The 132547-nt window shown below is 38.6% G+C and overlaps 1 protein-coding gene across 1 annotated transcript; it reads left to right on the top strand.

Annotated features, from left to right (window-relative positions):
* Nucleotides 1-63312: 63312 nt before the first annotated feature.
* Nucleotides 63313-118576, top strand: PALMD (palmdelphin). The gene is made up of 9 exons (XM_079937759.1): nucleotides 63313-63329; nucleotides 63957-64002; nucleotides 88641-88721; nucleotides 93839-93963; nucleotides 111247-111361; nucleotides 111499-111532; nucleotides 111653-111766; nucleotides 112903-113997; nucleotides 118227-118576. The coding sequence occupies exons 2-9, from the start codon at nucleotides 63958-63960 to the stop codon at nucleotides 118268-118270; spliced, it is 1653 nt and encodes a 550-aa protein (XP_079793885.1). The 5' UTR covers nucleotides 63313-63329; nucleotide 63957; the 3' UTR covers nucleotides 118271-118576.
* Nucleotides 118577-132547: the final 13971 nt, after the last annotated feature.

Raw genomic sequence — 132547 nt, forward strand, 5'->3', positions numbered from 1 at the left:
GGAACAAAAAGAGAGAGTATGTATAAAATTCTGTCACAAGAAGAAAGAAAGAAAGAAAGAAAGAAAATGGAGAAAGAGAAAGAAGGAGGGAGGGAGAGAGGGAGGGGCAAAGGGAAAGGATGATAACCAGAAAACACAACTGAGATAGTACAAACAAATCCAAATGTACCAATAATCATAATAAATGTAAAAAAGAGTAAACCACCTATTAAATAACAGAGATTATCAAGAAAAAATATACAGTTTACAAGAAACGCATTAAAATAAAAGTACACAGAAAATTTGGAAATAAAGGACTGGAAAAGATATATCACGAAAATATTAAAAGAATGCTCATTGGGACTTCCCTGGTGGTCCAGTGGCTAAGACACTGAGCTCACAATGGAGGGGGCCTGGGTTCGGTCCCTGGTCAGGGAACTAGATCCCACATGTCACAACTAAGAGTTTGCATGCCACAACTAAAGAGCCTGCATGCTGCAAATAGGAGATCCCGCATGCCACAACGAAGATCCCATGTGCTGCAGCTGAGACCCAGCACAGCCAAATAAATAAATAAAATTTAAAAAAAAAAAAAAAAGAATGCTCATGTTTCAAACATCAGTGTCAATTTCCTTCTCTGTAAAATAGCAATAATGATGCATCATAATGCTGGTCTCCCAAGATTGCTGTGAACATTAGATGACATAATGTTCAAGTGTGTAGCACAGGCCTGATACATAATAAATACTCAAACCCTGTTGGATTTAAATCTCTCATCCTGAAACAGTGTGCTGAGAGCTCCCAAACCAGCTAAAGACTGTTCCTCCTCTTACAGACAGACGCCTTATCCTGGGAGCCAGCACCAGCCTTTCCTGAGCTGGTGACATCAGCTTCTGGAGCACTTTATTATTTCCATACTGGGAAATTAGCAGCTTAGATTCAGGAATAAAGAGTCTGTATTAGGTATTAATGCCTACCAGGGTAAGGTATTCAGGGAATTTCACAGGTGCATCAGGAAGATACAGAGACTAAAATCAGAGCTCCAGCGCCCTGGGATTCTGAAGGGAAAGATGTGTGTTTTCTTTATATTACATTCTCAGCAGTGTTTAATATTCCTGGGAAATGAGTACACTAGAAGAAATGACTTCCATGACTGAAAGAAGCTCTAAAAAGAGATCTGACCACACTGTTATTTACAAAATGGGGTAAAATCCTAAAATCCTGCTGGATGAAAAAATATAAAATGTAAAATATTATTATAGCTTTTAGAATTTTCAAACAGCAATACCTTAAATTCGAAACAGTGGCTTATAATTTAGCCTGAGTGTTTCAATTTATAATCTTCAGCATAATAGTTCCATAATAATAACATTCAGCTATGCTTGAAGGGCAAAATTTGACCACAAATATAAGGTAGAGTTTGGTTTTGACTTTAAATGATATGAAAGTTACACCTGCTTAGATATAAGGGGTACCAGCCCTTTTGATAGCATTTTCTATTTGTTGCTTTGTTTTTTCTTTCTTATCTTCTGAAAAGTTCCAAACCAGATACTTTCTCTCGTTATCATGTTTAGCAAGAAAATATTTTCCAGCACTTTCTCCCAACCCAGTGTCCAAGCAGCTGCCACTCTGAATCAACACTTCCCAAAATCTTGGAGCTAGCGTGCAATGAGATGCTGGCTTTCACACCAAACCTACATGAAAATTTTAGCAAGATGTCCTCTGCTTCTTTTTGATGCAACAAGGGGAAAAGATGACTTCCCTCCTGGGAACTGGGAAAAGAATCAATAAAAATCAAAGGAAATCTTTTCAGTGGAAGGAAAAGGAACACATCACATTTGTAATGTCTTCTCTTTTGCTAGACCATAAGCTCCGTGAAGACAGAAACCATGGCTAAACTGGTGATAATAATAATACCTTCAACAGTAAAGTTCTGTAACAGACAGCAGAAAGCACTCTGGATGGTAAAAGAACAAAGAGATTTACTAGGAGGTATCAGGACCTTATAAAATTATTGGAAGTCAATAGATTCTAGACTTTTAGGAAGCACCTAGACCCTCAGAATCATATTTCCTCTGCAGGAAGCTACTAATGCAAGAAGATGCTAACCACAGGACTACACTGCCTCTGTGTCTCAGTCAGAGAAACAGAGCCACTAAGAATGATGCAGAATATGGGAGTTCTTGGGGCTTCCCTGGTGGCACAGTGGTTAAGAATCCGCCTGCCAATGCAGGGTACACGGGTTCAAGCCCTGGTCCGGGAAGATACCACATGCCGTGGAGCAACTAAGCCCGAGAGCCAGAGCTACTGAGCCTGCGCTCTAGAGCCTTCGAGCTACAACTACTGAAGCCCATGCTCTGCAGCAAGAGAAGCTACCGCAATGAGAAGCCCCCACACACAGCAATGAACACCCAAGACAGCCTAAAATAAATAAATTTAAAAAAAAAAAAAAAGAATATGGGAGTTTTTGTGGGGATTTTACCTTACACAATTGTGTGGATGTTTCAATGACTTTTATATGATTATTGCTCCTATACCTGGTGTTGGAGACTGACTAGCAGGACAAGCAGAGCAAGCAATTAGGAAGGAAAGATGGATGTGAAGTAGAAGAAAACAAGGATAACATAGAACCTAAGAATGAGATGGAGCCTGCGAGAAAACCCAAGACCCACATTCGTCTCTTACCACTTCTAAGCCTCCATCTTCAATAGTGGGGTGTCTTGCAGGAGAAGCTGGCACCCTTTCACATACAGAGCTGGCCCAGGAGTTGGAGGAGCTGATGGAGGGGATCTAGAGTTGCTTTGGGCTCAGCTACTGTCCCGCACCAACAAGATGAACCAGCAGATAACCACAACATACACAAACTGCAACAGTGCTACAGCTTCATTTCCACCTTCCAAATTTCATGCAAGATCACATAGCCATGCTAACCCAGAATCATGCAGGGAAGGGAATTCTGAGAAATGCAGTTCAATCTTAGTAAAGTTAACAGAGTACAAATCCACTACACTGTGCCATGAAATGGATGCCCTGTGCCTTCAGTTCAAAGTCAAGACTCAAACAGCTGCATCTGACAGAAAGACTCTAAATCATATATGGTTCCTAAGCTGCAAGGGAGTCTAGGCAATGCAGTTCTTCTAGCATTATGGAGAGGCATACTAGAAGGAGATTGGAAGAGATGTTGAGCTAGCCAACACACAATGTCAGTTACAGTAACCAACATTTATTGAACCTTGTCTATGTGCTATGCGCTTAATATTTTACACTTATTATTATAATTTATTATAAGGCATAAGACTGACATGGTCATGGAGGCTGAGAAGTCCTACTATCTGCCATCTGCAAGCTGGGTATGCAAGAAAGCCCATGGGGTAATCTGAAGGCCTGAGAGCCTGGGAGCTGGAGGACCAATGCTGTAGATTCCCATCTGAGTCTAAAGCCTGAGAACCAGAAGTATAGAGGACAGGAGAAGATCATTGTCCCAGCTCAACCCATCAGGCAGAGAGTGAATTCAACCTTCCTCTGCCTTTTTGTTCTATTCAGAACATCAGTAGATTGGATGATGCCCATCCACATTGGGGAAGGCCATCTTCTTTATTCAGTTCACCAATTCAAATGTTAATCTTCTCTGGAAACACCCTCACAGACACTTCCAGAAATAATATTTAATCAGAGACTGGGCATCCTGTGGCCCAGTCAATTTGACACCATCACAGAGCCTGATCTGATAAGTGCCAATTAGCAAACCCAGATGGGATTCACTTGGACCAACCCTTCCTTCCCGATTTTTGTAACTGTTCACTTCCCTGACTCTACTGAGTCCCCTCCCATCCCTCTACCTATTCCCTCATTCTCCCTTTAAAATGCCCAGTTACCTCTTTATAAATCAAGTTGAGTTCATTTCTGGGCTCTTTTTCCCTATTGCAATCGTATGTCATTGATTAAAATCTGTCTTTACCGCTTTAACTAGTGCCTGGCTTTATCTTCGACAGGAGTTAAATACTAAAGTAAAATGACTTTCAAAACTGCCACCTTAAGAAGTAGAACCATCCCAGTTTTTAAGGACTGTACAAGAAAATCTATGAAGGGAAAAAAGGAAAAGGAGAAGGAGATGTTACAGAAAGCCATACTGGTTATTTTGACTTTAAATTGTGTAACACCACTACGTTTATAATGGAAATTTTGATGCTAATAAATGTGAATCTTTTTGAGCTCCTCTGGAATGGAGAATATTAACATTGCCTCAGAAGTAAATACAGAGAACCACTGCAAGCCTGCCTTCCTTCATTTATCCACTCAACAAATTCTACTGAGTACCTAGAATATCAAGAACCAACGAAGCAGACAGAATAACCTGGCAGCAAAAAGCAATATAGAAATTAGGACCCAAGCCTAATAAAAGAAAAGAAAAAACAGAAACAAAACAGGGTCATGCATAATTTATTATTATATCTTATTAACATTTATTGAGAACCTAGGAAGTACCAGCACTGTGTTAAGTACATACATATACTATAGAAAGACATGCCCATCCCCAGATCATTTTATCAAATGAAACTATTTCAGCTTCTGAACACTCACTTCTTGTATTCTTTCACGTAGCTTCATGCTCTATTGTTTCTCTCTTATCAACAAGAAAAAGAACATGGCTTGTTAAATTGTTCCCTTTACTGTATATCAAGTCTGGTACCATTCTGATAAAACCTTGGGTTAATCTAAATTTATCTGACCTGGGAAAGCCCACTAATACTGTCATCAAATTCAAAAGATGAATAGCATGAACCCTCCATCCTCCATAGTTAGCTTCCTCATGGCTATAAAATCTTCATTCTTCTTGCTGGACCATGTTCCTAGGAATGACACCATCGCTGCCAGTTTTCTGGAATGACCAGCTGCCCAGGCCCATTGGAGGCCAGGCAGCTGCACTAATCTCCTGCGGTTTCTAACGCCAGAGGGCCACGCTGGGGCATGGACCAGCTTTGCCATGCAGGATCCTCCACTCCCACATCTGCATCTCTGGCTGCCACTCTGAGGACCAGCAATTCTTTAAAGTTACTTTTCTGGTCGCCCTAAAGACTCTCTTCCCAATACCTTTTCTTTGTATTGGTTGAAAAGCATTGATATGAGGGATAAAACAAGAGGGCTACTTGCTCAGGTTCCTGGGCCTTCCAAGTTGACCAAGTTCTAAATCCAAACACTAGAATCTTAAGCAAAATCCAGCACAGAGGTCAACAATCCTTACTGTATTGATCTTGCTGTCATGTTAGCAGGTACTATGACACAGACCACAAGAGAAAGCTTTGCAACATCACTACTTCCTCTCTAATGGGGAAGAATTCCCTTGGAAATCTCAAACAACACAATATTTGAATTAGTACTGCCAAAATGAGGACCCTTAGCAATCTTTAGTGGAGGAATTTGATTTACCTGAAGAATAAAACTAGATTTAAATTTTTTAAAATTTTCTAAAGAAGAGGTAGTATCAGACTGCCAAGTCCTTGGAGACCAAGAGAAACATATTGAGGACTGCGGTCTGAAAAAGAGAGAATTCATAGAAGAAACTCTTGGGGATGAAGAAAACAGTGAACACAGAGAAAAGATCAATCCAATCCTGCAGCTTCAAAGAGGACGGCAAACCAAGGCGAATTCTGAGAGGGAAATATGAGAAACTTCATCATAAAAATGACTGAACTTGAAGATGTCAAGGGGAGGGGAAGAAGAGAAACTAGTTCAAAAGAAACTGAGCTTTTCTCCACAGAGAAAGCACACAGTTCTTTGGAGAGGTCCAAAATTTCACAAGGAAAAGGTTAGTATTATTGTTTGTTCTTTCCTATCGCAGCAGCCTAGCTGGAAAGCAATAGAGTCAGCTAGAAAAACACAATGCAGGCTTCTGTGCTAAGGGAAGTGGAAAAAAAAAAAGAGGTCCAAGGTTGCCTCCTTCTTACCCACTCTTGAGGCACATTTTCATACCATTGTTGGAGTTTGCAGTTTTCCTCTGGTTGCCATGGCATCAGAGAGACAAATGCCTTGCTTCCATTTTAAAGCTGCATTCCCTTACAAACAAAATTGTATCCATTTGAGAGTATTCTCACCCTCACACTCCATCAGAGCTGCTTTCAAAAGAACGTGTCTTTTTAAAAATATGGATGTAAATTCATTGCATTCTTCTGATTGGGGGAGAAATATATAGTTCTTTTTTAAGAACTAGAAAATGCAGAAAAATATTTTTTAAATGAAGTTAAATGCCCATATGAGCTCTTCACCTACAGGTGACCAATGGCCCACATTTGGGCATATCTATTTCAGGTCTTTCCTCTATGTAGATATATTTTTTATTTTATATATTCTGAAATTGCAGCCCTATTACATATACAGTTGTGCATGCTTCTTTTTCTTCCCTTTATATCCTATGAATGCACTCTTCTAAAGCAGGGTTATAAAATCCAGAGATTGTCTTTACAGAGCTTTGGCATTTTTCTCATTTGCATCTTACATATTTCTATCTAAAGAAGGATTTAATGAGACAGCAGTCTGGCCTTTTGTGTCCCCATGAATCTAAACGTTTGAGAGAAGTTAGCAGCAGGGAAGGATGAGTTAACTGTGTTAGGAAATTCTTGGAAATTCTTGTTTGTTTTCCATTAATTCATGCCATTAAAGAGGGAGTAGAGATAGCTTCATGTAGCTATTTGGTTTTTTTGAACCAAAAAAATCTGAGAAAGTAACTATAAGTTTTTTTTTTTTAATAATATGTGTTCTCTACAAGTATCAGAGTACTTTACAATTAGCAATTATTTAGCCCATTCATTCTTGCACAACAGGTCAAGATTACCAGGCTAGTCCCCTAAACCAGGAAACTGGACTCTGAAGGGTATAGAAACCCCAATGAAGAAGTGTGCTATAGTAGAAACTGTATCAGTTTTGAATCAAACAAATGTGGTTTCAAATCTAAACCCTGCAATTTAGTAGATGTATGACCTTGAACATGTTATTATAATTCCCTACATCTCAATTTCCTTATCTCTAATAGTTTGGAGATAAGGAAATTGAAAAACTACGCAACCACAGGACTGCAATAAAAATTAAATGAGATGAAATATGGGGGAAAATGCTTTACATCTATGTCGTGCCTGACATAGAGTAGGTGCCTGGTAAATATTGATACCCTTCTTTCAATGGCAACCTGAGATGAACTTAAAACTTTACTTCAGAATTACACCATTTCTGTAAGCAGTGGTGTTTACGTTGTTTGTTATATGAGTGATTAGTGATTCTATGTTGTTTTTCTACATTAACAAACATTCTTGGTTAACCCTGCCTCCATTCTCCTCTCATTAGAAGTTATGCAATGTAAAAAGTTTTCTAATGAAACCTAAGAGTCAGGAAGAAGAGGAATGTTCATATTTCCAACAAGTTTCTTTTTCTGAGTTCCCAGCTCAGTAGAGGAAACGAGATAATTTGTGTACCACCAAAACCAGAAGAGAAAAAAAGACTTCCCCTGTTCACTGTTAAGAAATCTCCTTAACTATTCTACCAGGACTCTCAGAATCAAGATTAAAAAGAAAAAAAAAAAAAAATGATGTTTCCACACGTTTCATATCAATAGAAGGATGTTGAAATTGTTCTGGTAAACAGGGTAAGGAAGCAAAATCCTCATTAGAGCCTAATTGTTTTATAATTAACCTACTGAAAGCAGATGCGATCAGGAGTTTGCTCAAGAGATTTTTGAAGATTAAAAGATTAAATTAAACCAATTATTTACTAAACCTCCTGAAAATATATAGCAAGCACCAAAAAAAATTCTCATTTTTTAATATTGCTAGGATTGGTCTAAGTCCTAATAAATAGTAAAAGTGTGATTATTTTTTTCTTTTGGATATTATATTTATTTATTTAGCATGTTTCAAAGTAACTAAAATGAAAACCACTTGTATAGGTAAATCAATGTAACATTGGAAACAAATAATTCATATCCCATATTTATATTCACCCTAAGTACAAACTACTACTACTACTACTAGAAGACTGATGATTAGATAGATAGATATATAGCAAAATACTACTTCTGAACCATTTTTTAAAATTAGTATTTAGATATATATCTGCCCTAGGCTGCTGAGATACTCTGTAAGTTCCTGTAAGTCAGTGTCATTTTACAAATGAAGAAAACAATACACAGAAGTTTTGTGATTTGGCTAATGATCTAAAGGCTTGAAAACCAAAAAATTACAAATTAAAGACTTGAAAATGAAAATTGATGTGTTTGGATTTTTTCCTGGGACAGCTATGAGTTATTGATAGTTTTTGACCATGAAGGTCATATCATCTCTAGGATGTTTTAGGAAGATCATTCAGAAAGTAGTTTGCAGAATAAACTCAAGGAGGGAGAAATTAGTGACAGGAAGGTAAAACAAAAGACTAACAAAATTATTCAGCAAAAGGGTAATTTTAAAAAGAGTGTTAAATGACAGGTTTGCTTCCACTAAAAGTGGTTTTGTTTGTTTTGGTTTGGGTTTTGGTTTTTTTGTTTTTTGTCTCCCCTACCCCATTAGAAATTCCTTTTCTATTGTCTCTTTTTCTTTAGAGGAAATCTGGCCACTGCCCCACCCCCTTCCTTCCCCAGTGCATTCTTGGAAACTCCTGCCTTGTGACATCTTTTTACTGCTTTAGATTCCAGCCTCTGGTTCTAAAACTTCTCTGTCTGTAACTAAAGGAGCAGATTTCATGATTAGGCATGTTTCATATTCACCCCTCCAACCTTTCCACTTGAAGTACACACAAGTTTGGGCCCCTCAGAGAAGCTGCCTTCATGTACAGCCATTGACTATAAGTCCTTCGTGAGATTACATCTCAGCAAAAGAGACACAGAATGTCTGTCATCCAGCATTCCCAAATAAGTCTTGACTTTTAACCCACAGGATCCTTCAAACTGAGGTGGATTTCTTTGCAGTGAGAAATCACAAATCTACAAAAAGTGCTTCCTTTTAAAATATCCATTCCTGAGGGTTTTGAGAGCTAAGGTAGGCTGGCTAGGCTTGGCAAGAGTAGAGTCTGTGATTTAAGTGCTGCATTTCAAGGCCCAGCCCTATTATGAAGGGAACAAGATTTCTCATTCTTTTGAGGTGCACTGCCTGCCTAAGGAAATATAAGTTGTTGTTGTTTTTTCTTTTTCACTATGAGAATATCTTTCTTCTTTGGGATACATGTTTTTACTTGAAATAAACTGACAAAATAGGAATCTTGATGATGGAAAAGGAAAATATAATGATGTTTATTTTTATGTGATCAATAAGTAAACCTTCACTGAACTAATTAAAAGCCAAGAAAATGCCACATATTTGACAAAGCTCGCTGACTTTTTTTTTTTTTTTTTTTAATTGGCTGCGTTGAGTCTTCATTGTTGCACGTGGCTTTCTCTAGTTGCAGCGAGCGGGGGCTACTCTACGTTGCGGTGCATGGGCTTCTTATCACGGTGGCTTCTCTTGTTGCGGAGCTACTACTGTTCAGTAGTTGTGGCACACAGGCTCAGTAGTTGTGGCACACGGGCTTAGCTGCTCCCCAGCATGTGGGATCTTCCCGGACCAGGGCTCGAACCCACGTCTCCTGCATTGGCAGGCAGATTCTTAACCACTGCACCACCAGGGAAGCCCTGACTTTTTAAATTGAAAGATATTTTTAAGAATGTATTGGCTAACTCTTCATTTTATATATGAAAAAGGGAAACAGCTCTCCACTTGGTAAGGGCATAATTCCTTGGTGAACAAAGTATACTAAACTAAAGAATATCCCCAAATTTATCTGATAAAAATTTTTTTAAATACCTGGCAAATCATTCAGAGTTTAGAGATTATCCCATATGAAAAATATTCAATAGGAGTATTACTCTTGGACTAATATGGTTTCTATGTTACAGTATCCAGTTAGCATGCCATACTTATTAACTTCAATATAGGAGTTAAAAATATTTTTTAAACCTCTGGCACTTTCTCAAAGTGCTTATCAAATTATATTTGAATATAGACTTCCCTGGTGATCCAGTGGTTGAGACGTCACGAGGGTGTATGTTCAATCTCTGGTCGGGGAACTAAGATCCCACATACCATGTGGCCGAAATAAATAAATAAATAAAGGGTTTTTTTACAACTATATTTGAACTCACCTATTGTCTCTATCCTTCACTAAACTGTAAGCTTGGGGAGGACAGGGACAACATCTGACTTGTTCATCACTATTATTTCACTTACCAGAGATTACAGCTTTCAGTAGCTCCTTGTTGAATAAATTAACTAAACAACCAATTAATCAGTTAAGATTTTTAACATCAGGGTTATTTTTTAAGTAAACCTTTGATTTTTTAATAATTTTAGGTTCACAGAAAAATTGCAAAGATAGTACAGAGAATTCCAGTATGTCCTTATCCAATTTCAGTTTGCCCTGATGATATCATCTGACTGTGGTACATTTCTCAAAACTAAGAAGCTAGAATCAGTGCATTACTATGAAATAAACTCCAGACTTTCTTCAGATTTCAATAAATTGTCCCATTAGTGTTCTTTTTCTATTCCAGAACCTGATACAGGGTACCACATTGTATGTAGTCTGCATGTCACCTTAGTGTGACAGTTTCTCAGTCTTTCCTTATTTTTCATGACCTTGAGAGCTGTAAGGAGTACTGGTTATGTATTTTGTAGAGCATCCTTAGAATTAGTTTTGTCCAATGTTTTTCTCATGATTAGTTGGAGGTTATGGGTTTTTGGAAAGAAAACTGCAGAGGTGAAGCGCCTTTCTCATTATATCATATCAAGGATACATGATATGCACGTGACAACACTGGTGATGTTAACCTTGGTCATGCAGTTGAGATAGTGTTTGCCAGACTTCTCCACAATGAAGTTACTATTCTTCCCATTCCCTACTCTGCCCTTTGGAAGTAAGTCAGTAAGTCCAACCACACTCAAAAAGTGGAGCGGGGAAGTACTACATAAATTATTTGGAATTCTTCTGTTAGGAAGATTTATCTCTTCTCTCCTATTTACTTTTTTATTCAATCATTTATGTATATCACTATAAATGTAGGTACATTTTATATTTCATATTATAATCCTATATTATGATTTATTTTGCTACTCAAATTATTCTTGTTTGGACTATGGGCATTCCTTCAGTTTAGTTCCTTTGACATGCTCTATCCTTTAATTTTGAGAACATTTCCTTACTCTTTAGCACTACAAGATGCTCCAGGCTCATCTTGTATTTTCCCTAACCAGCCCTAGAGTCAACCATTTTTCCAAGGACCCCTAGTTGCTTTTATAGCAAAAAGACATTTAGAAATCAAGATCTGTGCACTGAGAGTGCTTGTTTCTCCTGAGATGTCATTGCTTCTAGACTCTCAGTGGACTCTGTCTCAGAGTCCACTGAGACAGAGCTAGGTGATACATGTATATGAACCCAGGTGATATATGTATATGAACCTAAACAAACACACATCTAAAATTTTTTGGTATTAATCCACCTGTGTGTATATTAAGCCACATGTGAGTTCATACTGATGTCTTCAACTCTAATCCAGTACAACAGGGCTCATTCTAGCTTTCCCCTCTTGCTTGCCTGTAACCTTCCACTGCAACAGTGAGAAACATGGTACCCACCATCCACCATCCATTTACTTATTTGTGCATTACCATTGTAAATGTAAAGCAGTTTCATAATTATTAATTTATACCTCCATGAGAAACAAATTTACCAACTAGAATACAGTGTTCATATATAGTTCTTTTGGTCTTCACCCTTACAGTTTTCAGTCAAAACACTGTTTTTCAACTTAGCTCTTTTTCCTCCCACACCCTTTAGTGCAGTTATGTTGTACATTTATCCTATAGTTAGAATCACAGGCCAAAGTCTGCATTCCACCTTGGGATATCTAATATCTTCACTGACTTTTTTAGTTTGCATACATTAAGGTTCACTATATGTGATATGCACTTCTATAGATTGTGGCAAATGCATAGTTATGTATCCACCATCTCAGTGCCATACGGAATAATTCTATTACCGTAAATTCTATTTAGGGTAGAATAATTATAATTCTATTACCTGTGCATCCCCTTTGTGGTCAACCACTACTAGACCAATGCCTGGCAACCCGTGATCTGTTTTGTCTCTGTAGTTTTACTCTTCCAGAATGTCATATGAATGGAATGATACAATATGAAGCCTTTGTGATCTGGTTTCTTTCACTTAGTAAAAGAAGATTCATTTTTCTGATGAAAGACATCTTGGTTAAATCCAATCTCTAGTGAATATAAATAAAGCCTCTATAAACATTTATTTATAGGTTTGTGTTTGAATAGAGGTTTCAATTCAGTTGGGAAATACCCAGGAGTGTGAATACAGAGTCATATTGTAAATCTGTTTCACTTTATGAGAAACTGCCAAACCGTCTTATAGAGACCTTTTAAAATAGTATAATACAGACTGCAGAATAAAAATAATTTTTAAACCAGTTCAGCTTATAAAATTAGATTGTTGCATTAATAGTTTATTATTGGGAAAGTGGCCAAGATGGTAGAGTAGGAAAACCCTGAGCTCGCTTCCTCCCATGCGCACACCAAAATTACAACTATTTACAGAGCAACTATCAATGAGAGCAACCTGAAGATAAGCAGAAAAGACCTTTTACAACTAAGCTATAAAGAAGAAACTACAATGAGACGGATAGGAGGGGCAGAGACATGGTATAATCAAGACCTGCAATCCCAGGTAGGCAACACAGAAAGGGAAGGAATATCACAATCACAGAAGTCCTCCCCATGGAGGAAGGGGTCCAAGCCCCACACTGGGCTCCTCAGCCCAGGAGTCTTGCACTGGAAGAATGTCTGGCTTCGAAGGCCAGCTGGGCTTGCTTTCAGGAGACCCAGAGGGCTGTTGGAAACAGAGACTCCACTCTTAAAGAGTGCACACAAAATCTCACACACTCCAAGACCCAGGACAGAAGTGGGTCTGGCTCAGACCCACTTGCTAATCTTCAAAGAGCCTCCCAGAGAGGCAGGAAGCAACTGGGATTCACCTAGATGATGATGACAGCCACTTGGGGGAGCTCACTGTACCATAAGGACTCTGGGGCTGGCAAGCGCCACTTTGGGGTCCTCCCTCTAACTTATTAGCACTGGGATGTGGCCACCCCACCCACCAGCCAGTCAGCACTTGTCCTGGGATCCCCCCAAAGTCAAGCAGTCAGTCACATGGGGACAAAGCCCCACCCACCAGCAGGCCAGCCCTATCCCCAGACCTGGCCTCACCCACCAGCTGGAGGAAGCAGCCTCAGAACCTCCCCGGCCCCAGCCCCACGTCAGAGAGATACAGCATATATATATATATATATATATATACTGGAATATTATTCAGACATCAAAAAGAATGAAATCTTGCCATTTGCAACAACATGTGGACCTAGGGGGGTATTATGCTAAATGAAATAAGTCAGACTGAGAAAGACAAATACCATATGATTTCACTAATATGTAAGATCTAAAAAACAAAACGAACAAACATAACAAAACAGAAACAGAGTCACAGTTACAAAAAACAAACAGGTAGTTGCCAGAGGGGAGAAGGGTGGGGGAAAGAAAGAAATAGGTGAAGGAGATTAAGAGGTAAAAACTTCCAGTTAGAAAATAAATGAGTCATGGGCATGAAATGGACAGTGTGGGGAATACAGTCAATAACGATGTAATATCTTTGTATGGTGACAGATGGTAACTAGACTTAACGTGGTGATCATTTTGAAATGCATGGAAATACTGGTTCACTAAGACATGCACCAGGAACTAACATAGTGTTCTGGGTCAATTATACTTCAAAAACACAGACAAACTCATAGAAAAAGATCAGATTTGTGGAACCAGAAGTTGGGGGTGGGGAAGGGGAAACTGGATGAAGGTGGTCAACAGGTACAAACTTCCAGTTATAAGATAAATAAGTATACTAGGGATGTAATGTTCATTGTGATAAATATAATTACCACAGCTGTATGTAATATATGCAAATCCTGAGTTCTCATCATACGGAAAAAATATTTTTTCTATTTCTTTACTTTGGTGTCTATAGAAGATGATGGATGTTCACTAAACTTACTGTGATAGTCATTTCATGATGTATATAAATCAAACCGCTATGCTGTACACCTTAATTTACACAGCACTGTACACCAATATAGCTTAATAAAAGTGGAAAAATAGTTTATTACCATAATTTTAAAAACCATTCTAGTTAAAAGCTCATCTAAAAATGTCTACAACTACTGGACTGGAGGACCTCAGGCCAATTATGTGCAGCTAACATCATCTGTAAATAGTGTTGTATTACTTAAATATAAAAACTACCAGGTTAAACGGTCTTTGTCTTGAGGATGTTTGGAGCCAATGTAGCTAATTCATAAAGACAAACTAATTTCAGATGAAGAATGTGGTAATTCTCTAGAAAGCTTATTAAAATTCTATAAATATTAATGAGCAGCTTGATTGTTCTACTTTAAAGCATCATACCTCTCAAAGATGAGAGCCCTAGACTATTAATTTTAAGAAAAACTAAAAGATGATCTCTCAGAATTATCAATGAAGCCCTTCTTTTGTAGATCGTATATCTTACATGGCACTTTTCCATTGACCTCCTGATTTATGTAAATTATTCCTAAAATATTTGGAAGTTATTCTTATATCATCCTCAATCTTCTTTAAGCCCAACCACACACTTTAAGTATTTTTCTAAATCTGTTTGCTGAAATATAAGCTAAGTTGTCATTTCTTCGAAAGGCAAGACTGTTTCTTTCATTTATTTACTTTAACCTACAGCTCCACAAAGTCCAAGGACAAGTAAGCAGACATTTTCAAATACTCAGCTGTGTCATTTACATGCAGCCTACCTTTTATCCTCTCCCTCAAAGGGAGAAGATGAAAAAAATAGTAGATTACCAATATAAATAAAACATATTGTCATGTTCCTATTACCTCCTTTGTCCATGAAGTCAACATGCAGTTTCTGAACAGCTGAGCTAATTATGGACTCCAATTCTAAATGCATTTATTAAAATACATTTCTGCCACTCTTGTCTTCTCCCACCAAGAAAATGACAAAATTGTAGACCTAACCACTCTAGAACTTGTCTGTGCCTATAAATTTTATGCAGACTAAAACTTTTAAAATTTTAATGGAACTTTGCTTTTCACCCCACAACCTTATTAATGGGAATAACCTTTCAATCTTTATAACAAGCTATCTTCAATGTAGATCAATAAAAACAACTGAGAGAGGTCATTACTTCTCTGAGTTCAGGATCCAGGACCAATTTCAGAGGCGTGCAACCTTGTGCAATCACAAAGGCTCCACACTTACAGAGGCCCCACGTTTGGTTTAATGCTCTGCTGTCTCTGTCTTGAAATTCTTAATGATTTTTGAATTATTAAGAGGCCCCTCGTTTTCATTTTGCACTGAACCCTGAAAATTATGTAACCAGCCCTATCAAAATCATATTTTAATCAGTAATCAAGACACTGCAAGGGCATTCTTCAGAATTGTACATACTTTTTCCTTCTACCAGAATCTATTTTTAGGGTAGTAGTCTCCTGAATCAGCCAACTTGGTTCTGCAAAGACTACAGTTCTATAAATTCCTCTCTCCTTAGTCGTCAGGGATGAGGGTAGGGTAGGGAAAAGTGGGGAGGGGTGTTAGAGTCAAAAAGCTTCTTTGCAGTGTTTATATTTAGACTGGACCTTTCTAATGGTCCAGACTAATGAAGAGGCTTCTGATTTAAGCAGCTACATCTGGCAATCTGTGGTGCGATGGACGAGATTTGGCATTAGTAGATTTGGGTGTGAATCTCATATTCACTGCTCACTAGAAGTTATTTAAACACTAAGGCTCAGTTGGTTTTGTTCTTTTTTTTTTTTTTTTTTTTTTTTTTTTTTTTTTTGCGATACGTGGGCCTCTCACTGCTGTGGCCTCTCCCATTGCAGAGCACAGGCTCCGGACGCACAGGCTCAGCGGCCATGGCTCATGGGCCCAGCCGCTCCGCGGCATGTGGTATCCTCCCGGTCCGGGGCACGAACCCGTGTCCCCTGCATCGGCAGGCGGACTCTCAACCACTGCGCCACCAGGGAAGCCCTGTTCTGTTTTTTTAATAGTAGAGATAATGATAACTCTTTGCGAATTTTTGTAAAGTTAGAAAAAAACATGGTTTATACTCAATATTATTGTGGAACTATCCTGTCTATAAAAATACACACCCTTGGGTGATTAAGACTTTAAAGACTCCTGTCTTTGGACCATTCTCACTTCTGGGTTCTTTTCTACTTTGTCGTGTTACCATCAAAATTCATCACATGTATTTATATCCTAGCTGAAAAACACAAAGGCATTGAGAATAGGTTCCAGCACAGAGGTTCTTTACACTTGACAGACGTTTTATTAAATTGCTTGGAAATGAATAAAAAGATAGGGAAGTGCATCAAAAACCACCTTTATTCACAATTTTTCAAGAATTGACCTAGCTGCCTCACCAAAGCCCTGTAAATCTACACCTCTCCTGCTTGCACTGATTGCTCTGAGTTTCTCCTTCTGCTCACTATTTAAGATAGTAGAAATAGAGGTTTTTTTCAATCTAAGTTTTGCTTATAAATCTTTACTTCTCTTTGGGAAAAAATTAACTATATCTGAATTCACCATCATTCCTGGGAATACTAAATAACATGGTTTACTCCATTTAAAAAATATAAATTTTCAATGTCTGTATACTGAAGAAATCAGGTTAAAAAATGTTTCATGCTATTATCATCACCAAATGATGTAACTAAATTCCAAAAAGATGCCTTCACAGAGGACATTCAATGTCAAAAGTGTCCAGAGTTATTTATGATTAAGTTTCAGTTGATGAAGTTCATAAGTAAACAATCTAGATGCTTTAACAAATTCCACCATCAAAACTTACCCTGCCACAGTCGCTTAAGCACTGAAACTTTGACTCAATGGCTTTCACTGTGTGTGCCTATTGGCCCTTGAGAGGAAATTATATTAAACAAGGGACTGGTGTGCCAAGGGGCACAGCCTTAGAGCCAACCCTCTCACCCTACCTCAAAAAGTTCAATTCACTTAAAACCAGTTAGAAGATGTTTGTCCTGTAAGACTCTGATCAAGATTCTGAAGCTACAATAGGTTGTTTCAATCTACTTTGCAAATTTGTTCATTTCTAATATGACCGTGTATTATTTCCCAGAAGAAACACATCAATCCTGTTACTCAATGAACCTGTTTTCCATTAGAATTGTCATTGAATTTTAGACTTAATACCTCTGGAATTATCTCATCCATCCCCTTTATTTTACAGTCCAGAAAACTAAGACCAGAAAATTTAAGTGACTTGCTTAAATCTTGCAACATGTCAATTGCAGATTTGGAGCTAGAACTTGTCTCCTGATTCCTGGGACTAGTGTTCTTTTCATTAGGAAGTGAAGCCACTCTAAAGTTTAATATACCTGCCTGTGTCCTTTGCTAAAAAACTGCCTCTTGCTCATTTGCATCAGAATCTACTCATGAAGCAAGAGCCTCAAATACAGATGACAATCTCAGATACAATAAGGATAAACATTCTTCCCCAGATGGGACCTTCAAGATGGCAGAGGAGTAAGACATGGAGATCACATTCCTCCACACAGATACATCAAAAATATAACTACCTGTGGAACAACTTCTACAGAACACCTACAGAATGCTGGCAGAAGAGCTCAGACTTCCCAGAAGGGGCTTGGTGCTACAGCCTGGTGTCAGGCCTAAGCCTCTGAAGTTGGAGATCCTAGTTCAGGACACTGGAGTACCAGAGACCTCCTGGCTGTGTGTAATATCAATCAGCAAGAGCTCTCCCAGAGATCTCCATCTCAACACTAAGACCCAGCTCCACCCAATGGCCAGCAAGCTCTAGTGCTGGATGCCCATGCCAAACAACTAGCAAGACAGGAACACAACCCCACCCATTAGCAGAGAGGCTGCCTAAAATCATACTAAGTTCACAGACACCCCAAAACAAACCCCTGGACACAGCCCTGCCCATCAGAAAGAGAAGATTCAGCACCACCCTCCAGAACACAGGCACCAATACCCTCCACCAGGAAGCCTACACAACCCACTGAACAAATCTCACCCACAGGGGGCAGACACCAAAAACAACAGGAACTATGAACCTGCAGGCTGCAAAAAGGAGACCTCAAACACAGTAAGTTAAGCAAAATGGGAAGACAGAGCAATACGAAGCAGATGAAGGAGCAAGTAAAAACCCACAAAAACCGAAGAAATGAAGAGGAAATAGGCAGTCTACCTGAAAAAGAATTCAGAGTAATGATAGTAAAGATGATCCAAAATCTTGGAAATAGAATGGAGAAAATACAAGAAACGTTTAACAAGGACCCAGAAGAATTAAAGAGCAAACAAACAGTGATGAACAACACAATAAATGAAATTTAAAATTCTCTAGAAGGGATCAATAGCAGAAAAACTGAGGCAGAAGAATGGATAAGTGACCTGGAAGATAAAATAATGGAAATAACTACTGCAGAGCAGAATAAAGAAAAAAGAATGAAAAGAAATGAGGACAGTCTCAGAGACCTCTGGGACAACACTAAATGCACCAACATTCGAATTATAGGGGTCCCAGAAGAAGAAGAGAAAAAGAAAGGGACTGAGAAAATATTTGAAGAGATTATAGTTGAAAATTTCCATAACATGGGAAAGGAAACATTAAATCAAGTACAGGGAGTGCAGAGAGTCCCATACAAGATAAATCCAAGGAGAAACATGCCAAGACACATATTAATCAAACTATCAAAAATTAAATACAAAGAAAAAATATTAAAAGCAGCAAGGGAAAAGCAACAAATACCATACAAGGGAATCCCCATAAGGTTAACAGCTGATCTTTCAGCAGAAACTCTGCAAGCCAGGAGAGAGTGGCAGGACATATTTAAAGTGATGAAAGGGAAAAACCTACAACCAAGATTACTTACCCAGCAAGGATCTCATTCAGATTTGATGAAGAAATTAAAACCTTTACAGACAAGCAAAAGTTAAGAAAATTCAGCACTACCAAACCAGCTTTACAACATATGCTAAAGGAACGTCTCTAGGCAAGAAACACAAGAGAAGGAAAAGACCAACAAAAACAAGCCCAAAACAATTAAGACAATGGTAATAGGAACATATATATCATTAATTACCTTAAATGTAAATGGATTAAATGCTCCAACCAAAAGACACAGACTGGCTGAATGGATACAAAAACAAGACATGTATATATGCTGTCGACATGAGACCCACTTAGGACCTAGGGACACATACAGACTGAAAGTGAGGGGATGGAAAAAGATATTCCATGCAAATGGAAATCAAAAGAAAGCTGGAGTAGCAATTTTCATATCAAACAAAATAGACTTTAAAATAAAACTACTACAGGGCTTCCCTGGTGGCACAGTGGTTGAGAGTCTGCCTGCTGATGCAGGGGACACAGGTTCGTGCCCCGGTCCGGGAAGATCCCACATGCCGCGGAGCAGCTAGTCCCGTGAGCCATGGCCGCTGAGCCTGCATGTCCAGAGCCTGTGCTCCGCAATGGGAGAGGCCACAACAGTGAGAGGCCCACGTACCGCAAAAAAAATAAAATAAAATAAAGACTATTACAAGAGACAAAGAAGGACACTACATAATGATCAAGGGATCAATCCAAGAAGAAGATATAACAATTGTAAATATTTATGCATGCAACATAGGAGCACCTCAATACATAAGGCAAAGGCTAACAGCCATAAAAGGGGAAATTGACAGTAACACAACAATAGTAGGGGACTTTAACACCCCACTTTCACCAATGGGCATCCAAAATGAAAATAAAAAAGGAAATACAAGCTTTAAATGACGTATAAAACAAGATGGAATTAATTGATATTTATAGGACACTCCATCCAAAAACAGCAGAATACACTGTCTTCTCAACGGCTCATGGAACATTCTCCAGGATAGATCATATCTTGGGTCAAAAATCAGGTCTTTGTAAATTTAAGAATATTGAAATCATATCAAGTATCTTTTCTGACCACAACACTATGAGACTAGATATGAATTACAGGAAAACTGTAAAAAATACAAACACATGGAGACTAAAAAATATGTTACTAAATAACCAAGAGATCACTGAAGAAATCATAGAGGAAATCAAAAAATACCTAGAAACAAATGACAATGAAAACATGATGACCCAAAACCTACTGGATGCAGCAAAAGCAGTTCTAAGAGGGAAATTTATAGCAATACAATCCTACCTCAAGAAACAAGAAAAATCTCAAACAACCTAACCTTACACCTAAAGCAATTAGAAAAAGAAGAACAAAAAAAAAAACCTTAAAGTTAGCAGAAGGAAAGAAATTACAAAGATCAGATCAGAAATAAATGAAAAAGAAATGAATGAAACGATAGCAAAGATCAATAAAACTAAAACCTGTTTCTTTGAGAATATAAACAAAATCGATAAACGATTAGCCAGCCTCATCAAGAAAAAAAGGGAGAAAACTCAAATCAACAGAATTAGAAATGAAAAAGGGGAAGTAACAACTGACACTGCAGAAATACAAAGGATCAGGAGAGATTACTACAAGTAACTATATGCCAATAAAATGGACAACCCAGAAGAAATGGACAAATTCTTAGAAAGATACAACCTTCCAAGACTGAACCAGGAAGAAATAGAAAATATAAACAGACCAATCACAAGCACTGAAATTGAAACTGTGATTAAAAATCTTCCAAGAAACTACAGCCCAGGCCCATATGGCTTCACAGGCGAATTCTATCAAACATTTAGAGAAGAGCTAACACCTATCCTTCTCAAACTCTTCCAAAGTATAGCAGAGGGAGGAACACTCTCCAACTCATTCTACAAGGCCACCATCATGCTGATACCAAAACCAGACAAAGATACCACAAAAAGAAGATAACTACAGACCAATATCACTGATGAACATAGATGCAAAAATCCTCAACAAAATACTAGCAAACAGAATCCAACAGCACATTAAAAGGATCATACACCATGATCAAGTGGGGTTTATCCCAGGAACACAAGGATTCTTCAATATATGCAAATCAATCAAGGTGATACACCATAGTAACAAACCGAAGCATAAAAACCATATGGTAATCTCAATAGATGCAGAAAAAGCTTTTGACAAAATTCAACACCTACTTATGATAAAAACCCTACAGAAAGTAGGCATAGAGGGAACTTACCTCAACATAATAAAGGCCATATATGACAAACCCACTGCCAATATCGTTCTCAATGGTGAAAAACTGAAACCATTTCCTCTAAGATCAGGACCTAGACAAGGTTGTACACTCTCACCACTATTATTCAAGATAGATTTGGAAGGTTTAGTCACAGCAATCAGAGAAGAAAAAGAAATAAAAAGAAGGCAAATCGGAAAAGAAGAAGTAAAGCTGTCACTGTTTGCAGACGACATGGTATTATACATAGAGAATCCTAAAGATGCTACCAGAAAGCTACTAGAGCTAATCAATGAATGTGGTAAAGTAGCAGGATACAAATTTAATGCACAGAAATCTTTTGCATTCCTATATACTAATGATGAAAAATCTGAAAGACAAATTAAGGAATCACTCCCCTTTACCACTGCAACAAAAAGAATAAAATACGTAGGAATAAACCTACCTAAGAAGACAAAAGACCTGTATGCAGAAAATTATAAGACACTGATGAAAGAAATTAAAGATGATACACATAGATGGAGATATATACCATGTTCTTGGATTGGAAGAATCAACATTGTGAAAATGACTCTACTACCCAAAGCAATCTACAGATTCAATGCAATCCCTATCAAACTACCACTGGCATTTTTCACAGAACTAGAACAAAATATTTCACAATTTGTATGGAAACACAAAAGACCCTGAATAGCCAAATCAATCTTGAGAAAGAAAAACGGAGCTGGAGGAATCAGGCTCCCTGACTTCAGACTATACTACAAAACTACAGTAATCAAGAGAGTATGGTACTGGCACAAAAACAGAAAGATAGATCAATGGAACAGGATAGAAAGCCCAGAGATAAACCCATGCAAATATGGTCACTTTATCTTTGATAAAGGAGGCAAGAATATACAATGCAGAAGAGACAGCCTCTTCAATAAGTGTTGCTGGGAAAACTGGACAGCTACATACAAAGGAATGAAATTAGAACACTCCCTAACACCATATACAAAAATAAACTCAAAATGGATTAAAGACCTAAATGTAAGACCAGAGAATTTAAAACTCTTAGAGGAAAACTTAGGTAGACACTCTTTGAAATAAATCACAGCAAGATCCTTTTTGACCCACCTCCTAGAGAAATGGAAATAAAAACAAAAATAAACAAATGAGACATAATGAAACTTAGAAGCTTTTACACAGCAAAGGAAACCATAAACAAGATGAACAGACAAGCCTTAGAATGGGAGAAAATATTTGCAAATGAAGCAACTAACAAAGGATTAATCTCCAAAATATATAAGCAGCTCATGCAGTTCAATATCCAAAAATGGGCAGAAGACCTAAATAGACATTTCTCCAAAGAAGATATACAGATAGCCAACAAATACATGAAAGAATGCTCAACATCACTAATCATTAGAGAAATGCAAATCAAAACTACAATGAGGTAACACCTCACACCAGTCAGAATGGCCATAATCAAAAAATCTACAAACAGTAAATGCTGGAGAGGGTGTGGAGAAAAGGGAACCCTCTTGCCCTGTTGGTGGGAATGTAAATTGATACAACCACTATGGAGAACAGTATGGAGGTTTCTTAGAAAACTAAAAATAGAACTACCATATGACCCAGCAATCCCACTACTGGGCATATACCCTGAGAAAACCATAATTCAAAAAGAGTCATGTACCACAGTGTTCATCGCAGCTCTACTTACAATAGCCAGGACATGGAAGCAAGCTATGTCTCCATCAACAGTTGAATGGATAAAGAAGATGTGGCACGTATATACAATGGAATATTACTCGGCCATAAAAAAGAAACAAAATTGAATTTTTGTAGTGAGGTGGATGGACCTAGAGTCTGTCATACAGAGTGAAGCAAGTCAGAAATAGAAAAACAAATACCATATGCTAACACATATATATGGAATCTAAAAAAGAAAAAAAGTGGTTCTGATGAACCTATGGGTAGGATAGGAATAAAGACACAGACATAGAGAATGTACTTGAGGACATGGGGAGGGGGAAGGGTAAGCTGGGACGAAGTGAGAGAGTGGCATGGACATATATACACTACCAAATATAAAACAGGTAACTAGTCGGAAGCAACTGCATTGCTCAGGGAGATCAGCTCGGTGCTTTGTGACCACCTAGAGGAGTGGGATAGGGAGGGTGGGAGGGAGACACAAGCGAGAGGGGATTGGGGGATATATGTATACATACAGCTGATTCACTTTGTTATACAGCAGAAACTAACACAACATTGTAAAGCAATTATACTCCAATAAAGATGTTAAAAAATAAATAAATAAATATTCTTCCCCACATTTGGGACAAGATTAGGAAAATAGTATTTATTTAAAGTATGAAAATTTCCCCCAGGGATTTGCAGCACTTTTAGGACACCACATGTCTAAACACCAACAGATTGCAAGGACAGGGGTGCAGATATCAGCTGCCACAAATATGCAATACTCCACAGCAAAGTATCCTCCATATTGCTACACCCAGTTGGCAAGATGTGAACTTCTTTTCCTCGTGTCTTCACCATTTCATCAAGGTGTGGATATGCATTCATTCAAGAATGTCTTGGTTGGGCTTCCCTGGTGGCGCACTGGTTGAGAGTCCACCTGCCGATGCAGGGGACACGGGTTCATGCCCCGGTCCGGGAAGATCCCACATGCCGCGGAGCGGCTGGGCCCATGAGCCATGGCCGCTGAGCCTGCGAGTCCGGAGCCTGTGCTCCGCGACGGGAGAGGCCACAACAGTGAGAAGCCCGCGTACCGCAAAGAAAAAAAAAAAATGTCTTGGTTTTTTTGCCAAAACCAAAATACACATGGAACAGTCTTGAGATCCACTTAGAAACCCATAAAGCTAATCCTGGGCTGTAGCAGGATGTGTGACACCAGGCCCAAGGGAGACATCCAAATGTTTAAAACATTGGTCTTTCCCCCAAGTCTCATTATTACCATAGTCCCATGCTTAGCCTGCTCTGGATCAATCTCTATCCCCTATCCCTAGCTCATCACTAAAGACCTTTGGAGTCTAGCATCACATGGGAACTTGTTAGAAGTACATTCTTAGGCTCCACCTAGACCTACTGAATCAGAAACACTGGGGGTGGGGCCCAGCAATCTCTGTCTTAATAAGGCCTCCAGCTGAGTCTCAGTCACTCTAAGGTTTGGGAGCCACCAGTCTAGCCTATATCCCTTCACTTTAATTGTCATTGGTAATAGGAGAGAGAAGCATGAGGCAATAATAAGGGTTTGAAATACAATACAATAAGGATTTAGAAAAAGTCTAAAACAGCTGCTGCCATAAATTTACTGAGAACTAAATACGAGTTGAACAAGTGAAAAAACAACCATTCTGTAATAACAAAGATTCAATTGAATTTAGTTAATCCAATGTGCAAAAATTTTGCATCTCATTTTATGGTCCCTGCAGTTGAGAAGAAGTAAAGAATGTACAGGGCAGGGAAAAGACAAGGTAGAGAACAGGCAAGTGTAGCGGATTTGTACCATGTCAATTGAAGTAAATTTCCAAGAATTCCCTTCCCTACATAGCACAGATGAGTTTGGAGCACAGAAGACATTTGCATGACATTTGAAAGGTGAAAAAGAAAGAGCTGTCATCTTCCTTTCGTGCTGTGAAGGTCAGTGCCAGGCTCAGGGCACTGCTGCAGCTCCTTGGCATTTTCCTTCTGTGCTGCTCCTCTGATTGGCAGCAGCCAAGCACACTTCTCCATCTCCTGCTAGATCTCCTTCTTCAGCTTCTCCAAATCCTGGGCAGGTGCACGTTTAGCTCTGTGACAAAAGGTGCCAGCTTCTCTTGCAGGATATGCCCATCACCAAGGTTAAAGGCTTAGTGTCAGGAAGTCAGTGAGGATCTGTCTTTAGAACCATTTCATGCTTTCAGCCCTTCCCAACTGCCTGTCCTGCAAGCTTTGGGTTCCATTACCAGACAAAAAAACAGAAACCTCATATAAATTGTGTGATCAACTCCCACAATCGCATAAGGTCAAATTTCTAAAATAAATCCCTTTATAGTGTGTGTGTGCTGATTTTTATAAACTAAGAGATATAGAGATCGATATAGATTATACAGACAAGAGAGAGACACAGAGAGAGAGAATGGTTCTCTGATCAAACCCTAAGTGATACAGATTTAAGTACCTGGAAATGGGATGCTACTGCAACAAAAATGTAAAACATGGGAGAGTGGCTTGAGATGAGGTGACATGTAGAAACTGGAAGGATCTTGAGAAGAATGCTAATGAGAGCCTAAGGGACTTGGATGATACCATTAAATGAAAGCCTGATGTGCCTCAAGGAGGCTTTCAATGAGGGTTTCAAAGAAAGTGAGTAAATGGATAAATAAACTGTGGTTCATCCAGACAATGGAATATTATCCCACAGTTTTAGAAAATGAGTTATCAAGCCATAGAAAGACACGAAGGAATCTTAAATGCATATTACTAAGTGAAAGAAGCTAAATCCAAAAAAGCTACGTATGGTATGATTCCACGTGTATAACATTCCGGAAGAGGCAAAACTACGGAGAAGGTAAAAAGATCAGTGGTTGCCAGAAGTTAGAGGGAAAGGAGGGACACACAGACTAAGCACAGAGGACTTTGGGGCAGTGAAACTCCGCTGCCTGATACTATAGTGGTGGATAAACGTTATTATACAGTTGTCAAAACCCATAGAATATACAACACCAAGAGTGAATCCTAATGTACACTATGAACTTTGAGTGATAACGTGTCAGTGTAGGTTCATCAACTGTAACAAATGTATCACGTGGTGGAGGATGTTGATAGTGGGGAAGCGGTGCCTCTGTGGGGACAGTGGGGACATGGGAACTCTCTGTACTTTCCGTACAACTTTTCTGTGATCCTAAAATTGTTTAAAAAGTAAAGTCTAGTTTAAAAAGAAGAAAAAAAAGAAAAGGAAAGGTGGAAAATGTTATTGAAAGCTGGAGAAAAGAGTATCTTTGTTATGGAGTGGCAGGAAATTTAGTAGTCTGCTGTCCACAGTGATGGGCAAAGTAGAAGATGTACCTGATGAACTAGATGAACTAGCTAAGGAGATTTCCAGGCAGGGTGCTGAAAGTGCCACCTGGCTTCTTTTTGCCCCTCATAGTAAAATGTAAAAGGAGAAATGAGCTGACGAACAACAGTTAAGTGTATAAAGAAGCCAAGACTTGCTGAGTTCAAAAATGAAACCTTCTCATTCTCAGCCCTTCCAAGCTTCTCAAATTAAGAAATGACTTCAGAACAGAGATCAAATACAGTGAAGAATTATAAGATCCTTTCTTAAGACCTTAGAAAGATCTAAGGCAGTACCTGAGAAAACTATTCAGTCAGACTTATACCTTCTAAGGTCTAAGTCTCAAAAATTCACTCCTTTAAACAAAAATCCCTCTAAGATCCTTCAAGGTGATGTCTCTCAGTAGCCTCACAGGAAGATCCAGGTGAAGAAAGACCCGTCTTGAAAAGATATGTATGTGCGCCTTTTGTCTAACAGAGTGGATTATAAATGGATTCACTAAAAACCCACAAAATTTTAAAAAGAATTATGTCTTCTTGGATTTAAAGGACTGACACAGTACAAAATGAGAGGGCTCTGGATCCCTGAACCACTATGGGCAAGAAGCAGGTTGAGAAAACCACTCGGGTGCAAATACTGGCCATTTCTTATAAAAAAGGAAGACTCAGACGGTAGAATCAAGAGCCCAGAGTCTTGGAGAATCCTTCCCAGGCAGTAGAGTTGAGCACTCATCAAGGAATTGGCAATGTGTGCCTGGCTATCTGCCAAAGTGCCATAGACCACTGGCTCTGTGTGTTTCCTGTTTTCTCCCTTTTTGAAGAGTTTGGATGCTATTATCCTGTGTTTTCTTAATGACTGTTGGGTACTGGGCACTGTAGGGGATAGAAACTTGTTCACAGGTTTCCAGATCTAGAGGAACAATGTTCAAGGTGTGCCCAGATATGACTTAGATGTTGCAGTTTTGGTCTTTGAGCTGATATTGCAATGGCATGAGTTTTGGGGGTCTTGTGGAATGTGATCAGTATATTTCTCTTTTTTTTTTACATCTTTATTGGAGTATAATTGCTTTACAATGTTGTGTTAGTTTCTGCTGTATAACAAAGTGAATCAGCTATACGTATACATACATCCCCTTATCCCCTCCATCTTGAGCCTCCCTCCCACCCTCCCTATCCCACCCCTCTAGGTCGTCACAAAGCATCGAGTTGATCTCCCTGTGCCATGCAGCAGCTTCCCACTAGCCATCAGTATATTTCCACTGGGGACCAGAAGGTGGACCATGGTGACCAGTCTCAAAGATGGCCTCTGATGATGCTCACCTCCACATACTCAGGCCTTGCATAGCCACCCCCCTTATAAAGAATAAGGTCTGTCCCTGTGTGACCACTACAATATGGCAGAAGTAACAGTGTGTGACTTCTAAGACTAGGTCATATAAAGCATTTCAGCTTCTGTGGTGGTCTCTTCATTCATTTGCACTGGGGGAAGCCAACTGTCACAATGTAGGAGACCAGAATATGCCTCCCCAAAATATGCCTCTTTGCCATAAGAATTATTTTGGTAAACAGCAGACACGGGAGAAGCTCTAAAAACAGAACAGAAGTTACCCTTTTTTAAGGGAAGTTTATATTTTTAAAGAAAATCACAATTTGTAAAGACATCTCCCCCTATTTGTACCAGGAAGAAAAGGATACTCTAAATGGCAAAAGACTTGTCAATGGAGAAGACACTTACATCTGCATAAAAACCTTACCCTTGCTTACTGTGCTTTTCCTTCCCTCCCATAACTTGCCTGTCCCTTTTTCTTTGTTTTAGCTGAAGATGGTATGTAAGCCCCAATCCTAACCACCTCTTTGAATTACTCACCCCTAAATTTCTCCCATGTATATATGAGATATTGAATGAGTTCAGAATGAGCCTTCCCAAAATGTGCCACTTTGGCATGTAGACTATTTTGAGCTGAAAGGAATCAAGACCCAGCAGACTCAAGAAAAAATTTACCTCTCCTTAACCACCTAAAAGAATTTAGATGGGGGCCTAACCCGGAAATAGAGTTATTACCAGAGAGAACTTCTTATCTGAATGACCTATCTAGATGGCAAGACAAACATCTAATTACCAAACATCTGCTTTTCTTATTGTCCTGTGAATTGGCCTCCTCCCCTTTGAAGCCCCAGGCCCCTATCCTGTTCCTTATCTCAAGAGGACATACTAGCCTCAATGGCCAGACCTGCCCTTAGGTCTCATTGTCTTTGGGGGTCCCTGTATATATGTAATTAAATTTGTTTTTCTCCTATTAATCTCTCATATCAATTTGATTTTTAGAACAGCCAAAGAACCTAGACAGGTAGGCGGAAAAAAAAATTTTCTCCCCAACAATATACATGTTAATAAACTTCTGTTTGTTTTTCTCTTGTTAATCTGTCTTTTGTTACAGGGGACACAGTCTAGAATTTAGAAGCTGATAGATAGCACATCTCTGATATGGCTTAGAACTTAGAAGGAAAAGAGATTTTCCTTGTCTACGATACCATGAGGAAACTCAAGCAGCCCCATGGAGAGGCCCACGTGGAGAGGAACTGAGGTGCATGGGCAACAGCTATGTGACTAAACCATCCTCCAGGCCCTGTTAAACCCTCACATGATGGGAGCCACACCTGACATCTGATTGCAACGTCATGAGATGCTCCTAAATTCCACCAAACAATGAGAAATAATAAATGATTATTTCATGGCATTACATTTTAGAGTGATTTGTTATGCAGCAATAGAGAAAAAGACAGCAAAACTGGACATGAAGGAGGTCAGCAGGGGAAAGACTTGAAGGTGATTGATAGCACACCTCTGGTGTGATGCTGACAACAGGGGCCAGGCTGCCTAAGAAAACAAACGTTGCTTAGAAGGAAGGTCATGGTTTTCACCGAGAAGTTTAAAATGAAGACTAAGTATGCTAAGATATTCTGCCATCCCTAATAAAGCTACTGGAATGGCATAAATTCCTGCATTAGAAAAGTATGCTTGCATAACAGTTACTCACTTTAAAAAGACTTTATGAGCAAATATTCTTAATAATTTACATGTGTTTGGTCTTTGCACACTTACTTTCACATACCCTATCATGTTTCATTTTCACAGTAACCCTGTCAGATCGTGACCATTAACTTCATTTTATAGATGAAGAAGCTGAGGCTTGAAAAAGTCAACTAAGGTCACAATTAGGAAATGGCAGAGCCAGGACTGAAATCCAGGTCTTCCTTCAATGCATAGCTTTCCCCGCTTTGATCAAAGTTGCCACATGGAGAATACAAAAGAAATGTTAGTCCTGTAGTCCTATCCTCTCAGAATGTAAAGCTTTGTTAAAAAGAAAAGATATAAATATGCAAAGTAGGTAATTCATGATAACTAGCACTTTATTCTCATGGAAACAAAGGAACAACGTGGATAGCAAAGGCAACAGGAATTTAGAGAGGGAAGAGATGTGCTGGCACTAGAGAAAAACTTCACAAAGAGCAGGGGGTTTTAGTGGAGGAGTTTAATATGGATAGTGAGAGGGGAGAAGTTATTCCTTTTGAAGGTACAGAAGAAGTCTTGAGCAAAGCTTCAAGTAGGGAAGCACAGCATATTTCGGAAACAGAAATGAGACTACATGACTTACAACGGTTTTACTTAATCTTTCAACTTCATGATGGTGCAAAAGTGATACACATTCAGTAGAAGCCATATGTCAAATTGTGAAATCTTGATCTTTTCCCACGCTAACCATATGCAGTAGATACTCCTTCCTGATGCTCGGCAGTCATCGAGCCACAGTTGCTGGTCAGCCCACGATCACGAGAATAAACAACCAACACACTTAACCACCATTCTGTACCCATACAACCGTTCTGTTTCTCACTTTCAGCACCTTATCCAATAAATTTCATGATATATTAACATTTTACTATAAAATAGGCTTTGTGTTAGATGATTTATCTAAGGGTAGACTAATATGAATGTTCTGAGTCCATTTAAGGTAAGCTAGGTTAAGCTACGATGTTCGGTAGGTTAGGTGTATTAAATCCATTTTCAACTTACGGTATTTTCAGTTGACGATGCGTTTATCAGTACATAACCCCACCATAAATTGAGGAAGATCTGTACTTGTATTCAGAAGGTCCATGTTGGATCCCAAAAGAACATCTAGAGGTGAAGTACATTGGTGGCTGGCGTGAGGAATTTAAGTTTGATGCCATATGTAATGGGAAGTCACTGGAGATTTCTGGACAAGGCAGTGACCCATAGAAATGGATATTCATAGAGATAAGACCCTCTTCCAGCTTCTGGCATAAATATAGTCACACTTCCTTTACCTTTCCAACTTGTTGCTAGAAACTGTATCTGCCCTAGCAGGAAGTCTAGCATCTCTCTCCTAAAAATGGCAACCCATCCTAACGCTGAATTGTCCAAGAATTCTAAGAGCTTTCACAATTCAATTCAGGGATCATTTGTTCTTCTAAATGCTAAGAGAAGAGAATGGAAAAGCCCATTAGTCCACTAGCACCATAGCTTGGTTCACTGTCAGAGTCCCTGCACTATCTGAAAGACACTACCCACTGCTAAGGTGACATCTTTACTGGACCAGATCTCAGTCATGGCCATAGTGCTTCCCCACCCTTACATCTCAAACTTATACTTCTTTAATCCTCACATGCTTAGCCATTGTCCCCAGAACAGAACCTTGTGCCAGGGCAACTAGATCCAAAGGGTCATCCACCACATGATGTTCAGAATCAATCTCCCCTCCTTTAACTCTTGGTCCGTGCATTAAAGCCAGAGCACTAGCCATTCAGCCCTTCCATTGAGGTGTTGCTGATAGGACTCAGCTCACTGGGTTGTTCTGAAAATTAAGTGTGAAGCATTCACACCATCTGGGGCAAAGCAAGTTCTCACTAAATGTTAATACCACTATTATTTTACATTCACGAATACATCTCAAGGGGTGGAAAACTTCTTAGAGACACAGGCTAAGCATATTATTGCTTTCAAAATGATTTCTAGCTCTTGCTAGCACCTTAGAACCAAAATTTGCTCACTATCCCTTTCCCATAGCAAAGACTGAGCACTGTCAAGAGGCAAATATTCAGTCTAGGCAGTTATTAAAAGTGAGAATGGATGAGTCAGGATTTCCAGTCCACACTAAGCTACATGTGTTATAAATAGGGCTTTTCTGATGGAGTGAGCAAATCAGGGCAAGGCAACTTTTGTCAAGAAAAAGAAAAAATTGTGTTTTTAAAAAAAGTTCTAGTGTTGTAGAATGAGGGATGGAATCACAAAGGATAAAATACAACTAATATACTATATGTATTTTCTGTGCTGACACTTTAACATACAAATCCCTTTTCTTACCCTATCTTCTAAACTTCGCTCAAGTTCTGCCTGTTGCTGTACATCAGTGAAACTCTGAACTCCTAAGAGTACGCCAAGTATCTCTGCCGTAAAAAACCATAAACGGGACTCGGATGAAGCAAGTTTCCTCAAAGAAATCTTGATGGGTGAGCATTCAGGGCTACAATGCTGTGCTGTACACGCTGCCTTTCAAACAGGCCTCCTTTATTTGTAAAGTACCATCTCATCCCTAGCAGTAATGATTCAACAAGCCTACTTCCTGAGGATTAACCGTTTGGGGGCGGGGAGGATTTTAGGAACTTGCCAGGCCCTTTGACAGCTGTGACCTAAGTAGATGCTGCCAAAGTCATTTCAGTTCTAATTAAACTCAACTCCCCACGTTTACCCTTGGGCTAAAACCATAGTTTAACTAAAAATCTATATTCCAAATTCTTTCCCCGCTGCCTTCCAATTTCATCCTGTACCACAGAGACAGCACTATTTCGTGTTGAGAAACCTTGATCTAGATCATCACTTCTCTTTTATTAAGACTTTATTTGCCTTCATTGGGGCTCTTTAGTGACACATCACGACTATTTTCTTTATAATATTTCACCGGGTTTCAGTAATAAAGCTTCCTTAGTAACGAAGAAAACAATACTATAATCAAGTGTGACTGTGGTTGTCTGCCAGTCATACAGAAACAAAGAAGAAAGCTCTGGAAAAGAACATGAAACTTAATGAGTTTGCTCTGCAGGTAGTGTGCTGAATTCCCCTAAGCCCTCACTCTGAGAGTATTTTCCTGCCTGTGTCCCGGGTGCCAGCACCTGTTGCTCTTTCCTCTCCCCCGTGGCTCCACAGGGCTCACTGTGGATTCATGTGTCTGAGGCTGTCTGTCCTCTCACCCTCTGGGGACAGTGACTGACCAGCTACAAAGCAGGGATGACTGACAAGAGATGGAAGGACCCCTGTTTCAGAAGGTGTTTAAATTCCAGGGGACTATCTGTGAGCTGGAAAGGAAATGCCAGGGGGCCAGCACCTGATAAGCAGCTGATCACGTTCTCGATGTCATCATTACGGTGTGTCATCTAAGCGACAGGACTGGAATAGTTAGACTCCCTGGAACCAGAGGGTCAGATCCAGACAAAATTACCTCGGCTTTTCATCAGGGTAATGAGTGTAATCTTTTGCATTCCCCAGAGGGCTTTATAGTCAAGGATCTTAGAGAGAGTTTGCCAACAATTAATCTCAGCAGAGGCCAGTCTGTTTCGGGATGGACACTCTCACTTACTTCTTTCTAGTCCATAGTGTGCTCTCACGTGGACCGCTTGCAAGGACTGAGACTAGAAAACTATCATAGTACTAACAATATTACACCTTTTAATAAATGATTCTATCGAGGACTCAGTGGTCCATGCTGAGTCCAAAAGTGGAGAAGCACATGCAGAGTGGCTGTGAAACAATGCCTTTACCAAGAGTGGGAAACACACCAGCATCTTTCCACCAAACTGCCCAGCAGTCCCAGTTTGGAGCTTGAAATCCAAGCACCTAGAAACTGGGCCTGAGACTGACCTGTCTTCTATGAAATGTGCTATTGGCAGAATACTAGTTTAGGTCCAAATAATATTCCTTAGAGAGAGAGATAACAAAACAAAAAGGATAATTCCACAAACATGGTGAAAATGGAAGTTTTCTCGAGAAAGTTTATAATCAGTAGTTTTCATTGTGCCCAGAAAAGAGAGGATCATAGAATTACAAGATTCTAGAGAAGGAAGAGATCTTGGATGTCATCTAGACCAAATTCCTTATTTTACCAAAACAAAACTGTAGACTAGATTTTTTTCCCCCAGCAATCAGTCGGTTAAGAACAGGTTTCCACTGAAGGGGAAGGAGCCAGGTAGGGACAGGAAATAAGAATTTCCTGAGGAGGGCAGAGCTCTGTGGTATTCCCCATGACCAAACTGGCCATGAGGATTAAGATGCTGAAAGGGGAAATAAGAATGCTGGAAGGGCAAATACAGGAAAACCAAAACCAGCATCATTTCGTTTCCCAGATTCTACTAGACTGTCCTTGAATGTACCCTGGAAGGTTACAAACAAAAATGAGGATCCCAGGTCTAAAATGAATTCAATAAATTATAACCCAATGTCAAATAAAATTGCCACATGCATTTCTGGGGTGCCTTGAAGGTACTCCATAAAACGTGGCAATAGGGACTTCCCTGGTGATCCAGTGGTAAAGAATCCACCTTACAATGCAGGGGACGTGGGTTCGATCCCTGGCCAGGGAACTAAGATCCCACATGCTGCAGGACAGCTAAGCCCGCGTGCCACAACTACCAAGCTCGCGCACCTCAACTAGAGAGCCCACATGCTGCAAACTACAGAGCCCATGCACTCTGGAGCTTGCACGTCACAACTAGAGAGAAGCCCACGCCGCAGTGATAGATCCCGCATGCCTCAACGAAGATTCCATGTGCTGGAACTAAGACCCAACACAGCCAAAAATAAATTTAAAAAATAAATAAATAAATTTTAAAAAGTGGCAATAACAACATGCCTTTTGCCAAATATAGACCTTACCCTATGTTCCCTCATAATAATGTTAAATAAGATATGAATGAATAGAGAATTAATGAAACTGTGAGGCAGAGTCCTACGAGCTTTCCACAGATTTCCTTACAAATTTCGGATAATAAAATATATAACTAAAACTCTGTACTGTTTGACAATTAAAGACTGCCATTTCCCAAACTCTTTGACAATGCTGTAGTCTCACACTGCTTCTAAAAATTCCTTTCACAGTTGCCTCTATAGAAGTTTATGTTCTGCACTATTCTTAGCTCTCAGCTAGGTCTCAGCAGTTGGAGAATTCCGGGGAGTCCTCAACGCCAAATTCCAGGACACAAAGCTAATACCATGGCTTCAAACTTCTCTTTTTAAAACGAATGATTTTAGGTTTCAGTTATCAAAAGAATGTTGCTTTTAAATATAATGTAGGCTAAAACAAATATTTCTCTATAGCAAACTCAAAATAGCAACCATTTCAATGAAACCTTATGACAGGAGTGGCAATGGGGGTGATAAAGATAAGTAGGTATACTTATATATATATATCTTTTAAAAATAAGTTTCAGATTTAATATATGATTCAAGTACCAAACTTTCAAAGAAAATTGATATTTCACACAGAGCAATTTGATTGTTAAATTTATTAGGCTATACTGAATGCATTTCTCTACTTCTCAGATTAATTCATTGATCAAATATTAATTGAGCACCTAAATGCTTATGAATAAAACAGACAAAAATCCCAGGCTTCATGGAGCTCACACTATAGTGGAAAGAGACAGACAGTAAAAAATAAACATTAAAAAACAGCAGGTAAACAAATGGGACCTAATGAAACTCCAAAGCTTTTGCACAGCAAAGGAAACCATAAACAAGACCAAAAGACAACCCTCAGAATGGGAGAAAATATTTGCAAATGAAGCAACTGACAAAGGATTAATCTCCAAAATTTACAAGCAGCTCATGCAGCTCAATAACAAAAAAACAAACAACCCAATCCAAAAATGGGCAGAAGACCTAAATAGACATTTCTCCAAAGAAGATATACAGACTGCCAACAAACACATGAAAGAATGCTCAACATCATGAATCATTAGAGAAATGCAAATCAAAACTACAATGAGATATCATCTCACACCAGTCAGAATGCCCATCATCAAAAAATCTAGAAACAATAAATGCTGGAGAGGGTGTGGAGAAAAGGGAACACTCTTGCACTGCTGGTGGGAATGTGAATTGGTTCAGCCACTATGGAGAACAGTATGGAGGTTCCTTAAAAAACTACAAATAGAACTACCATATGACCCAGCAATCCCACTACTGGGCATATACTCTGAGAAAACCAAAATTCAAAAAGAGTCATGTACCAAAATGTTCATTGCAGCTCTATTTACAATAGCCCGGAGATGGAAACAACCTAAGTACCCAGCATTGGATGAATGGATAAAGAAGATGTGGCACATATATACATGGAATATTACTCAGCCATAAAAAGAAACGAAATTGAGCTATTTGTAATGAGGTGGATAGACCTAGAGTCTGTCATACAGAGTGAAGTAAGTCAGAAAGAAAAAGACAAATACCGTATGCTAACACATATATATGGAATTTAAGAAAAAAAAAATGTCATGAAGAACCTAGGGGTAAGACAGGAATAAAGACACAGACCTACTGGAGAACGGACTTGAGGATATGGGGAGGGGGAAGGGTGAGCTGTGACAGGGCGAGAGAGAGGCATGGACATATTATATACACTAACAAACGTAAGGTAGATAGCTAGTGGGAAGCAGCCGCATGGCACAGGGATATCGGCTCGGTGCTTTGTGACCGCCTGGAGGGGTGGGATAGGGAGGGTGGGAGGGAGGGAGACGCAAGAGGGAAGAGATATGGGAACATATGTATAACTGATTCACTTTGTTATAAAGCAGAAACTAACACACCATTGTAAAGCAATTATACCCCAATAAAGCTGTTAAAAAAAAAAACAAAAAACAGCAGGGCTTCCCTGGTGGCACAGTGGTTGAGAGTCTGCCTGCCGATACAGCGGACACGGGTTTGTGCCCCAGTCCGGGAAGATCCTACATGCCGCCGAGCGGCTGGGCCCGTGAGCCACGGCGGCGGAGCCTGCGCGTCTGGAGCCTGTGCTCCGCAACAGGAGAGGCCACAACGGTGAGAGGCCCGCGTACAGCAAAAATAAATAAATAAATAAAATAAAAAACAGTAAAATTATATATATATTGTATTTTAGAAGGTGGCAAACACTATACAAAAACAGAACAGGGTGAGACAACCAGGGTGGAGATGCTATACAATTTTATTTTTTTAATACAATTTTAAATAGGGTGACTCAGGTGTACATAATTGAGAAGGTGATGTTTGAAAGGCTTTCAGCAATTGAAAGAGCTGGCCATGGGGGTTTCTAGGGGAAGATGATTCCAGGCAGAGGCCCATGCAAAGGTCCTGAGGTAGATAGAGCACATCAGCTTTGTGAGTAGGAAGGGAAAAGCAATAGAAGACGAGGTCAGAGATTAATAGGGGTCCTTCGTGCAGGGTTGTGTAGGCTGTTACTAGTATTTTGGCTTTTACACTGTGGGTTATATGTAGAAAAGTGACATGATCTGACTTAGGCTTTACAAGGATCAGTCCTTGTTGAAACAAATGATAAGAAGCAAGGATGGAAGCAAGGAGACCAACTAGGGGGTGAGAGACAACAGTGGGCTTGTACCAGGGTGCTAATGATGGAGATGATAAGAATTGATCAGATAAAGCAGAGTTTAAAAGTAGGGCAAATGAGATTTTCTGACTGGCTGTGGGGCAAGAGAGAAAGAGAAGATCAGAGGTACCTCTAGGAACTTGGCTCTGTCTGAGCAATGAAAAGGGTGGTGTTGGCATCAACTGAGATGGAGACAAATGGAGAAGAAGTATTGCAGGCGTGAGGATCAGACATTCCATTTTGGATATATTGTTTGTGATACTGATTAGCTCTTTTAGTGGAGATTTCAAGAAGGTGGTGGATAGATGCAACTATTTCAAAGAGTTTTGCTGCAAAGGAAAGCAAAGAAGTAGAGTGGTAACTGGCAAGGATAGTGGAGTCAGTAGAAAGCTTTGGTTTTCATTATTTGTTTCAAGATAGAAAATATAATAAATAACATATTTGTATATTGGTAATAATGTTCCAAGAAAGTGAAAAATTGAGGAAGCAGGAGAGAGAGGGGAGAATTGTTGGGGCAACGATCTTTGGCTGGTAAAAGGTGGGACCTAGCACACAAGTAGAAAGATAGCTTTCACTCTAAGGAGAAACAATAGAAACAAGTGCGGAGGGTGGAGCTAAAGGATGCAGTTGCTGCAGATGGGTAAAAATGGGGGTTGGAGGCTGGGGAATTTTCTTTCAGTTGTGATTGAGGATGATGGAGGAGGTATTTGAGGTTTGAGGAGAGATGTGAAAAAATTAGCTAGAAAACTGGGAAAGCCAATAGACTAGGGAAACCATTTCCAGGCAGCATTAAGGATGAAGTATAAAGCAACAGAGGCCCAGCTGAAGTAGACAGTCATCAATTTACAGTGGGATAAATCTGTGCAAATTATATAGTGAGGCAAGGGTTTTTGTTTTTCTCGTCATATTCTGATGGATTGGTGTAGGTGTGTAATAGACAGATGGATTTAGTGGCTTTTGCGAGGAAGAACACTGAAGCCAAAACAGGCAAGGGAATTGAGGGTATATGCACGAGAGTGACTATACTGATCGCAAATGGAATTCAAGCTTGGTCAAGAGTGAAGAGAGGACATCAGGAGGGTGACAGGGAAAAGGTAGTAAGATCAGTGGGTTGCAGATCTAAGTGGAATCAAATTGTTGGAATCATCGTTCTAGAAGGAGGGAGCTAGAAGATAGGAAGTAATGGTCATAGAGTGGGAAGAGATTATGGAGATATTGCAATTATGGGTAATGACAAGATTCAGAATAATAATCTTTACCCAGAAAAAAATTATAATAGAGAAGAAAAATAGAATGTGACAGGAAAAAATGAGAAAGGATTAAACCCAGAACTGTTGAAAGGATCTGCAGCTTTTCAGAAATGACTGCTACACTGCTTCTTTGGGAATTTTGTGGGTGTGGAGAGAAAAGTGACAGGTAGCAGCCAGTATAAGAAAAAGGCACCGGGAAGACTTCATTTCTCAGAAAGAACTACCTGCAACCATCTCCCTAGTTTGAAGCTTACTTGAGTTATAACGCTCTTCTTTTTTTTTTTTTTTTTTTTTTTTTTTTTGCGGTTCGCGGGCCTCTCACTGTTGTTGCCTCTCCCGTTGTGGAGCACAGGCTCCGGATGCACAGGCTCAGCGGCCATGGCTCACGGGCCCAGCCGCTCCGTGGCATGTGGAATCTTCCCAGACCGGGGCACGAACCCGTGTCCCCTGCATCGGCAGGCGGACTTTCAACCACTGCGCCACCAGGGAAGCCCATAACGCTCCTCTTTTAAAATGCATTTAGTACCTTAGTCACCTACCCCTCAGTATGAATTACGATCATCAGACTGTTCTAATGCTCTCCTAGCTCTGGACTTAGAAATGGGGAAGTGGAAATTCTGAGTAGAAAAATGAAAAGATGGACTAGAAACTTTGAATGATATTCACATCGACATTATTTTTAATAGCCAAAAAGTGAAAATAACTGAAATATCCTTCGACTGACGAATAGATAAATAAGATATGGTGTGTTCAGACAATGGAATATTATTTGGCCACAGAAAAGTCCCAAATTATGCTACAACATGAATGAACCTGAAAAACATTTTGCTTAATAAAAGTCAGAAACAAAAGGCCATATATTGTACACTTCCATTTATAGGAAATGTTCAGAATAGGCAAATCTATAGAGACAGAAAGTACATTAGTGGCTGCCTAGAGCTATGGGTACAAGAAGATTGGGGGTGATGGCAAAGGGGCATGGGTTTCTTTTTGAAGTAATACAAATGCCCTAAAATTGACTGTGGTGAAGGATGAACACTGAATATACTAAAAATCCACTTTAATGGGTAAATTATATGGTATGCGAATTATATCTCCATAAAGCTGTTTTTGAAAAAAAAGAAATTTCGAGTGAGTTTGGGTGGGCTTTGGACAGCTGGAAGGCAGCATTATAATAGACTATAGGGAAGAAAAATTTGGAAAACATTAAAAGGAGCTTTATCTTTCCTGGGATTTGACCTAGAGTGCTGTCATACACCATGGGGCTCTCTTAAATCAGCTCTGTCTCCAACTTGGGCCTTCCCAGCAGAGACATGGGCTGACCAAACACCTAGGAGAGTTTTCGGAGCACAGTGTTTAAAGTTCAGTCTCTAAATTCAAGCAGAAAAGGACTGAAATCCTCATTCTGCTGCAGGTTGTGTGTGTGTGACTTTGGGCAAGTCTCCTCATCACTCTTGGTCTCAATTTCCAACGGAAATCATAAAACTACCTTTCTTCTAGTATTGTTGTAAGAAGTCAGTGAGATAAGAATGGCATAGCACTTAGTGAAGTAGCTGGCACACAATGACTGCTTAATCATAATAATTCTAAAACTTAAGGAATAGAGAGAGAGGTGGCTAGAGATTCCAACATGTTTGAAGGTGTGTGCTCCAGCACTGCATTTACCCACTTCCAGGCCAGGCAAACTGGAAAGGATGGACATGTGTCCAAGAGAAGTATGTTTTCCCCCTTCCAGTACTTCCCCTTTGGCATATATTCCTGTCTCTGGGTGAACTGTGTCCTTGCTGCCAAGAAGAAATGGTAATGTTGCAAGGGCAGCTGTATTTCCACCCAAATACTCAGGCCCAATGCAAAAGTATTGCTTTATCGTCACCTTTTATGAAAAAATTAGGGCCAATGTCATCAAATGGCTTTCATAAGCCTGTAAGAAAAATTCTCCAAAAATATATCTTATGAGCTTGACACTAAGAATTAAATAATATTCTTTTCCATTATGGTTTATGAGATAAACCACAATGGAAAAAAATATTAAAAAGAATATATATATGTATGTATAACTGAATCACTTTTGCTGTACAACAAAAATTAACACAACATTGTAAATCAACTATACTCCAATTTAAAAAATAAAAAAAAGAAAGAAAGAAAGGAAGGAAGGAAGAAAAAGAATTAAATAAAAATTTACTGCCAGATGACTAAAACACTTTCGGAACTTGCAGATCTCATGTTTTCATGGGCAGACAGATTTCCAAATACATTTGAAACTGCAATTTATTGAGTGGTATAATAAAAGCAGGTATCATGGGCTATGGAGGCACATGTGAGTGAATAATTAGTTCTGCAAATCCAGGTAGGCTTCAGAGAGGAAGAGTCCTTTCAGCAGGCCTTGGAAGGGTGAGAAGTTTCAAAGCTTGGGAAGAAAGGAAGGACAGAGTGACTTCATAGGTACATTTCATATGCAGGGACTAGTAAGTAAAATGGAAAGTATGGGAACAGGTAGATGAGGACAGACTGCAAAGGGCTTTGACTGCCAGGCTGAGGTTCAGACTTTATTGTGTAGTTAAAGACGGCCAGTGAAGTGGTATGATATGATAAGATCTATGCTTTGAAAGAGAACTGTGGAATGTAACTTAAAAAAAAAAGATACATCCTTTACAAAAGCAACAAAAATATACGGTGCCTAGGAATAAATCCAATAAAGATTTTTCCTAGTTGTCCTCCCGTATCCATTTTTCTTTCTTCCCTGGTAATAGTGTCTCTAGCTGAGCACATGGCCAAAGAGAATGAAGGCTGCCTTCCAGCCTTCCCTGGACAAACAGAAAGTTGAGCGGAGAGGCACTGCAGACACCTGGGGAAGAATGATATCCCATACATATGCCATCTCCCTCCTCCGAGCAAAGGCCAGGCCTTCTATCTGCATTCAGAGTCCCAGACTCAACTTTCCAGCAACTTTTCTTCTTTAGCTATCCTTTCTTTCTCTTACAAAATTAATTGCTTACCCTCCATAGGATCATTCCCATTGGCTTACAAATATCTTCCAATATCTACAGTCATGAAAAACAAGAACTTTCTTCTCTCCATACCCACTTCCAGCCACTGCCCTATTTCCCTGCTCCCATAAATCACCAAATTTCTTGAGTTTTAGATACATATTTACTCCAGTTCCTCATTTTCCATTCTCTCTTTAGCCTATTCTGAACTGTCTTCTGAACTCATGATACTCAGAAGAAAGAAAGCTACCGGAGACTTCCATATTGCCAATTGTGTCATCTTCTACTTTAGCCCCAAAAGCAGCATTTCGTGTAGTTGTCTCACTTCCTCCCCCTTTAACACTCATCTTGCACACTTTCCTGCCTTTCCTCCTACCTTTCTAGCTGTTCCTACTCAGTGTCCCTTGCTTGCTTCTCCTCCTGTTCCTGGCCTCTCAGTATTGGATTTCCATAGAGTTCAGTCTTGGACATTTTCTCCTTTCTCTACAATCTCTCCCCAAAATGATCTCATCTATTCGCATGGCTTTAAATACTATCTATAAAACATGATGACTCCAAAACTGATTCTCCAGCCCCACCTCTTCTCTGAGATCCTATCTAGTAAATCCTGGTGTATGTCTTCCTCCATGTGGATGTCTTAGATACTTCATATTTATCAAATTTAAAACCACACTCTTAATTTATACACAAAACAAAAACATACCTGTTTCTCTCTGACCAGGAGTCACTCAAGATAAAATTCTGGATGTTGTCTATGGTGGCCATGGATGCACCATTCAGACCTCCCTTCAAGAAAACCCATCTCACAGGGCACTTCAGATCTGTCTCAAAGTTCACTCTGAGGCAATGCTTCCTCCTGGCTGTTCCCAGAATGACTAAATGCAGTAGGAGAACTAGAGCCAGGCTGTTTTGATGTGGGACTCCTCTAATAAACAACCTTGACCCAGGAACTCCCCATCAGCCTACCTAAGATGCTTTCAAAATTGCACTGAGCTCTGAAGCTCCTTCTATACAATCCTTATTCCTTGCCGCTCTCCTTTCACAGGTGGCAGACCTGCGTCACAGCCTGAAGTCTCTCTGCCATGCTCCCTCTCTAAATATCTGTGAATGAATGAGTCATAAATGAACCATACAGTTAACCACCTGTGTCTCATTCAAATACTATCTTTCATAAACTTTTTAAAGGGTCTCTAAAGTTTTTCTGTTTTGGACCTATATTTTTACTTAATTCCTTAAGAGGAAAAGACCAGGACTGGGTGACTTCCAGGGCAAGCCTCTAGTAGAAATAAACTCAGAGCTCTCATCCCTAGTGGATGTCTTCTGAAGCATTACAGGAGGGGCCTTGAGGACAGCAACTGCCTGATACCCACCAGGAAGGCAAGGCGTAATTGACCAGTACTTCAATATCTCAATATCTATCTACTGGGAGCTATCCCTGTTGAAACATCCACCCCAGGATCCAATAACCCTTGTACCTAGTTAAAATGCATAAAGAACGAAGGTCAAGCAAGCTGATTTGACAATGAAGACATTGGGTGGGTTACATTTTCTGAGGAGGCTAGTGGCTCTACCATAGCTGGAATTACTAAATTACTTCTCTTTTCACATAGCTAAATTCTGAAAGGACTGAGATAACTTCTTTTGTCACTTCTTTGATTGAGAAGCCATCAAAAAGACATACCTCTCAGGCCAACAGTGTTGGGATGGGTTTAACTACATAGAGTTACTAAAAGAAAAGTGGTTTTTCATTGGGGAAAAAAAAATCTATTATTGCTCAAAAAAAATATGCTCATAGCTAAAGTCTGGCTATTAAAGTCATGAGGCTATTTTTTTTAACAAGTATCACCTGTTACCTGGAGGGAGTTTTTTTTTTGTTGTTTGTTTGTTTGTTTGTTTTTGTTTTTTTTTAAGTAGCTGTGAGATATTTATGGTAATTCTTAAAAGGAAGCAAACAAACTCTCCCCTATGGTCAATTTGCAAGCTTATTAAATGTTTCTATGACAACAGCAAAAAGGTTTGGCTAATTGAGAAAGAGCAAATAAAAATCAAATAAGTATTCAGCTAAATCTCATAAATCTAGAACTATGAAAAGAGGAATCTAATTCAAAACGATCCCTGAGTTTTCAACGTGGAACAAGTTAAATATTATCTCCTCAGGGAGGCCTTCGTTGACTGCTCAGTCTAAATTAGCTAAACGCCCTACCACTGCCACCACCCATAACCAGTAACTTTACTGAAATCCCTGCTTCGTTTTCTCTATGGCACTTAACACTATCTAAAACTGTGGTTACGTGTTTGCTTTTCTCATGTCTATTTTCACCACTGAAATCTAAGGCTCAGGAGAGCAGAGACAGTGTCTATCTGCTCAGAACCCTGTCGCCAGCCTCATGTACAGTGCCCAAGTCACGGCAAATACACAATGAATACTGGCTGAGTACATGAATACAACCATGCCACAACAGTCATTTCTCTAAGGTGTACAGCATTGAAAAGCTTCACACTGTGAACAGAGTTTTAAATCTCAAAAGACCCTCAGTAATCATTTGATTCCCATCAACATGTTTGAACCAAGATTTTGTCATTCCAAGTGATTTATCTTTCCAACCAACCACAGAGGCACCAACGCAACACCAGCTGACACACAGGTGATATGCAGACTGTAATTCCCACAAAAGTCTTACTGATTTCAAGCTAGTGCCTCAGGTGAAGGGTTACTTCTTTTCGTACATGAGTTGACCACTCAGTAAAACTTTAATGCTTAACCTTACGTCCCATTTAGACTATAGGAAGTGTTTTCATCCCTAAATATATCATTCAGATTGACCTAAACACTTTGAGGGGTGGTAAATTAATAAATATACCTAGACCCATTTGGTTATGTTCCGCCTAATAATAACAATTCTTAGGGAGGTTAAAGGGAGGAAGGAGAAAGGGAAAGGGACAGATGAAATTTATTTAGGTAGTGAGGATACAGGTAATAATCAAGAGCTCTGTGCACTTTTGGATGAGACAGAGAAAGTAATACTGGCCATGATATGGGATTAGTTATGCATGCTGCTTGAATCACAATGCTGGCTATAAGCTTCAAATGTGTTAGCACTCATTGGTTTGGTGGAAAGAACCAAGGGCTATTGGCAGAGACAGGAATAAAAGCTGCAGTAATATTGCTGTGAGAAGCAAGGGCTCTCAACTATTATTCTAATACCTTACCAAAGTGACTTTAGAAAAGTCTAGTCTCTTTTCAAAAATGTTATTTCTGTAGAGTGTTGAATTTACATTTTGATATTGGAATAACCACTATGTACTAAAAGATCTTCCCCAGGCCACACCCATCCTAGAGAGCCAGGGAGACCATCAAGGATATAGTAGTCATTGCAATTATCTTTGATGCTGGAGCCCCCAGCCCATGAGGGCACTCCACTCCTAAAAGTCTAGGTCTTTCCCATTCCCTTGGATCCCTGAAGTAGAGAAACACCATACTGAAAAAAAGAAGGAAGGGAGGGAGGGAAGGAGGGAGGAAGGAACCACAGGCAGTGGTTTGGGCTACGGTAAATACAAAACAAAAACAAAACTAACAGTGAATCAGCTAACATTTAGGACTTCTCTGTAGGAGTCAAATACTTCTCCCAAATAGAGAAGTCAGTGGGCTGCCATGTGATATCTATTCAATCAGCTAGAACATTTTGCTCTTTAGTATAATGAAACTTGTAAATAAAGCTAAGCCTCTGGATTGGTTCCCAAGGGGAAGATCATGCAGTTTGCTTTGGTGGAATGTCAAGACATAAGGGGAAAAAGTGATCGTCAATAAACAAATGCACAGAACTGAATCACCAGATTCTTTTTTGTAGACAAACCCTCTTTATTTTGAGCCCTATGTTAGGAAGTCTCTTCTCCTCGTTATAAATAACTTGGCATTTGGGGACTACCATTTGTACCGACGTATAAGAGCCTCTCTGTGCGTTTCACCCATTTGTGTACCCATGGCATAGCATTTGTTTGCATTCCATTTGTCAGCATATGCATTTGTACTTGGTGGATTTGTGGAAAGAGGGAGAAGACCCAGCAATCACACAAAGCTTGACACAAAATTGAAAGTGTTTACATTGCACTGTTGGAAGTGAGCTGACTGCTTTCAATAGCTCCAGGAAACATAATCCTTACTTCATGAGGCCATCATAAAATGCATTTCTGGCTTCTTCACACACACACACACAGATTTGGTAAATTCAAACAAAGGAAAATGAATCTGCCCACACCCCAAAATGATGTGATTTTTATTTCATTCATACCCATTTCCGAAAGGGATATGTAATTAAAAGAGGGAGATAAGAATACAGCTTGATAAAAATCAAATGTCAAATGCGCAAACCATAGTAAGTTAATAAAGCCTTGGACAAAATTAACCAGAGATAGTCACCTGGCTTGACCTTTCTTTCCCAACTGAATTACTATTCTTTCCCTATTCAGGGGCTGCCTTTAGAGGGCTGGTTACTATTGTGGTACCATATTGGCTTAGGATTTCATTTTTAACAATTCCAATGTCTATCAGGAACAGAGTGGACTGCTCTTTGGAATTTCACTTAGAAGGAAATTTTTAGCTAAATTGTTAAATTTCTCTTCCAAGAATATTTTTATAAGATTAAAATTAGATATAAATACATTGTAAATCAACATACTTCAATAATAAATTTTAAAATAAAATTAGCTATATACAAAGGAATATTTTTGTTGCTGGGATTTTTTTTTAAACAGTGGGTGTTGGACAACCGATGTGGGTATAAAGCGGCAGCTATCTTTGACACTATTTGGACTATACTCTAGAACTTCACATTTCACAGGAAATAAGGACGCTAATTAACCTCCAGCTCTAAGGGAGGTCCTATAAATCTGTTTGTGGCAACTATATTTCTTGGAACTTAGTGTTCTCTTAAATTCTCACCCCACCTACACCACTGCATGACTGCATACTGCAATTCTTTTGGTCTTTGCCCTGGTCAGGCATTAAGCAATCTAACTCTTACAGTTAGAATCTCACCAGAGAGAAGAGGAGAGGGGAAAGGAGAGAGGAGAGAAGGGAGGGGTGGGGGTGGGGGAGTTGGAGAGGAAAGGATCTAAAGATGACAGATCTAATCACAAGATAACGATGTTTCATACTATGCTAAAATAGAGTAAAACTTCTAAATGAAAATGTTTGGGGTTTTTTTGGTTTTGTTTTGTTTAGGTTCTTTTTTAAAGGCCTAACGCATGCAATAATCACTGGCTCTTACAAAACATCCATCTCTCCAAAGAGAGACCGATTAAATATTTTAGAAGTAAACTTTCAGTTGGCATCTTTCAAAACACTTATTTCTAAAAATCTTCAGGTTAGAATTGCTATTGTCTGGAATCCAATGTCAGTAGGCTAAACCTCAGAGCCTTCACTCTCAATAGTAAAATGGACTGAAGGGTAGACACACTGACAGCTGGCTCATTTCTTGCTTTGCCATGTAAATCTTCTTTAACATAACTGGCTCGCACCCTAGCTTTCAGAGTGATGGCTCTACTAGAAGCCAATCTAATTGGATAAGCTTCTAGCATATTTCCATAATAACAAAGAATCAGACCAAGACTTCCAAGATTTCCACAGACAGTCGAATGAAAGGACTGCTGCACAGAATAGCTAACATTTAATGAACTGGCTCCCTGCCCCAATCAATCAGTCCATCTAAGCCTCAGTTTCCCCATGTTGGAAATGAACCCATCTGATAGCTTCTTGGTTCACACAGAAGGATGAGACTCTGGTCTTTCTCCTGAACAAGTCAATCACAATATTAGGTTATATGTGTAGAAAGATGCATTCAGCAAATGTGAAAGCACTGAAAAAAATAATAATGTGCCTGCAAGATTTAATAGACCTGTCTAAGAAATTGACTTGTACAATAAGAAGTTTAATAATAACAGTTGCCGTTTATTAAGCAACTATTATGTTCCATTATCACCTTTACCTAAATATTCATTTGACTTTGGTCAAAATATTTTATGAGAACTATAATTACTATCAGTTTACACCTGAAGAAACAGACTCTCTGAGAATGATTTTTCCAAGTTCACTCACCTAGTAAGTGGAAAAGTTGGAAAATAAGCCCACGTCTCTCTGACTCAAAACCACCTATATTTATTAACTTTCTAATTAAGAAATAAAGATTTTGATATATGTGAATTAGTTAAGGACATTAATAAATATATATGTAGACAAACATTTATATGTGTGTATATATGTATACATATGTATAGTCTGTTTCGGGGGGGTTAACATCTTTATTGGAGTATAAGTGCTTTACAATGGTGTGTTAGTTTCTGCTGTAAAACAAAGTGAATCAGCTATACATATACATATATCCCCATATCTCCTCCCTCTTGCATCTCCCTCCCACCCTCCTATCCCACCTCTCTAGGTGGACACAAAGCACTGAACTGATCTCCCTGTGCTATGCAGCTGCTTCCCACTAGCTATCTATTTTACATTTGGTAGTGTATATATGTCCATGCCACTCTCTCACTTCGTCCCAGCTTACCCTTCCCCCTCCCCATGTCCTCAAGTCCATTCTCTACGTCTGTGTCTTTATTCCTGTTCTGCCCCTAGATTCTTCAGAACCTTCTTTTTTTTTAGACTCCATATATATGTGTTAGCATACGGTATTTGTTTTTCTCTTTCTGACTTACTTCACCCTGTATGACAGACTCTAGGTCCATCCACCTCATTACAAATAACTCAATTTCATTTCTTTTTATGGCTGAGTAATATTCCATTGTATATATGTGCCACAACTTCTTTATCCATTCATCTGTCGATGGACAATTAGGATGCTTCCATGTCCTGGCTATTGTAAATAGAGCTGCAGTGAACACTGTGGTACATGACTCTTTTTGAATTATGGTTTTCTCAGGGTATATGCCCAGTAGTGGGATTGCTGGGTCATACATACATATAGTCTTTGAATACCACATACCTTACAAAATAAACTCGGGACTTATAAGCCTGTATGTGGACAACTTGGTAAGTCAGTCATTCTATCATCTGCTAAGGAATGTGTATCTGGGGAGGATATTCAGTTTGTCTGGGATGATCCAGAAAATCAGGGACTGTGACTGTACTATTTCCCCTTTGCTTCCCCACCCTCCAACATGACTCATTCTCTTGATTAACTCCTAATTGTCCAAATCTAAAAGATTCAGACACTTGGCTCAGCTGTCATCTCTGCTAGGATGACTTAGTTGAACTCTGGTTTTCCCTCTGCCCTGAGTCTGACTTTAGTGACCAGCACTTTTCACACAGAGTTTACTTGTCTTCTATCTCCTGTCTTCTCCACTGAAAAGAGCTCATTGTCTTATTCATTTCTGTCTCTAGCACATAGCACAATGTCAGTTGCATAGTCAGATGTTTGACCAACGTGTGATGTATGGATAGATGAATGAACAAATGATCAGAACTCAGGGTACTTGGGCTCCCATGTAGTACAGACACCCCTTTACAATTCCACACCCAATTCCATAATTTCATTCCTGTGATGGCCAAACTGTTCTCTGAACATTCTCAGGGAATACAGGTGTTTGAGATTTAAATATGAGAACCAGGAATTCCCGAGTCTAAATTCAAGAGTCTAGCAGAATTAGGTCATCAGTGACTCCTTTATGGGGAGGATAACTCCTCAATGATCAGTTTCTCTATTTGCATATATGATCCCAATACATATATAAGGTTATTTATTTTGCTATACCAACAAAACCTGAGATTCAAACTTAAGGAGAAAGTAAAAAGGGAATGCGAAAATTTTAGTAAATACAAAGGATCCCACTCAATATTTGTGCAAATCTAGGGCAAAAAAATCCAACTACTCAAATGTTAAAACTTACAGATACTCTTTAAACTAAAATCACAAATTTGAGTAGAAAAATACAAAATAATTTTTCAAAACAAGAAACAAAGAAAGTTCAAACTTTTCAAGTTTAAAAAGCAGCTAAGTACACACAGAGGCAAACTGGACAATTTAAATATACAGTTGGGGGAAGATGGCGGAAGAGTAAGGTGTGGAGATCACCTTCCTCCCCACAGATACACCAGAAATACATCTACACGTGGAACAACTCCTACAGAACACCTACTGAACACTGGCAGAAGACCTCAGATCTCCCAAAAGGCAAGAACCCCCCCCCCCCCCCGCCACGTACCTGGGTAGGGCAAAAGAAAAAAGAATAAACAGAGACAAAAGGATAAGGACGGGACCTGCACCAGAGGGAGGGAGCCGTGAAGCAGGAAAGGTTTCCACAAACTAGGAAGCCCCTTCGCGGGCAGAGACTGCGGGTGGCGGAGGCGGGAAGCTTCGGGGCCGCGGAGGAGAGCACAGCAACAGGGGTGCGGAGGGCAAAGCGGAGAGATTCCCGCACAGAGGATCAGGGCCGACCGGCACTCACCAGCTCGAGAGGCTTGTCTGTTCACCCGCCGGGGCGGGCGGGGCTGGAAGCTAAGGCTCGGGCTGGGAGAGGACTGGCGGCGTGAACACAGGCCTTCAGGGGGTTAGTGCGCCACGGCTAGCCGGGAAGGAGTCCGGGGAAAAGTCTGGACCTGCCGAAGAGGCAAGAGACTTTTTCTTCCCTCTTTGTTTCCTGGTGCACGTGGAGAAGGGATTAAGAGCGCTGCTTAAAGAAGCTCCAGAGACTGGCGCGAGCCGCGGCTAAAAGCGCGGACCCCAGAGACGGGCGGGAGACGCTAAGGCTGTTGCTGCCGCCACCAAGAAGCCTGTGTGCGAGCACAGGTCACTCTCCACACCCCTCTTCCGGGGAGCTTGTGCAGCCCGCCACCGCCAGGGTCCCAGGATACAGGGACAGCTCCCCCGGAAGAATGCACGGCGGGCCTCAGGCTGGTGCAACGTCATGCCGGCCTCTGCCGCCGCAGGCTCGCCCCGCCCTCCGTGACCCTCCCTCCCCCCTGCCTGAGTGAGCCAGAGTCCCCAATCAGCGGCTCCTTTAACCCCGTCCTGTCTGAGCGGAAAAACAGACGCCCTCCGGCGACCTACACGCAGAGGCGGAGCCAAATCCAAAGCTGAGCCCCTGGGAGCTGTGAGAACGAAGAAGAGAAAGGGAAATCTCTCCCAGCAGCCTCAGGAGCAGCGGATTAAATCTCCACAATCAACTTGATGTACCCTGCATCTGTGGAATACATGAATAGACAACGAATCATCCCAAATTAAGGAGGTGGACTTTGGGAGCAAGATTTATGATTTTTTTCCCCTTTTCTTCTTTTTGTGAGTGTGTATGTTTATGCTTCCGTGTGAGATTTTGTCTGTATAGCTTTGCTTCCACCATTTGTCCTAGGGTTCTATCCGTCCTTTTTTTTTCTTTTTTTTTACTAATTATTTTTTTTATTTTAATAACTTTTTTATATTTTATCTTACTTTATTTTATTTTATCTTCTTTCTTCTTTTTCTCCTTCCTTCCCTCCTTCCTTCCTTCTTTCCTCCCTCCCTCCCTCCTTTCTTTCTTTCTTTCTAACTCTACTAATTCTTTCTACTTTTTCTCCCTTTTATTCTGAGCTGTGTGGATGAAAGGCTCTTGGTGCTGCAGTCATGAGTCAATCCTGTGCCTCTGAGGTAGGAGAGCCAACTTCAGGACACTACTGCACAAGAGACCTCCCAGCTCCACATAATATCAAACGGCGAACATCTCCCAGAGATCTCCATCTCAACACCAGCACCCAGCTTCACTCAACGACCAGCAAGCTACAGTGCTCGACATCCTATGCCAAACAACTAGCAAACAGGAACACAACCCCACCCATTAGCAGAGAGGCTGCCTAAAATCATAATAAGTCCACAGACACCCAAAAACACACAACCAGACGTGGACCTGCCTACCAGAAAGACAAGATTCAGCCTCATCCACCAAAACACAGGCACTAGTCCCCTCCACCAGGAAGCTTACACAACCCACTGAACCAACCTGAGCCACTGTGGAGAGACACCAAAAACAATGGGAACTACGAACCTGCAGCCTGCAAAAAGGAGACCCCAAACACAGTAAGATAAGCAAAATGAGAAGACAGAAAAACACACAGCAGATGAAGGAGCAAGATAAAAACCCACCAGACCTAACAAATGAAGAGGAATGAAAAAGAATGCAGAATAATGATAGTAAACATGATCCAAAAATCTTGGAAATAAATGGACAAAATGCAAGAAACATTGAACAGGGACCTAGAAGAACCAAAGATGAAACAAACAATGATGAACAACACAATAAATGAAATTAAAAATACTCTAGAGGGGATCAATAGCAGAATAACTGAGGCAGAAGAATGGATAAGTGACCTGGAAGATAAAATAGTGGAAATAACTACTGCAGAGCAGAATAAAGAAAAAAGAATGAAAAGAACTGAGGACAGTCTCAGAGACCTCTGGGACAACATTAAATGCACCAACATCCAGATTATAGGGGTTCCAGAAGAAGAAGAGAAAAAGAAAGGTACTGAGAAAATATTTGAAGAGATTATAGTTGAAAACTTCCCTAATATGGGAAAGGAAATAGTTAACCAAGTCCAGGAAGCACAGAGAGTCCCATACAGGATAACTACAAGGAGAAATATGCCAAGACACATATTAATCAAACTGTCAAAATTAAATACAAAGAAAGCATATTAAAAGCAGCAAGGGAAAAACAACAAATAACACAAGAGGGAATCCCCATAAGGTTAATAGCTGATCTTTCAGCAGAAACTCTGCAAGCCAGAAGGGACTGGCAGGACATATTTAAAGTAATGAAGGAGAAAAACCTGCAACCAACATTACTCTACCCAACAAGGATCTCATTCAGCTTTGATGGAGAAATTAAAACATTTACAGACAAGCAAAAGCTGAGAGAGTTCAGCACCACCAAACCAGCTTTACAACAACTTCTAAAGGAACTTCTCTAGGCAAGAAACACAAGAGAAGGAAAAGACCTACAACAATGAACCCAAAACACTTAAGAAAATGGGAATAGGAACATACATATCGATAATTACCTTAAATGTAAATGGACTAAATGCTCGCACCAAAAGAAACAGATTGGCTGAATGGATACTAACACAAGACCCATATATTTCCTGTCTACAAGAGACCCACTTCAGACCTAGAGACACATACAGACTGAAAGTAAGGGGATGGAAAAAGATAGTTCATGCAAATGGAAACCAAAAGAAAGCTGGAGTAGCAATTCTCATATCAGACAAAATAGACTTTTAAGACTATCAGAAGAGACAAAGAAGGACACTACATAATGATCAAGGGATCGATCCAAGAAGAAGATATAACAATTGTAAATATTTATGCACCCAATATAGGAGCACCTCAATACATAAGGCAAATACTAACAGCCATAAAAGGGGAAATCGACAGTAACGCATTCATAGTAGGGGACTTTAACACCCCACTTTCACCAATGGACAGATCATCCAAAATGAAAATAAATAAGGAAACACAAGCTTTAAATGATACATTAAACAAGATGGACTTAATTGATATTTATAGGACATTCCAACCAAAAACAACAGAATACACTTTTTTCTCAACTGCTCATGGAACATTCTCCAGGTTAGATCATACCTTGGGTCACAAGTCAAGCCTTGGTAAATTTAAGAAAATTGAAATTGTTTCAAGTATCTTTTCCGACCACAACACTATGAGACTAGATATCAATTACAGGAAAAGATCTGTAAAAAATACAAACACATGGAGGCTAAACAATACACTACTTAATAACCAAGAGATCACTGAAGAAATCAAAGAGGAAATCAAAAAATACCTAGAAACAAATGACAATGAACACATGATGACCCAAAACTTACTGGATGCAGCAAAAGCAGTTCTAAGAGGGAAGTTTATAGCAATACAATCTTACCTTAAGAAACAGGAAACATCTCGAATAAACAACCTAACCTTGCACCTAAAGCAATTAGAGAAAGAAGAACAAAAACACCCCAAAGTTAGCAAAAGGAAAGAAATCATGAAAATCAGATCAGAAATAAATGAAAAAGAAATGAAGGAAACAATAGCAAAGATCAATATAACTAAAAGCTTGTTCTTTGAGAAGATAAACAAAATTGATAAACCACTAGCCAGACTCATCAAGAAAAAAAGGGAGAAGACTCAAATCAATAGAATTAAAAATGAAAAAGGAGAAGTAACGACTGACACTGCAGAAATACAAAAGATCATGAGAGATTACTACAAGCAACTCTATGCCAACAAAATGGACAACCTGGAAGAAATGGACAAATTCTTAGAAAGGCACAACATGCCAAGACTGAATCAGGAAGAAATAGAAAATATGAATAGACCAATCACAAGCACTGAAATTGAAACTGTGATTAAAAATCTTCCAACAAACAAAAGCCCAGGTCCAGATGGCTTCACAGGCGAATTCTATCAAATATTTAGAGAAGAGCTAACACCTATCCTTCTCAAACTCTTCCAAAATGTAGCAGAGGGAGGAACACTCCCAAACTCATTCTACGAAGCCACCATCACCCTGATACCAAAACCAGACAAGGATGTCACAAAGAAAGAAAACTACAAGCCAATATCACTGATGAACATAGATGCAAAAATCCTCAACAAAATACTAGCAAACAGAATCCAACAGCACATTAAAAGGATCATACACCATGATCAAGTGGGGTTTATTCCAGGAATGCAAGGATTCTTCAATATATGCAAAACAATCAATGTGATAAACCATATTAACAAATAGAAGGAGAAAACCCATATGATCATCTCAATAGATGCAGAGAAAGCTTTTGACAAAATTCAATACCCATTTATGAAAAAAAAAAACCCTGCAGAACATAGGCATAGAGGGAACTTTCCTCAACATAATAAAGGCCATATATGACAAACCCACAGCCAACATCATCCTCAATGGTGAAAAACTGAACGCATTTCCACTAAGATCAGGAATAAGACAAGGTTGCCCACTCTCACCACTGTTATTCAACATAGTTTTGGAAGTTTTAGCCACAGCACTCAGAGAAGAAAAGGAAATAAAAGGAATCCAAATTGGAAAAGAAGAAGTAAAGCTGTCACTATTTGCAGATGACATGATACTATACATAGAGAATCCTAAAGATGCCACTAGAAAACTACTAGAGCTAATCAATGAATTTGGTAAAGTAGCAGGATACAAAACTAATGCACAGAAATCTCTGGCATTCCTATACATTAATGATGAAAAATCTGAAAATGAAATCAAGAAAACACTCCCATTTAGCATTGCAACAAAAAGAATAAAATATCTAGGAATAAACCTACCTAAGGAGACAAAGGACCTATATGCAGAAAATTATAAGACACTGATGAAAGAAATTAAAGATGATACACATAGATGGAGATATGTACCATGTTCTTGGATTGGAAGAATCAACATTGTGAAAATCACTCTACTACCCAAAGCAATCTACAGATTCAGTGCAATCCCTATCAAACTACCACTGGTATTTTTCACAGAACTATAACAAAAAATTTTATAATTTGTATGGAAACACAAAAGACCCCGAATAGCCAAAACCATCTTGAGAATGAAAAACGGAGCTGGAGGAATCAGGCTCCCTGACTTCAGACTATACTAGAAAGCTACAGTAATCAAGACAGTATGGTATTGGCAAAAAACAGAAAGATCAATGGAACAGGATAGAAAGCCCAGAGATAAACCCATGCACATATGGTCACCTTACCTTTGATAACGGAGGCAGGAATGTACAGTGGAGAAAGGACAGCCTCTTCAATAAGTGGTCCTGGGAAATCTGGACAGGTACATGTAAAAGGATGAGATTAGATCACTCCTTAACACCATACACAAACATAAGCTCAAAATGGATTAAAGACCTAAATGTAAGGCCAGAAAGTATCAAACTCTTAGAGAAAAACATAGCCAGAACACTCTATGACATAAATCACAGCAAGATCCTTTCTGACCCACTTCCCAGAGAAATGGAAATAAAAACAAAAATAAACAAATGGGACCTAATGAAACTTAAAAGCTTTTGCACAGCAAAGGAAACCATAAACAAGACCAAAAGACAACCCTCAGAATTGGAGAAAATATTTGCAAATGAAGCAACTGACAAAGAATTAATCTCCAAAATTGATAAGCAGCTCATGCAGCTTAATAACAAAAAAACAAACAACCCAATCCAAAAATGGGCAGAAGACCTAAATAGACATTTCTCCAAAGAAGGTGTACAGACTGCCAATGAACACATGAAAGAATGCTCAACTTCATTAATCATTAGAGAAATGCAAATCAAAACTACAATGAGATATCATCTCACACCAGTCACAATGGCCATCATCAAAAAATCTAGAAACAATGCTGGAGAGGGTGTGGAGGAGAAGGAACACTCTTGCACTGTTGGTGGGAATGTAAATTGATACAGCCACTATGGAGGTTCCTTATAAAACTAAAAGTAGAACTACCATACTACCCAGCAATCCCACTACTGGGCATATACCCTGAGAAAAACATAATTCAAAAACAGTCATGTACCACAATGTTCATTGCAGCTCTATTTACAATAGCCCGGAGATGGAAACAACCTAAGTGTCCATCATCGGATGAATGGATAAAGAAGATGTGACACATATATACAATGGAATATTAGCCATAAAAAGAAACAAAATTGAACTATTTGTAATGCGGTGGATAGACCTAGAGTCTGTCATACAGAGTGAAGTAAGTCAGAAAGAGAAAGACAAATACCGTATGCTAACACATATATATGGAATTTAAGAAAAAAAATGTCATGAAGAACCTAGGGGTAAGACAGGAATAAAGACACAGACCTACTAGAGAATGGATTTGAGGATATGGGGAGTGGGAAGGGTAAGCTGTGACAAAGCGAGAGAGAGGCATGGACATATATACACTACCAAACGTAAGGTTGATCACTAGTGGGAAGCAGCAGCATAGCACAGGGAGATCAGCTCGGTGTTTTGTTACCGCCTGGAGGGGTGGGATAGGGAGGGTGGGAGGGAGGGGGACGCAAGAGGGAAGAGATGTGGGAACATATGTATATGTATAACTGATTCACTTTGTTATAAAGCAGAAACTGACACACCATTGTAAAGCTATTATACTCCAATAAAGATGTAAAAATAAATAAATAAATAAATAAATATCCAGTTGAGTATGTGTAGTATCACATATTGTGGACACCATTCAAAATACTTTTGACTTCAGGAATATTCTTGATCCAAATATTTTAAATATTGAATTGACTGAAAACGAAAGCATCAAGTGAAGGTATCACAGTGGAGCAGCATTTTTGAAAACACCCAAACCCGAAAACAATGCCAAGGGAAGGGCAGCTTCCTTACACTGCTAACAAAGGCAGGAAAATGCATAAGGCAAACGGTCCTCACCAAATGCTCTGACTCAAACAAGTACACTTAAAATTCAGCTTAGATGGTCCTTTCATCCCCTCTATGGTACACACTATACACAGGTATGAAAGCCACTAGGTTTTGATGTGTGAGTGGTGATTTGATAGAGGAGAATTCATTGTGCTGAGGCACCTACAGTCCTTGATCTTGCTGGACTGATAATTGTAGACTCTTTAGACTCTGAAGTTTTTCAGAGTTTTTGGTGAGGGAGGAAGATCACAAAGGTAAAGTGCCATTCCCATCACATCATATCAAGGGTATGTCCTCTCAAGATGACTTATCACTGGTGATGTTGACGTCAATGCTAACATTTTTACGATGCTGATTATCTTCATGTCCATTTGTAAACTGAGTCAGAGGAAACTAAAATATAAGATCCTAAATATGTTAAATATTAACTTCTCATTTTATGTGCACATGAGAAAAGAAATAAATTATGGAACACTTGCATTTTGTTTGATGGGTGTTTGGGGGGATTTTTTTGCTCTGTATGTTTCATTTGTTAATAGGTAATTTTTTGTCTGTGGCTATTTTTGATAGGCTATTATATAACTAAGGCTGAGTTCAGAAAACAGCTGCTTCCTTCATCTCCAAAAAGTCCAACAATTGGTTTAGTTAAATATTCTTTTCCACTAAATTAAGTTGTTGTTTGAATCCTAGGAAACTCAGCCTGAAAGAACTATGAGTTGTTCAAAGAGAAAGCAGCATGCTTATCCACACACACACTTTAAATATCTGCTAGTAAATTTTTTTTTTGATACTGGTATACCTCTGAAATACTTCACTTACAGAAAAGCTGTAGTCTCATTTTTAAACAAATCCCTAAAGAAAAATGGTTATAGATTGTGTGCAGTCTTAAAAACTCAATTCCACAAATTACCAAAATGACCAAGTTAGCTCCTCATGCATAATGTGTTATTCTAGGCATGTAATAATATATGTCGTTAAACCTGGTACTATGGTGTCTCATTCCAACTGAGGAAGAATAGAGGTAGGATGATATAGTGGACTGTGGTGGAGCTTTGGGACAAGACAATCCCAGTTTTAAAATCCTCGTCTCATTGCTTACTGGATATGTAACCCCTTGGTAGGTTACTGAATCTTTTCAAGCATTGATTTCCAAATACAGACAAAACCCTTCACTATGTGGAAGTTGCCCCCATAGTGAAAGAAGAAAGACAATAATCCAAGCAACCAACAAACAAAAAAAGTGCATTATATAGTATTGTAGAAGATGATAAGGCTTATGGCAAAAAATAGGTCCAGGTGAGGGGGATTGCTAGAATCAGAGAGGTCTGTGGTTTTCTATAGTGTGGTCAGGGGAGGCCTCACTGAGAAGGTGACATCTTGGCAAAGACCCAAAAAAAAGGTGAGGGAATGAGCCATGTAGGTATTTGGGGTAAGTGAGTTCTTAAGATCCTAGGGCAGAAGGGGAGTCTAAGCTGTAGGTACAAAAAAATTCAGTCTTGGCATATAAATAGAATGAGATAAAATGAGATCTCTAGGGAGTGAGTAGAGAATAACAGAGAAGAAATGAGCACCAACAACTGAACCCTGGTGTTCAGGTTGGGGAAAAGAGAAGGAACCAGCAAAGAAGGCTAAGAAAGAGAAACTAGTGAGGTGGGAATAAAATCAAGAGTGCATATCATGGCAGCCAAGTGAAGAAAGAAGGAAAGAGGAATCAACTCTGCCCAGTGCCATGAACAGTTCAAGTAAGATGAGCACATGCACCATAGATGGTCTTGAAGCCTATTGCATTTTCCCCATTTAGCCTCAAAACCGTAAAGCTCAAATTACCTAACAAAGAAATAGGCATATTGTCAACCCAGCTATATAAACCAGTATATAAACCAGTATCAGGAATATAAATATAATATAAACCAGCATCAGTAATCTCCTGGAATTTATGTGATCACCCAATTTACATACCTGTCTGTTACTTGCTTATAGCAATTAAATACCATCCCACATACTAGAGAAGGAAAGGATGTGAAAGTAAGAGTCAAGGGCAACAAGAATAGAGACAGACTGGTTATCACATAACAAATCTGAGAATCAGAATGTTTTTAATGATCTTTCAGAGATTATAGAGGCTTCAAAGAACAGTTTGGTGATCATAGGGATACAATTATGGAACTAGATATGAAATTGTAAAGGGGTGTCACTACTACATGGGAGCCCAAGTACCCTGAGATCTGATCATTTGTTCATTCATCTATCCATACTTCACACATTGTTTATACATTTACTGACTATGAGAAGGAAACTCTCTCTTTAGGCAGACACCATTTCTGGCCTCCAGAAGTCTGAGAAGTCATAAAGAAAGAAGGGAAGAAAGAGAGAGAGGGGTCAGAGAGTGAGCACCCACTTTTTTAATGGGATCTGGCTTCAGAAAGGCTCTAGAAAATCTTTTCACATTATTTACTTCCTACCCTTGGTTTCCTTCAATGTTCTTCCTGCCATTATTTTATTTGGATTTTATTTCTCTGTGGTTTGCAATCCAAAATCTCTAATCTAAGGCTCTATTTTGTCCATAATTTGGAACCTATCAAATTCTCATGCTTCTAATTTAACCCTCTTACTGAAATTTCTTTTGGATTTCTCCCTTATAAATCATTCCCATCACCATCATCCTTGGGTTTTTAAATATTTGTATTAGCACCTTAAGTACTACTCCACTTACTTTGTCCTACTTATTCATTTACTCCTTGGCCTCTGGAACTTAGAAAAAAGCCTGGGCACCCTTCCTTTTACAGAACATTGGCAATTTTTTAGGCTCTATCCAAATTACTCATATTTCATACTTCCTACCTTCCTAAAAGACCTTCCTACCTAATCTTTCCCTCTTCCTATATGTTCTGAAAAGAGTTGACAGTTTTATTCTTCTGAAATATGAATTTGATCTTTCTTCTCCCACTCCCCTAATTCACTTTCCCTGAACATCAAATTCTATGTATGGATATATATTTCTATCAGTGTTTCTATCTAATTCTCCTCTCTGCCCCAGGTAAGGACAATTTCCTGTCTGGTCTTTGAATACATTGTATTTCCCTCCCTCTGACACTTAGAAATGACTTCTCTGCTTTTAAGTTCTGCTTTCTCCCTGTAGTAGCTTTCCTGCAACTCACATTAATTTCTGTCTTCTTCAACTTATTTTGCACTTACTTTTTGTGCCATACACCACTATTACTAACCATGCTATACTATCCTGGTCTCAATTAGTGCAATAGTTAGCACTACGTTTTGTCAGAATACAGTGACTGTTTGTTTACTATTCTTTTGTCCTCTAATTGTTTCAAGCCTATGTCTTACTTCTCCAACCAGAAAGCAAATTCATTTTAAGAAAACGCACAGTCTCAGAAGCTCTTATGTCTCTTAACTCCTAATATAAGGTAAGGTAATGGACTGTAACTTTTAACTCTTGCCATCCTCATTTACATTGGTTGGCAAACAGCAAAATATTTAGTAAAATTACTTTAATAAGATAATTGAGAGCAGATAGAGCTCTACTGTGTATTTTACAATGACTGAATTTGGTCATAAATATATATTTAACATTGAAGAAATACTAGTTCACTAGATTATGCTGCCTTGTGGACCATAATTCTAGATATTTTGTGATCCTACTTACTACCAGAGATAAAATAAATTTTATAAATCCAGATGAGCCATCTTTCCTGAACTCCAAACTCATATATCCAATTGTCTATTCAACATTTCCACATGATAACTAATCCACTTGTCCAAAACTGAGCACTTGGTATCCACCCTCTTCCTCAAAAAAAAATTATCTCACAACTTCTGCATCTCAATTGATGGCAACTTCCATTTGCTCAGTCCAAGGGTCTTAGAGTTATCATGAATCCTCTCTTTCTCTCAAACCCTGTATCCAATCTCAGGAAATACTGTGGGTTCTACTTTAAAATATATCCACAGTTTAACCAGTTCCCACTACCCTCATTGTACCACTTTGGCTCAAGCTACCATCATTTCTCAGCTGAATTACTGCTGTAGCATCCTGCCTAGTCTCCCTACTTCCATCCTTGCAAAACATGCTAGGTCATGTTACTTCTCTGCTCAGAACACCTCATTGGCTTCTTACCGCACACAGAGCAAAAGCCAAAGTCCTTACAATGGCCTAACAAGACCCATTCATGGACCGAGACTAGTAACAATTCCAATCACATCTCCTGTTATGCTTCCCTTCAGTCCCAGCTGTCTAACCATACTGGCCTTGCTCCTAAAACATGCTACATAAAAGTCCACCCAAGGCCCTTTGCACAGGCTTTTCCTGATCGGCTCTTCCCACTGATATCCTCATGGCTAAGTCCCACCTCTCCTTCAAGGTCTTGTTCAAATGCTCCTCTCTCATGGATGCTACCTTAAGAGCCCAATTCTAAACTGCAACTTGCCACCCATTAGAGATCCTTATTCTCCTCCCTTGCTCTATTTTCTTTCCACAGCATTTATCACTGTGGCTGTCATGAGAATGTGCCTCTCAGACATCCAACTATGAGAATAAAATCGACCAGGGGTCCCAGCTGTTGTACTCTGAAATCCATCCCTGTATTTGCATTAAGACCGTGCCACTCAGGGGTTACTCCCAGCCATTGATTGAGTCTGGCAGGAATGCTAAAATAGGCTCATTCCTCAGAGACACAGGACCTCTCTGGTAGCTGACTTTGGCTCCAGCACTCTCTGATGGCCTTGCTGATCCTCCTTACACTGCACTGCAGGTTGGACTGTTTTCACCCAACTTTCCCTCCCTCTTGCCTTCAGTCTGGTCAAATATGCACCATGGTCTGACCACTCTCCCAGACCTTCCCAGCTCCAACCTTTGCTGCCTACCTCCCCATTTTTTCTCATACTGTCATTCTCCTAATAAAATCAAACACATTTAATCCATCTTGGCATTTGTTTTTCAAAAGGACTCAGACCAACATAGTCATCTTCTCACCTCCTATATTTTGCTTGTTTATTATATTTATCTTTTACTGCCTTCTAGAATATAAGTTCCAGCAGAGCAGGAATTTTGTTTATCCATGTATCTCAAACATCTAGCACAGTACCTGACACATCATAGGGGCTCAACAAATGTGTGCAGAATAAATGGATAACAAATGCTGAAAATTAGCAATTATTAGTATTATCAGCTAAATAAATGAATAAACACATGATGATCCCAATCAGTTATTACAGTTTTGCTCCCTCCTAAATTCCCTGATTCTCTTATTTAATCTAGTCCTCCCCTTACACTAGAAAACACTTGGGTTTTCCCATTACAGAAATGAGATTTAAGAGGTAAATTGGTTTTAGGAAAAGATCCAGACTAATAATTGGATGGCTGCCATCTGTTCTGAGCAGCAAATATGCAATTCTGACTGAGATATTTATCACTACCGCTCTCTTGTCTTTAATTTCAGCCAGGATCTGCAGATAAACAAAATAAAAAATTTTAAAGGTTTGATCTTTTAAGCTTAAATATCCATCCAATAGCATTCAAGCTTGGCCCACACCTGGTCAATTCTCCCATTCTCTAGTCTCCCTAAATGTCCCTTGAGGATGTATGAGTAAAGACAAACTACACTCATGTATGACTTCAGACTGTGGAAACTGGTGAGTTTCACCTTAGGGTTCTATGGTAGGGTGACTTTAAATGACAATATGGGGAAATCTTTTCTCACTAGGGCCACAAAGGTCACCCAGAGGAGATCCCCACAGAGTTCTAACTAAGGGGTTTATAACCAGCTCTAAGTGTTCTGGGAGCTAGATGGAGGAGGAGGCTGGGGGCTCAACTCTTTCTCATAACGACTGATGTAACCTTCAGCCTGTGTTTCACCTTGCCCTGTTTCTTGGGCAGAACTGATGAATGGCTATTAGAAAGTCCAGGTTCCAATCCTGGCATTGCTACTTATTACCTGTGTGACAAATGACCTCTCTGAGCCTCAGTTCCCTCATTTTTAAAATAGGGCTAATATCGCCAGCACCTTGTAAGAAATATCCAACGTAAAACATTTGCCTATAGAGAGTACTGAACAAATGTTAGCCATTATTATTACTGATATCAATAATGCAAAGGAAATAAGAACATCTGTTCAATGTTTGGGGTGTCCTTTTAACCTCTTCAGCTGAATGTTGATATGAAGGTGCCTTATAGCATCTAAACATGTAACAATGAGGTAGATGGTAATTAGGATTTATTACATCAAAATTTAATTAAAGAAATGGTAGGGGAAAGAACAAAGTCAGTCATAAAGCTTCCCAGCCTCTGCTTTGACCTAAGAGTTTCGCTGGACTTGACTTCCTCTTTCTAAAGGGCCAGGGAATACTCACATGGTGTCAGACTACATGAGTTACAGAATGTCTCATCACACTTTCAAAGTCTCATTCCTTTCTATTGCATAACTGGTGAGGTCAAGATGGGCAACTTTCTGAGTGTCATTGCTGAATAGGATCCAAGAAAGAACTGCATTCCATAGAAATCCAAGACAAGAAATAAGGGAGGGTGGTACTTGACATTTAAACCACACTGAACACAGCCGGTGGACCAAGTTCTTAACAGAGTCACGTTAATGCCTTTAATTTCTCCATGACCTAAAGATTCCAAAATTTGAAACAAACTGCTGAAGTAGGAGGGGAAGGGAAAGGCAAGGGCAGCCTGACGTAAGTTTACCACTATATTAAATTCTAAAGTTACTCTAGAATTTTGTATTCTTATCTAAATGCAATTAAAGGAAGAAAGGCAAGCAAGTGACTTGACCCAGTCAAGGTAAGGCTTTGTCTTTGCAACTCTGGAGGACAGTACAGGTAAACAACTTTGTACAAATACACACAGACCCACACATGCAGAGATTTTCTTGTGTGTGTCTAGAGCAGAGGCTGATTAAGCACTCAGTGCATGGGCTTGTAGCGCTACTCCTAGGAAAGAATGAATTGGGTAAGGAACAGTTAATAAGAAAATGTGCCTTGCTAACTGTGCACATTACAACAAAGAGCTGGCAGCTCCTGAAGGAAAAGGGCTTGTACGGCTGCCGTTCAAACTTGTCAGTCAGCCCGTGCTAGCAGCCTCAGCGTCTGCTTCCCCAGCACACCCTCATTACATGTGTCTGGCCTGATCTGTACATCTGCTCAGAGACGCTCCTGCCGAGTCGGGGATTTCTGCTTTTCTCCACCGCTGCCAAAGCGGATTTCTCCCTGCTTCTCTGTCACCTCCACTCCTCTCCCCAAGGAGGCTCCTGCTTTATGGTAGTTTTGGACTTCCCTCACTGGCTGCCTGTCCTTGACTTCTAGAATGGAAGAAGCTGAGCTGGTGAAGGAGAGACTCCAGGCCATCACAGTAAGTCTTGCATACAGTTATAACTCATGGAGGAGGTTGCTCATACAAACAACAGAAGCGTTGCTAGCTGCCCCGGCCGCTGAGCCCCGTAAGTGGAAAAACAGAACTGTCACCTTTCATGGACGACGGGTCTCTGCCACTCTCTTAACCCTGGTGACCCTCTGTAACTCTTGGTTTTCCGAACCTGAGTACAGGCCAAATGTTCTTGATTTCCACAAAAACTGTGCCTATGTTTTAAATAGCAGTCAGAAGCTTTTAAGGCAGTTTGGTTAACCTTCTATGTACCTTAAAAAAAAATGCAGATTTTCCTTAAATTTATATTCAACAAACAGTAGATCAAAAAACAGATCCCTAACTTGGAAACTTTTTTAAACAATTAAGTCACCAAAAAGTTAAAATCTTTTAAAAGGAGGAGAGAAAAAGAAATAAAACAAATGACTTGAAACTTTTTATTTGTAGTTGTGGAAGTGTGTCCAGAAAGCCTAACAAAATTAAAATGAATGTCGTTGTATTTAAGCTAAGCATTAAACAAGAGAAAAGTAGGTAAAAGCATGTATCAGATTAATTCTAAGATATCAGTTTCCAGCAGAGTCACAAACTGAATAAGATCCTGATAAAGGAATGCAATGCATGCAATGCAATGGATTTGGAAAATATTTCGTTAATACCGGGAAGGAGAATAGTGCATTTTTTATGTTTGTTCTGGGAAAGAGTCAAAGTGTGAAATGAATTACTTTCCTTAAATGATCCAGCTTTTTTTTTTTTTAATTTTCCAAAATCCTCTATTTGGCAATAACCTGGAAATCTCTGGCACAATCACTTATCATTAGCTACAACTTATAATTTTTTTAAAGAAAAACCACTTTGGAAATCAACATCCCAATTTTTTCAGCATTTTCTGCCACTGAAATTAACCGTCAGGAGTACTTTTTAAAAACTGATGCATAATATCACAGATGCGGATTTATTAATTTCAATGTATATTGGACATTACTATCTATAAAAATAACTCTTCATTGCCTTGTGGAAAGAAAACTGACGCAAAATCAGGGTGGGTAGAAAGATATTACTCTTTGCTCTTCAAAGTCCCACAGCATAAATTATTACTATGCTAAGCCCAATTCAGAATTTTTATTAGAAGGATACAATGTTTCAGTTCCACCCAGAAAGATGCAATAACTTGAAATATTTTCTCAGCCAATGGTTAGGAACCAAAAATCCACAGATAAAATTGGCACTTTTCCATAAGACAGTGTTCTCAAAATGTCCAACTTCTAATTAGTACATTTTCCTTTCAGAAAAACTTGGTTTGGATTATTGTTTGTTTTGCTTTGTTCTTTTTTGTTGTTAAACTCAGCCACCATTTCAGCTGTCCCGCTTTAAGGGACAGGAACTGGGCCCTGCTCTGTTGTTTTTGGCGTGGGCCTTTTAGGTTACAGCTGTTGTCTAAAGGTTACTGTATTAGACTGTGTGACTTGTGTGGGCACAAGCTCCGCTTTTCCTGATGCTTCCATCTCCTAATTAACTAAATTAAATCATGTATCCAATGAAATCCACAAGTAGCCCCTTGTTCCACATTTTCCTTTTTGAATCACAGCCCACCCTTGCTTCCACCCTTTTTACACCCAGTGCACCTTACAACTCGTACTAAAGTGCATGTGTTCTAAAGGTATGACTGCATACAGTTGTTCAGGAAAACTAGGAATTTTCACAGAGGGTTCCAAATGCAAATAGAACTAGAACAAAAGTCATAATGCCTTAAATGCCTTACAAGCAGACAAGACAATAAATAGGTTCTTGAATATACTGGTGTGTGTTTTTATGATCATTTAAAAAATAAAATAAAATAACAACTACTTTTTGGAATATTTCATTAGCTTAACCATATCCCATTAGAAAGAATTAAGCAAATCTCCAAAGTAAAATCACAAAGTAATTCTATTTTGGAAGTAAGATACTTGTATAAAGATTGTAGAGAAAAAATTGAGAAGAGTTTGTGGGAGCAAATCTCCAATAGTGTACACCTCACCAGACTAAGTCCAGTCACAATGGTCACCACCTAAAAGGAAAAAATGGAGCAGTGGTGTGTCCATGGAAACAACACATCCACTCATCTCCCCTGAACACCCTGGGAAATGCCAGCTTTCTCCACCCTTGCCTTACGCAGGAAGCCACCTCAGCTATTGCCCTTCCCCCTGGGGAAATGAAAACACACAGTGTCCAGAGAGTTTGCAGGGATTGTTTCACTTTTGGAAGTACTTAAAATCTTCAAAATCTCTGACCTAGACTAAAACTCAGAGACAATATCCTAATTTTAACTGTTTTCCTCTTATTTCCCTACACTGAAATAATTTTTATATACTTTATAAAATCATAAGACAAAATCAAAATCATAAGACAATTGCCCAATGTAACCCAACACAGCAACTCATAGGCACTTTGTTAGAAAAAATAAAAAACTTTTGACAGTCTAAGAAAGATCTATTTGATTATTGTACTAAAAGTTATCCCTCCAATTCCTGGCTGTGTAATGAAATAATCTTCACTGTTATATTTATTCCACATGATTTTGAGTGTCCAAAAAGTCATTATTTCCACTGCAAGGAATTTAAAAAACAAATGTATATGCTTATAACTTGACAGACTCAAGTGCCAGTCTTATTGTTCCTCTTTTTAAAAAATCAGATTAAGCGTAGTAAGTAGATGGAATGTGACACCAGGCTCTCAAACTGAAAACAAAATTACTGTGATGGTGACATTCATTTCTCATATCAGTAAGTTGAATTTTAGATTAGTCAGAAGTCCTTCTCAAAGACTTTAAGAGGGGGAATTCCCTGGCGGTCCAGGGGTGAGGACTCTGTGTTTTCACTGCCGAGGGGGTGGATTGGGTTGGGCAACTAAGATCCCGTAAGCCACAGGGTGAGGCCAAAAAAGAAAAAAAAAAAAACTTAAAGAGAATAAAGGCAAAATTATGAAAGTACACAGAAATGGTTTAAAAGAAGGCACCTCATTTGGGTATACCAAATATGGGTTATATTTTGTACACTTACTCTCATGTTTCTCCTTCATTACTTTATCCATGTACAGGCATACCTTGGAGATACTGCAGGTTTGGTTCTAGACCACTGCAATAAAGCAAATATCATAAAAAAGCGAGTCACACAAATTTTTTAGTTTCCCAGTAGAGATAAAACTTATGTTTGGACTGCATAATACTATTGCATAACATAATACAGTAGTATTATGTCTAAAAAATAACGTATACACCTTAATTAAAAAAGACTTTATTGCTAAAAAATGCTAACCATCATGAGTCTTCAGCGAGTTGTAATCTTTTTGCCATAGTAACATCAAAGATCACTGATCACAGACAAAGAAATACTGTATGTTTTCACTTATATGTGAAATCTAAAAAATAAAACAAACAAACAATTATCACAAAACAGAAGCAGACACAGAGGAAAAACTAGTGGTTACCAGAGTAGGGGGAGAGGTGAGGGGCAAAATAGGCAAAGGAGAGGTGAGGGGCAAAATAGGCAAAGGAGATTTTAGATTAAATCTAAAAAATAAAACAAACAAACAATTATCACAAAACAGAAGCAGACACAGAGGAAAAACTAGCGGTTACCAGAGTAGGGGGAGAGGTGAGGGGCAAAATAGGCAAAGGAGATTAAAGGTACAAACTATTAGGTATAAAATAAATAAGTTACAAGGAGGTAATGTACAGCACGGGGAATACAGTCAGTATTTTATAATAAATTTGTATGGAGTGCAATCTATAAAAATATTGAATTGCTAGGTTGTACACCTGAAACTAATATAATATTGTAAGTCAACTATACTTCAATTTAAAAAAAAGACTGCTTACAATGAAAAAAGCCAAACAAAAAGATCCCTGATCACAGATCACCATAACAAATATAATAATAATGAAAAAGTTTGAAGTATTGCAACAATCAGCAAAATGTAAAAGTGATCAAATGCTGTTGAAAAAACGGTGCCAATAGACTTGCTCCGCGCCCGTTGTCACAAACCTTCAAACTGTAAAAAAAGAGAAAAAAGCAGTATCTATGGAGCGAAATAAAAGTGAAGCACAATAAAATGAGGTACACCTGTACCAACTCTTCACTTACTAAATTAATGGTCAAAGTATATCTTAGCCAAAGAGTTTAGTTTTCAACTCTAAGTGGAAAACAGGGTACTTCAAACTAATTAAATATTACATTGATTAAAAGGTCTCTTGAGGCTTAAGTTAGTACATAGTGTTTTAACAAATAGCGGATTTTGATACAAAAGGAGAGCTACTGAAGTAGGTGATTGGAAATGTGCTTTGAATATCACTGGAACTGATAATACCAATGTCTCCAGCGTTCTCAGAAGAGTGAGATGAAGGACTGAAAGAGTTATCCCTACAGGGTTCCTCTCTGGAAGTAAACATGGTCCACACCAAAGAATGATGAAAAGGTGCAGGTAAATTTCCCTCAGAAAGAGCAAGATCCCCTTATGACCACTAATATCCTATACTGCTCACATCCTCCTCCAACAAGGAACACGTTTTCTTGTCTCCACTCCGATGGTGACATTAGAAAATACTGTTACTAAATACCATGGGGAGACTCAGACTGGAAAACTCCTAGATCTTAAACTGGCTAGAGATCATAGATTCACAAAAATAGGACTGTTTGGGGTGAGGGGGTTGAGCTCAGAAGAATTCTGAGAACTAGAAGCAATGTACAGAGAACAAACCAGCTGAGAAGAAAGGGGGTAAGAATAAAGCTGATATTTTTACTCTTTTCAAAGCTTAACCTTTAATGTTAGAAAGGCATGTTATCCACTCATTCTCTCAGTCCCTTTATTCAATTTATGGTTATTGAGCACTTACTCTGTGCCAAACCTCACGCATTCACATTAAAATAAGTGAAGAAAAGGGAATCAGGAGTGTCAGGAGTGGTATGGGATGGGTTGCAATTTGCAGTAGCATGGTCAGGATGGGCCTCATGGAGAGGGTGACATTTGATCATAGATGAAGGAGGTGAGCTTGGTCAAAAGTTAGACAACAGCAATAATCACAAGGACAAGCACCTGCCTAGGACTGACTCCTTTTGGTAATGAACCACTTAAAGGCCTGATGCTGGAATCTGAGCAACAGATTTGCGGCCAAATCTGCTCATGACGCAGAATTATCAAGAGCTCTCACATTTCCCCGGATCCACTCCCTATTTTGTTCCACTCCCAAGGAATTTTTTCTCGACTTGTAAACATAGGAATGTAGGAGGTAGAAAGCTCTTTACATAAAACAGAAATCTACCCAATACAAAAGACCACTATTAAAACAATAACATAAATACACACAGGTTCTATTAATAGTTACTTCCTCAGCACGTTTCCTCTCACTAGACACCCCACCTCATCTCGTTCTCTTTTTTTTCAATATCTGGAATCTTCTAACACTTAATAAAACAGTTAATGACCTCAAAGCAGGACCTGCTACATAATTTGTGAGGTCCCGTACAAGATGAACATGTGGGGATCCCTGCTCAAAAAGTGTTCAGAATTTCAAGGTGGTAACAGCAGAAGTTTAAAAGCATTCAGACTAAACACTGGGCCCTTCTGAGCATGGTGCCCTCATGTATGACTTCACAGGTCACATGTCCAAGAAGCCCAGGCTGCTGGCCAGGTACATTTTTTTTCCCTGTTCATTCTTCCTGTACAAATGAGAGCATGAAAACAAGTGCAAGCCAGCCTGGATCTTGACAGAAGTTAGACCTTAACATGTGTTTGGATCGCTGTGTTATTTAGAGTTCTAAGGACTCCTTAAAGTAATAATGACTAAAAGGAAGCATAATGAACCATTGTTCCACTGTACCTCGCGGTTAAGACAAAGTTACAGGAAGAGTTCCCAATTTGTCATGAGCATCCCAAGACATTCACATAAAGATGGTATGTGGAGATACAGGAATCTCCTAAGTAAAGATGTCCTGTGCCACTATATTCAAACAATAAAGCCTCCGCACAATTTTCCACAGTGCTATACTGAGATTACATGTTTCTTCCAGAGAGGGAAAGGTTTCTTCAAACAAAAGTACTATACCACATTTCTTTGCCAAACATAATAGCCCACCCACAAAGGAGACCATGTGATGAGGTATAAAAATTTTGATAGCTTATTAAGGAAACTGCCTTTTGATAACCAGGGGTGGTTTTTCCAGTGTGCTACAGAGCGATAATGCTACTTTGCAAAGTCCTCTACTGACAAGGATCCCCACGAACTTTCTCGACATTACTAGAGGGTGAAAAGGAAAAGCTTCTTTTATAGAAAACTGTGATTAAAACAAACCAGAGAGTAAGTCTAACAAAAGTCTAAACAAGTACAGCATAGTTCAGGCTAAAACCAAAACAGAGCTTCCACTTCCTAATCTAAAGTCTCAAACTACCTAGCTTCTCTTGAAATAAAATAAGAATATTTTAATTTTTAATTTATTTAAACGGCAGTGGTGTCATTCTCGGGAGCTCAAGAAGTTTCCTCACCAGGAACCCTGTGACATGTCTATTTTTCTAAAACACCATAGGAGCAGTTTGAGTGAGATCTGAACTTACGGTTTTTATGTAAAACCCCAGTGACTGGATTCACTCTAACCATTTCAGACATAGAGCCAGGTTATTTTCTGAACCTCTGGCTTCTGTCTTAAGCATCAAGTTTTCAATGTGTAACTGCATCAATGATTGATATGGGGTGATACAACATGTTAAAAGGAGCTACAAGAGATACTCAAAATCAATCTATGCTAACAAATATAGATATAAAGACATATCCTAAGCACAAGAATTCTGCGATTAAAAATAATAATAACACCAAACTCCCAGTCCATCCCTCCCCCATCCCCCTCTCCCTTGGTAACCATAAGTCTGTTCTCTATGTCCATGAGTCTGTTTCTGTTTTGTAAATAAGTTCATTTGTGTCACATTTTAGATTCCACAAATAAGTGATATCCTATGGTATTTGTCTTTCTCTTTCTGACTTACTTCACTTAGTATGATAATATCTAGGTCCATCCATGCTGCTGCAAATGGCATTATTTCATTCTTTTTTATGGCTGAGTAATACTCCGAGGTATATATGTACCACATCTTCTTTATCCTTTCATCTAATGATGGACATTTAGGCTGTTTCCATGTCTTGGCTATTGTGAATAGTGCTGCTATGAACATAGGGGTGCATGTATCTCTTTGAATTATAGTTTTAGGAGTTTGGGGTTAGTAGATGCAAACTATTACATATAGAATGGATAAACAACAAGGTGCTACTGTATAGCACAGGGAACTATATTCAACATCCTGAGATAAACCATAATGGAAAAGAATATTAAAAAGAATATATATATATATATAAGCTGAATCACTTTGCTGTACAGCAGAAATTAACACAACATTATAAATCAACTGTACTTCAATTTTTTTAAAAAAGATGGAAAAAATAGGGCTTCCCTGGTGGCGCAGTGGTTGAGAGTCCGCCTGCCGATGCAGGGGACACGGGTTCGTGCCCCGGTCCGGGACGATCCCACATGCCGCGGAGCGGCTGGGCCCGTGAGCCATGGCCGCTGAGCCTGCGCATCCAGAGCCTGTGCTCCTCAACGGGAGAGGCCACAACAGTGAGAGGCCCGAGTACCGCAAAAAAAAAAAAAAAAGATGGAAAAAATAATAACAGTTTGGGGTTAACATATACACATTACTATATATAAAATAGATAACCAACAAGGACCTACTGTGTAGCACAGGGAACTATCCTCAGTATCTTGTAATAACCTATAATGGAAAAGAATCTGAAAAAGAATATATATATATAAATATATATATATATATATATAAAACTGAATCACTTTGCTGTACACTTGAACACATTGTAAATTATACTTCAATTTAAAAAATAATAATAACCTATTCTTGCATAGCATTTAGACTTTAAAAATAAAAACAAAAACTTTCACATTCATTATCTCATTTGTCCAAACAGTCGTATGAGTATTTTCAAAAGCAGATGTTGCCATCCCCCTTTTATAGGTGAAAAACCTAAGACCAAGGAAAGCTAAGGGATTAGTTAAATAGTAGAAAATGGCAGAGTCTCTGCTCATAACATCACAATAAATTCTAGTAAACTTCAAAACCATAAACCTCACCCTTGTTCAGAACTTCCTCTGTTGTTCACTCTTAATAAAGTTTGAAGTGGAACAAAGAGAAGAATCTATGGAAGTTCTACTTCATGTAATCCCCTTTTTTAACCCAAACCAGTCCTTCACACCCTGAAGTCTCCTCTCCTCTTCCCCAGGCTGATAGGAGTAGAAGTGGGAAAGGAAAGAATGTGATGCCATTGCAGAAGCATTTGTTATTGCTTTAACAGGATTGGGACAGAATCATTTTTCGGAGCATCCCATATTCTAAGCCTCGGTTACCTTCTCCCCATCCCACTTCCACTACATAGTCTCTTCCCTTCCAGCCAGGATTTCTTAAGGCAAAGACATTGTTGCATCTCTCACAGCTCCCCCCAACACCGAGCTCCACATTAGCTGGAGCCCAAAAAACCCATTATGAATAAGTGAATGAGTGAATACCATCAAGCTGAAAGGAGGGAGACGGCTAACGATTGTCCACCCAGCTAACAGATTTTTTTTTTTTTACTGAAGACATGGCCAAGTTTACCATCACCCTTTGATTATTCAGGAGTTTGTTTTGTGTTTATCCTTGTTTTGTTTTGTTTTGTTTTGTCACAATTCATTAGAACAAACAGGAAAGGGTAGACAAAGGAATAAAAGAGTAGAACATAAACCACATTCTATTTAGAGATCTGTCAGAATTTGTTGTAAAGCTGGGAAAAAAGACTAAATTTACTAAATAAAATGAGGTTTAGAAAATTTGTGCTTTTTAATTCACCCCATAAGTAGCAGTGATAACTACATCCAATTCCCATGGCTAACATATGAATTAGGGTTTTTCAAAGCTAAATTCAGAAATAATCATAGGACCAGGAGAAAACTTAGAGATTTCATCCACATTCCCATCCGCATTGTACCATGCTCAAGAGATGCTCATCCAGTTTCTCCTTGAGCACTTCCAATATCAGGTGGATTAATACCTCCCAAAATACCCTATTCCATTTGAGAACAACTCTCTGTGTTAAGAGTTCTGACATAATGTGGCAGAATCTAGTTTCCTTTAACTGCTTCCCAATCATGACTCTAGCCATTGAAGCTGTACAGCTTTATTTTCTTGATTTCAATCATTCCTCATATCACAGGCTCATTCTAGACACTCTTTTAAATGTCAGTGTCACTCTTAAAATTTGATGCTGAGAGTTAAACAGAACACTCTGACCAGTACAGAGACCTTACTGCTATAATTTCCCTTGTTTGGCTAATCGTATTTCTACAGATATATTTGGGAAGTGATAAGGAGTAGTATAAGGAGCATTATATTTGGAATTATAGAAAATTAGGATCAATAGCAATTCCAACACTAGACCAACTTTATGACTTGGGGAAGCTGATAAACTCTCTGGTCCTCACTTCAGTGTCTCTAAAATTAATAATGAATTAACCTGAAAGCTCAGTATTCAGATACACAATGAATATACAAAAATCAATAGCTTTCTGAAAAACAATAATTAGTCAGAAATTGTAATATGAAAACATCCCATTCCTGATAGCTACATTTTTTTTTAAACTGTTGAAACCTAAAAATAATCCTATTTAGAAAATGTGCAGAATTTATATGAAGAAACCTTTATGTTTTTATACCTACTAAGGAACTGTGCAGGATATATATAGTGAAACTTTACTAAGTGATATAATATATATGTCTAGAGAAGCACACCATTCCTTGAGGTAAAGTTTGAATACAAAAAAGCTGTCATATATTTTCAAATTTATTTTAAGCTTAATGCAATTCTGATCAAAATCTCTAACGAGGCATTCTTGTTCACTTCTGATGGCACCATGAAATTGCTAAAACAGGATGATTTGGCAATTGGTAAAAGAAAACTCAAAAACTGTTTTACCCTTTGACCAAAAATTTCATTAACAAGGAAATTTATATAAAGAAAAATAAGAGATGCATACAAGATGGATTCCTAAGATGTTCATAGCATAATAAAATCCTTTCTTATAGTATATAGTACAAAAGTGGAAGCAAATTCAACGTCCAAAAATAGGCACTAGTTGAATAAACACAGTGCAAATATATATGTGTGTATATATATGCATGTATGTGAAATAGAATAATGCGCATCCATTAAAAATAATTTAGAGGGCTTCCCTGGTGGCGCAATGGTTGAGAGTCCGCCTGCCGATGCAGAGGACACGGGTTCGTGCCCCGGTCCGGGACGATCCCACATGCCGCGGAGCGGCTGGGCGCGTGAGCCATGGCCGTTGAGCCTGTGCGTCCGGAGCCTGTGCTCCACAACGGGAGAGGCCACAGCAGTGAGAGTCCCGTGTACCGCAAAAATAATAATAATAATAATAATTTAGAAAACTATTTAATGACATGGTATATCATTATGTTCATGATATATTAAAAAAATAAGATTACTAAGTGTGTAACATACAATTCAAATTTTATATGAGCTATAATATATCATGCAGATGTAAATCATATATAACAGTAGCGATCTCTGATTATCTCTGGATAAAGATAATTACTATTAGAAGTAACTTTTAAAATTCCATCAGGGTGTGTGGTTTTTTTGTTTGTTTGCTTGTTTGGTTGCTTGGTTGTTGATTTTTTTTTTTTTTTTTTTTGGCTTGGTAGGGAGTGATGAAGCATAAGGAATTGGTTGAGTTTTCAATTTAGTTTCTATTGGAATGTAACAAAATGATTCCAAAGTCCAACTGGAAAAATAAACTACTGCTACTAATTAAGACATTTTAAAGAAAAGCAACAAAGGAAAGCTTGCCCAATAAAATGTTAAATTATCTCATTGGTGCTACATAGTACCAAAATCTATAACTAAAGACACTATACAGATAACCTAGAGCCAGGCCCTAATGTACATTTTTTTGTGTGTAAATGATAAAAGTTAGTAAATGATAAAATTAGTTAACAAAAAAAGTAAATCAATAGGAAAGAATTCTTTGATAAAACTTCAGATTTAGTTTAAAATTTGGGGAAAAAATATTAGACCCTCAGCATTTACCATAAATCAAAATTAATTAGGCTGGATTTAAGAGATTTTTTTAAACTCTTTAGGAAACTGGAAGAAAATATGAGTGAATAATTACTGTATCTCAGATAGTAAAAGATATTAAAAACATAAAAGCAATAGGAAAGGGCTTCCCTGGTGGCTCAGTGGTTGAGTGTCCTCCTGCCGATGCAGGGGACACGGGTTCGTGCCCCGGTCTGGGAAGATCCCACATGCCGCGGAGTGGCTGGGCCTGTGAGCCATGGCCGCTGAGCCTGCGTGTCCAGAGCCTGTGCTCCGCAACGGGAGAGGCCATAACAGTGAGAGGCCCGCATACCGCAAAAACAAAAAACAAAACAAAACAAAAAAACGCAACAGGAAAAATCTTTCAGTAATTCTAGGAACACCATAAATAAAATTTAAAGGCAAATAGGAAAAATTATTTACAACTAGTATGGCAAACAAAAGGTTACTATTCCTAATTCAAAGAGTTCTTACAAATTGTTGATTAATTAATAAGCTTTACCCAAAAATAGGTAGCCATCACAAACAGGAAATTTTAAAAAATAAATAATACAAATAGCCAAGAAAATTATGAAAAATATTTGACCACACTAATATCAGAAATCTGATTAAGACATCAAGATAAGACACTATTTTTGCTCTACTTATATTGCTAAAGGATCTTTTACTTATAATATTCCTAATTAGAGTGAGGTAATGGGCACTGTTTTGCAGAAATATAAGTTAAAATAACTCTTCATTGAAGTTCTTTTACCAATCCGCATCAAGAATTTTTAAAACATCCGTACCCCTTGACGAGCTAACTAAATTCTAGGGACCAATAGTGAGGAAATAATCAGACAAAAGTGGTCAAAATTTTACAAATAAGGAACTTTATCATACAACTACTTATAACAGCAAAAGATTCAAAACAACCTAAAAGGCAGAAAAAGGGAGACTGATTAAGCAAATTACAATATTCTGAATAAAATTCAATATTTTTATTAATAAAATTCAATTAAATGAGAAATGCTCATGACACAATATTAAGTGCAAAAGGTGGAACGCAAAACTGTGTGTATTGGCGTCCTTGCGTGGTTTTCACATGTGTGTCTGTATAAATTTGCATATCTGTGTTTTGGGTACACTGAAGAAACATTGGAATAAAATGCACCAAAATGTACATAGTAGTTACTTCTAAAGTAGTGGGAGTATAGGAGATTTTTATATTCTTCTTTAAAGTCGTCTAGATTTTTCAACTGTTCTGCAATTAACATATCCTATAAGTTTCATAGGGTACATTTATTAATAATAAAATTAATCATTAATTTGGGTCCCTTTTTCCTACCAGACAAGATGTTTGAAATCTTGGATTAGTCATCTTCTATTTCATTGGTTCCCAAACCGGGCTGTTCATTACAGTTGCCTGGAGCAGCTTCTAGCAACAAGTCTTCCAGTGCACACCCACTTCACCCTTGAAATTCTGGTTCAGAAAATTAGCTAAATATGTTTATGTTTACTTTTTTATTGGGCTTAGTTTTTGTTTTTTTTTTATACAGCAGGTTCTTATTAGTCATCAATTTTATACACATCAGTGTATACATGTCAATCCCAATCACCCAATTCAGCACACCACCATCCCCACCCCCCCACCGTTTTCCCCCCTTGGTGACTATACGTTTGTTCTCTACATCTATGTCTCAACTTCTGCCCTGCAAACCGGTTCATCTGTACCCTTTCTCTAGGTTCCACATATATGCACTAATATACGATATTTGTTTTTCTCTTTCTGACTTACTTCACTCTGTATGAAAGTCTCTAGATCCATCCACGTCTCAACAGATGACTCAATTTCGTTCCTTTTTATGGCTGAGTAATATTCCATTGTATATATGTACCACAACTTCTTTATCCATTCGTCTGTCGATGTGCATTTAGGTTGCTTCCATGACCTGCCTACTGTAAAAAGTGCTGCAATGAACATTGGGGTGCATGTGTCTTTTTGAATTATGGTTTTCTCTGGGTATATGCCCAGTAGTGGGATTACTAGATCATATGGTAATTCTATTTTTAGGTCTTTAAGGAACCTCCATACTGTTCTCCATAGTGGCTCTATCAATTTACATTCCCACCAACAGTGCAAGACGGTTCCCTTTTCTCCACACCCTCTCCAGCATTTGTTGTTTGTAGATTTTCTGATGATGCCCATTCTAACTGGTGTCAGGTGACACCTCATTATACTTTTGATTTGCATTTCTCTAATAATTAGTGATGTTGAGCAGCTTTTAATGTGCTTCTTGGCCATCTGTATGTCTTCTTTGGAGAAATGTCTATTTAGGTCTTCTGCCCATTTTTGGATTGGGTTGTTTGTTTCTTTAATATTGAGCTGCATGAGCTCTATTTTTTTTTTTTTTTTTTTTTGCAGTACGCGGGCCTCTCACTGCTGTGGCTCCTCCCATTGTGGAGCACAGGCTCCAGACACACAGGCTCAGCGGCCATGGCCCATGGGCCCAGCTGCTCCATGGCATGTGGGATCTTTCTGGACTGGGGCACAAACCCGGGTCCCCTGCATCAGCAGGCGTACATCAACCACTGTGCCACCAGGGAAGCCCCTGCATGAGCTCTTCATATATTTTGGAGATTAATCCTTTGTCTGTTGATTCATTTGAAAATACTTTCTCCCATCCTGAGGGTTGTCTTTCCATCTTGTTTATGGTGTCCTTTGCTGTGCAAAAGCTTTTAAGTTTCATTAGGTCCCATTTGTTTATTTTTGTTTTTATTTCCAATACTCTAGGAGGTGGATCAAAAAAGGTCTTGCTGTGACTTATGTTAAGGAGTGTTCTTCCTATGTTTTCCTCTAAGAGTTTTATATTGTCCTGTCTCATATTTAGATCTTTAGTCCATTTTGATTTTACTTTTGTGTATGGTGTTAGAGAGTGTTCTAATTTCATTCTTTTACATGTAGCTGTCCAGTTTTCCCAGCACCACTTATTGAAGAGACTGTCTTTTCTCCATTGTATATCTTTGCCTACTTTCTCATAGATTAGTTGACCATAGGTGCATGGGTTTATCTCTGGGCTTTCTATCTTGTTCCATTGATCTAAGTTCCTGTTTTTGTGCCAGTACCATACTGTCTTGATGAATGTAGCTTTGTAGTATAGTCTGAAGTCAGGGAGTGTGATTCTTCCAGCTCCATTTTTTTCCCTCAAGACTGCTTTGGCTATTCAGGGTCTTTTGTGTCTCCATACAAATTTTAAGATTACTTGTTCTAGTTCCGTAAAACATGCCATTGGTAATTTGATAGGGATTGCATTGAATCTGTAGATTGCTTTGGGTAGTATAGTCATTTTCACAATATTGATTCTTCCAATCCAAGAAAATGGTATATCTCTCCATCTATTTGTATCATCTTTAATTTCTTTCATCACTGTCTTATAGTTTTCTGCATACAGGTCTTTTGTCTCCCTAGGTAGGTTTATTCCTAAGTATTTTATTCTTTTTGTTACAATGGTAAATCGGAGTGTTTCCTTAATTTCTCTTTCAGATTTTTCATTAGTGTATAGGAATGCAAGAGATTTCTGTGCATTAATGTTGTACCCTGCAACTGTACCAAATTCATTGATTAGCTCTAGTAGTTTTCTGGTGGCATTTTTAGGATTCTCTATGTACAGTATCATGTCATCTGCAAAGAGTGACAGTTTTACTTCTTCTTTTCCAATTTGTATTCCTTTTATTTCTTTTTCTTCTCTGATTGCCGTGGATAGAAGTTCCAAGACTATGTTGAATAATAGTGGTGAGAGTGGACATCCTTGTCTTGTTCCTGATCTTAGAGGAAATGTTTTCACTTTTTCACCATTGAGAATGAAGTTTGCTATGGGTTTGTCATATATGGCCTTTATTATGTTAGAGGTATGTTCCCTCTATGTCCCTTTCTGTAGAGTTTTTATCATAAATCGGTGTTGAATTTTGTCAAAAGCTTTCTCTGCATCTATTGAGATGATCATATGGTTTTTATTCTTCAATTTGTTAATATGGTGTATCACATTGATTGTTTTGCATATATTGAAGAATCCTTGCATTCCTGGAATAAACCTCACCTGATCATGGTGTATGATCCTTTTAATGTGCTGTTGGATTCTGTTTGCTAGTATTTTGTTGAGGATTTTTGCATCTATGTTCATCAGTGATATTGGCCTGTAGTTTTCTTTCTTTGTGACATCCTTGTCTGGTTTTGGTATCCAGGTGATGGTGACCTCATAGAATGAGTTTGGGAGTGTTCCTTCCTCTGCAATTTTTTGGAAGAGTTTGAGAAGGATGGGTGTTAGCTCTTCCCTAAATATTTGATAGAATTCACCTGTGAAGCCATCTGACCTGGACTTTTGTTTGTTGGAAGATTTTTAATCACAGTTTCAATTTCATTACTTGTGATTGGTCTGTTCATATTTTCTGTTTCTGCCTGGTTCAGTCTTGGAAGGTTATACCTTTCTAAGAATTTGTCCATTTCTTCCAGGTTGTCCATTTTATTGGCATAGAGTTGCTTGTAGTAGTCTCTTAGGATTCTTTGTATTTCTGCGGTGTCTGTTGTAACTTCTCCTTTTTCATTCCTAATTTTATTGACTTGAGTCCTCTCCCTCTTTTTCTTGATGAGTCTGGCTAATGGTTTATCAATTTTGTTTATCTTCTCAAAGAACGAGCTTTTAGTTTTATTGATCTTTGCTATTGTTTTCTTTGTTTCTATCTCATTTATTTCTGCTCTGATCTTGATGATTTATTTCCTTCTGCTAACTTTGGGTTTTGTTTGTTCTTCTTTCTCTAGTTTCTTTAGGTGTAAGGTTAGATTTTTTATTTGAGATATTTCTTGTTTCTTGAGGTAGGCTTGTGTAGCTATAAAATTCCCTCTTAAAACTGCTTTTGCTGCATCCCACATGTTTTGGATCATCGTGTTTTCATTGTCATTTGTCTCTAGGTATTTTTTGATTTCCTCTTTGATTTCTTTGGTGATCTCTTGGTTATTTAGTAACATATTGTTTAGCCTCCATGTGTTTGTTTGTTTGTTTTTTGTGTGTGTGTGTGGTACGCGGGCCTCTCACTGTTGTGGCCTCTCCCTTTTGGGAGCACAGGCTCTCCGGATGCACAGGCTCAGCGGCCATGGTTCACGGGCCCAGCTGCTCCGCAGCATGTGGGATCTTCCCAGACCGGGGCACAAACCCACGTACCCTGCATCAGCAGGCAGGTGGACTCTCAACCACTGCGCCACCAGGGAAGCCCTGTGTTTGTACTTTTTACGTTTTTTTCCCTGTAATTCATTCCTAATCTCATAGCATTGTATTCAGAAAAGATGCTTGATATGATTTCAATTTTCTTAAATTTACTGAGGCTTGATTTGTGACCCAAGATGTGATCTATCCTGGAGAATATTCCATGCGCACTTGAGAAGAAAGTGTAATCTGCTGTTTTTGGATGGAATGTCCTATAAATATCAATTAAATCTATCTGGTCTATTGTGTCATTTAAAGCTTCTCTTTCCGTATTTATTTTCATTTTTGGATGATCTGTCCATTGGTGTAAGTGAGGTGTTAAAGTCCCCCACTATTATTGTGTTACTGTCGATTTCCTCTTTTATAGCTGTTAGCAGTTGCCTTATGTATTGAGGTGCTCCTTTGTTGGGTGCATATATATTTATAATTATTATATCTTCTTCTTGGATTGATCCCTTTATCGTTATTTAGTGTCCTTCCTTGTCTCTTGTATCATTCTTTATTTTAAAGTCTATTTTTTCTTATATGAGTATAGCTACTCCAGCTTTCTTTTGATTTACATTTGCATGGAATATCTTTTTCCATCCCCTTACTTTCAGTCTGTATGTGTCCCTAGGTCTGAAGTGGGTCTCTTGTAGACAGCATATATATGGGTCCTGTTATTGTATCCATTCAGCAAGCGTGTGTCTTTTGGTTGGAGCATGTAATCCATTCATGTTTAAGGTAATTGTCAACATGCATGTTCCTATTACCATTTTCTTAATTTTTCTGGGTTTGGTTTTGTAGGTCCTTTTGTTCTCTTGTGTTTCCCACTTAGGGAATTCCTTTAGTATTTGTTGTAGAGCTGGTTTGGTGGTGCTGAATTCTCCTAGCTTTTGCTTGTTTGTAAAGCTTTTGATTTCTCCATCAAATCCGAATAAGATCCTTGCTGGGTAGAGTAATCTTGGTTGTAGGTTCTTCCCTTTCATCACTTTAAGTATAGCATGTCACTCCCTTCTGGCTTGTAGAGTTTCTGCTGAGAAATCAGCTGTTAACCTTATGGGAGTTCCCTTGTATGTTATTTGTTGTTTTTCCCTTGGTACTTTCAATAATTTTTCTTTGTCTTTAGTTTTTGCCAGTTTGATTACTATGTGTCTTGGTGTGTTTCTCCTTGGGTTTATCCTGTATGGGACTCACTGCGCTTCCTGGACTTGGGTGGCTATTTCCTTTCCCATGTTAGGGAAGTTTTCTACTATAATCTCTTCAAATATTTTCTCTGGTCCTTTCTCTCTTCTCCTTCTGGGACCCCTATAATGTGAATGTTGTTGCATTTAATGTTGTCCCAGAGGTCTCTTAGACTGCCTTCATTTCTTTTCATTCTTTTTTCTTTATTCCGTTCCGCAGCAGTGAATTCCACCATTATGTCTTCCAGGTCACTTATCCGTTCTTCTGTCTCAGTTATTCTGCTATTGATTCCTTCTAGTGTAGTTTTCATTTCAGTTAATTGTATTGTTCATCTCTGTTTGTTTTTTCTTTAATTCTTCTAGGTCTTTGTTAAACATTTCTTGCATCTTCTCGATCTTTGCCTCTATTCTTTTTCCGAGGTCCTGGATCATCTTCACTATCATTATTCTGAATTCTTTTTCTGGAAGGTTGCCTATCTTCACTTCATTTAGTTGTTTTTCTGGGGTTTTTGTCTTGTTCCTTCATCTGGTACATAGCCCTCTGCCCTTTAATTTTGTCTATCTTTCTGTGAATGTGGTTTTTGTTCCACAGGCTGCAGGATTGTAGTTCTTCTTGCTTCTGTTGTCTGCCCTCTGGTAGGGGCTTAGTTTTATTTTTCTGTCCCTTATGGGGCATTGGTTTTTTTAAAAAACACAATAAGACAATCACTTTCAAATAAATATTCCTCTCTCTTCACATTTACACAAATTTCCAAAAGAAAAATAATAAGAAATTTTGTCAAAGGTCATACTAAAACCAAGATATACTGAATTCCCATGATCTAGGTTCCTGTGCTCCTCAGTTTCTTTACCTGCATATGGGGGATAAACATGGTCCATACTTCCTAGAGACTTGGGGAAAATTAAATTGATACATTTAAGTGCTCTAAATAGTTCCTGACACATAAAAATCTCTCAATAAATGTTACCTATTGTTACAACCATCATAGTCATCATCATCAGCAGTTCTTAAAAAATTAAGCAAAAGAAATAGTCTTAAATGCTTTGTTTTTAATAACTGAATGCTATCTCTTAGACATTTCTTGTCTAAATACAAGACTGTTTAACAATTCATTCTACAACTTTGCCAGGTATTAACCAATACATTCACCAGTCATTAAATATTCATAATTGACCTTTTTCTCTCTTCAAAAAACTGGGTCATTTGCCACTTTCAGCCTTATGGTGCCTCTTCACTTCACCCAAGATTCCAAGACTACTTGATAATATTTTCCTGTCGTGTCTATAAATTTTTCTGCTCCCTGAAATGAAACCCATTGGAGTCTGAGCAGTTCTGTCTTTAGTGCTTTATATCCTCTTGGGCTTTGATTTCCCTTTAAGCATATTTTTTCTACCCTTTCCAGGATCAAGATTATTCTCCTCAATCAAAAAGAATGGAAGTAAAATAGGAGTGAAGTAGTTCTAGTTTATCTCTGACATGTTGATATTACACTCTGTATCTCAGCAGTAGTCCTTTTGCTCTCAACATAACTTAAATATTGAATATATATATATTTACTTGTACACACAGGCTTTTTGTGTCCTCAGTGTTTTTTACATGCTTCACATCTTGTCAGCCTATATTTGTACCTTATTTACGTATTTGTACATATTTGTACCTATTACAAATGGGTACCACCTGTTTATCTGTATTCTTGGTTTCACGAGCTTTGGGGAAGCTCCCAGTGATATTAAGCTATTTAGTTTGGTTTTGTTTAGTTCTCTTTTCTTTTTACTTGAGATCATTTTTTAATTGGGTATCAACATTTCCATTGGTAAATTGCCCATACTTCATGATCTATCTTCCTTCTTAAAATGCTTGTCTCTTTTTCAAGAAATTTTTAAAATAATTTTTCAAGAATTTTTTTCAAGAATTTAAAAAATCTACTTTCATTGAAATGTAGTAAACCTCTAACTATGCTCAGGATTCAACTCTAGGAGCATTGTGTTAGCACATCCCTTTCCTTCAAGGTTATCATTATATACATTTCACCAGGAAGTTTTGCATTGTTGGTAGTATTTAAATCCAAATAGTAGCTTCTATTATTGTTCTTTTGAGACCTTAAACAGTGAAAATATCAGCAAAGGTAGTCAAGAAGTTACAAGATACTTCTATCAGAATGAATCTGAAACCATTTGCCTAATTGAATTCACAAAGTTCTATTATCAATAATGTCTAATTAATCCCAAAATAAATTTCCATATGGGTTCCCTTCCTCCAATACCTCTTAAATGTAGGTGTTTCATGAAGGCTCTGTCTTTAGCTCTCCTTTACATAAATATGTCTCTTGTCATGCTCTGATGTAGTCTCCTGGCCTCAGCTACCCCTTCCAAAACTCTGGCATCTTTATCTCTAGCTCTGACTTCCCTTCCGATCTAGCTCCATCCAACATTTCAACTACCTGCCAGATTATTCCACCAGGTTGTTCCAAAGACACCTCAACCTTGGTGTGAATCATCATCTTCCCTCCCAAACTCTCTTTCTTCTCCTGAATTTCCTATTTCTATTAGTGATTCTGTTCTCCTCTCAGTTTACCTGGATATAAAAGCCTTATACCCCATTTGACCTCTTCCTCTCCTGCATCCATATGTCATCAGTTGCCAAGTCCTGCTAATTTTAACTCCTTGGTATCTCTGACATCCACACCCTCTGTTACCTCTTGTTCAAGCTCTCTTGATCTTATGTATGAGTTGTAGCCTAACTGATTATCCCTTTCAAGTTGTCCTCCTTCAGTATCTATAAATCAGGCTATTTTAAGCTTCTTAAAACATGGTTTTAATTCTATTATTCCTCTCCCTCTGAAAACCTTTCATTGCTCCCTATCTCAATATGTAAATAAATTCTAAACTCCTTTCCCTGCTTTTTAGTATTCTCTATTAAGGATTTATCCTCATCTCATTTTCTTATTTCGTTTCCCTCTACTCTCTGTATGACAACTTGGATTCCGGACTTGCTATTCCAAATAATGTCCCAATTTTCTACAACAGGCCTTTGCTCACAATGAGCTCTAGAGGTGAATGCCCTTCCTCCCCACCCCCAGCCCTCCAGCAACTACCCAACATACTCTATTTGGATGCTACTTGAAAGCCTCTCCTAACCAGATCATCTAGAAACAACCACTCCCTTTCGCCCCTCAACTCTCACAAGACCTCACTTGTGCCTTAGTAATGACATTTATCACTTATTTCTTAGACTATAGTTCCTTGCACAAATGATTTTCCTTCTTAAAGACAATGTAACCTCCTTGGTGAAAGTATCTACTTCTGAATAATTTTCAAACATAGCACAACTCTTAACATCACCTTAGCATAGCATTTATAGAGAAGTTCCTAAGTGCTGAATAAATTAAAAATTATATAACTCAGGATCAATCCTGCCTTCTTGATAGATTCAAGCATTTTAGAATATTAGCTAATCATTAATCAATAATATCTCTAAAATACTCACACTCCTAAGTATTGTGCTTACTTTTATCAAGTATGTGATTGTAGTAATATCAATGAATCATAGATGGTCACAAAAGCTTTATAGTTGTACAATTTTACTAAATTAATTTTCAAAACAATTAAGAGCTAGGCTTTTACAGAACTGGAATCTGTGGGTGTCAGCTGCTAAAATATTCCAAGTCAGACAGCTGAAACTCTAGGCAATTGTTCATTGAACAAAACGTCTTTACTAGTTGAACACTGAAGAAGTAAACAGGACTTCTCTGGTGGTGCAGTGGTTAAGAATCCGCCTGCTAATGCAGGGGACATGGGCTCGAGACCTGGTCGGGGAAGATCCCACATGCCGTGGAGCAACTAAGCCCGTGCGCCACAAGCACTGAGCCTGCGCTCTGGAGCCCGTGAGCCACAACTACTGAAGCCTGCGCGCCTAGAGCCTGTGCTTGGCAACAAGAGAAGCCACCACAATGAGAAGCCTGCGCACCACAACGAAGAGTAGCTCCTGCTCGCTGCAATTAGAGAAAGCCCGCACATAGCGACGAAGACCCAACGCAGCAAAAAATAAATAAATTTATTTTAAAAAAAAAGTAAACAGAAATATATGTTATTACGAAGTGAAAGAGTGGCATGGACATATATACACTACCAAATGTAAAATCAGTAGCTAGTGGGAAGCAGCCACTTAGCACAGGGAGATCAGCTCGGTGCTTTGTGACCACCTAGAGGGGTGGGATAGGGAGGGTGCGAGGGAGACTCAAGAGGGAGGAGATATGGGGATATACGTATATGTATAGCTGATTCACTTTGTTATAAAGCAGAAACTAACACACTATTATAGAGCAATTATACTCCAATAAAGATGTTGAAAGAAAAGAAATATATGTTATTCATAATGGTTAACGGTAATAAATATCTGACGTGCTGGATTATGACAAGTGTATATAGAGATGCTCAAGCTTCTGGGAAATTCTGGGAAGCAGATGGTATTTCAATAAAAATCCATTTATTCCATGATAATTGGGAAGGAAGTAGCTGGCTATGATAACTTTTGGTATACTAGCAATAGAACTACATGTAAAACTTATAATTTATTCTGCCATAATGAAACTAAATTGTTGCCATATATTTTTCAGTAATGCTTATAGATCTTTATGAAATTTGGCAAAAGGATAATAACTTGCTGCTGATGAATACCTTATGAGGAAAAGTACTCCTATGTTAAAATAGAGTCATGCCCATAACATTATAAAATTACCTTCTTAACTTCCTAGACTGATATGAGACAGGCATCACATTACCTCTGAGTGACAAAACATTGGTATTCCTTAGCAACCCTTCGATAAGCATCGTGTTGCCAAAACACTTAGACGCCCTGCCTCTACCCACAGCTTTCATTACCTTATCACTAACCTCAGGATGAAACAAACAACCCAAACTGGTTACCGGCAGTGGTGGGGAAGTGTTGCTGGGTTCAGCAGTCACAGTCACACACACATAATGTGATCTTTTCTATGGGCTGTCCACTGAGAGAGATGGGCGGTTGCAGGGAACTAAAAATGTGCTTCTTTCTAATGAGGGGCCCTCCTCCGGCGCTGGTTGTGCTGGCCTCCAGACCTCAGTACTTCCCGATAGACAGGGCAATGGGGAAGGTGTGAGAAGCTAGACTAATTTCCCACTCAGGGAAATGGTATAGTGAATTGGCTAAGAGGCTGAACTCAGATTGCCTGACTTCAAATCCTGGCTCTGCCACTTACTAGTTGTGAGAACCTGGACTGGTTAGTTAATCTCCAGAAACTTCCATTTCCTCTTCTATAAAATGAAAATACTACAATATCTCTTTATTGTCATGACTATTAAGTGTAATATTATTATATCTCTGTTATTATGACTATTAAGTTAAATAGTGCCTGAAAAATACTTACCAAAATGTTTGGCACAATAAGTTTAAACTATTACCAACATTTGCTCGGTAACAGTTTTGAGATATAATGGAGAACTGACTCACAGAGGTCTTCATAGTTTTTATTCCTAATGACCAGATTTCATCCAAACAAACAAGTGAATCTGAATATCGATGCGTGTTGCCTAGCTCTTTTTTTTTTCCAAAAGAGCTGTTTATGAAAGTTAAAAAACAATACAGGCAAGGTCATATACACTTCTTACACACAAAGAGAAACATGACATAAATTTGGACAGCAATGTATTTTCAAATGAATGCTGTTACATTCAACAAATATACCTGAACTTATGCATCAAAAAGGAGATTTACCTTCAAAAGAGTCACATCAGGAAGCCATGCACTTGTTTCAATAACGCTGCCAAATATTTTTGGAACTCTTCCTTCTAAATTACCTCCTGAGCCTGCTTCAAATTCTTTTAGATGTCTTCATTGGAAACAAATGTTTACCTTTGGGAGTTTTCAATTTTGAAAGCAGATTTAGAAACAACTCATAAATAAGATGGAGGATAATGTCACCTCTGGTCAAAAAATAAGGAAATAAGGGCCTTTTTGCATGGCTTGTAAAACATCTCAAACAACTCCAGACAGGGAATCTCTAAAACATTTCAGACCAATGGAACCATTATCAGAAGTAGTGTGTTGCTTTCTGTGTGATTAACGGATTACATGTTTATTTACTTAATTGTATTAAACAAATACTTGTAGAGCACTATGTGTCAAGCCCTGTTCTAGGAGCCTTTGCATATATTAGCTAATTTAATGCTCATCTTATGAGGTAGATGCCCTTATTACTTCCATTTTACAGATGAGGTAATGAGGCACAAAGTTAAGGGTTTTGTTCCAGGACACACAGCTAGTTAATGGCAGAGCCAGAAATTGAAACCAGGCTTTCTATATAGTATAGAGGCTATATTTTCTAAAAAGTACAACTTCTGTGTATAGATAGTTATTCTATCTGGGATTTTAAGGTATTGCAAATTTAAACTTGGTGAAAGATACTATACCTCTCCATGAATTTTTTTAACCTCTGCTAGAAGCCCTCTTAGTGTTAACATGCATTATCTGATCCTTCTTTTTTCTCTCTCTCTCTGCCCATAGCAAGGTTTACAGGAGGTAACAGTCTCACTTTCTAGTTTCCTCGTGTTCTATTGCTCTGTAGGCTATCCTGTTTTCCCACATAAGCAGATCTTTTACCCAGCAGTTTCTTCAGCCTTATGCCAGGAACAGTCTCTCTCCTCACAATGTTTCCTCATGCCTATTTCAAAACTCCCTCCTTAAAATTCACATTTTCCATTGCATCTCTAAGGAGCTCAATCTTGTTAGACTTAATGGGGAAGATAGAAAAGATGAGTGAGGAAGGAAAGACATTAAAATATTTTTCAATTCTCTTTGAAAAAGCACCTTATATCATTTTCCATCAGTAAAATGCTTTGAATGCCTCACTTTGCTCTCCTTTGCCTTGAAATAGGAGTTTCCAAAGCAGCTTCATACCAATGCCAAGAGCATACCACTGGTCAGCCATTCGATAATGACAACATCCCCAAGGAAACATACTTAAGCAAACTGAAAAAAAATAGATTATGCTGGAACACTTTTTATTTCAGGATAAAAGAAAAATACAGGAAGAAATCTCACAGAAGCGTTTGAAAATAGAGGAAGAAAAACTAAAGCACCAGCATTTGAAGGTAACTTATGACTTTAATTTCATTTCAATGATTTTGCATTCAAATATTCTAATTGCACTCAAATTTCAGTAGTAAAGATGCTTTAGGAAGGAAAAAAATTCCAACAGTTATACTAACACCCTAATAACCATAAGGGAAGCCAATAAGCTAGTAATATTTGCATATGAGACTAATACCTCCTGGCAAACATGTGGAAAATTGAAAACATGTTTTTATTACTTTTACCCTTTTTTACTGAATTTCCTCACTTTCTTGGGTAACCTTGAGAATTCAGTCTTGATAGTTTGGCCCTGAATACAGTCTTGCTTAACATCCCTTGGGAGTGGATCCAGCTGGGAAGTCCATTTTGAAATCAATGAAAAGCCAGCCCTTACCCAGGGCATGCAAAGCAGACAGTGTCTGGCCTGCTCAAGGATGCTCGTATTCAAAAGCTCAGTGCGATGAATTCAATGTTGTTTGAGTGTGGTTCAAGGTTCTGTTTTATTTTGTTTTGACAGAACATGAGATCATAACCAAAAATAAACCTCCATTTTTAAAATCAGACTTTACATCTTTCATGGGTGTGGTCATTTTGTAATTTAAGCACACTGAGTCTCACATTTTATTATGTAGCTTAGTCATAGGGTGCAACCAAATGACAAACAGGAGCTCCTTGTGAACAGGCCCAAGCAGGAAACTACCTACCTGGCAGGGCTTCTGTCGATAGATGTAATAAATCCCTCAGTGAAACAATGCCGCACACTCGTGGGGTCTACAATCTTTTGGTAAACTTGCCGAATTCAGCTAAGTCCATCTTTCTGATGGATCAAGTAACCACCTCTTGAGAGAAAAAAGACACAGGTTAGGATTCCAATTAGCCTCAGCGCTCTGGATTCTGTTTGCTTCTTTGCTCCTATACAAATTGACATTTCCAATGTTTGATGAATAATTTCAATACGTAGTCAGCCTGCTATCCTTACAGTTTGTCACATTGAATTTACATGAGTAGGAGACATAGCCAAGACATGCCGTGTGTACTCCCAGAAAAATCAATGAAATAACAAATTTTACCAAGTCATTGTGATACAAGTCAAATGAAGTCAAAAGCAAGTCTACAACAATTTTTGAGATAGGCAATTTCTAACTCCAAAATCTCCCTCTCTCTCTCTCTCTCTTTCACACACAAACATACACACACACACACACACACACACACACAATTTGGATCTCACAGTGAACTAATTACTGCTTCTGCGTAATTGCTATCCTTGCAGAATGAGTAGCCAAACAACATTAGAGTTCACAGTAGAAAAAAAGTTTTATATATCCTCTCTGTTCATTCTAGGAAGTAAGTTTCACACAGGAAAACACACATTCTAACACACTGAGAGGTCCATTTCTGAAGTGACACCTCATTTCAATAATTAACAAAAACAGTCCGAAAAGTAATATATACTGTTCCCTATAGGTTTGCTTTCTGGATCCCAGAAGACCTCTTCTAATCCAATCCAGTCAAAGCATGTATCATGCTTTGGACTGCAGTACACAGTTGTGCAGATGGTATACTGCGTAAAGTTACCTGAGACAGGGGGGTGCTGAAATCCTGCCCATACTCCCTTGGAACAGTGCACTCTGGCACAGGGCTGCTTCTGTCTGGAGGACAAAGTTTCTTTCTCTCTGCACAAAAGTGCTGTCCACCTTCCCAAGCTGTGCACTGACCTGAAGGAGTAGGAGTGGGGAACTGTACCTTTTCCTAATTTGCATATTAATGCCTTAGAGACCAGCGGTAGCCTTGAGAGTTGTAGCCCTTCTGCTTGCAACCTACTGGGAAATTCAAGGTTAAGTAAATAATTAGTACAAGTTAAAGGATGATTTTTTTTAATTTAAGCATAAGTGTAAGCATTAGTAATTCTTTAATCTGGGGTGGCCAAAAAAAGTTCTGTTAAAGGTGTGGGATGTAACCTGAGTCTTAACTGATAAGTAGAAAACCTTCAGTCAATAAACATTTATTAAGTACCTATTATGTACAAGGTACTAAGCTGGACATGAAGAATATAAAATAAGTTTGATCTGTGCCCTTAAATGGTAACTGACACATAAACTCATAATGACATTTATACTGTGATGAACACTATATTCAAGGCATCAACTGCAAAGGGAACATAGAGGAGAGAATGGCTGTTTCAGTAAGTACATTCTTCCAAGTTCTGCAGAAAATGGTTGGCTATTCCAACAGCAACTAGGCACAATTCCAAAATAGGGTTCAAAAATGTGCAGAAGTGTTCTAAAAATTGATTCCAAAATATCTTCACCAAGTCAAAAAAGCTCTGTTGGCTTCTGCAATTACCAGCCTTTCTTTTTATTTTCTTCTTCATCCATTTGTCTCCATTCCAGTGACTATCCTCACCACTTTCCCGATTGCAAATTATTTCATTACATGTCAATGACTCACTTTGAACAACACAAATGTAAATATTTACAAAGTGCTCCTTCTGTGTGAGCAGTACACACACTTCAAAATAGTTGTGGTAACTCACTCTAATATCCTTTAGCTCTGGAACCTGACATTCATACCAATGACATCCTGGAAAGGGAGTTTCCACGGCCATTAACAGCATTCTCACATTCAAACATTCTGAGACTTGTCCACTCTTGATCTTTTTGCCTAGTACTCAACCTAGAAAACTTTTCTGGAAGTCCATTTAAATCATGGTATGAAAAACTAATTTATTCTTAATGTCTCCTATAACTGCTGTGCAGAATATAGAAGTGTTTCAAGAAAACCTTTCCCTAAAAGACTGCCAAAAGATCTACTACCTGTGTATCACTTATATTTTTATTTAGTTACTATGGCTTTTGATTCTGAATGTCATTGTTGTGAAATAGATTTTATTCTATTCCTCAATCTCATAGACTAAAGCATAAGTCTAAACTGTGACATAAAAGCAAAATAACTGTCTTGTGGTTACCACAATATGTGATTATACCATATCATTCTGATTGTACATCTAAATTATATATTTTATATTTAGAGGCAAAAAGTTCTCTGCCAGAGTTAAATGACAATTCCTGAACTATGAACAAAGCTTATAAGGCTAAAATTAAAATTATTCTTAGTCCTAACCAGACTAAGAACCAAGAATGAAGCCCCAAGATAACATAATTATGTCACAGGAGCCATTCTCCACCCTCTACAACTCAGCATCATAAGACCATCCCATCTGAGTGTTTCTTACAGTGATATGGATGTAACTGACTGAAACTATCCTTGCAGGTGGTTTGTAAGAACTGTAATTTACTTTGATGGATGTCATCTATATTATTTACTGTGCATTAGCTATCATCATATTCCATCAAATAAAAATAAACTAAAATCAAGGTAAATTCTTAAATGCTGATATATTGAGATTTTCTTGGCATATTATCAGGAAATAAATCTTGACCTTTATTAATAATATTTACTGTGTCTGTGGGAACACATTTTTACAAACAACTGAACAGCTATAATTAAGGGAAAAGATAACATTGTGGGAAGGAATCTGGCTACAAACTGGAATAATACAAACTGCTTTTATGGGGTGTGTTGTCCACATGAAATTTCTTGAAACTCTGAAAAAAACCAACACAAATATGATGATCTGGGTTGAGATAATTACTGACTTAATCTAGTGGTTTTCAAACTGTGTCCCATGCATCTGTAGGCTTCTAGGCCCCCTAATTGCTTCAACTAGAGCAGGCCACATTTCATCTATTCTACAAGTTATAATTCCAAATAACATTTATTTGTAATCAGTGTAATATTTTTAATGATTTGAAAAAAAATTGCCTTAGTTAAAATAAACTTCCTTTGGTAATTATCTAGCCCAATCAACCTTATTTAAATTTATTTTAAATTCAGAGGTATTTACATTCCAGTTGTATTAATTCTGTTTTAAAAAACAAGCATGTTTTTTAAAAAAGACAAATATTCCTCTTACTTGCTTTCATTCTAATCATGGTGTTAGAGAGAGAAGTGTCAAAAAAATAAGGAAAATTCCCATTCTTCTCTTCTCACCATTTTAGAAACAGTAAATTCCCAGGGAATAGTTATTGAATAAATAATTTACAAAGGTAGATAGATATATAGTGACAGTACTTTTCTTCAGGAAGAAAAGAAGAAACTCAAACACTTTGAAAATAATATCTAACAGTTTTCCCTTGAGACACAGACAGGATGCTAGCTAAAGCCCCCTGAAGTTTACAGGTCTTCTTCATTTGCTTTGTCTTCTTAGGCTCAAGTCCAGGAATGTAATTATTTCATGCAAATTCGAGGGCATTTTTTTTCCACCTGATGAAACATAAATCTTTTTTGTTTTATTAAAGTTGACAAAAATTCAACTCACAAATATTTAGACAGATCGGTGAATTTTATGTATCATATGATTGGGACGAGTAGGGAGCTGAACGTAAAGGATATCTAGAACCAAGGAGGCTCTCAGAAGAAAGAAGGGGTACTGGGTAGGCAAAACAATAAATGTCAACCACAGAGACTAAGACTGTCATTGAATTAGTTTAAGATACAATAGCAATCTCTTGTTTTGCCCACCATTCCAATTAATCCCACAAAAGATTTTATTTTTTTTTGGAGGGGTCACTATGTACTGTCACTGGGATGAATAGCAAATGGCTTCAAGGAGCTTGTTACTTTGACACAGATATACACCCATCAACCCAACAAATCATAGTAAGGCATCATCATGATGAGGTCCCTACATGACTGTTAAAAATACAGTAAATATACAGTATAGGTAAACATACACTGCTGTGTGATTCTGAAGAAGGAGAGTTCCCTGGGGGTGAAGTGAGGCTGGGGGTGGGGTGGGGGAAGATGCAGAGGTAGGACAGGGATCTTCATAGAGAAGGAGGACCTGAACTAGACCTTAGGATATACATAGGATTCAGATACATAAACCCTGGCTTTAGAAAGGGGTCAAGAAGGGTGCAAAGTAGGAAACTATCAGATTTATTCAGGCAAGACAGTGAGAGAAAACAATTTCTCTTTAATATTTCCACCATTGAAATTAATAAGATTTGAAAGCATTCAGATTTTGGAATTTTCGATTGATATAAGAACATATATTTATGTTTTCTGATATCAGAAAAAGGCCTTGAGGGAGAAATGGCTTCTAGATGGAATCAGCAGTGGAAAAGAACAGGAAGAGATGAAGAAACAAAATCAACAAGACCAGCACCAGATCCAGGTTCTAGAACAAAGTATCCTCAGGTATGGCCCTCTCTGAGATACTCCACAACTACCTTTATTTTGACTTTGTCCTATGTTAAATGTATAAAGGCCATTCTCCTTTTTAGGGGCACAATCAGATCTTCCATTTGGATTTCTAAGACTAAGAAAACACACCAGAAAGCAACAACAGAAATTTTGCTGTAAAGGTCCCCAAAACATAGCAACACGAGACTCATTTTTAAAATACATATGGGTGGGGCTTCCCTGGTGGCGCAGTGGTTGAGAGTCCGCCTGCCAATGCAGGGGACACGGGTTCGTGCCCCAGTCCGGGAAGATCCGACATGCCGCGGAGCGGCTGGGCCCATGGGCCATGGCCGCTGAGCCTGCGCGTCCGGAGCCTGTGCTCCGCAACGGGAGAGGCCACAACAGTGAGAGGCCCGCGTATCGCAAAAAAAATAAAATAAAAAATAAAATAAAATAAAATACGTATGGGTGACTTACCCATAGCTCTCTGAGCCCATTTCCTCATCTACAAAATGGTAGTAACAATATCTATCTTTCAGAGTTGTTGAACAGATTAATAAATGCATGTACTAAACTACTAGCACCTACCTGGCATTTGGCAAGAGAGCAAAAGCAGTTCTTCACTGCCTCAACCCCCTCTCTCATCTTAGGACAGGTGACAGTTATAAGAGTGTGTGCATACTCTCCCCCCATCACACCTCTTCCCAGGCCCTCCTTAGCCTCAGCCATGATATTTTGGAAGAGAAGACACTGTAGGACTACTTCACTAACATTTTCTCTCTTCTACTTCTCTGATTGGTCACAGGGGTTGACTTCACTTCTCAGTGTCCTTTCCTGACCATCAAACACAATTAGTACAGACTCAGCAACTTTGGATATAGCAAGTAAAGTTTTTTAATTGCCTTGGCTTAAAATGAGGTGCTGGACCTGAAAAAAATTGGAAAGCTCAAATACAAGATAGGATTATTAATATTATCACAAAGTATAGATAGCACAGAAGAAAAAGGTGTGAGAAATGTCAGCATCATTTTCTAGCCCACACATGGAAAAAAGATGGAATTTTTTGTGGTATGATAATGACAATAATTTAAAGCCTACACATCTTTGAAACATAGGTAACTTTCAAAGCCTCACTCACTGCAAATTTGTTATCTTTTGTGAGGACCATAGGAAAGACCGGGAAGATAAAAATGTCCAATAGCTGTGCTATGACCACATTTTGTCCATACTCACGACACTATGTAAACAGATTGCATTAGGCCTTAAATTGACAACATGGAAAAAGAAAAACAACTTGCTTTTTGCAACTGATTTTTATTTTACTAGCTTAATTTCATACACTTGTATATTTAATAGCTAAAATCATTGACTGCTCATTCTTATTTAGATGTTTTTAAATTAACCATTCTTTTAAAGTTATATTTTATAACTGAAATGTTTATATTTATAAACTCCTCAGTTGTTTGTTCAAAGATATGTACTGCTGCTGAATGGAAGATAGTAAATACTTTTTAAATAACTCAATAAATCAACTCTACAGTTTGGAAAACTTGATTATTCGTAAGGCATCCCTTAGCAAAAGCTTCCTAACAAAGTCTGGTTTAGCTGAAGATTGCTTTCCTCACCCTTCCACACACAATCCTTATCTCTCAAGGAGCTCTGAATTTAATCCCTGTAAACCCTTGCCCTGCACAGACACCTCCTTTCTTCCCCCTCAGAGCCCCTTCTTTGGAGTCTTTCCACATACTGAACACCTACAACTTTCTCTGCATCTGATGATAAATGAAGTAGTTACATATACTCAAAGTCCATTAACGAGTTTGGGCTGCTTTCTGAGTAATCCAAGAGAATTTACTAGGACTATACTGATGGCTTTCAGGCCTTGCCTGAATGCTCTGAGAATCACATAAGCTTCTAGGAGTTTTGGTAGTGGCTTGCCTAGTTAGGGCTCCTATGTGACGAAAGAGAGAGAAAAAGAGGGAGGGAGGGAGGGAGGGAGGAAGGAAGGGACAAAGGGAGGAAGAAAGAAGAACAAAAACAAGGAAGAGGAGGAAACCTATTTGCTGAGCCATATTATGCACCAGGCACTTTGCATATATCATCCCATTGAATCTCCATAACCCTATAAGGCAGGTGTTATGATCTTCACTTTTTGCAGAGAGATTAAAGAATTCGCACTGTTAGGAAGTGGCAGATCAGAGACTACTTAATCTGACTATCCAATGCTGCCTATAAAATAATGGCACACAGCAACCTCTGTGGACTGAAAATTCATTACCTTGTAAGAAGTCTTTGAAGCATGTTCTGTCCCTTGGTTCTGCTTTCTCCAAACAGCCTTTACCACAATCAGGATCTTCTTCCACGTCCAATTAATGTCTTTGTTAAACTATCAATTAAATGTCTATTCATTACCCAATTTCTGGCATCTCACTGCGACTTTATTTTAGATCTTTAGGATGTCATTAACCCATCAGTGCTCCTTTATTAACACCAAACAATTTTAATCCCCAAATATAAATAATAATAACAGTAATGGTTCATTTTTAAATGGCCTTGTGCAATTTACAAAGCAGTTGCACTTCCATTAAGTCATTGATTACTCACAGCAACCCTAGAAAGAAAGCATCAACACCTCCATTTCATAGATGAAGAAATACGCTCAAAGAGGATAAGGGACTTCACTAAGATCACAGAGCCAGTAAAGGATAGATTTGGGTCTCAAAGTGAGTCAAATTCAGTGCTCTCCAGCTGTAAATAGAGAGCTATAGGTGTCAATGCTCTGGAAGTAGTAAAATACCTGACACCTAACAGCAAACTGCATGGTTTAAGGAGTAGTCCTAAAAAGATGTATATGCAAAGAGCTAGTAAAGAATTTGCACCATCATGACCCATAAAGGCATATTTATCTCAAAAATGTGCAGGGAACAGAACATTCTAAAGCAACATACAGAGACAAAAAATAACAGTGCATTGTCAGTATTAAGCAGCCTCCACTACTGCCTAGCATTATAGAAATCACGTTGCCAAAGCAGCTTTACCTGATAACTGAACATTTTTTCCTCAGATATTTCTAAAGCTGCTAAATAATCAGGTACATGTTTTAAAATTCATTCTTTTTCAGAAACAACTACCCACAGTGCTTAAGAAGCTTTTATTACCAGCTAAATACAGTGCATTTTCCCGTAAGCTCTGAATGGCAACCAAGCCAATGGATGAGGTTGAAGTAGGCAGAGCCATCCTCCTTCCCTAAGCAGAGAAAGTATCCCAATCCCTGAATGTGATTTATCACCCTACTTAGGTGCCTGCTCAAGGGTAACATTTGCCATCTGCAAGGCCTCTCAGCTACAGGATAAGATTTTAATAGGCACATCAGAATAGAAATGTTGCTATTACCTCAGAGTCTGTAGCAAGGCCAGACTGCCCATGAAGTTTGCATTCCTTTTACCTCCACGGTTTCATGAGATGAACTGAAAGAGCATGGTCTTTGTCATTCAAATCCCTGTTCTGCGGACCACAGTTCATAAGCCTAGCCATGTTCTTTCATCTCTTTGGGCCTCAACTTCCTTGTCTGTAATAGTGGACCATCATAAGCCACTTCATGGGACTGGGATGAGTGAAACAACTTCATGAGTGCCTGACACATGGTAGGTGTTCAGAAAACATTAGATACTATTTCTTATAAGGAGTCAAAAATAATTAAAAGAAGGACACTGCCTAGAGCTTTATCTGGAGATTTTCATCTTTTGGCTAAGAACTCTCATTTCTTTATGCTAGTACAAAGAATCTTTTTCTTTGAGTAATCTTAGGTTATCCCCCAACTAAGATTCTTTCCATATGGAAAATAATTGATGGATTTTCTTTATGGTTTGAAGACTAAAATGTTAATAATATCAGTTAATTTTTACAGAGCATTTGTTGTAGACCCTCAGGCACTGTACTAAGCACTTCATATATATTATTTCGTGAATTCTCACAACCATCTTATGAGGGAGATAACATTTAACAGGTGAGAAAACTGACATTTATAGAGGCTAATTTGCCCCATGTCATACAGCTAAAAAATTAAGAGCCAGAATTTAAAATAGAATTAAAACTCCTAATCATAAAAATAAATTGTGTCTTGGATCCATAGCAAAATTTTACAAAAGTTAAATCCTACAAAAGCTATGCTCTACAGCATTTTTAATTTCCAATCCATGCTATCATTTCACTTTTATATGCATCATTTTATAGAGACATTCATGTGACTCTTTATCATATTAAAAGCACTCAGAGTTTCCCTGACTCACACATAACCTTTAAGTAAAGTATGTCTTCATATTTATCCTCTCATTTTTCCTTTCAAAGAGAGGCAACATTTCAGAAACTAAGTGGGTTTCCATAGTTCTTGTTTCTGAGTCACACGTTAGCTCTGGAACAATATTAGTGAGCACTTTGACTTGTGCCCTGATTAATACCTTAGGAGAAAACATTCCCAGGGGGAAAACTCTATTGAACATCTTCTGAATCACTTTGCTCAAATTAGAGTTTCAATTTGCCTCCCAAATGAGCCCTGCTCTTAGTGTGACCACTGAACCCTTTACTTCCTGATTGTAGGCACAGGTGCAAATCCAGCACTGACTTCTCAATCCAAATATTAATGTGCACAGATTTATAGGCTGAATTAGAAATCCTGTTCTATCGCTTCTGCTGCTTTCCTCCATCCAATACCTACCCTCAAAAGACACCCCAAGCACCCTAAGAAGTGTCCAAGGGAGCTATGTCATTCACTTGCTAGGTTCCTCTTTGCTATCTAGCTACCCTGCAGTTCTCCATGACTCCCTCTGCCAAACTGCCTTGCATCAAGCTCCCTTCCACATACTTGCTACTTTTTGTACTGTGTCCAAAGACCTCTGACTTCAACTGGAGTACACAGAGTGCCTGAAAGAAACGTCATAAGCTTAAAATGCAAAAGGTTAACTGCCAAGGAGACTGATGCAAATATACTGCATTTCCTTTGAGAAGGATTATCTACTTCTGATTAAATGTTCCCTAGTAACATTTAATATTCCAAAGTACCCTTCTGACCATCTGCCTTTCTTTAATGCACTTTCATTTGTCTCCAAATAGGCAGAAACTGCCTTCCATGTATCGTACTCAGGGGAAGGTGCATGTGAAGCTTGGATTTCTATGTGATTGAATGTCATGAGAAAAGCTGGATAGTGGGCTGTTATAGCAGCTATAGCTGACTCACATCACTTAAGGGAAATCCCTCCACAAGTGGAGATGGACAACTAGAAAATGCACTCTGCTCAACAGCACGTAGAGCAATAAACTACTCAGTTAACTCAAAAGATAGCAGGCAAGATTCAATTTCAAAAAGGAACCCAAAGTACTGCTATAGAAATATAAAGGTTAAATGACTTTGTCGCTGGTTATGGTTTATCAAAGTTTAGCTCATTATTATTTCTATCCAAGTTTAACCACTACCTAATGTTCTTATCTACCTGTACAAACCAATTGTACCTTAGTGAAAATAATGTCTCATCAAACACAGTGGCACATGCTGCATGGAAAATATCACAGGCTAAATATTTCTGTTTTCCTGCTCTGACCCAACCAGCCACATCTAACATCACATTGCACGGAGATAGACAAGCTGCTCTTCTGTGACAACATAAGAGAAGATAAAGGGGGAAAAGGCAAAAAGGGAGGAAAAAACCCCACCATTTGTTTCTTCTTAAATTTGCTGTTGCCTAGAAACACACAAGAAATCATTCTGAGGCAATTATCTGAGTCAAAATCATTCCAAGCATGTTTTTCACTGCCAGTATTTGACTAACTGGTTTACCAGATTTGTAAGAGTTCATCTGTGGTTATTTTTAATTTCCCAGATATTCTGATTATTTTTAATTCAGGAGCTTTTTTAATTTAACAAAAAGAGCTAAGTTAACCAAATTTCCAGCATAAGGAAAGGGGGAAAATTTATCTCCCCCCACAAAAAAATACAATTCCTAGCACATAGTAGGAATATCTATGACTACATAGCTTAATAAATGAATGAATGATGGATGGATGAATGGACTTGAAAATACCACATATTTAAGGAGACCAGATGAAGATCAGACAGTGATTTGAATGTTAGTAAACTACAAAGGAATATCTTGAAATTTTTTAAAAAATAAAAAACAAACACCCAACTATCTTGAGTCAAGGGCAAAGTTACGTGGCTATAGTGCCCCTGGTTTTTGAGGCAATTGTTGATAGCATGTTTTATCACCTCATCATTTTACTTTCTCACTTTCCCCCTTCTTCATATGCTCTTTTATTTCCTTATCCCTGCCTTCCAGCATTCTCTCTTGCTCATACCTGCCAATCTCGTTTATATGTTAGTAGAAATAAGGATTAAATGGTTACCTAGAATAAACACTCCCCCACCACAATGGTAAGCTGAGAGGTAGATTAGAATAACCTGAGAGTCCTCTCCTCACCCGACTGCAATTCAGTAACAACAGCTATCCTTTACAGAGTACATATTATGTACTAAGCATTATTTTGAGAAGGACAGTTCTCTGAAGGAAGTCTAATTAGCCTTGTTTTACACATACAGACACTAAAGCACAGAAAGCTATGAATCTTTTAACAACTGACCTGTAAGTCACACACAGATCTTTCTGATTCCAGACCCTTTCCATCATGCTTCACCCTGCTTATTCTGGATTCATTTCAATGAACATTTATTAAGAACCTGCCACATATAAGTCTTTGTTCTTCTAGAGGAGATTTAAGAATCATAAACTCCTCAAAGCAAATTTTTATTTGTTTACCTCTCTTTACACCCTTTAACTTTTCAATGTACTTTTACATTAAATATCTCATTCAATACAATATTCGGTAACTTGAAACACAAGTTTAAGGCAGTTAACAGGGATGTCATAGATCTTTGGCTGTATTGGCATGAGTAGAGAAGGAAAAAAGGAACAACTGAACAATCCAGAAAGTGGAAGGAGAGTTCGTTTCAGTGATCCATCTTCCAGGTGGCGGTCATGTTCAAAAGCAGAGACTCATCGTGTTAGAGAAAGGGTCTGCGCTGCCATAGGGCCTAGGCTTCCCCATTCCCCAGGAGAGTCCCCAGACACTAAATTTATAGCTCAGAAAACTTCCACACCACCCCCTTGCAATGCAACTTTTGTCTGACATAAAACAAATGTCACTTAGTTCATTTAGACCACCCCAGGCTAACTGGTCTTTGTTGGTTATTCTGTGTTATACTGAGGTTGGAATTTACATTTTTGGTGTTCAAATAATAAGAGTCCTGTTCGTGGCATCAAATATGAACAATTAACACTAGGCGCAAAGTCATAATGAAGTGGATAGAAAGTAGAAAATATAGTGGCTGCTCTATAATAGTGTCAGAGATAAATGTTAAGGGTTACAAGACACTAAGCCAGTAATTATTGCTGAATGGAGAGAGTCACTGGCTGTATACATCACTGAACATGTTTTGTCATTTCATAATATGGTTACAAGTAGTATATTCACTAAAATTAGTTTTCCCCTACAGCTTATTTTTTTTTAAGAAAAAAAAGCTTTCCAAAATCATGGATAAGCATATCTGCAGTTAACTTGCCACGACCTGGCTACGACAGTATTTGAAGGTCACTGGCAGAACATCTGAGAAGCCCATAACTAACCAATTTGCCATATCACACCAACCTCCTGGGTGTACTTCTATTTGTGTTCATTTGAAAATCACATGTGTAACTCGCACATAAAAATAGCTTATTCTCTGAAAACCGGTTTGGATTCTTGTTTTTCATGGCAAATGCATACATTAATTTACAAAATATTATTCTGAATGAGAGGGTTTGGTTTTCTACTAAATCACTCTCTTGAATGCCTACCAGGCAGTTTCAAATCGTGATAGTATTGTCTGCCCAAAAGATAATTGTTAATATTTACAGTTATATTAGGAGACGAGATTCACCCCTGTAAAATCTGCTCACATGTAACTATAAATTATTCAGCTTTTCTAAACATCTGCTCTGTTCCCAATTATCAGAGCAAACTGACACTTGTTTCAATGTCACTGTTGGGCCAGCTCTCTGCTTCTAGTTATCTTGAAGCTACTGTGCTGTATTGCTTGTCCTGTTCTTCAGTGCTCAGGGTTAGAGGCAGTAGATCTGACTCGGGGCAAACAGCGTTTGCTGTATGCCAAATGCCCTTTAATTCTCTGGCAGGCTTACCCGTGGCATGTGATTGTTTGCACTTGTGGGTTAGAGCTTTCTTATTATACATGCTCTTCGGCAAGGGCCGATTGAAAGGCAATTCTTGTCCTATGTCCACGCATAGGAGCATTCTTCATCTTTTTTGATATACTTTTATTTCAGTTTGGTGAAAAAATGTGCCTGACATGTAGTAGGTGCTTAATATAAGTCTGTTAAATGTTTGATGAAAGTTATTGGACCCCAACTTTAAAAATAAAACAAAACAGCCTACTTCCTACCTGATTACATACTCCCAATTTTATTTGGAAAATATAGTTTGACATTCCCATTGGCCACATTATCTGTAAAGATAAAATATCTATAACCTCTGACCCATTAGTAATAATGTATCTGCCCATTACATGTGATCAACACACAACAGTCAAGAATACCTGATTAAAGTCATCAACTATGTGTATTCAATAGTATCCATTGCAATTTCAGAGCAAATTTTTTAGATGAGTTATGATTAAAAAATAAAATGACTCCCTTTTTTCATTGCAAACTTTAGCCATTCAATATTAACTAGCTTATGTCAACACAAACCATGTCAGATTTGATATATCATTTAGAAACATGTAAATTCTTTAACCACTTGGAGCAAAGACTGATTTATTATTCTATTGCTACTGGTGAACTACCTGAAATGCAAGATACTAATGATTAATTCTGCAAGTCAACAAAAAAAATTATGAAAAAATTTCATAAAATTTGTCACACCAAGACTCATCCTCCAGAAGGTTATACAATAATTAACATACTGGTTTTTTTGCTTTAAAAGCCTCCAGAAGAACAGTGGCTTAAACAGGATTAGAAAGGTTCATTTTCCTCCTACACATAACAATCCTAGCTGGGAGAAATTCAAGGGAGGGGAGCGGCAACATTACATGAGATGATCAAGAGACCCTGTTTCTTTCTGTGTTATTGCTTTGCTACCCCCTAAGGGATGCCCTTGGTTGTAAGGTTAAAGGCAGCTGACCATCACCACATCTGCATTTCAGCTTAGGAAGGGGAAGATAAATGGAGGGCAAAGAGCTCTAGTTTAAGGATATGACCTGAAAATTCCAGAGGTCACGCTTGCTAATACGCTATTGGCCAGAATTTAGTCACATGACATCATTTCAATGCAAATAAGACTGGGAAACGTAGTCTGTAGGAGGGCAGCAGGGAGACACATAAAACTCAGGGAGTTCTATTACTAAAAAGAACAGGAGAAATGGATTTGGGGAGAAATCAGTGGGTTGTCAAAGCAAACTAGCATATTCTTTCTTTAATTAAATAGACATTGTTTATTAAATTGCATTTATTAAATAGACACTATCCCCATAAATGTTATGAAAATTCTAATAATGCTGGAGCACTGCTTTTTCTGTTCTGTCTAGAACGGTATTTTCAAGGACAGGTGTGTTTCTTTTTTTTTTTTTGGAGTGGAGCACATTTTATTTTATTTTATTTTTGGGGGGGTGTTATACATGTTTATTATCTTTTTTTTAACCTCTTTATTGGAGTATAATTGCTCCACAATGGTGTGCCAGTTTCTGCTTTATAACAAAGTGAATCAGTGATGCATACACATATATCCCCACATCTCCTCCCTCCTGAGTCTCGCTCCCATCCTCCCCATCCCACCCCTCTAGGTGACAGGTGTGTTTCTGATGCTATATTAGCACCATGCTTGCTCTAAAATCATTGCTTTCAAGGTTGAAGATCAAATCCAAAAATGGACCCGGTAGGTTTTCTCTTTCACTGGAGTTGTCAGAGAGGGCCCTCCTCTCCCTAGAAAACTGAGGAAGAGTAAAGGAGTAACTAATCATTATTTAGGAATTCCTCTATGTCAAGCCCTGTGCTAGAGACTTACAAACATTATCTCATTTACCTCCTCAAAACAACCCTTTGTGAATATTATTCCTTAAATGAGAAAACTGAAGCTTGGAGGGGGTCAATAATTATGCCAAGTGAGTTAGCTTTGATATGAGCTTACTTTCTGTTTCCATGGGTAGAGCTGGGGAAAAAAAGTGGACCTCCCCCCACCAAAAAAAAAACCCTCACGAAACATAGGTAAACCACCAGTCACCTCCTGTTCTCCCAAGATTCAGTGGGGAAGAAAAGAAAGAATCTCTGGCCCAAGGGAAGAGTCAGGGATTACAACTGCTTACAACTCCACGTTGAATTCAACACCCTGTTGGAGGCAAACATATCTGAGAGCCTGTAAGTCCCAAAAAAGAAACTGGGTCCTTCTTTGTCTAGCCTGCGGTGGGCTTGGAGAGATGGTCCTAGCACGTCCATCAACTGGTCTCAGAGGTACATCAATAGTGGCACAGCCTGGGTCTAAGAACTGCTGACTCAGGCCATCCCAGAGAAGTGGCCATTTGGCGCCCTCTCTATGTAGTCCTGGCTTTTAATAAGAGAGCTTGAGTTACCAAGACATAAGTATTAATTCATCAGTCCTTTCAAAGTATATAGCTAAAGCCAGTCATAAATTTAATTTCAAACATAGCATTGGTGGTTACATTCAAATTGTGGAGTTGTAATCAAATTGTATAACCAGCTTTATATTTAAGACCTAAAGCTTCCATTATTTTGAACAATAATCTTGTGTCCAAGCAAAGAAAATCTCTCTATAAAGTAGCACTAGGTTGGAAAACCTCAGACTCTTTGAAAAAGACTATTCTAAGAACTCCTACCAAAAACCAGACTCAAGCAGCCAAAGAGAAAAATGACAAAGCCTGGACTTTAATCCTGGTCATACTGACTAGACCACTAAGCAGAGAAGTTCTCTGCACAACAAAATCACTCCAATGAAGACCAGGAGAGAAATATTAGCTTTACAGGTAATGAGTCAGCACTGTTACATTGTGGTAGACCCCAGCTAGCATTTCAATCTTCACTTTATTATCACAGAAAGTAAAAAAAAAAAATCCTTTTGTACTGTTGAGCAAATGAATGTTGTTTGTAAGTTCATAAGAATCCATTTTTTAAAGTTTTGTTCCCATCGTGGCTAATCAGCAGGGAGTTCAGAGCTCAGGCTCTCTTGGCGGAGACTTGATTTCAAATTCCATCCTGTCACAGGCTACCTGTAAGCCTCTGGACCAGTTGTCTTTCTAGGTGCCCAGTTTGCTCACCTGTTGAAAGGAACTAATAACAGTACTCCTGGGGGGTGTTGTGAGGACTAATTAGGCCAGTGCCTGGTACGGTGTAAATACGCAGTACATATTAAATGTTGTTATAATTGCTAACAAGTGAAGTACTGTAAGGTAGGGCATAAACTTTTGAATTTTTTTCTCCTGATTTCTCGTTTGTTTGGCGCCTGATAGCAAAGCCTGTCAGGTTGTTAATCCTTGTTAACACCACCAAAAACTGAAAGAGATAAATGGACCCTTAGCAGCAGAAAAATTGCCTTCTGAAATAACCCTTTCTTGGTGCATGCAGTGTTAATGTGCTGTCCTTTTTCTAAGACAATAACTTGCATGTTGGAATTGGATTGGGGATATTATCTCATGATGATTAAGGAAAATTATTGCTAGAACAGTGCATGAAATGAAAGCTACCTGCTTTCACCTAGGGAGCTCTTGAAAATAACCCTCTTTTTCTCCAGCAAATAAGCAAGGAGAAGAAAGATTCTAATAATGGATAGCATTACAAATCCTTTTTCATGTACTTTGCTTATCTAAATTGGCACATGATGCCTGCTCACCATCTCTCAGAAACTGAGAGAGGTACTAACTCATCCATCAGACCCCGCCTAAGAGCCCAGGAGGCACCAGGAAGGATATTTCTCTTTCTCTGCTGCCTGTTTCTCACCAAACTGAATCAGCATTTCTAGGAGCTTAATTCCCATTCGGGAAGGTAATACCTTCTAGAGATGGGGGTGGTAGCACTTATGGAAATTCTAACCCATCAGCTGAGAGATAAGTAGATCAAAGTTAGAGAGTTATCCCCCAGCGACCTACCCGAAGCTTTCCAAGTAAAAAAAAAAATTAGTTTTACATATGCATGTATATACACATAAATTTATATTTTTATATGTAAAACTAAAATTTTATATATGCACACACAAAAATACAGACATACATATATACATATATGTGTATACACGAATGTACCTATACACACATACAGATATATAGATATATATTTCCCCAATTCTTCACTTATACTTGCTAAATTTTCTCTCCACCCGAAACCTTTAGAAAAGGATTGGATATGAAGCCCTAATTTAAGCCCTGCATTTTGTTTGGTTTTGTTTTCTTTTGGGCTGCACGACACGGCTTGTGGGATCTTAGTTCCCCAATCAGGTATTGAACCTGGGCCCTCAGCAGTGAGAGCACAGAGTCTTAACCACTGGACTGCCAGGGAATTCCCTGCATTTTTGGAGCTTCAAATCAGGGTTAAGTATACTCTCAATTATGAATGGTCACTGAGCCAGGAAATAAATATATATTTATATATAGAGAGAGAGCAATTTGAAAATCAAGTGAACCCAAATGATAATTTTAAATAAAAATAGGATGATCAAATTCTATTCAAAAAATAATAAGTTTGGATTCTATATTACAGCTAAATGGAAGAGAGAAATAATGAGGAAAAAGTAAAAATATACCAGAGGTAGATATTTCAAAATCTCTTGTAAAGCATGTATCAAGCACCTATACTACACCAGGCACTGTATTAGGTGCCCAGCGTTTCTCCACTTCAGCACTATTGACAGTTTGAACCAGATAAGTGTTTGTTGTGGGGGACTGTGCCGTGCATTTAGGATGTTTAGCAGCATCCCCAGCCTCTACCACTAGATGCCAGTATCACTTCTCAAGCTTTGACAACCAAAAATGTGTCCAGACATTGCCGAATGACCTCAGAGAGGAGACTGCCATCAGTTGAGACCCACTGTACTAACGATACAAAGATAGCACCTGCCTACCAGTTGTAATTTTTGTTTTATGTTCCTTAAGAATCCTCATTCCTCAAAAACTTGTTACATCATCTGGTGTAGAGGTTGTGAGGACTCTTCTTCTACAGCTGGGCTACCACAGTGCCTGCCCCTCTGAGTTCTGGTCTTTTGAGAGGGTAGGCTAGAGAGAAGCCGGTTCCTTATCTTCAATTACTATTTCCTAGGTCTCCCATTACTTCCACTGACATTCTAATCTTTTAGAAAGCTTTGTCAGAACAAAAAACATCTAAAGTTTTTCTCTTAATAATATTTATGTTATCCACAAATAATATACAGAAGTATCAAATCAACATATAAAAATAGCACATTGAAGTGAGAATTTTAAGAAATGCTCTATGCCAGTAAGCATCTCCTGGCAGAATTTTGCAATTCTAAGTAATTAGCACCAAGATACTTCCTTATTAACCTATTTAATGGAGAGTTGGTTGTAATTGTTATAAAGAAGAGAAGGGGGTGCGTGTTTGTTTCTATTTTGTTTTCACAAACATATCATGATGTGTCATTCGACGACAACCTCATATTAATTCAGCTTTCACTGAGGACTTGAAAACCTTCAAAAACATTCATTAGCAGATACTCTGACGAGGTTAGCAGGCTTTCAACCTCATATTCTTACAATATTAGTCTAAAGATATTCATGAGAACTACATGACATTTCGTTACGCATGGGCCTCTCTACAGAGGAAAACAACTACCAATACCAGCGCATTTCATACTTCCCTGAGATGTAATTGCCCAGGCAGATCAAGAGCTCTATCTCTGTGCCCCAGGAATAGAAAAGGGCAGAGACAGGAGGAAACTAGCATTTGCCAAGTGCTCGCTATTTCTTTTATTTTATTCCTTATTAAACCCTACGAAGTAGATAACATTGCCCAGACCTCTAAATGCTTAATTGCCCCAGGATTCAGTCCTTGGAATCCCTAACTTTCTAGGAAATCTTATCCACTCCTATGGCTATAAATACCAACTCCCAACTTTATATCTTCAAACCCAGACTTCACTGAGCTCCCAACTTTTATATCTGTCCTCTCCATATCACCATTTGACTGTCTCACATTTAACACTTCCCCACCAAGCTCCTTCCTTCTCCTTTGCAGGTTAGTTTGGTCAATTGCATTCACATTTTTTCAATTATTCAGATTACAAACATTGGAATCACCTTTGACATCTCTCTTTCTCTCACTTCTCACATGTAATCTATCGACATAGCCCGGCAGCTCTTCCTTTGAAATATTTCCAGCATCCAATCACTTCTCACTCTTCTACCAGCAAGGACCCTGGATTAAGCCATCTTCGTCTGAATTATTTCAACAACTGAAACCTCCATGTTTGCCCCCCTCCAGTCTATTTTCAACACCGCAGCCAATGTAATTGTTTAAATTTCATGTCTTGGCATGTTTCTCATCTGCTCAGAATTCCCAAAGGCTCCCCAAAGGCCTTACTATGCCGAAGGCCCCCCATGATCTGGCGGCTACCCCCTCTCTGACTTTATTTCTCACCACTCAGCTCCTTATTCCCTTGCCTCTCATTTCAAGTTTTCAAATTACTCTTCCCTCTCTATGAAGCACACTCCCACGACACCCTTGTGTGTCCCTCCTTCACTTCCTTCAATCTCTACTCAAATGACACTTTGTCAGAAAGACTCCCCATCACCACACTCTGTAAAATAGAGCCCCCTCCCCAGGCACTCTCCGTCTCCCTTATTCTTCCGTTTATAGTCCTTATGCTACTTTTTTCATGGAAACATTTTTCTTCATAAATAAATGTATATATGTGTGCATATACACATATTTGTTTATTATGTATATATATTTGCATATATGTGTGTTTATAAGTATATATATGAGGTGTGTATATGTATATATACGTATATGTATATATATATAAAGTCCAGGGCTAGATTTGATCCTGGGTCATACACACACAACATTTACAGGAGTTGGCAAATCTAGCCCTGGCCTACTTTTTATATAGCCATGAGCTAGAAATTGTTTTTATATTATTAAAAGGTTATAAAATGGAAAATACGAAAGATGAATATGCAACAGAAACCAAACGTGGCCTGCAAAGCCTAAAGTATTTACTATTTGCCGACCCCTGTGTTAGTGTGTTGTCCACTAGAATGTAAACTCCTTGAGGACAGGAACTCTGTTTTGTTCACTGTTATAACCCAGCAAATAGGATAGTGCCTGGTATAAAGTAGATGCTAAACAAACATTTTGAATGAATGAATGAAGACAATGAGACTTAGCAAGGTCTGGTGACTTGTCTAGGGTCACCCAGGAACTTGACAGATGAACCAGAATTCAAACCCAGGTCCGCCTGGTTCCACAGCTGGATCCTGAGGTCCCAGAACTTTATACAGCAATGACTTGAAACTTCTTGTTTTCTACCCAAAAACCCCTCATTAGACTGTCTCTAACATGCTGTCAGGTAAAGGACCCTGCAGAACAGGACATGGAATAGACATGGTGTATTGCAGAAAACCTTTGATAATTATACCATAATAACATTTACATCTGATATCAATTATATGTAATGTGCTTTCAAATACATCACTGCTTCTTAGCTTCACCATGTTTCTGTATAAAGTAAGGCAGGTGCTATATTCTCATTGTACATGTTACAAAACTGAGTTCCAGGCCAGTTAAAAGAATTGGCTCTCACAAGTCGTGAGTAGCAGAAACAGAATAATCCAGATACATCACTTTCAGTATAGAAGTTTCTACTGTACCAACCAACATATATCCCCACAACTCTACTGATGGGCAAATGTCCTCCATGGATGTGGAGGGAATTTAATAGAATGGCATCACATCTCAGTAACTTCTGAGAAACCAGAGGTACTGCATTTTACTTGGAGTTCTATGATATGCAAGAAAATCTCCTTAGCTATAAACAGCCAACTACCAACAGCTAGGGGCAGGAGGAAAGTCAGAATTTTGAAACGAAACCAACAAGTAGGAGAATGATCTGCTTGGACTTGTATTGGTGTGACAGTGGCACAGGAATTTTGAGCTGCCAGATGCATGACCATCTTAAAGAAGGAAGTCAAAATAACTGACAATTATCTTAGCTGACAGTAATACCCACAGCTGTCATCTGAACTAGCACGCTATATCGAAGCAGCCATCTTTTGAGGCAGCTTATTTGAGAGCTAGGAGTATTTGGCTGAGAAACTACATGCGTTTCACGGCTGCCCAGGGCCAGCTTTACTAACTTTGTGAATGCTAGTGGTTGTGTGTTTTTATCCAGGATAGAGGTCACGATGCCACACCCTGGAATTAACTTGAATCAGACATGTAGCTCTAAACTAGTCTAGATACCAGCTCAGAAAGCAACAATCTAATTTCAAATGTCTGTTTCTGTCCCTACGAGTTCCCTTATACTTTGTCAGGCCATGTGATAACATTTTTTTTTCTAGGAAACGTAGTCTCCATAAACAGCAGCAGCTGAGGCCACTGTACTAGATTTTGTCCATTTCTCACCTCTTCACTCTACTCTCTATAATATGGTACAACTTTTAGAGAACTGTGAAATTAAAATGAAGTGTCATTCTCAATGTTAGGATATGCAGGGTTTTTAAGTGTTAAATATCTATGATTTTAAATCAAATTTAATAATTATAATGTTACAAAGTGTTGCTTGGCTAGAAAATAAAATTATAATGTTTTCTCCAAACAATTTATATGAAAACTTGTGTAAGAAAAATTAACAATCTGAAGGATAATGACAGATGGACCATTCCTTTTGGTCCAACTTTAAACTTAAGTCTCTTTGTAAAACAAATCTCTGTTTCATGTGGAAGTAACATTAGTAGTCGCAATGAAGAAAATGGGACCAAGGGTCAAATATTTTACCTAAGAATCCCCTTTGTCAAAAATAAAAAATAAAAAAACTTTCATTGAAAATTGTTGAGCCAAATTCAGGTATTGGGTATCTTCTATGTACTTAATGTGATGTTTGGTGTGATGCTACGTTCTTAGAAGGTATCTGGATACTTACATTTAATATTCCAAGTAAAGTTTGTGTATGGGGAATATATATTTGAGAGCTCTGTATTTGTACTGTCTTAAGTAATATAAAGTATATCTTTTTGTTCAGACTTGAGAAAGAGATCCAAGATCTTGAAAAAGCCGAACTGCAAATCTCAACCAATGAAGTGGCAATTTTAAAGAAACTAAAATCAGTTGAGAGGACAACAGAAGACATAATACGGGTAGGCATTAGCTAATTTAAAAACTGAATCCCTCCCAAAGTGATTCCACAAATAGTATATAATTCTTCAAAGTATATCCATATTTAGAATTTATTTTTTAAACTGTATTAATCATGGAGAATTCTTTTTTCTTATAGTCTGTGAAGGTGGAAAAGGAAGAAACATCAGGAGGTATGTTTTTGAGCAACCTATGCTATGTCTAACTGAGATATTTTTTGACAAGTCCACTGAATTTTTCCCTTTATTGTAAATATATTCTAAATATATTTTAAATTAATATTGATTTTACAGAGTCAATTGAAGACATCTATGCTAATATCCCTGACCTTCCAAAATCCTACATACCTTCCAGATTAAGGAAGGAAAGAAATGAAGGAATAGAAGATGATGAACAAAATAGAAAAGGTATACAAAAAATCTGTCTTCAATGGTAGGTTCTCAAATTCAGATTTTACAACATCAAATATTAGCAACTTGCTGTGACATTCTATCCTTCCAGGTTAAGCAATGGTCCATTTTACAAAGTTCCATGAGGTATGTGAGTCACTTACAAAAGTAGGGATAATGGGGTTACAATATTTATTCCACGCATTTCATTCCCCTGCAAACTAGGTAAGAACAGGGAAGATAAAGACCTGAAGGAAACAAGAAGCTCTTAAAGCAAAGCTCCCCTGCTCAAAAATCTCTCTCCCAACATATTCCATGTAGTAGACACTAGAATAAAATGAAATGAAATGAATGAAGTGAAAATATTCCCCTTGAGAAGGCTCGGCATTACTTACCCCCATGTGGGAATGATTTGCATGACACTAATACTTCAAAGCCCCAGGGAAAATGAAGGCTTGTATTGGAGCAGAGAGGGAACCTTTGAATTTTAGAGTGAAAAGAGAAGCTACACTCTATCTGCAGGAAGTAGTCATTCATTCATTCATTCAAAAATGAAGAGAAACATAAGGCAAAATGAGAAGCATGTGATTCTAGCCTACTCCCTCCCTCTTCTATACCAGTTCTACATTTAACAACCTCCCAGTTGGGAAACTTTTAGAACACTCCTCTCTAATTTCAACAGGCTGCTGGCCTGTGCAGCAAGGCTGTAACAATAAAATATACAGTGCTTGGCCTTTTATCTACAGTAATGCACAGAGCGATATATTCTTCCTCACTAAAAAAAAGATCTGATCCCTGAGCAATGTAAAGAATGTGAATCTGTTGTGTTGGATTTATTCATTAGAAAGGGGATATCTTTTGGTTCCCCAATGAAAATTCTTACCGTTAGGAACCATCAGTTTCTTTTCTCCAATCAGCTTCTCTTCTTCAATCCTTTCCATTTTTTCAGTAATTTCATACATCCTTACACAAAAACCCATGTCATTAAACTATTAGTCATTATAGAATTAATGAATAAAATCAGAAATTTTAAAAAGACATCTCATAAAAGAACACAAAGGGGATACTTAATATAAAAATAAACACTGTGAAAGCTAGCTAGTTAACAAGAGAAAAAGTTAACTAAATCAGGGATCAAATTTGTCTCTCGACAGCTTTGTATGCCATGGAAATCAAAGTTGAAAAAGACTTGAAAACCGGAGAAAGTACAGTCCTGTCTTCAATACCTCTCCCATCAGATGACTTTAAAGGTACAGGGATAAAAGTTTATGACGATGGGCAAAAGTCAGTATATGCAGTAAGCTCTAATCACAGTGCAGCATACAACGGCACCGACGGCCTGGCACCAGTTGAAGTAGAGGAACTTTTAAGACAAGCTTCAGAGAGAAATTCTAAATCCCCAACAGAGTATCATGAGCCTGTATATGCCAATCCATTTTGCAGACCTACAACGCCACAGAGAGAGAAGGTAACTCCTGGACCAAACTTTCAAGAAAGGATAAAGATTAAAGCTAACGGACTGGGTAATGATGTGAATAGATCCACACACAACATGGACAATGGACTTTCAGAGGAGAGCGGCAACAGCTTCAATCACATCAGTCCCGTTCGGCCAATACCTCAACCCCGATCGATGCTTCAAGAAGCAGAGGAGACACCCCACACCCAGCAAAAGAGGCTGATGACTCCTTGGGAAGAATCCAATGTAATGCAGGACAGGTATGCTCCCTCTCCAAAGGCGGGACTGAGTCCCAGCGAAGCACTAGTTGGGAAGTCAGAACGCCAGGGTTCTTCACCTACTTGCCAGGAGGATGAGGAAGACATTAGATATAATATTGTTCATTCCCTGCCTTCTGACATGGATGAGAAAGAACCCGTGACAATGATTTTCATGGGTTATCAGCAGGCAGAAGACAATGAGGAAGAAAAGAAGCTTCTGACGGGATATGACGGGGTCATCCATGCTGAGCTGGTTGTGATTGATGAGGAGGAGGCGGGTGAAGGAGAAGCTGAGAAACTATCCTACCATCCCATAGCCCCCTACAGTCAGGTTTTCCAGCCTGCCAAACCAACACCACTTCCAAGAAAGAGATCAGAAGTTAATCCCCATGAAAACAGAAACCATAAATCTCCCCACAAAAATTCCATATCCCTGAAAGAGCAAGAAGAAAGCTTAGGCAGCCCTGTCCACCATCCTCCACTCGACGTTCAGATAGCAGGAGATGGGACTGAGGATCCCTCCCTAACAGGTAACAAAAACGACAAGGTTTGTCACTGCTGTCTAGTCCTGTGATAATCTTCTCTTTGTGTTGTTACCAAACCCTCGTGCTCTCAGCTTTTTTTTGACCACTTCATAAGCTAATACATGCTAAGATTTTTTTATTAATGCTGATATGAACTGTTATCATCATAAGCAAAGTGACTAAGTCACTTCAAAAGATAAAGAAAGTGAAACAAAAATTTGTTGCCTTATTTGGGTACTGCATTGATTGACCTTAGTAACTTGAAATTCATCTTCTGGCATGGTATGGGTGTAAATGTATTTGAATTACTACCATGTTGGATCAATATTAGATCGTTTCCCATGAGAATCGAAGCCAGCTCTTTTTTTGTGTCTCTCTGTGATTTAAACTTCCTGCATAAGTTAACAAATTGCCTTAATTTTGCACGAAAAAACAAGAAACAAATTTTACTTTCAATGTGATATTTTATTACTTTGTTATATCTTGTTTCTCTATACTTTTATAATTTTATTAACTTTATTTCCTTAATTTTTCTATATTTTAAAAAAGAATATCAGTTTATTCTACATTATCTATAACATTTAGTGTCACATAATCTTCCCTAACTTAGAAATTTCATTCTTTTATTTTCTAAACATTTGCATTCCACATATTCTCATTCTCTGTAAAGTTTTAGAGCTATCTAGCTTTTCTAGCATTGAATAGAAAATAACACTTTTTCTACAAAACTAATAGCTCATCAATTTTAGATTCTTTATTATCACTTGAATATTGTTTTCTATTTATTTGTAAACAATAAATAAGAATATGATAAAATTAATTATAATAGCTGATAAAATGAATTATAATAGCTAAAAACATAAATCAAATTACCCAGACATACGTACTAGATCTGTGAAAGGAACAGTAATTTTAAATGTTCTAATAGAAGAATTTTCATTAAAAAGCAATAACTATTGAGTCCCAGCTAATCCAGCAATCAAAAAACCTGATAATTCTACAGAACTGTTGGTAGTACCTGCACCGTTCAGGAAGGATTCTTCCTCTGCAACCAAGAAACCCAGTCTTAGGTTGCCAATAATACGATAAAATGGACCTCTTCCATTTTTTAAGTAGTTAAATTAAACATACCTATTGTAAATTTAATTATCTGAAGAATTTCTAAGCTCTTGGTAAGTGCGCACTTATATTATCTTCCTAAATCAGAGTTGAATGGTGTGTCCGCACAACGGAAACCTGATAAAACTAAAATCTCCCTTCTGTTACGAGAATGATCAAACTTTGCAGCTTAAATTCATTTTTTAAACAACACCACCAAAGACTTAGAAAAGAGGAGCATGCTGTTTATGGTCAAGAGCAGTGACATTACACACTATAAAACCTCCCATTTTTTAACTTGGATGTTAGCCAGCTCCTCCCGAACACCCTTATTCCTTCTCCCCTACCCATGTCAACACATATATCTCAGAGAAAAAGACAGGAAGTGACTAATGTTTCCAGACAACACTAATCATGCCACTGAACTAAAATAATGAAAACAGGAAGACCTTTTGCAGACAAAGTAACAATACAAATGTTGTACTATCAATCAAATCATCTTATAAACAGAATGCTCCAAATTCCTTGCCTTCTGTTATGACATCATTTTACATTCCCATTTTCCAATTCACCATGTGGATTACAGAACTGATATTTTTAATGGGTTTTTTAAAATAAGTATATCATATTGACATATGCCTTCAGGGTACGTCCATATTCATAGAATATATAGCCACCTATGCATTTCAATTTCACAAGCACCAACTAGGTTGAGCTTCTCCCTCTAAACGCCTCCCCCCCAAAAAAATACATATTGATACTTGAAAATCCACCATTTCAGTCCATTCCTTTATTTATGGTATAGGTGCCCTACTATATATAAATATTCCTAGTAGGCACAATAGTTAATAAGTGTAAGTCTCTTTTCTCTTAGTGTAAATGCTGTTATCAAAGCCTGACCTAAGAGCAATTTTTAACTTGAAAAAGAACATGAAGAGGAAGAAAGATGGAAAAAGGTGGAGCCTGGAGACCCTAAAGATCAAATTTTTAAGCCAAAACTTTGAAAAGGATAAGACACAACAAGAAAATTTAGGCAAATTTATGTCTATTTATTTATGTATCAATAAATATAACAGGATCATGTTCAAAATATCTGGCTCAATGCCAAATGCATCTAACGAGTGGCCCCTGTAAGCTTTTACTGGGACTCCCCTACTATCCCCACCAGCCAGACAGTTGACTCCCTTTGGTAATCCTCACCAACCTACTTTTGTACTCCTTTTAGCTCTGTTCTCCCTTCTTACAGATGTCAGTGGCATTTCAGGATGAAGAGGTAGGGAAACTCAGCTCCGGGGGATTCAAAAGCTATTGGTGGCAAAATTGCCAACCTGTGGCAACCATTAGAAGCCAAGGGACACCGAGAGTAAGGAGGCAAGCTCTCTTCCCTCAAGTTAATACCAGCCAAAACTGTGCCTCTGAATTGCTATGAGGAGAGGAGATATAGAACAGAGAAGAACAGAAAGGAGAAGTAAAAAGGAGAGCTGATGACTCAGATCTTTTAGCTGCTACACCAAGGGGCCTTCCCATTGCCAGAAGCTGTGTCCCCACACATCTACTTGGAACTCACACCATCTACTCACCGTAGGCCTAAAGAAAGGAAGAGCAGATTCTAACAATCTAGAATTCTTTTTTCCCCCTTAAGAAACGGGACAGTGAGTTACTGGATTACCCCACTCCTGAGGATGCAAACATCCAGGATGTCCTTTAAGAACTTCACTGAAAATCCACAGCACACTGGCTATGCCTGATTTACTGAATCTAAGTTGAGGAGTAGCTGTAGGGAGGAGGATTTTGCCCCAGCCTTAAAAGAGACCTTCAAAAGTCCCTTAAGATGAACGTTTCCTCTGTTTTCATTTTTGGTATGGGCAAGATAGAAGTCCAAAAATCCCAAAGTAAAACCTATAAAGACTTGCCTTCTGCCTTCTGCCTTCTGGCTGTGGAAGCACAGTCCTGTCCTTCAGTTTCACCGTCCGACATCTCCCAGCAATCGACACCATCCTCCTGGCTACAGAGCAAAGGAAATTCTCTCAGCTGGTCCTGAATTCAAGGGAATATTCTTGATCCTGCCACTGGAAATAATCATTTCCCTTAAAATTCCAAGGGAAATAAAGCTCTTTGACTTCATTTAAATGAAAACATTTCATATATTAGAGTGAAAATAAAAATGACCATGGCCTTCTTACAATATTAGATCCCCAACCTTCTCGTATTTGTGAAAAAGAGCTTCTTAGAAATAGGGTCATTTCATTTGTTGATAGACAACTAATATATGGCTGTGAAATAAGAAAACATGATTTCCCTTTTTGATTTTTTTTAATTAAACAAAATTTTTCAAACAGTTAAATAGCTGGTTCTTGGGCCATATTACACATGGTTGTAATGATCAGTGCCTTGAAAGCATCTCTCAACTTTTGGAACGTGACTGAGACAGCTATACTCTGTTCTTAAATATTAATGGCATGATACCAGAACATCAGAGAAATGTTATGAATTTTAAATCTACATTTTTAAAATGGTTTCTACATCCAATATACCATTAGCAGTGAAATATTCTCAAAAAGATAAATTTGCCCTTTGAAAGCACATATAACATATCTTGACAAAGACATTTTATCATGACTTCAACTCCTAAATACTGGTTTGTATCGTTTCATTATTAAAAATTTTGTTCTTGCTATTCTATATCCAAGGATGAAGCCCTTTGGGATAACCAAGTTTGATGAGTTAAAAGATAACCCAACCATCATGAATTAGGGTTTATGTCAATGCCTTTTTTCTCTTTAGTAGTACATAGCTCAGAAATATGCACAAAACAGTCATTGACCCATAGCTGTTTACCTATGGCTAATAGTGATACTGTGCACTAATCCTGTATTTACTCAATTTATGCTGTGTTTGCTCTTTTAATTTTTATAGAAATAGGTTCCTTCTAGTTCTGAACCTGCTTCTTCCCTAAGTTAACCATAGCTTATTATTTCTACTATCTTTTTATGCTACTAAAACAATGCTCACATTGTTGGATAAAATCATCTGAGGTATGTTTCAAACTTTCCTGCAATCTATGTAATGGTCATTTAGAGTGAAAAGTAAACCTTTTTTTTCTATAACTCTCTCTCTATTTTTTCTTTATTTTGCAGCCTTAAGGATGAGAATGGCAAAGCTGGGGAAAAAAGTTATCTAAGAGGTGTACCATCTACGTAAACACCCTTTGAAGAAGAAACTAAGAAACATTTGCAAATTTCTCTTCCGGATATTTTGTTTCTTTTTCCTGAGCTACAAAAAATTATAATTATACCCATATTAAGCCATGTGAATAAGCAGTAGTCATTATTTGAAACAAATACCAAAAAAGCTGGGGAGAACAAATACTTACCTTTTCCAGTTACTTGACATGATTCAGTGGGGGGAAACCAACATATTTTTATTGTATTGATACCAAAGCATTTCTAATAAGAGCTTGTTAAATTTAAGAATAAAGTTATTTAAAATAGCCCGACTATATTTTATTAACTGACCTTGTAATTTTGCTGACACAAAGATTGAAAGATCATAGGAAGTCACTGCACCTCATCACAGAAATATTCATCTTTAACTCTGACAAGTAAACATGCCATCCCAAGTCAACAAGGCTCTAAGACAACTACATCCTCCTGCTAAGGACCAATTCAATTGAGACTTAAAACTCTTCGCATACATTTTAAAGGTGCATGCAATAATTATCCTCATATTTGGGGACTGGATTTGGATTATCTTGATAGCGTACATGACTTTACAGTTGATAACCAATATGTTCAGTTTTCTTGAAATATCATCTTTTCTTTCATTCAGTTCAATGTGAATTCCAGGGTACAATGACTGATTATGACCCAAGACTGTTGGATGGAGGACTTCCCAAATTCTCAACACAAATCTGATCTAATGTTTGACCAATTCTTGTAAACAAGTTAGAATCCTAATATTAAAACATTATAAGAAAGTGTACAACATTTTATTCCTAAGTATTCTTGCCAGGATATTAAATCATGATTTGAAGGAGAATACTCCCATACCAATTATTTCCTGCCTTACCTTGTTTACTGCCCTCCATCCAACACCCTCAAAATCCACTCAAATACATCTTTCCCTGGATCATGCCAGTGCTAATTATCCAGGTCCTGACAAGTCTTTCAGTGAATGGTCTGTTTTCTCTTGGGAAAACACTGAATTGCCCTGGTGAGACCATGATGAAATTATCTTAGCTACTAGTGTGGAGGCAATGAGAAGTAAAACAAGCAGATCCTGATGAGGGCAAGCATTACCTGGAGAGCATCAGCCTCAGATGAGGTGTCTGCAAGGGGCAGTTGTTCTCTAGGAGGAAAGAGCTCCTCTGCTGGCCTGGAATGTTCCAGGAAATCTGGAAGGTCAAATTTCAGAAGTACTTTAATACAAACACCCCTATCCCAGGTCCAAGGGTCCCATTCCTTCCTTTTCATGCTTCTGACTTTAGCATAAGTGACTTGTCAAATCTGCACATTCTTTTGTAGCTCTGCCATCCTTGTGATTAAATCACTGGGTTTGGGTTTTGGTTTTTGTACACAAAAGTTTATTAGAACACTGCCTGGCACCTAGTAAGTGATCAATAAGCAAATGAATGAATAAGTGGTTCAGAAGGGGAAAGATGTAGTCTGCAAGGGGAGGCTGTGTAACACCAGTTGGGTTCAAGCAACATAAGCCTGAATCTGTCTGGCAGATCATGAGGCATGGACCAGGGCTTGTATGCAGAAGTGGCCCAGCATGGCCAGAAGGTGTGGGAAGTGGGAACTGGTCTTTTGCCTGGGGATAAAGCGGGCGCTGCTGCAGAACTGGCTGCCAGGTGGGCAGAATGGGGTCTGAGTGCAAAGCTGGAACCGGTCAGTCAGGGCTGCTGAGGTGAGTCTGGACCATCTACACACCAATCCACTGGCTCCTGTGCTCAGGGAAAAGGAAAGAAAGCTGGAAAACCGAAGTGAGGTGCCTTCTTGCTGCTATTGCCATGCAGCATCCCTCCAGCACCCTCTACTGGCAAAGGCTAACATTGCTTCAGCTGGCAAAGAAGAAATGTTTACATCACAAAGCAGGGCAAAGAAGGGTGGATTTGGAGATGAAGCATTAAATGAGGAAGATAAAGATGAAGAATTAAACTGGCACTGTCCACTCATTTTTCTACCCAGCTTCCGTGTTTATCTTTCTACATACTGTTGACATTCAAGCAACTAAAAAACAACTGTTTCCATCTAATAAGATGCAGCTATCCTTTAATAAAAAAGATCTCACCTTCTCACACTCCCGAGTTATGCTACCCACAGCTAACTATATTCAACATTAAAGAACAGTTTTAGATTAAGAGAAAAATCCAAAACATAATACAAAGTTCCCATATACTCCACACCCAGTTTCCCCTATTATTAACATCTTACATTAGTATGGTACATTTGTTATAATTAATGAACCAATAATGATACATTATTATTAATTAAGGTCTTATAGTTTATTCAGATTTCCTTAGTTTTTACCTAATGTCCTTTATTCAGTTCCAGGATCTCATACAGAAAACCACATTACTTTTAGTTGTCATGTCCTCTTAGGCTCCACTTGGCTGTGACTGCTTTTCAGACTTTCCTCGTTTTTGACAAGCTTGACAGTTTTGAAAATTACTGGCCAAGTATTGTGTAAGATGTCCCTCTATTGCAAATTGTCTGATGTTTCTTTCATGGTTAGACTGAGGTCATAAGTTTGGGAAAGGAAGACAAAAGAGGTAAATTGCCATTTTCATCACATCATATCAAGGGTACATACTTTCAACATGAAAGTGCATACTGTTAATGTTGACCTTGATAACCTGGCTGATATAGTTTAGTCAGATTACTTCACTGTAAAATTATTCTTTTTTGCTGTATGCTTTGGCGGGAACTCACTATGCACAGCCCATACTTAAGGAGTAGGGAGTTAGGCACACTCTCCTTGAGGATAGAGTATCTACATCAATTATTTCAAATTCTTCTGCACAGGAGATTTGTCTATTCTCCCGCATTTGTTTATTTATTCAATCATTAATTTAAATCAGTGTAGACTCATGGGTGTTTACACTACACTTGAGTTATAATCCAACACAATTTGTTGCTCAAATAGCTCCAGCTCTGGCCACTGCAAGCTCTTTCAGTTTGTTCCTATGCACCTTTGACATACACCCATAAATGTTTTGAACATGAGATGACTTTCCATTTCATCAGATCTTCTTTAGTTTCTTTCAATAATGCGTTGTATTTTTCATTGTACAAGTCTTACATCTCCTTAAATTTATTCCTCTTTTATTCTATTTGATGGTTGTGAATGGAATTGTGGGGTTTTTTTAACATCTTTATTGGAGTATAATTGCTTTACAATGGTGTGTTAGTTTCTGCTTTATAACAAAGTGAATCAGTTATACATATACATATGTCCCCATATCTCTTCCATTTGCATCACCATCCCTCCTACCCTCCCTATCCCACCACTCCAGGCAGTCACAAAGCACCGAGCTGATCTCCCTGTGTTATGCGGCTGCTTCCCACTAGCTATCTACCTTACGTTTGGTAGTGTATATATGTCCATGCCTCTCTCTCGCTTTGTCACAGCTTACCCTTCCCCCTCCCCATATCCTCAAGTCCATTCTCTAGTAGGTCTGTCTCTTTATTCCTGTCTTACCCCTAGGTTCTTCATGACTTTTTTTTTTCTTAAATTCCATATATACGTGTTAGCATACGGTATTTGTCTTTCTCTTTCTGACTTACTTCACTCTGTATGACAGACTATAGGTCTATCCACTTCATTACAAATAGCTCAATTTCGTTTCTTTTTATTGCTGAGTAATATTCCATTGTATATATGTGCCACACCTTCTTTATCCATTCATCTGTCGATGGACACTTAGGTTGTTTCCATTTCTGGGCTATTGTAAATAGAGCTGCAATGAACATTTTGGTACATGACTCTTTTTGAATTATGGTTTTCCCAGGGTATATGCCCAGTAGTGGGATTGCTGGGTCATATGGTAGTTCTATTTGTAGTTTTTTAAGGAACCTGCATACTGTTCTCCACAGTGGCTGTATCAATTTACATTCCCACCAACAGTGCAAGAGAGTTCCCTTTTCTCCACACCCTCTCCAGTATTTATTGTTTCTAGATATTTTGATGATGGCCATTCTGACTGGTGTGAAATGATATCTCATCGTAGTTTTGATTTGCATTTCTCTAATGATTAGTGATGTTGAGCATTCTTTCATGTGTTTGTTGACAGTCTGTATATCTTCTTTGGAGAAATGTCTATTTAGGTCTTCAGCCCATTTTTGGATTGGGTTGTTTGTTTTTTTGTTATTAAGCTGCTTGAGCTGCTTATCAATTTTGGAGATTAATCCTTTGTCAGTTGCTTCATTTGCAAATATTTTCTCCCATTCTGAGGGTTGTCTTTTGGTCTTGTTTATGGTTTCCTTTGCTGTGAAAAGCTTTGAAGTTTCATTAGGTCCATTTGTTTATTCTTATTTTTATTTCCATTTCTCTAGGAGGTGGGTCAAAAAGGATCTTACTGTGATTTATGTCATAGAGTGTCCTGCCTATGTTTTCCTCTAAGAGTTTGATACTTTCTGGCCTTACATTTAGGTTTTAATCCATTTTGAGCTTATTTTTGTCTATGGTGTTAGGGAGTGATCTAATCTCATACTTTTACATGTACCTGTCCAGTTTTCCCAGCACCACTTATTGAAGTGGCTGTCCTTTCTCCCCTGTACATTCCTGCCTCCTTTATCAAACATAAGGTGACCATATGTGCGTGGGTTTATCCCTGGGCTTCCTATCCTGTTCCATTGATCTATCTTTCTGTTTTAGTGCCAGTACCATACTGTCTTGATTACTGTAGCTTTGTAGTATAGTCTGAATTCAGGGAGCCTGATTCCTCCAGCTCCGTTTTTCATTCTCAAGATTGCTTTGGCAATTTGGGGTATTTTGTGTTTCCATACGAATTGTGAAATTTTTTGTTCTACTTCTGTGAAAAATGCCAGTGGTAGTTTCATAGGGATTGCATTGAATCTGTAGATTGCTTTGGGTAGTAGAGTCATTTTCACAATGTTGATTCTTCCAATCCAAGAACATGGTATATCTCTCCATCTATTTGTATCATCTTTAATTTCTTTCATCAGTGTCTTATAATTTTCTGCATACAGGCCTTTTGTCTCCTTAGTTAGGTTTATTCCTAGATATTTTATTCTTTTTGTTGCAATGATAAATGGGAGTGTTTTCTTGATTTCACTTTCAGATTATTCATCATTAGTATATAGGAATGCCAGAGATTTCTGTGCATTAATTTTGTATCCTGCTACTTTACCAAAATCATTGATTAGCTCTACTAGTTTTCAGGTAGCATCTTTAGGATTCTCTATGTATAGTATCATGTCATCTGCAAATAGTGACAGCTTTACTTCTTCTTTTCCGATTTGGATTCCTTTTATTTACTTTTCTTCTCTGATTGCTGTGGATAAAACTCCAAAACTATGTTGAATAAGAGTGGTGAGAGTGGGCAACCTCGTCTTGTTCCTGATCTTAGTGGAAATGCTTTCAGTTTTTCACCATTGAGGACGATGTTGGCTGTGGGTTTGTCATATATGGCCTTTATTATGTTGAGGAAAGTTTCCTCTATGCCTACTTTCTGCAGGGTTTTTATCATAAATACGTGTTGAATTTTGTCGAAAGCTTTCTCTGCATCTATTGAGATGATCATATAGTTTTTGTCCTTCAATTTGTTAATATGGTGTATCACATTGATTGATTTGCGTATATTGAAGAATCCTTGCATTCCTGGAATAAACCCCACTTGGCAATGGTGTCTGATCTGTTTAATGTGCTGTTGGATTCTGTTTGCCAGTATTTTGTTGAGGATTTTTGCATCTATGTTCACCAGTGATATTGGCCTGTAGTTTTCTTTCTTTGTGACATCCTTGTCTGGTTTTGCTATCAGGGTGATGGCGGCCTCGTAGAATGAGTTTGGGACTGTTTCTCCCTCTGCTATATTTTGGAAGAGTTTGAGAAGGATAGGTGTTAGCTCTTCTCTAAATGTTTGATAGAATTCGCCTGTGAAGCCATCTGGTCCTGGGCTTTTGTTTGTTGGAAGATTTTTAATCACAGTTTCAATTTCAGTGCTTGTGATTGGTCTGTTCCTATTTTCTATTTCTTCCTGATTCAGTCTTGGCAGGTTGTGCCTTTCTAAGAATTTGTCCATTTCTTCCAGGTTGTCCATTTTATTGGCATAGAGTTGCTTGTAGTAATCTCTCATGATCTTTTGTATTTCTGCAGTGTCAGTTGTTCCTTCTCCTTTTTCATTTTTAATTCTATTGATTTGAGTCTTCTCCCTTTTTTTCTTGATGAGTCTGGCTAGTGGTTTATCAATTTTGTTTATCTTCTCAAAGAACAAGCTTTTAGTTGTATTGATCTTTGCTATTGTTTCCTTCATTTCTTTTTCATTTATTTCTGATCTGATTTTTATGATTTCTTTCCTTCTGCTAACTCTGCTGGTTTTTTTGTTCTTCTTTCTCTAATTGCTTTAGGTGCAATGTTAGGTTATTTATTCGAGATATTTCCTGTTTCTTAAGGTAGGATTGTATCACTATAAACTTCCCTCTTAGAACTGCTTTTGCTGCAACCCATAGATTTTGGGTCGTCGTGTCTCCATTGTCATTTGTTTCTAGGTATTTTTTTATTTCCTCTTTGATTTCTTCAGTGATCATTTCGTTATTAAGTAGTGTATTGTTTAGCCTCCATGTGTTTGTATTTTTTACAGATCTTTTCCTGTAATTGATATCTTGTCTCATAGCGTTGTGGTCGGAAAAGATACTTGAAACAATTTCAATTTTCTTAAATTTACCAAGGCTTGATTTGTGACCCAAGATATGATCCAACCTGGAGAATGTTCCATGAGCACTTGAGAAAAAAGTGTATTCTGTTGTTTTTGGTTGGAATGTCCTATAAATATCAATTAAGTCCATCTTGTTTAATGTATCATTTAAAGCTTGTGTTTCCTTATTTATTTTCATTTTGGATGATCTGTCCATGGGTGACAGTGGGGTGTTAAAGTCCCCTACTATGAATGTGTTACTGTCGATTTCCCCTTTTATGGCTGTTAGTATTTGCCTTATATATTGAGGTGCTCCTATGTTGGGTGCATAAATATTTACAATTGTTATATCTTCTTCTTGGATCGATCCCTTGATCATTATGTAGTGTCCTTATGTGCCTCTTCTAATAGTCTTTATTTTAAAGTCTATTTTGTCTGATATGAGAATTGCTACTCCAGCTTTCTTTTGGTGTCCATTTGCATGAAATATCTTTTTCCATCCCCTTACTTTCAGTCTGTATGTGGCTCTAGGTCTGAAGTGGGTCTCTTGTAGACAGCAAATATATGGGCCTTGTTTTTCAGCCAATCTGTGTCTTTTGGTGGGAGCGTTGAGTCCATTTACATTTAAGGTAATTATCGATATGTATGTTCCTATTCCCATTTTCTTAATTGTTTTGGGTTCATTATTGTAGGTCTTTTCCTTCTCTTGTGTTTCCTGCCTAGAGAAGTTCCTTTACAGTTGTTGTAGAGCTGGTTTGGTTGTGCTGAACTCTCTCAGCTTTTGCTTGTCTGTAAAGGTTTTAATTTCTCCATCAAATCTGAATGAGATCCTTGCTGGGTACAGTAATCTTGGTTGTAGGTTTTCCTCCTTCATCACTTTAAATATGTCCTGCCAGTCCCTTCTGGCTTGCAGAGTTTCTGCTGAAAGATCAGCTGTTAACCTTATGGGGATTGCCTCTTGTGTTATTTGTTGTTTTTCCCTTGCTGCTTTTAATATGTTTTCTTTGTATTTAATTTTTGACAGTTTGATTAATATGTGTCTTGGCATGTTTCTCCTTGGATTTATCCTGTAGTGGACTCTCTGTGCTTCCTGGACTTGATTAACTATTTCCTTTTCCATATTAGAGAAGTTTTCAACTATAATCTCTTCAAATATTTTCTCACTCCCTTTCATTTTCTCTTCTTCTTCTGGAACCCCTATAATCTGGATGTTGGTGCATTTAATGTTGTCCCAGAGGTCTCTGAGACCGTCCTCAGTTCTTTTCATTCTTTTTTTCTTTATTCTGCTCTGCAGTAGTTATTTCCACTATTTTATCTTCCAGGTCACTTATCCATTCTTCTGCCTCAGTTATTCTGCTATTGATCCCCTCTAGAGTATTTTTAATTTCATTTATTGTGTTGTTCATCATTGTTTGTTTCACCTTTAGTTCTTCTAGGTCCTTGTTAAATGTTTCTTGCATTTTGTCTATTCTATTTCCAAGATTTTGGATCATCTTTACTATCATTATTCTGAGTTCTTTTTCAGGTAGACTGCCTATTTCCTCTTCATTTGTTAGGTCTGGTGGGTTTTTATCTTGCTCCTTCAACTGCTGTGTGTTTTTCTGTCTTCTCATTTTGCTTATCTTACTGTGTTTGGGGTCTCCTTTTTGCAGGCTGCAGGTTCGTAGTTCCTGTTTTCTTTGGTGTCAGTCCCCAGTGGCTAACGTTGGTTCAGTGGGTTGTGTAGGCTTCCTGGTGGAGGGGACTAGTGCCTGTGTTCTGGTGGATGAGGCTGAATCTTGTCTTTCTGGTGGGCAGGTCCACGTCTGGTGGTGTGTTTTGGGGTGTCTGTGGACTTATTATGATTTGGGGCAGCCTCTCTGCTAATGGGTGGGGTTGTGTTCCTGTCTTGCTAGTTGTTTGGCATAGGATGTCGAGCACTGTAGCTTGCTGGTCGTTGAGTGAAGCTGGGTGCTGGTGTTGAGATGGAGATCTCTGGGAGATTTTCGCCATTTGCTATTATGTGGAGCTGGGAGGTCTCTTGTGGACCAGTGTCCTGAAGTTGGCTCTCCCACCTCAGAGGCACAGCACTAACTCCTGGCTGCTGCACCAAGAGCCTTTCATCCACATGGCTCAGAAGAAAAGGGAGAAAAAGTAGAAAGAAAGAATTAGTAGAAGTAGAAAGAAAGAAAGAAAGAAGGGAGGGAGGGAGGGAGGGAGGGAGGGAGGAAGGAAGGAGGGAAGGAAAGAAAAAAGAAAGAAAGAAGATAAAGTAAAATAAAATAAAGTAAGATAAAATATAATAAAGTTATTAAAATAAAGAAATAATTATTAAGAGGAAAAAAAAAAAAGACGGATAGAACCCTAGGACAAATGGTGGAAGCAAAGCTATACAGACAAAATCTCACACAGAAGCATACACATACACACTCACAAAAAGAGGAAAAGGGGAAAAAATCATAAATCTTGCTCTCAAAGTCCACCTCCTCAATTTGGGATGATTGGTTGTCTATTCATGTATTCCACAGATGCAGGGTACATCAAGTTGATTGTGGAGCTTTAATTTGCTGCTTCTGAGGCTGCTGGGAGAGATTTCCCTTTCTCTTCTTTGTTTGCACAGCTCCCGGGGCTCAGCTTTGGATTTGGCCCCACCTCTGCGTGTAGGTCACCGTAGGGCATCTGTTCTTCGTTCAGACAGGATGGGGCTAAAGGAGCAGCTGATTCGGGGGCTCTGGCTCAATCAGGCCAGGGGAAGGGAGGGGCACAGAGTGCCGGGCGAGCCTGTGGCGGCAGAGGCCGGCGTGACGTTGCACCAGCCTGTGGCGCGCCGTGCGTTCTCCCGGGGAAGTTGTCCCTGGATCCTGGGACCCTGGCAGTGGCGGGCTGCACAGGCTCCCCGGAAGGGGGATGTGGATGGTGACCTGTGCTCACACACAGGCTTCTTGGTTGCGGCAGCAGCAGCCTTAGCGTCTCATGCCTGCCTCTGGCGTCCGCGCTTTTAGCCGCGGCTCGCGCCCGTCTCTGGAGCTCCTTTAAGCAGCGGTCTTAATCCCTTCTCCTCGCGCACCAGGAAACAAAGAGGGAAGAAAAAGTCTCTTGCCTCTTCGGCAGGTCCAGCCTTTTCCCCGGACTCCCTCCCGGCCAGCCGTGGCGCACTAACCCCCTACAGGCTGTGTTCACCCCGCCAAACCCAGTCCTCTCTCTGCGCTCCGACTGAAGCGCGAGCCTCAGCTCCCAGCCCCGCCCACCCCGGTGGGGGATCAGAGAAGCCTCTCGGGCTGGTGAGTGCCGGTCGGCACCGATCTTCTGTGCGGGAATCTCTCCGCTTTGCCCCCCGCACCCCTGTTGCTATCCTCTTCTCCATGGCTCTGAAGCTTTCCCCCTCCACCACCCACAGTCTCCACCCGTGAAGGAGCTTCCTAGTGTGTGGAAACCTTTCCCCCTTCACAGCTCCCTCCCACTGGTGCAGGTCCCGTCCCTATCCTTTCGTCTCTGTTTTTTCTTTTTTCTTTTTCCCTACCCAGGTACATGGGGGGTTTCTTGCCTTTTGGGAGGTCTGAGGTCTTTTGCCAGCGTTCAGTAGGAGTTCTGTAGGAGCTGTTCCACGTGTAGATGTATTTCTGATGTATCTGTGGGGAGGAAGGTGATCTCCGCGTCTTACTCTTCCGCCATCTCCCCGGAAGTCTCCAGAATTAGGTATCCTTTGATCAGCAGCAGCATCTTTTGAAATTGAAGTTGGATAGATTATATGGTGATCTGCCTCTCTTCAGAGTTCGACTGGGATATATGAGATTGGGAAAGGTGATATCCAAGATCCATAATGGCTCTTCAGTTCCACAATTCTACAAGCTCCTAGAAGATTGGAAGTGTGGGCAGAACCTCATCATAAAGAGGAAATCTTTTCAGATGAAAGCCTTTTAAGCCGGGGTCCCACAAGGGTCCTCCTGCCGGGTGTTGCTGGCCCCAAGGGAAAGCTTCGTTCTTTGATGAATGAACACGGAGACCGAAATATTTTGTATCAGTCCCCTTAAAGGAAAAGTTAGCTAGCCCCTGCTTTGGAGAATAGGCCAGAGTTTCTTGGTTCTTTTTATGTCAGGTAATTTTGGATTGTCGTCGGTACATCATAAAATAAAATACTGGATTCTCTTATTTTTCACCAATGAATATGGCTTCTTTTGTTTTAGCAGGCAAATAACTGGGTTGGACTGCAAACTCTGTTTCTTGTGTTCCAGCTCCAATCTCAAGTTAAATTTTTTTGTTTGGTCTAGCTGCTTTGCACCTGCGTTATGCATGTGAACATATTCAGGGATCAGTCAGAGCTATGGGAAAACAGGATTTGGGATGCCCTCTCTAGTGTTTTCCTTTCCAAGAAAGGAACTCCCCTCCCTTCACCCCACTCTCTTGATAGCTGCAGTTGACCAGCCATCAGTCCTCTGGATTTCTAGGCCAGAAACACTGCAGTTCCCCTGCCACCCCACACCACATACACAGTTGACTTCAACTGTCCTGAAACTAAAAACAGTGAAAACAGGGAACTCCAAACAATTTTCCTCCTCTGAGTGTGGACACCTCATCCAAATCTTCCTGCTTCTCATCACTCTCTGGGGCTTTCAGACAGCTGCTTTTTGAAGCTTACTCTAGTTTTCTGAAGGAGAGTCTATTTGGCAGGATCTTAGCCATTACTGGCAGTGGAAGTCACATATTTAGAATGTATGGGTTCAGGAAATTCTTATCCACAGAGCTTGATTACCATGTCTGAGTACCTGATTGGGAACCAAAAATTTGTTTATGTTCTTACAAGAAACCCAGAGTACAATACAATTTCTTTTATGTGTTTATAAGATATATGAAGAAGATATACTTCTAAAGATATCACAGGGAGATCAGCTTGGTGCTTTGCAACGACCTAGAGGGACAAGGTAAGGAGGGTAGGAGGGAGGCTCTAGAGGGAGGGGATATGGGGATATATACATGCATATGGCTGATTCACTTTGGTGTACAAAAGAAACTAACAGAGTATTGTGAAGCAATTATAGTCCAATAAAGATCTATTTAAAAAAATAAAATAAAAATTGGGGGAAAAATCACTACTTAAGGTTTTTGGTAAAAAATAAAATAAATAAATTTTAAAAATTAATAAAATCCATGAAAAACCACTGGAGAAAAATAAAGATATGTTCTAGGAACTGTCTCTCCTCTAAACCAGAGTTATATGACCAGGCATTATATAAAATGACATTAACTTATTTGATAACGAAATAAGAAATTAAGCTGATACGAATTTTAGGGCAAGCAAACCTCCCAGATCTTTCCACCCAAAGATATAATCCAAGAGTAGTAATCAGATAAATATTTGTTTTACTGAGGTGAAATTCACATAACATAAAATAATCCTTTTAAAATGGCATTTCTTATATTTACAATGTTGTACAACCACCACTTCTATCTATCAACAAAATATTGTCAGCACCACAAAATAAAATCTTATGCCCATCATGCAATTACTCCCCATTCCCTCCTCCACTCCCTCCCCTCAAGGCCCTGGCAACCACCACTCTGCTGTTGCTATGCATTTACCTATTCTGGATATTTCATATAATCATAATATGTGACATTTTGTGTCTGATTCACTTAGCATAATAGGTTTTTTGTTTGTTTATTTGCTGTTCCTCTTCTTATTCCAGCCCTTTGATGTCTCTGGTAGCCATGGAGAAGCATAATGTTCTGAAGGTTCATCTATGTGACAGCATGCATCAGTACTTCATATCTTTTTATGGCTGAATAATATTTCATTGTATGTATGTACCACAATTTGCTTATTCATTTATCTGTTGATGGACATGTGGGCTGTTTCCATCATTTGGGTATTGTGAATAGTGTTCCTATAAACATCAAATTTTTAATTATTTTTTTATTGTGGTACAATATACATAACACAAAATCTTCCACTGTAACTACTTTCAAGGATACAATTCAGTGCATTAGGTACATACACAGTGCTATGTAAGCATCACCACTATCAATCTCCAGAACAATTTCATCATCCCAAACAGAAATTCCGTACCCATTAAATAACAGCTCCCCATTCCTCCCTCTCCCCCAGTCCTGGGTAATCACCCTTCTACTTTCTATGAATTTGACTAGTCTAGGTACTCCAAGTAAATAAATCATATAATAGAGGTCCTTTCTTGTCTGGCTATTTCACTTAGCATAATGTTTTCAAGGTGAATATCAAATTTTTTATCAAATAAAAACTACACATTCCATAGGTAAAAACTACTAAAGTTTAACACTGTAATCAAAAGCAATGACATCATCAACAACATGTACAAAGCACCTTTTGCTGGTACCACTTCCTTCCTTCCTCATAACTGCCCTGTGAGATGGGCTTTACAGATGAAGGAATGAGGCTCGGAGAAAATGAGCAATTTGCCCAACGACATGAGTCTTATAAATCAGACAAGCATGCTTAGGTCTTCCAGCTCCGCTCCCAGACTCCCAGTCTTTTTTATGTACAGGGTTATCTGCCTCCCAGCATACCATTTATAAGGATGGTCAGGAGACACTTATGTAGAAGGAACAGTCAGGGAAGCCTCCAAAAACAAGAAGGATTTTTGAGCCAGAACTTAATAAACTAGTTTTTGCTAGAAAGAAGGGAACAGAAAGGGCATTCCAGGCAGATGACCATCAGTGACCTGGGTGCAGAGATGAGCCTGGTGGGTATTGGGCAAGAAGGAAAGAAGCAGGGTGTGCACAGTGACAGTGTGTAACCTAATCTGATTTGAAAAGAGCTTAGAAGAATCCTTTCTTTCATTCCCATCTACAATGGATTATCTTAAACAAGGACCTTTGTCCTTTTTTTTTCCTTGCTTCACCAGAATATACAGACAAATAAAATTTCAGCCAAAAGCTACAGGTCCCCCCTAGGGCTTCCTGGCTGGCATCTGCTGCATCTGTCTCTTCCCACCACAACCTGGACTGGGACAAGATGTGGAGGGATGAATATCACTTAACACACATTAGAGCCAAAATCCTAATAACCAAGTAGGCACTTAAGTGTTATTCGATAACTTATGCCATAGGCTACCCACGTCCTTAAGACTGATTTCCAAAGATAAGAAAATAATAAAAACAAAAATAGCCTCAGTTATGAATGCTACCCCAACCACAACTTTCTAGAATTTGTTTCACTTTTTTTTCAAAAATAAATAGTTATTTTTATTTTATAGAAGAACCCATCTTTAAGAAGAAAACTCATGATTTTGCTATTTGAGGCAACATTGCTGAAGATATAAAGGCATTTCGTTTAACAATTACTCCTATCAAAAGATATCTTTAGGGCTTCCCTGGTGGCGCAGTGGTTGAGAGTCTGCCTGCCAATGCAGGGGACACGGGTTCGTGCCCCTGTCCGGGAAGATCCCACATGCCACGGAGCGGCTGGGCCCGTGAGCCATGGCCGCTGAGCCTGCGCGTCCGGAGCCTGTGCTCCGCAACGGGAGAGGCCACAACAGTGAGAGGCCCGCGTACTGAAAAAAAAAAAAAAAAAAAAAACTTTAAAAAAACAGATTGTTTATTACAAAATCAAGAAGGAAAACTGAGAGG

Source organism: Stenella coeruleoalba, assembly GCF_951394435.1.
Source record: "Stenella coeruleoalba genome assembly, chromosome: 1".
Classification (NCBI taxonomy): Eukaryota; Metazoa; Chordata; class Mammalia; order Artiodactyla; family Delphinidae; genus Stenella; species Stenella coeruleoalba.

Excerpts from the sequence above, each read along its gene's own strand:
- PALMD (XM_079937759.1), top strand. The coding sequence starts at position 63,958 with ATGGAAGAAGCTGAGCTGGTGAAGGAGAGACTCCAGGCCATCACA. Across the intron at positions 93,964-111,246 it reads CTAGAACAAAGTATCCTCAG|ACTTGAGAAAGAGATCCAAG; the intron begins GTATGGCCCTCT and ends CTTTTTGTTCAG. Across the intron at positions 111,533-111,652 it reads AAAGGAAGAAACATCAGGAG|AGTCAATTGAAGACATCTAT; the intron begins GTATGTTTTTGA and ends TTGATTTTACAG.